This window comes from Xenopus tropicalis, chromosome 1 (assembly GCF_000004195.4).
Source record: "Xenopus tropicalis strain Nigerian chromosome 1, UCB_Xtro_10.0, whole genome shotgun sequence".
NCBI classification, from domain to species: Eukaryota; Metazoa; Chordata; class Amphibia; order Anura; family Pipidae; genus Xenopus; species Xenopus tropicalis.
This window is the reverse complement of record NC_030677.2, coordinates 165,676,603-165,820,781: the sequence shown is the minus strand read 5'-3', so window position 1 is coordinate 165,820,781 and position 144,179 is coordinate 165,676,603. Positions and strand designations below refer to the sequence as shown.

The following is a 144,179-nucleotide window of genomic DNA, read 5'->3' as shown; positions in this document are numbered from 1 at the left end:
ATTCTACAGAGCTCATCTGCTATATATGAATGCATGACTGTTCAATTTTTTAGTGTTACTGATCCTTATAATAGATACTTGTTTCTAAAATGACTAAAAAGTATCCATGCTTTGTAATTGTTCAGTATTATGAATGTAAAACAAGTTTTGTACCTGCCATTAAGTAACAAAGAGTCAACTGATTCCATAATGGAAAAGAAATGACTCAATTTTTAAATTACTAGCCGTGCAACTAATTCAAATTTTTAAAATTTGACTGGATGCCAAATAAGCCAACAAAGATTCTGCATATTCCCGAGCCGAGTCTGACTCCTAATTTGCTAATGTGGATTATCACCATGCAAAAAAATGTAAAAATCCAACACTATTTGTAAAAGTCATGTAATATTTAGGGTCAGGATTTGGTTCAGCCAGTACCACGGATTGAGTCAAATTTGAATGCTCTAAAAAGGATTGGCTTTGGCTGGATCCCAAACAAAATTCAGGACATCAATATAAATAACTGGACTTAAGGCCCCCATACACGGGCCGATTTTTTTACTGTCAAACAACCAATTCCCGAACGATCCGATACTATCGTTAAGTTATCGTATAGTTGATGGTGTGCGAACGATCGTCAGCCCACTAATCGACCCGACATTATCGTCCCCAAAATCGATCGGCCAGGTTTAAAAATTTTAATCGTTTAATGATAAAATCTGCCAGTTGGCGTGAGTGTCAGACATTTGTCTAAGAAACGATTGTTCTCTGCGCATGTCAAGATTGCCAGCAGCGGAAGTCAACAAACATAAATAAATAAATACCGCTTCCGCAACGACATTGGATCGTACGTAGATGTACGATCGTACGTATTTTACGATAATGATACAATGAAATCTTTTGCAAATTATCGTTGCCCGTGGATGGCATATCGTATGGAAACCCGATCGCCATACAACCGTTTGTCGATATAATCGTTCGTCGCACAATGAGTGAAATCGCCTCGTGTATGGGGACCTTTAGGGAGGTCTAAATTGTGTTCTTCAAGATTAGCTCCAAGCTCTGAGGAAATGTTAAAATGTTTGTAATTACAAAGAGCTGGTCTCCACCACTGATTACAAATTGTACCTTCTATCTACATTGGCCTCTGAAGACATAAACAGAGTCTTACTGGTCAGAGCAGTAGGTTACATTTGTTAATCCCAGGCTTAGTTGAGGGGGTGGCACTAGAACTGGAGGTTTTAAGTACAAGCAGAATTGCTGCAGATCCAAATGTTTGGAGCCACTAGTGCACCAAGTACAGTTACCTCTCTGACCCAATCAACAATAAATTCTATAAGGTATAAAATGTAGGCAATGCAAGTTAAGATCTGATTGAGTCAGCATATAAGCAGTTAATATGAAACACTACTGTGGCAGCATTACCAGTTTTTTACTTTGTGGCCTCCCAGATATGCATATTTCACATAAGAGATGAAGTAGGGATACAATTGTTGGCAAGAGTTCTATATGAGGACAGAATTTAGAAAGGGTAAAATATGAAATGAGCAAAATCGGTTTCCTTATCCTTTAGTATCAACTTACAGTATATACATTTTGTTGCATTGTGAGCTAAATGTGGAGATGTCTTTAAATAAACCAGCTTTAAACCCCCATCCCTCACACACAGAGGCTGTATGATTGGTATCTGGCATTGCTCATAACTCACATACTTCAGAAGTCCCTGAAACAGGAGGTCAGCCCCCCCATGCGCGCACACCACACACACAAACACACATAACCAGCTGGGATCAAATACTCACTGAAATTTTTTGGTGAAGTTTTTAGAGACAATTCCTCCTTCCTTCTGTTGCTCTTCATGGTTACCTACAATGACAAACAAACAAATGTTCTTATGCCATTTTTATTGTATGTTCTCATATCCTCATAATCAATAAAACTTGATATCTTAATATTGTTAAAGATTGCAAATTAGTAATGGCTTCATTTTGCATACCACCAACTCCTTATACAGCGATGAGCAAAAAACAATGCCCATTGGCTGCAATGGATGAAAAAAAGTTGAGAATTTAAATAAATTGTTGCTTGAGAAAACACCCATTGTATTTTTCAAATTTTTGCTGTTTCATACATTTTTCAGCAAATCGAAACGGGACAGATTTACTTATCACTAGTCATTAAATCTTGAAAGCAAGTGTAAGTTGATGAGGCATCTTTTTCCTCCTCTATTTTGGATAGCCATACAGAGAGGCAGCAAAGCTAGCAAACTGATCCAATCTTTTAGTATTGATTTGAATAACCAAATTAGAATGGGGTCATTATATATATATATAATACAAATATATATAACAACCAATCCAGTCATGAGCCATTTTGTTTGCATGTCCCATCAGAATAGGCAGAACAGGGTAAGGTTTGAACATACAAGCAGATGATGGTCAGTTATCAATTTCTTTTCATTCAACTATGTTGAAATCAGGTGCAGTATGTTGACATACACTGGCCATTTTTTAGGATATCTGACATCTGACCACATATTTGGCTGGGCAAATTTAAGCAATCGGCCTGTGAAACCATCAGTCACATTGCAAGGAAGTACAGGCTCAGTATGCTTTGAACAGGCTGAGTTTACACCATTCACATGCTCATACAGCTACTGAGCAACCTCTTTTGGCTTAATGCTATTGTTTTAGAGATCAGCAAAACATTTCTTTAGCAAGCTCCTACGCAGTCATATACATAACTGGTGGACAGAAATATATGATGCCAATATGGTATGCTCTCCCAATATGGCATCTGTGATACATTGGTTCTTTTTACATGCCAGCTCCCTGTGGCAGCTTCTTCAGTGCTAAGTGATAGCTGCAGCATCAGCCAATGGATAATTTACTATGCAGAAGACTCTTCATTGTGTGGGTTGTCTGCCAGGGATCTGCTGGGAAATGTAGCTTTCCCTAGCCTATCTTTCATATGTATATTGTATAAAGTGATCTGGAAGTGAGACAAGTCTTTTACTCATTTTGCATCATAACTGATCATTGTGTCAGTGTAAGATTATGTAATACAGAGAGGTGGGGACTCGCTGAAGGATACTCTGCCCAATAAAGAATTTTTACACTGGGTTTTTGTCCGTAACTGAAAAGTGCTTCGGTATAATTATTAAAGCAGATTAAGCATTACAGCAAATTTTGCCGACTTTGCATAATAATAGGGCTCATTAACAAGAGCAAGTGCAATGTGTATAGTGCAATTTGGGGTGCAAGTAGCAATGCCAATGCAGAGGTTTTTCCCATAATTGCAGTACCATTGAATCTGTGTTTGGTGCAGTTGTGTGCGATGTGGTAAAATGCATGCAATTGTAATTTAACGCAAGTACGATACAGTTGTACTGAAATTCTTTGGTGTCAATATGTCATCATTTTCAGTGATTGGCTTCTAAATGATGCATGTGATCTTAAGGTACAAGAATTCAGCGTTTTTTGACTCTATGGAAACCCTGAAGTTCCAGGATATCCAGCGTAGCATAGGCAAACTGTATGCAGTTCAGCCATACATTGACATATGCACAAATTCACGTAAAGACTGTGGGAATCTGTGTATGACCACAAAATAGGTTGCACTATATAAAAGAGTCCTAAAGATAATTTAGCTGGGTAGCTGTGTATATTTTTGTATTTTATTCTGAACTAACATCAGAAACAGTATGACAGATTTCACATCACTAAGGAGGAATATTCAGATAAATTAGGCTCTGTATAATAATTTACAAACTACATTTAGAGGGATATTAAAGTAGCGTCTACTTAAAGTTGGTATATTTCCTTTCTCCAGAGAATGTCTCAACATTATTGCGTAGAAGTGTTTGAGTGCTATTTCTAGTGTATCCGTGACTTACTGTCTATGAAGTGCATTAGGAATTGCAGATATGATGTAAATGCATAAACCTACAGACTGTATTATTTTTCTTAGCTCAATAAATTGAGATCATTGCTTTCCAAGCATATAGTAACATGTCTTTGTAGCCCTTATTTCCACTATATTAAATATGCTTTACAGATAAGATTAAAGCTTGCAAAGAAAGAGCTTTGGTCTTGATTTGTTAATGAGTAAAAAAAACAGCCAATCACTTAATTTGTTCTGCTAATCTTGTTGGGTCACTATTTTTTCAGTTCTTATGGATGGTATTTAATTTAGCAAATTAAGCAGCATGGCAGTTCTCGTATAGTATAATGGTTACTGTATCATTTTAACGTATATATTGAATAGCAGAACATTTTTACTGTTTACTGTCTACTTTTATTTTATTTTGTTAATTACATTTATTAATTAGCACATATAGCCACAGTTTATTCTGCACACTTTTCAATTTCTACTTACAGGGCAAAAGGAGAGATGTACAGGTATGGGATCTGTTATCCAGAAACCCATTATCCAGAAAGTTACAAATTACGGGAAGGCTACCCTAATTTAAAATAATAAAACAATACCTTGTACTTGATCCCAGCTAAGATATAATTAATCCTTATTGAAAGCAAAACACTCCTGCTGAGTTTATTTTGTGTTTAAATAATCTTTTAGGAGACTTAAGGTATGGAGATCCAAATTATGGAAAGATCCCTTATTCGGAAAACCCAGGTCCCGAGCATTCTGGATAATGGGTCCCATATCTGTATAATATTTGATGGTCTTATAGAAGACTATAATGCAAATTGGACGCAACTGCATAGAAGTCCATAAGGCATAATTTCTAATGTTCGATGTTCGAGTGATGTCTGAGCATGATTCTTTATATGCAAGTGCACTGTTCCTATTGATGCAGAATGCAAAAGACAAAAATGGAGCTAATGTCAAAAGATGGTAGTAGCCCCAGGGTTCCCCTGCATCCGAAAGTGCAACAGAGCCTGATTCGGAACAGAGGGCAGGAAGGACTGAGTGGTGTTAAGTGCAACTATGTGGAAGTGCGAAAAGAGCATTTTGACCCAAGTACCTTTAATTTAAGTGGTTTTATCGCAACTTATTGTGGGGAAAAGAGCAAGTTATCCATTCCTCTTTCAGTGTAGGGAGGCATCTTTGCTATTACTAATATAGATTTGCACCTTATGGATGTTTAAGTGTTGGTGTGTATACAGTATATATACTGTATATATAGCCCCATCTATCTGTACTCGCTAGAAATGTTCCCAATTTTTATACTAATCTAGTAACCGTCATATAAATCAGTGGTGTCCAAAGAAAGCTCTCTAGGACCCCAGTAGCATGTGGCTGATAGTACTGTGCAGTAAACAGTGCCTACAAATGCACCAGTGCTTCTGATAGACAACTCTTTCTCTAATTACCTGATTGCAATGTAATATGTTTTATAGGCAGTTCTTATTAAACATAATAAATTGTAGCATGTAGTCATGCATTACCATTTACTTCCTAAGCCTCTATGCTTAAAGGTATATGTTGAAATTCCTGCTGAGGACAGCTGTGGTGTTCAGCACCTGCTTCTATGTCATTTGGTAGATTAGGATTTCAGGAACCAAATTTATTATTTTAAGAGCTGAAATACACATCGCAGCAAGCAGGCAGAACAGTGCAAGGGCTGTTTATAAGAATTACATTTTTTTTACCATTTACCAAGCTTGGGGGCGTGTTTTCTATCACTGGAGATGAATATCACAAATGCCATTAGATGTCACTTTGCATAAGTGCTGTAACTACAGGAACCAATCAAACATTTCTTTCTTACCAAATATCTTTTGAATATTAATATGAGTTACTTCTGATGCAAAACTGCATTTATAATAAAATGTTTCTGATAGAATGTGATAGTGATCTGACAGACAAGTGCTCCTCTGAGTTTTGCAATTTGCTTCATTTTCCGCAGCACAGAGAGTCAATGACCCTAGGATTAACTAAGATGAATGCACCACTGACTCTGAAACCCCCATATGTAATAAAAGGAACCATGTTCGCCCAGGATCATTAACCCAAAGCAACCAATAAGATGTTTGCTTTAAAACAGGTGACCAGTAAATGCTTTCTGCTGAGTGGTTGCTATAGGTTACTGCTCCTGGACAAATTTATTTTATTATTTTATTACATAGGCCCACAAAACTTATAATATCTCAGCAATCAATTAGAAAGAGAATATTAAGCAGGAGTGTGTTATGCCCACAAGAAAGAGCACCTTTTGCTAGACAGCTCTCGGTGTGATATAAGCTTTAGGGGAAATAAGATATTAAAGGGGAAATAAGATAGTAAGCTGCCTTACTTTACTAAAAAGAAAAACAAAAAATTATATGAAAAAAAGGGATTTTCTGACCTCTTAAACCTCAGTCCAGGTCGCAGACAACAGCCAATTCAATATCAAATAAGGTGAGAAAAAATTAAAAAATCACAACAGCAACTGAATAAAATTACAAATAACAAATTTTATTAGGACATATTACCTGACGCGTTTCGTGCCTGAAGGGCACTTACTCATAGGCTAAAGGTCACATCCCCTCTACAAAGTTTTTATTGGGTGTGTGACTAATCACAAGATAAAATACAACAACCAATACAAATTAATCTAAGAAGTGTAACAAGTAAAAAAACGGTCAGAAACAAAGTGAACAAACGTGCCGAACCTTGCAATAAAGAGAAAAAAAAAAATATATAATCTCAGCTTTGTTGAATTAATTCTTGCAGGAGAGAACATTCTATGTAATGTTCTTCTTTTACCTTTCTGCTATTTCACTGCCATTAAACACAGACTTTTCAGTTTTTTTCCAACCACTTTGTGATATAATTGAGTTAATTAAAGTTCTCTGCAATTTTACAGCATGTCCTATTTTCGCCCTAACAGGTGTTCCTTCTCATACACGGAGCCCACTTTCACAGCTGCCACTCTCAAGTCTCAAGTTGTCACTCTGGGCAGCTGGCAAAAAGATATTCTTTAGCACTGTATTAACACAGAAATCAAGCTATGTACAAGGGTAACATTAGCTATGGATTTCAATATGTGAAAAGCAAATTAAGCAGTTAAGATAGTTTGCAAAGTAGGGTCAGAGCTACAGGTATGGGGCCTAAGTAATTCCAGGAATTCTAGGCCCCCAATCCAAGAGAAAAAAACATGACATAATTGAGGCATAGCTAACATAAAACCTTCAGCTGTTTAAAGATGAACTTAACCAAAGAATAAATGGATGTGAACACTTCTGCAATTTACATTCTATTGATAATTTTAGATGTTTTTTAGATATTAACAGCTAAAAACATCTAATACAAGGCTTTTAACTCAACAGCTGTCTTTGAAGGTCAAAGTGCCAGTAAGCCAAACTGTCTGTGTATGCTCTATGAGCACTGGTATGAGCAGTCTAAAACTGATAGAAACCCATTATCCAGAAAGCTCCGAATTATGGGAAGGCTATTTCCAATAGACTCCATTGTAATAAAGTAATTCAAACATTTTAAAATGATTTCCTTTGTTTCTGTAATAATAAAATAGTGCTGTGTATTTGATCCCAGCTAAGATATAATTAATCCTTATTGGAGGCAAAACAATTCTCCTGGGTTTATTTAATGTTTAAATACTTTTTTAGTAGACTTAAAGTATGGAGATCCAGATTATGGAAAGATCTAGAAACCCCAGGTCTTGAGAATTCTAGATAGCAGGTCCCATACCTGTAAAATCAATTATTATTTTGGGTGTAGATCCTATTTAACCCTGGACCCCCAGCTTTGACATCCTTTAGCTATTAGTGGAATGTTTTTCCTCAGCTGTTAAAGTGCTAGTGTTACTGGGACCCAGGGCAAATGTCAGTACACATTTTGCTCTTTTTTCAGTGATTGCATTAATCAGTGTAACATATATCCCCAGGCCAACAAAATTAATTCTAAAGAGTTATAAGCATTTTTTTCACAATGTGCATCTGTGTATCTGTCTGAGCCTGTCTATATCCCAGATAACCAATGAATGCCTCACACATGCACAAAAATTGCATTAATTGCAAGGCAAGGCCAAGCAGTTCATATGTCTGTGTAAATAAAAACAAACAAAAAAAATGCAGTTCAGCAGCCAGGGGTACATCAGGACCCCATAAGCAATGGTTGCCAGCCTATTCATCTAATCTGGCATTTTCTCCTTACAATAGGGATGAATAGTATTTTAACTGCATCAAAGAGGGTAAATGTAGCTTCACAATCCAGTTTCCCATATAAAGTAATCACTGGTCATGGTCACAATTTATGCATATTGATGCAGAGGTAGAACACATTTCATTTTCAGTAAACCAGTATTTTCAGTGGGTTGTGTTTTAATACAGGAGCCAACAGGGTTAATTATATGGACACTTCCTATGCTGTCCTGCTAAGTACAGAAGACAGAGAAGACTCAGTACTCAGTACAATAAATAAAAGCTGATTTTGGACCAAGGCTTTTAGAACAGGCTTTTCCCCCAATAAATTTTCTCTGGTAAAAATTGGCAGACAGATAGCATTAATAATTCTCAAGTGGTTGCTGTGGTTATGGCAAAAATAGGTGATTACTAACCTACGTGTGCCATATGCACACGAATTGTTCCAGAAAATTCCCAGCATTTTCAAAGGTTCCCAGCTAATACCCCATGGGCTTTAAGCCTTGCAGAGTGTTTCTAGGCACATGTGTTACTGATATACAAAGGGGCCTATTTATGATTGCTGAAGTCTTCGAGCCTAAAAGCTCCAAGTTGCGTTAAAGCTACCAAACGTTTTTTTTTTTTTTAACAGAAGCCCGTTCAGGAAAAATAAGGAAAGTTTCCAAGGTATTCAGACCCAGAACCCCAGCGTGAGTTAGCAGATTTACCCAGGGTTTCCTTTCCTGAAGGCCTGAGCAATCATAAATAGGCCCCTTAATAAGAAGCAATTAAGCCAATTAGCAGTACAGTTTGGAGGGTTGCCACCTCTCTTGAAATAAAATAGAGGCCTATCTTTGTTTTCTATGTCCCCTATTATTAGCACTGTCCAAGTGACACCCCTAGCTGTTCCCTTTTAAAAAAAAGCCTATCCTGGCCTTCTATCCCAATATAACCCTGTACCTGCTGCCAACCCTGTTTTAGAGCTGCCATGTTTGAACAATGACATTTGCTTTCCCCTGCAAGCTAAGCATGGGAATGTGACAAGCAGGAGATATATACTGTACCGTTCACAATGGTGGGCTACAATTAGGGACAGGTACATTTATTTTTTTAAACAAAAAAGATTTTAAACCACTGGTAATTTCATTTAGAGGGGTAGGCAAGGAGCAAATAAATAGGCACCATGTGCCATGTGGATTACCCACAATAAATGAATACCCTTTCATTGAACTGTCAGGCACTGAATTTACTCGTCTGTGAATTTTGTGTTATGGGTGCGAGTTGCACTAACCATGGAAGGAGCAAGAAGTGGAAGGAATGTGGCACATTTCCACAGTTCTGTTGCCGATGGAAATTAACAGTTAAGAAGGTTGGACTAAATGCTCAGGCCTGTGTGCCTATTTATGATTGCTGAAGGCTTCGAGCCTAACAGCTCCAAATTGCATTAAAGCTACCAAACGTTTTTTGTTTTTTTTAACAGAAACCCGTTCAGGAAAAATAAGGAAAGTTTCCAAGGTATTCAGACCCAAAACCCCAGCGTGAGTTAGCAGATTTACCCAGAGTTTCCTTTCCTGAAGGCCTGAGCAATCATAAATAGGCCCCTTTATAAGAAGAGTAATTAAACCAATTAGCAGTACAGTTTGGAGGGTTGCCAAACTGTACTGTCTTATGGGTGTGAGTTGCACTAACCATGGAAGGAGCAAGAAGTAGAAGGAATGTGGCACATTTCCACAGTTCTGTTTCCAATGGAAATTAACAGCTAAGAAGGTTGGACTAAATGCTCAAAATGGCCTGTGTTCACTGCTATTTATTTATTTGTTATCATAAACTTGGTGACAACTAATTTTCAGATGACTGTCACTTTTAAAGACAGCATTTCCCAGTGGCAGTTGCCTTACAAGCAGTTGCACCTGTGCTAGTAGCAAGTACACAAGGCAGATTCTCCTCCTGTCAATGTGCACATATGTGAGCATAATTAGTGTATTATTAGCTCTGATGTTCTTAAACTTTTTTCTCTCAGCCGGCCCTTTGATATCTAACATTTATTCAAGTCCTCTAGCCCACAACACACACATATGCACATACATATATGTAAGGATCAGCCATGAGGAATGGGCCAGAATACCTGCCAGGATACCTGATAAATCCTTTCTTTATATATGGGTTTCTCTCTAAAGTTTCCTTTTATGTTCTGTTTGGTTTAATTCAATATAGTATTACCTCTTTGTTTTTCAAAGTACCTCTTACTGTATATCCCAGTCTCGCTTCCTTTCACATTGTCTAGGGTTCAGTTGGAAGGGCTAATTTGATGAACTTTGGTCTTTTTTCAACCCAACTTAACTATGTAACTATTTATTCCCTAGCCTTTTTTGTTATTTCCTTCTCTTCTTTCTTTAAGTCTTCTGCTCTCCTTCTCTGCCCATCTCCCAAAGGGCCTTTCCTTTTTTGCTATAGCAACAGAAAGATGACAGGAAGTTCAACTTTAAACCTCTTGTCAAATTGACCAATCACCATGTGGCCCAGTTGATGCACTGAGCCTGAAGGAATGAAAAGTACAAGTGTAGACACAGGGAACAGGTCATTGTTTCAGGTACTGGTGCCGCCCTATTTCTGCATGCTGTCTTATTTCCATGGCCCGCAAATTGTGAATATCTGCCTTAGCAGAAACAGTCCCCTTACTGTAGGCAGAGAGATATACATCACAGGTACATTTACCCCACATTTTATCCTTATTGACCTTCAAGTGCCCCCCTCATCAACTGCCTCACAGAGACAGCCTGACAGTTTGAGAACTACTGTGCTAGCATGATCTAGTAAATAGTGTTTTGTGCATGCTTTGCTGTAACCACATTGCATTCTGTATAAGGATATGAGTGAGTTTAAGATGTGTGTGATGAAGACTTGACAAGACATATGTCACACACTTGGAACACATAAATCCACTAGCCTGAAGCCATATTGGCTTTAACCCCCAGTGTAACATTCTGCACACTGCTAGGCTGGGGTAAAGATATTGCAAAGTCACCATCGATTGCCACCAGTTTCAGTACTGTCCAGTGCTAATAATCCACCAACGAAGTAGTGCACTTTTAGTGTACTTGATAATGTTAGCCCCCTGACAAAAAACTTTTCTTTATCATTAAAGGAATACTGTCATAGGAAAACATTTTTAAAACACATCAGTTAATAGAGCTTCTCCAGCAGAATCTGCAATCTGCATCTGCATCTGTTTTTCAGACAGATTTTTTATATTTAATTTTAAAATTTGAAATGGGGCTAGCCATATTCTTCATTTCTCAGGGTGCCACAGCCACGTGACCTGTGCTCTGATAAACTTCAGTCACACTTTACTGCTGAGCTGCAAGTTGGAGTGATATCCCTCCCTCCCAGCAGCCGATCAGCAGAACAATGGAAGGCAGCAAGATGGCAGCTCCCAGTGGATATCAGAATAGCACTCAATAGTAAGAAATCCAAGTCAGGCTTGGGACTCCTCCAGTTACATGGGAGTAGGAGAAACAATAGGTTGCCTGAAAGCAGTTCCAATGTGTAGCGCTGGCTCCTTCTGAAAGCTCAGACTCAGGCACATGGCGCCTACACACCAATAGTAGAACTAAAAAACACCTTTGTTGGTTCAAGAATAAAATTTTAAATGGTAGAGTGAATTATTTGCTATGTAAACAGTGTAATTTAGAAATAAAAACTACACTGTAAAAATCATGACAGAATCCCTTTAAATTATGTCCGAGACAGGCCTCTATCTGTAGGTGAACTACAGTTCCCTAAAATCCCTAGCAATCTGGGACTTCTGGAGCATTGCCCATACACAACCCCCAAATTAGTTAGTTGCTTTGCTGTTCTGAGGCAAATATTATCAGTATATGCAGATTATTATCTGCTTGCTATGCCTAGATGTTCTTATTAGTAATTCTATTATTTCCTTTTTTCTATTCTGTAATGCATGGATTAAATGATAGGTCAAAGCTTATGCCAGTAGTAATAAATTAACTCTGAAGTCTTTTTGTCAGACGATTAAGCTTTTAGCACACAAAACCCTATAGTTGCGCATTGGCACGAGTGCATCAGTGCCCACCTTCTGTTCCTAATTGCTTAATAGGTTCAAGTGTGCTACTGCCACCCGGAAAGTGGCATTAATTCCATGGTCCCCACTACAGGCTGTGTTAATAGGTGCAGTAGACTTGCTAAACTCCTAAAGAATCATATACATACATCTTTTTTATGCTAAGTGCCAATACTGACTCTTTCACTGCCACAATTATGCAACATTTGTGGTGGGAAATGCTGCATTGTGGGTAAAAATCTTTGCATCCTATACTTACATTTGTAAATAAACCCCAGATAAGCCTAACTAAATGATCAGTGAAGCAAAGAACATGTGTATATGTATATATTGTTACTAACCTGAAACTTCTACAAAGCCATCCTTCGTTTTAACTGTCAGCTCCTCTGGCTTGAAAGTTTGCACATTTACGCAGACCTTCCATGGCTGGCTGATATTTGCTACAGTGTTACGAGCGTCAGGATAACCCGTGTATCTGGAATTATATACGGGTGGGGGCATCCCTGATCTCACCAAGCCTGATCTTAAAGGGCCCGACCAGGCAGAAGTCAGTCTGGGCCTTGCCCAATCTGGCCAGTCCATGGTTAAATCATCTGAAAAAGGTGGAATGCCAAAATCTTCATCAAGAAGGCGAGATGACAGTCCTTGTTCTCGAAAAGGATCACGGCTTCCCCTGTGTCTGTTAGATGGGTAATGGCAGGTGAAGGGTAACTGACTGTCAGCCATTATTTTTCTTTAGCTGTGACTGGAAAATGTCAACCTGATTATGGTTATTGTAATTTCCGTACAGGCAGAATAATCTTCAGGCAGTGCAGCCTCTTGGCGAATGCTTTAATAGCAAAAAAAAATAAAAAATAACCAGAAAAAAAGAGTAGCTGTGGAATTAAATCAGTTAAAAGCAATCTAAAATCTTTCTGGATCTGAGCAGACTCATTGAAAAGAAGAGAGGTGCCTTGATCCTTTGACTCGTGTGGCTGCCAGTAAGTCTATTAAACACTGGTGCCATCAGTCGAGAAAGTTCTGTAAACTTCTGTGCTGCAGTCACTGGCTCCTATTTATATCTGCCTGTTAATGCTTGCTGCCTGTAGCTTGTCAGCTGGGTATTTGAAGCTTATGAAACACCCTACAAGAATCTGCTTTTGTAACAGCTGATGACTCCCAGAAGAGACTGGACCTATTACTAAGGGTATCCAATTTTAGACTGCCTTCTCCTGCTGACCCCTCCTTGATTCCTCTCGCGTCTTCCATCCCCCCATCGCGTCGACATTTGTATTTAGAGAAAACCACAGGCTGTGTCATTTTATACTTGTTATTAAATTAAACTCTTATAAAACAAGGTCACCCCCTCCATTGGATAAATTCCATTAAGTTGTTTCTAATGCCTTATTCATTCTGCATATTTTGTACTGTACAAATTATATTATATATAGACTTCATTTTACCTTTAACTGGTACCTTTCTGTATGGGTTAAATAACCCATACTTAACTTTTAATTTGCAGTACAAGCCTTATTTTGATGCATGCTTGGCATATATTTAGTTTTCCCCTTTAAAGGGCAAGTAAACCCTTAGGCAATTTTGGAAAATTGACATTCTTTTCCATTCTATTTCTAGAGCACCCTTTGCATGAATAGGATTTTGAGATACAGACCAATGCAGGCTGCAAAGCAGTATTTTGGCACTTTATATACACCATCTTATTGAAATGTATTTAATTAAAATTTTCTTCTCTTTGCTGCTAGAACATCCTTAACCCTCTGCTGTACTGGGAAGTTTTTAATTTGATTCTAGTTGGGGGATCTACTAGTAGCTACTTGGCAATGCTGTATTTAGGTCCAGTGCCACCCTAGACACCAGACCTAAATGAGCCCCCAGTTTGCGGAAGTGATGCCACGTGCAGCCTACACGGGATGTCATTTCCGCATCATGTACCTCTCACCCCCCCTAGCTCCATCACTGGTTTTATGCAGGAACTCTCCGGTGGCAGGTGAGTTTTTTTATTTAAATAAATCTATGATATAGACATCCAAGGGACGCCCCCAAAAGCTGCTGCTGCTCTAGGCAGAGTACCTTGGGTGCCCTGGTTTTGGATAGGATTTACTTCCATTCATATGTACTTTGCACTGATGTTAGGGATAAGGCCTGGCTTACAGTCAACATTCCAATTCTTGCCACATATGTTAAGTTGGATTGATGTCAGGGCTTGCTGCAGACCATTCAAGTTCTTCCTCTCCCATTTTAGCCAATTCATACCAATTCTGTATGGACCTCATATTATGCATAGGGTAATTATAAGGCTGAAACAGGAAAGGTCATCCTCAATCTTTTGCCACAAAATAGGGAGCATTCATATGTCAAGAACGCCATTGTATCATGTAGAGCAGTGATCCCCAACCAGTGGCTCAGGGGCAACCTGTCACTCACCAACCCCTTGGATGTTGCTCTCAGTGCCCCCAAACCAGGTAGTTGACTTGGTGCCAAGTTTTGGTTGAATAAAAACAAGATTTACTACCAAATAAAGCCCCCTGTAAGCTGATAGTGTGCATAGAGGCTGCCTAATAGCCAATCTTAGCCCTTATTTGGCTCCTCCATGAACTTTTATGATTTACATTTGACTGTGGCTCACAAGTAAGAAAGGTTGGGGACCCCTGATGTTGAGGAACCTGTGTGGCGAATGATAGTTGAGACTTAAATAGCCAATTCTAATTATTAGAATTAGGGTGTATGCACACTGCTATCCACGTAGTGTATATCTAGAGGCAGTAGTTAGCTACAACCATAAAAAGTGAGCCAGGGGTTTTTGGGATAAGTTTAACTGAAAGAATAAATCATAATCAATGTTTATTCACAAATTTCACCCCCCAGTGACTATAATCGCTTATCTTTTACCCCAGGCTGGTGCTCCTGTAAGAAGAAAAGAGCACCAGCCCAGGGTACTTGCATCTGAGTGTCTCTTTTTCGTTCTTGTGCGCAGTAGAGTGAAAAGCCAAACTTTAACAAAAAAGTCATCTTTTTCACTCTATGGCTCATGCGCCGGCCCCTGGATTCAGGAAGGAAGAGGAAACACTCGCTGCTACCCCGGGCTGGTGCCGTTTTGTTCTCACAGGAGCACCAGCCCGGGGTAAAAGGTAAGAGATTAAAGTCACTGGGGGTGCCTAACATTTGGTACCCCCCAGTGATTTTTACCTTTTCTTCTCCTTTAAGTGGAACATGCAGTAAAAACTAGCAGCATAAGGCTTCTGCAATTCTAGAAATACATTGACATTGTGTGGAAAAGCTTTCTGTATCATTTAAAGCAATACTCTGATCATTCATATAGATCCCCTGTAGGTTAATTAAAACACATTGGAGTAGACTGCCTCCATAGATTTCTTAAGGTCATAAGGTAGCCATACAGGGGCCAGTCCTCACAGGTATCCAGTCAATCAGTTACCCTTGGGCCCAATGACTGATACCATACAAAGGGCTATACACCACTTGTTCACAATTATATTATTCCAGTTGTTTGGACAGAAGGCCAAGTTGGCAGTTGGAGCAGGAGGAAGTGAAGAGCTGAAGCTCCTCTTCACTTTCCTATACACTGATGCACCATACACTAGCAGATAAGATGCATGGGCATATTAAATTATACAACATGTACAGTTTAATATTCATAGTATATGGGTGAGCCGCCATGCATATAGCGAAAATAAATTACTGTATCAGTACATGAAACACCAGCTTTAATAAGATATATACACAGAGCTAGTTTTAGTGTTTACATACAAGCTACAGCCTAGGCAAACCAATGATCCTTGAGTATGCTTCACTTAGTAAAGGAGAAATGCTTCATTATGTAGAGCCTATTGTAATTAGTGTGATATTTTTTTCTGCACCACATGCCAAGATACAAGCACCCAAATTGTAAATTAAAGTGCTCCACACATGGACCAGTGGCCATATAATGTGTATGGGTAAATGGATGGTTTCAGCCAACATGAGTCTGTACAGCTGTGCCTCTTATAGGACAGGAAAGAAGGGGAATAGGTAGTTTCCTGCAAACATATAAGCTGCTTGCGCTGATATCACACCGATGCACAGATTCCATCTTTTGAGCTGTATGGCTGTATGGTATTGTCCGAAAATATTACAAATGCATATGTGCAACAGTGTATTGCTGGTGCCACTTATTGCCTAAGTTGGAGCCACAGATCTGCAGCATCCGTAACTGGGAAAGGGCTACCCATATAGATTGCATGATAATCAGCTCACCTAAATATTTTTTCTTTTTTTATTTCTGTGCAGCCATGGCTCTGGAATCCATCCTCAGCTAATTTCAAGTGATATTCCTTGTATTCAACTTCTATCCCGCTTCTATGTTTAAACACCCATCTAGGCCACCTTTTTTGCCTACTGCAAAAGTATAGTGTAGTGTAGTATAGTATACATAGTATAAGGCTAAGGGGCTGATTTACTTACCCACGAACGGGTCGAAATGAGTCCGATTGCGTTTTTTTCATAATGATCGGTATTTTGCGATTTTTTCGTATTTGTTGCGATTTTTTCGGATTCTTTACGAATTTTTCGTTACCAATACGATTTTTGCATAAAAACGCGAGTTTTTCGTAGCCATTACGAAAGTTGTGTAAAAAGTTGCGCTTTTTTCGTAGCGTTAAAACTTACGCGAAAAGTTGCGCATTTTTCGTAGCGTTAAAACTTAAAAGGTGCAAAGTTTCGCGTAAGTTTTAACGCTACGAAAAAAAGCGCAACTGTTTGCGCAAGTTTTAACGCTACGAAAAATCGCCAGATTTTACGCAACTTTCGTAATGGCTACGAAAAACTCGCGTTTTTACGCAAAAATCGTATTGGTAACGAAAAATTCGTAAAGAATCCGAAAAAATCGCAAAACATACGAAAAAGTCGCAAAATGTTCGTTTTCAAGTCGGAACTTTTCCAATTCGGGTTGGATTCGTGGGTTAGTAAATCAGCCCCTAAGTATAGTATTAAAATACATAGTAACATAGGTTGACAAAAGAAACTTGTCCATTAACTTCAACCTGCCTAACTGCTAGTTGATACTTTTAGTATGCTTTTTAATTAGCCATTTTGGAGGCAGAAAGGGTGTTTTTCCTTGTTCTGATGCAACTCAAATATGCAGTCAAATAACTGTTACCTAATGCTTTAGTACTGGCAAATGTAGGATCTATCAATATAGATATCAATATGAAGATACCATTATCCATAGATTCTACAGTTCTGGGCTGCCTTTAAATCTTTAAATCTGTTCTGCACTGCAATGTTTACTAGCAACATGTGCTGTAGCAAGGTCAAAGGCACCCAGCACTGAAATGGTTAAAATCTGCCAGAAGAAAGCAAAAGGATGGAGGAAGTGACCATGAAAGGTTTCACTGTCAAAGCAATTCTGAAACTGCTACATCAATCGGTTTCACATTAGGATCTGCTCTTCCAGGCCTAAGTGTCCTAGGAAAGCTGATCAATAATTTCAGGGTCAGACCTTGTTTACTTTTTTGCTAATGTACAATGCCTGTTTCTGTAGCGTGTAAATGCAGAGAGCATAAAATAGATTACCATGCTAACAGATGGTTACCATACCTTAAACTCTGATGCAGCCTTTCAGTGTACAACTATGCACCTTGTAAGTACTGAAAAAGTACTGTAGTAGTACGGGTATGGTATCCCTTACCTGTTATATAGAAAGCTTCAAATAAAGCTCCAGATTATGCTAAGATCCAAATTAAAGCCATATCCCACCATTCTATTTCAAGCAAATATTCTACATTTAAAAAAGTATTTCCTTTTTCATTTCCTCTTTCTCTGTAATAATAAAATAGTACCCTGTGCTTGATGGTGACTAAGTTGCATGAATCCATATTGGTGGCAAAACAAAATCTTGTTGGGTTTATTTCATGTTTAAAAGTTCTTTAAGCAGACTTAAGGTGATCCAAATGACAAACTTGAAAGAAGAACTCTCTTATCTAGAAAACCTCCAGTGTCAGGGATTCCAGATTATAGATCCGATACCTGTACTGAAAATATAAGGAGACAACATAGGTGCTCACATAACAAAATAATTAAACCTTGCCTGGGATGTAATTACTGCTCACTAAATTATATTGTTAATAGTTGAGGCTAAAAAGAGATAGATATATATCAAGTTAACCATTTTCTCTAATAATTCCTACCTAAATTTCTAACTGCAGATGAAGCCAAAACATCCATCTGCAGCTCTCTCCAACTTTCATTATATGAGTGAACAATGATTTCCTGACTCCAAAACAGATAATGGAGATACCATTAACACTTGTATTTTCCCACTAGTTAAATTACATGTAACCCGTTCTTCTCTGTTATATCTGCTAGTACAACCACTTCACAGCTCTCATAGTTAAAATGAAACACAATTACAGACATAGGATTTCCTTGTGTCCACTTGGACTCTAGAATTGATTAGGGTTACTGTTTCATCTGTTTAAATCTGCCTACTGTACCAATACAACGTACCAACCTGAGACAACAAACTCACCTGTACCTAGCATTGTAGCTATATGGCACTGGAGAAGTGCAGACCAAGCATGAAGGTTTGTTTAAAAAAAACAGAAAGCTTCAAAATAAGGAATGGCCAAATCCCATAGTATCAATTTTAAGCAAATAATTCTAATGTATAAAATGATTTCCTTATTCTCTGTAAAAATCAAAAAAGTACATTGTATTTGAACCCAACTAAGATGCATGAATCCATATTGGTGGCAAAATAATCCTAGTCCTTTATTTCATTTTTAAAGTACAAGTCAACCCAGAATATCATTTTTGCCTAGTAAAAGAAAACAAAATTCTAAGCAACTTTGAAATATACATTCATTACAAGTTTGTAATGGTCTTTGAGTAATTTGTACATATAACTGCTAATAAAACAGTGCTTGTCTGTCCTTTTCTATTCTCTGCCCTGGTGGCTCTGACAATATAACACAAGGCAGCAGACTGACAGACCTGTATTGCTGGAGGAGACTTCCTTTAGCAGAGGTTTGGTGATCCAAATTACAGAAAGATCCCTTATCCAGAGGCCCAAGCATTCTGAATAATACCTGTACTTTTATCAACTCTCAGCATTACTTTAAAAGGTAAAAAAATAGATGAAAATAATTTGTATTTAATATTATTGTTATGTAACTAAAATGTCAAGTCAAGTCAGGTATCTGTTGCATATTCTGCCTTGCTTGGGACCTGGGGCCTTCTATATAAGGTCTCTATTGGAAACAGTCTTCCTGTAATTCAAAGCTTTCTGGATAACGGGTCACTGGATAAGAGATCCCATACCTTTGTAATGTTAATGTAATAAAATATTTAGAATTCGCTACTGGTCTAGTAACCTATAGCATCCAATAAGTAGGTAACACTATCTGGTCAGATAAAAAAAGAAAAGAAATGTCTGGTTGCTATGGGTGATTAGACCTTAACAATTTTTGTTGCTTTTATCACATTAACCGGTAAGTGCTATAATTATATTTTGCAGTATTTGAAATCTATCAAGCAATTCAAAGCAAGACAGGACTGTTAAGTGACAGAGAACTGAAACGTGTTTCATGATAATACAAACACTAGGGCCAAACAGTCATTGTAATCTATAGAAAAAATTAAATCTTATCTTTGCCAAGGATATAATGAAGCTTCTCTTATATTCATTAGATAAACTATGCCACCTCAGGACCATTATCTATTGCTCACATTGCTGCAGTATTTGCAGAAGTCCAGATGTTATTATTGTTAAATTATTGTTTTTAATATTCTCGGCAAGGGACTGCAGGTGCACAGCTTCCAACCATTACAAAACATAACATGCCTTTATGTTCAATTAAACTACCAAGTACCCTTTGGACACTTAAGCAGGGATTTTTGTCTCTGAAGCTGACATCAGAAAATGGCCTTTATTTTTAACCCCCTCCCCCCCAAAAAATAAAATCTATTGTAATGAAAAGTAAAGTGTCTTCAATCTGATTCTTAATTGATGTTTGTATTCTGTGATCACACAGTAGTAACTGCAGCTGAGAGCTAATGAGCTTCTAGTAGCTTTGTGTAGCTGCCAAAATGATCATTCCATGCAGACTTCGGAAATAGGCTGAATATTTCTGCTCTATTAGTCCCATTTTTATCCCTAAGCATCTTGCCTATTTGTTTTGATTCAATTCTTCTATTAACTCATTTAATGTCCTGTTACATACATCATAAACTACTTATCAGTTTCAGACCTCTAATTGTGTTTTGTGGGTACTTGAAGTCCCATATTCATTTAGCATCAGAACGACACATAAAAACATGTATAAAAACATGACCCTCAGAGCCATCAAAAACACCCCCTATGTGCCATTACCTTAACTGACACCACTTCTAGTTTGTTTTGAATAAATCCTAAACTGGCTGGTCACAACCTTGCTTATTAGGCCTGTTAGGCTAATGCCAGATGAGGCGTAGGGCGGATATTTTCGGCAAGCGAAAAAGCGCTTGCCGAAAATACTGCCCTACACTACACATCCTACATGTGGCTGCACCGAATGAATGAGATACGCTAAGGGGCAGGCACATGTAGCCGAAATACGCATAAAAACGCAAGACTTTCAAACTCTCGCGTTTTTATGTGTATTTCCGCTACATGTGCCTACACCAGAGTGTATTCCATTGCAGGCACAAGTAGGAGGCGTAGGGTTGATTTTTCGGCAATCGTTTTTCCGCTTGCCGAAAATATCCGCCCTACGCCTCGTCTGGCATTAGCCTTGGTCTTCTTGTAATAAAATAACTTCCCAGGAAAAAGGCCTTGGGGCACATTTAGTAATCCACGAATGTCCGAAAAGCGTTCAAATGCGTTTTTTTCGTAATGATCGGTATTTTGCGACTTTTTTGCGAATTGTCGCAAATTTTTCGAGCGCTCAATATGAAAAAGTCGCAACAATTCGCGAAAGTCGTAATGGCTATGCAAAAGTCGCGACAATTCACGAAAGTCATAATGGCTATGAAAAAGTCGCGACAATTCACGAAATTTGTATTGGCTATGAAAAAGTCGCGACAATTCGCGCAAGTTGTAACAGTTACGAAAAAGTCGAGACAATTTACGAAAAAGTCATAACGGCGAGGAAAAAATCGCAAAAAATACGAAAAAGTCGCAAAATGTTCGTTTTCCAATCCGAATTTTTCTCATTCGGATTCAGATTAGTGGATTAGTAAATCAGCCCCCTAGTGTAAGAGTCTGTAGAGTCAGGTATGTTTGTTGTAAAAATACATTTATATTTATTTTTGGGAGAGTTTTCAGATAGGGGCAGATTTACTAATCAACTAATCCGAATCCCAAAAGGGAAAAAATCGTATTGGAAACGAAAATTTTGCGACTTTTTCGTCGCCGGCGTGATTTTTCGTATTTGTCGTGACTTTATCGTATTTTGCGTGACTATTTCATCGCCATTGTGATTTTTTCTTATTGAGCCATTGTAAACGGCGGAAAAACCAATCCGATTTTTTCGCGACAACAGCGAAAAAGTCGTGGACAATATCCAAAAAAGTTGCGATGGCGACAAAAAAAGTCGCAAAAATACCAATCATTACGAAAAAATGCATTCAGACGCCTTCGGACCGTTCGTGGATTAGTAAATCTCCCCCATAGTGTTGATTAGTGAGCAAATCTGTTCTGTGTCATTCCGCCGAAAAATCAGTGAAACGACAGGATAATCCGTCAAATGGCGAAAAATTTGTGAAACGTGTGTGTTGCGTGACTTATTTGCCGCCCGTGTCTAGTGTTCATGCATGTTTTTTAACATCAGCCCAACTGAATGACCTCATGTCAAAAAGGGGGGTTATTTTCCCTATAATTATATATTGACTCAATCTAGTGATAGATGTTCTAGAAAATAGAAGGGAGCTACTTTAAATGATAATTTCTAATACAGTATTGATGGTTTTACAAATAATAGCCTTCTCTCTATAAAATACTTTATATTAATAATGAAACACAAGTCACAATATTGTCTTGGTGTTTATTTTCAGTGTTTTGGACATATTAACAAATGACTTACAAGAAAATTTAGGAATACACCACGTAATAATTTACACAATGATATAAAAATATTAATTCCCCTCTCACTGTGCAGGAGGAGAGTTAATGGATAGTGAGAACTGGGGTAAGATTTTTTTTTTTACCAGAGAATACACAGGGGAATAAGGGGAAGATTTATCAAAATGTGAGTTTAGATTTTTTTTTTTCCTTTCTCCCTTTTCCTTCCTTGCTACTCTATTTTCTTCTTCTTTCTATGTTCTTTCTTCCTGTGGCTGTCTGTCCTTACGTGTACAGACACATTCAACACTTGAGATACAGGTATATACAATGCAAATTTGACTTAAATTTGTAAATGCAAAAAAAGTCAATTAAAAAAAAAAAAGTGAGTTTAGAGCTTAATACAAATAAACTCACCCAAGTTCTATTCATTCCTATGGGATTTTTAAAAGCATAATTATCAATGGGTGAAAGTTAGAGTTCACCAATTGATAAATAGGCTTCTAAAAATCCCATAGGAATGAATAGAATGTGGGTGAGTTTTTATCTATTAAGCTCTTAACTCACATTTTGATAATTCTGCCCCTAAAGGTGGCCATACACGGGCCGACTATAGCTGCTGATATCGGTCCCTTGGAGCAGAGTGGCCTGGCCGACCGATATCTGGCCTGAAATTGGTTAGAAAATCTGGTCGGATCGGGGACCGCACCGGCTCGTTGATGCGGTCCCCGATCCGACTGCCCCATTGCCGCCCACATAATCCGATCGTTTGGCCCCAGGGCCAAACGATCGGATTATTTTTTTTTTTACCTAAATGCTCCCCGATATTGCCCACCCGTAGGTGGGGATATCGAGGGAAGATCCGCTCGCTTGGCGACCTTAAGTCTCCCTGCATCACACATGTGTAGTAAAGAGAATCAACCCACTGTTTCTATTCAGTGATTTGCACTACAGGCAATAAATAGGGTATAATTTGTAGCAGCAGTGATCTATTGCAGAGAACCTCAGGATGCATGGCCCATCTCTGAGTCTCGTAATAAAATAAAATTTAAAATTCAAACTCAATTCAAGAATTTTCTTTATTAACCCAGGTAACATATTTTCTGGTGCTGTATATTAGGTATAAGTGTCCTGAAGCCTCATTGAAAGGCTCGCCACAACTTTTTCTTGGTTCTGCATCTCTATAATACACACTGCTTTAAACACAACTTCATAAATACATGAAATAAATATCAAATATGCTCCTTTTATCTTATTTACAATGCATAGCAAAAAAAAAATGATATTGGTCCAGAAATTCAACACGAACAAACATTAACTTGTAAATAGTAAAACATTCACCAGAATAGAGAATATTTGAGATGGAATGCAGCCTTCCCTAAGTAACTGAAACAAGAATCTATCAAGTGCTCTGGAGAACAATTGCTTTGATCATCATAAAAAAGATAACTTATTTTTAGTTTGTCTGCATTTAACAATCGCCTGTTGACTTTCTGTTCTGTTGAACAAAGTGGAACCAACTCTCTCAGTTTAAAATGAAACCAAGTAATATAATGCAAATGGATGACATTGTTATGATAAAATTGACATGTAGCATTGGATAGAATATATTATATTAGACTTTTTCCCTTTTTCCATCCTTAAGAAGCTAAGAATGAGGGAAATGTGATAATAATTCACAAGTGATGTATTTTTCGATTTCAAGCACATTTATACAAAAAAAAGTATGGAATTGTGCACCATTTGATTTGTTTATTATCCAGTTATAGATACTGTAGATCATGAGGTTGCCAACATTTAACTGCAAAGTTTCTACAGAAGTTCCACAATCGCACAGATCATTTTGGATCAGCTTATTACTTGAGAAATGACTTGAGCTGGCAAACTTTTCATTTAATAGAATCCGTCATTTTTTTGGCTTTAGTCCAAATACCGATTCCTCCACAAAAAGAATTTTGTAACAAACTGAATGTGAACCCTAACTGGATATCAAAAATTAGGGTTGAAACATTAAAAAATAATGTTGATTGTGAATAAAAAATGTGTTTACTTTTCCAGAGCTTTCACATCACTCGATAATGGTTCAGATTCAGTTCAGCTCCTGGATTAGAAGCTTCCCTTATATGTTCAAAACACAGTAACTCATAGCAACTTTGTTTCTATTACTCTGCTATGGGTTGATGCACTAGCGAAATAAAAAGTAGCAATAAAAACCCTCTTGGCTTCTGTTTCCCTAGTAACTCTGTTACTGGGAATGTTCCTAGACATGTCATAGTGACAAAACTGAATTGCTTTTAAGCAGAGTCTCTCACAAGAATATCATTTGACAAATAGTTCCAAAAACAAACAAATTATAGATAGCCGATAATTTGTGAAGACAACATGGTAGCTACAACAAACCTGACGTGAAATAAGCCTTTGTCAAATGCCCAGATGGGCCATCTTTATAAAATGACAGTGCAAGAATGTTAAAATAATGTACTGGGTGAAAACTATGTAAAATAGGATTATCATACATAGAAATCTTATAAAACAATCATGTTAAAATGGCTTCATTCAATTTAGTCTTTACTACAAAAGGCAAGCCAAATAAGTGGGACCATATTAGTTTTAGTACATATTAGTGTGAATATTGTTTTTTTCATTTGATTTACAGTATGGAGCCTTGCTAATAACCTAGTGCAAAGAGACGGGTGAATGCCAATGTTATTATATAAACCCGGGGCTGTATCCAAAAGTTTTACAATATTAATAATTAGACATTTAATTACCACATTGGATGTCAGTATCCCTAATGGATTTCTAAAACTGCTGGCCTATACAATTCTTTTTTTAACAAACATCCAAGTATAGATTTTCTCATAATGTGCAATTTATTGGCTCCTGTTTCAAACTCACTGACATTCCTAACCTTTCATGAAAAATGTAGCATTCCTTCAAATATACAACAAAAAACACTTTGAATATAAATTATCATAAATAAAAATAATTTAAATAAGACAAACTCATGAATTATAATAAACCACAAAAGAACAGCCTTTGTAGCAGCCAGGAAACAACCTAATATGGTGTTCAGCTTTTCAAACATCAACGACACCCAGTCAGTCCACAGAAAATTAGTATAAGTTTAGCAGGAAATAGACAAATTACATATAGGGGCTAATTTACTAATCCACGAATGGATCGAAAGCGTCCGAATGCGTTTTTTTAATAATGATCGGTATTTTGCGATTTTGTCGTTGCCGTCGCGACTTTTTCGTAAATTGTCGCAACTTTTTCGTAGGTGTTACGACTTGCGCGAATTGTCGTAGCCATCGTGAAAAAATCGGAAAGGTTTGCCTGCCGTTTACTAGCGCTCAATACGAAAAAGTCGCGACAATTCACGCAAGTCGTAAGGGCTACGAAAAAGTCGCGACAATTCGCGCAAGTCGTATCGGCTACGAAAAAGTTGCGACAATTCACGCAAGTCATAACGGCTACGAACAAGTTGCAACGACGACGAAAAAAATCGCAAAAAATACGAAAAAGTCGCAAAATGTTCGTTTCCAATCCGATTTTTTCCCATTCGGGATTCGGATTCGTGGATTAGTAAATCAGCCCCATAGTGTGAATTCATTTCTAGCAAAGGATGAATGGGCTGGAATGTCATCCTAGTGAAGAGTTTGCCTCTATATGAAATTAAAAATTCTTTAAAGTTCTTACATGGCTTTAATCTTATAGCCTAAGGAATTCATTTATCAACCAATATCTCTGGAAAAGTATATATTAAGATTTAAAGTTTGAATAATTGTACCAAGCTTTGATTAAGTTCAGATTTTTGATTCATGGTTCATGAAACTGGCACTAACAGAAACAGTTTTAGGGTGTGTTGAGGATAGAGCATTTGCCCAGGGCCCCCAGCATCACACAGGAGTTCACTGGGGAAAAACATAGATAAAAATACAAAGGACATATTAAACAGCTGGAGAGCTACATTTGGATGTCATTTTTGCCCAGGCAATAAAGCATGACTATGAAACATTACAAACTGAATAGAAAATGCCAACATAGCAAGTAGGGAGGTAAAGGGTTTCACAATCTTCCTTATGGGCATTATAAGAATTTTCCAAGTTTCATAAGGGCAAAATCCCCACTTAAAAGGAAGGGGCATGAGTGGTGTCAGTACAAGGAGACAGGACAGCAACATTTTACTGCAATGGGCAAGAAATTGATAAAGACGAGCACTAGAATCGTATTATTTAGAAATAATAGAAATATATAGGTAATTAGAAATTTATGTTGTGTTAATATGCAGTATATGGCAGAACTATGCAAGTTCCAGTTTTATAACTTTATGGGTTGGAATTATGGGAATGTTATTCTAAGGTAAAATTCATGGCTGGGTTTAGCATAAAGTGAACAATATTATGATAGTTTTGATTATGCTGCATATTTTTGCATAGAGTTAGTAATTTAGAAATTTGTTTTTTTTAGCTATAATCCACCAAACACCATCCAGGCTTGTCACCATATATAAGATATATTATATAATAAATTATTCCCTCTCACATGTATGTGTCTTCTTCATTAAAGTTGAATAACAACAATGTGAAGGCATAATGTAAAGCTACCCAATAATGATGTTGAATTTACAACTTGAGCTTGTTGTGACCAGTAAGTAAGAACAAAACTAATTCACATTTAAGCAGGTTTTGTCTCTCTCCCCCTCTTGTCTGTCAAAGAAGGTGCATATAGGCTGATGGTTTATTCTATTCATTTGTGACCAAACTGCATTATAATTGGCTCCATTATTTAACTAGAGTTAAATATTGTTGCAGATGGCATGGGGAGGATAATCAAAAATTAGAATTTTTCAATTTTAGTTTTTTTTCCAATTCAAATAAAACTCGATTGTGCATCAAACTTGCATTTTACTAATGATTTTCAATGGATCTGCAGACTCTACAAAAAACTGTAAAAACTAACAATGAAAAAAAACTGCTTATATTTTGGCTATGATAACTCCCATGCATAGACTTGCAAGCTTTTACATGCCAAAGGATTGTGTGCAAGTTTTTCCATTTTTTGGGGGGGTTAATAAATATTTAACATTCGAATACGGAAGCTCTGATTCAAATCCATGAGTTTTAGCACCAGTTTTGAATTGTGGCAAAAACTTGAATTCAAATGTTGATAAATCAGCCCCTTAGAGTGAATCTTTAAGATGTTATGGAATCATTGGTTGTTCCCTTGTCATTGTTGTCAAAAGAAAGCAGGTAGCATAAGAGTGATTATCTTACAGATGTCAATCTTAGCATGTCAAGATGTCAATTATAACAGGCAGTACTCACTTTTGTGAAATATAACCCAAATGATTTTCACTAACAATAAGGCAGTGGCCAAAGCACAAAAGTATTAGAAGTTTGTATGCCATTTACTAGTTTTCTGTGAAGTGACATATGGGCATTTGTTTGCTTTTATAAAATCACATGATTAAATTATAGCTGAAGCACACATATTGCTATTTCCTTGTTTTTCGTCATCTTGGAAATCAGTAGTATATCATTATTGTTTGCTATAAAGACATAGTACTAGAATATCACACAATATGCCATTGCCACATTATAAATTAAGTATTAAAATAATAAATAACAAAATAAATAAGTAAATAAATAATAGCACAGCCATCTGTTTGTCTATTGCAACTCATTTCAGTTACCCTTGTAATTGTCTTCCATTTACTTGCTAATGGCTCTTGGGCATGGAATGAAGCGAATAAAAAGGGTGTCATAACACTGCACGTCTGCATTATATGGTTCAGATACCATCTCAATGATTTAGCACAGTCAGAAGAGTAATTACTAGTTTTGAAACAGTGGGCTTAGCTCAGATGTTGAACCAACCAGCTGTTGGACTGTCAATACACCCAGTTATTAAGAAGTTCATTCCACAGAAATAGGAGAACATTCTTCTAGCTGCATCCAGCTGAGATTTGCTTTGAGATGAAGTCATTCTTAACCACTTCTATGCTATTGATTCTTCTGGCTCAGGAGATTTTTCATAATATTCCAAATAGGAGGAGACATGTTCAGTGTAATATACTGCTTCATCAAAAGTACCACAACAAGAATCTGCAAAGTACTGAAGATATTAAAGCGCTTTTCTGGCATCTAAAAATGTAAGGGGGTGGCACAGTTCATATGCCATTCCATATAGAGTTCATCGGTTCATTTGAATATTTATATAATACATATGAACAGGCAGGTGCATTAAAACTCCAGTACAGGGATACTCATGCATGCTGAGCTTTCCTGCAAGCCTTGTCTTCAGTGCAATGTGAAGGCCAAGTTTAAGTCTTTATCTCTATTTTTTCTGCTTCTGTGCATAGGGAAAATCCAATTAATTGCTTGAATCCAATGAAACTTTCTTGTTGGGGCTTGGATATCTGTTAGAAATCATTGAGTAGACCTGCTTAGAGCTTTTTTCATGAGGCAGCCTTAGGATCTAGCGTCTAGTGCTGTTGCAAGAGTCTGAGCTCTGGCTCCAACTTCGACTTCGGCTGTTCTCCCGAGAACTTCTGCTCCAGTCCCTGCTTCTGCTCCTCCTACTGCTAGGACTTCTGCTTCTACTGCTCCTATGGCTGGAAAAGCTGCGGCTTCTGGATCTGCTGCAGGTGCTATACCAAGAAGGGGTACTGCTGGCACTGCTAGAGGATGGGCTAGGCCGGTAGTATGGGATGGGTCGCTTGCGAGCACTGTATGGAGAGAAATGACATATGTGCATTAGCCCAACTTATAAGGAAACAGAGAAAGTAGACAAGTTTTAAAGATGAAAGTAGAGAGATGTTCAGTTTCAGCATGGGGAACAGATATTCTGCCCCAAGCTTTGGGAAATTGTGGCTTTTTGTGAGTAGCTTCCTGGTATGCCAATGAATCAGCGTGTGATGGATTTCCATAGCTGAGATGCCAATCTGTAGCTTGCTTAGGCTATTTTAGGACTCTTTATTTTTAGTGTGTGAGTGTGTAGTGCTGCTTTCCTGAACTAGGAGTTCTTATTTCTGAGCTCTACACTCTAGAGACAAGATACTTAAGAAATGTTCAAAGCTTACACAGAACTGATGTTATTGATACAAAAAAAATGAAATGTAATGTAAATAAAAAGCTGCTTATGTATATGCAATGGAAAGAGTGTAATTTATAGCCAATTTATTTCTAATCTTAGTTGCTTATCTGAAAGTTTGGGCATATATCTGAAGAAATTAACTTAACGAAATAAGATATTTCATATGAATGTGTATGTCCTTGTTCTTTAAATATTCCCATATTACAAAAGGAATTCCAGGGTTCCAGTTACTACTGGAAATTACCCTTATGACAAAAATTGCCCTGTGTAAGCAGAAAATAACCGTATGTCTATAGAGAAAATCTTCTGCACTCTGTGTACATATGTGTGTATTATATATATTTGGTAACTATATATATAAATTCCATAGTAGAAAGCACATATCTATGCATTTTGGACCATGGCCAGGATGTATATATAATATATATATACTGTATATTATTTTTGATATGTTAAGTGGAAGACAAAACAATACTTTATTAAAAATATATATATATATGTATATTCATTCACTAATTGAGAATAACTAATAGAAAATAAAAATAAATTTAATAGTGTCAATAAAACTAAAATAGAATTCCTGTTTGTCTCTGTGGCACTCTAGACCAATAGAACCAATGTAGTCAGTGTGCTTCATACCTGGTGATCCTTCGAGCCTCCAGGTGGCTCGGGGAATCTCGTCTACGCTTCCTCATAGGAGAGTAGGAGCTGCGTCTTCTCCTGCGGACTCCTTTTTTTGTCTCCTCAGTGGAACCATACTTGCTGTTTCTGTCACGCTCCCTGGGAAAAAAAAATAGTGTTCTACATTACAACTGAGCATTGTGTTAGGACTTGAGGGCTCATTTACGTCCCTAAGTGAGCTTGCAGTCAACACAATTTACCTGCAGTGAGTTTTGTGTAAAACCTCTGTAATTAAAGTTACTGCATCAAAATGTGCTCCTTGCACCTCTGTATAATTGCGCTTGGGGCCACTCAGTATTTCCTGCCTTCTGTTACAAATTGACCGCTGCTGTGCCTATTGATATTGGGGAACCCTGGAGCTATTGCCACCTTTGGGCCAGGCAATAGTTCCAGGGTTCCCTCAGCTTCCTGCTTTAATTGCTGCAGTTCAGTTGCTCCGAAATAAATAGGGCGCACTTGTCACTCACAAACTGAACACAGGAAATTACACCCATCAAACCAGTCAACTGAAGATATTTAGCACAATTGCACCTGATTAGCATGCACCATTGCATCATGTCTATGAAGATTCTTATTTATCCAGGTCATAATATACAGTATTAGAATTAGATATAGTAGAATTAAATACTTCACCGCTTATGTAAGTGGTTTCTTCAATTCAAATGAATGGTAGGGAAATGTAAGAGAATGGCCCAACATAGGAGATAGATAACTTTGCAGGACCAGACTCAGCAGTCTATCTACATCTCAAGGAAAAGGGACACTCCTTTGAGGACAGTAACGTGCTGATTTTGGACAGAGAAGACAGATGGTTTGAAAGAGGCCATTTATGCCAGACTCAGAAAACAGAGGAGGGGGCCTGTGACACTGCTTGCCAGCAACTTACAATGCCACTTTGACATCCCCAGCGGTTTCATAACAATTCACACTTCCAGTCATGTACTTTGAAAGATTAACACCTGCCTCAATGAGAACATGGTACCATTGTGACTGGATCATACTTTTTCACACCTGTGAGTTTCAGCCAACACTTAACTAAATAATTTAATGGAACCATTGTGATTGGATATGCTGCTATCAATGGTTTAAATGCTGAGAAATTCCCTACCATTCATTTGAACTGAAGAAGACACTCTGATAAGTGGTGAAAAGTGTTTGTGAAAACTTAATTAGATACTAGATACTGTACACTGTTGCATCCATTTTGGTATTTCAGATACAGTTGTGGTAGTTGTATAGGTGCATGCATTTGCAACAAAAAACTGCACTTTTTTGGCCGAAGTGATGCACTAGAAATTGCACTTGTACGCGTACGTGAGCCTAATCGGATTTTCCAAATAGGGGGTCTTGCCGCAATTTAGATCTCCACACCATAAATCTTCTAAAATTATTTAAACATGAAATGAACCCAACAGGATTGTTTTGCCACCAATATGGATTCATGCAGCTTAGTTACCATTGAGTACAGGTACTGTTTTATTATACAGAGGAAAAAGAAAATAATTTAAAACAATAATATTAGTATTTATTTAATTCATAGATTTTTTCATTCTTTTGTTTACATTATGGACATCACTATATTACTTTTTCAGGGTAATTATGATTCCAAATGGTTGACGCAAAAAATGCCTGGTGAAGTCTGTTAGACATATGTTTTATACAAACAAGATACAGACACTTTCTATTTCCCTGGTCGTACTCCATATCAGCACTATCTGGGATATCCCCGCCCCCATGCCCCATCAGAAGGATCCTCCCCAAAGCTTTAAAAGCCACCCCCACCCCCTCTATGGCGTCTTTGTTACGAGCTTTAAGACTACCATACATAAGGGATGGGAACATGCTGATATGGAGTACTCCCAGGAAAGGAAAATCACGGTAAGTATGATACAATTTTCCCTTTTCATATAGTTTAAGATTTTACTACCTGCTTGGGCTGTAGTGAGAGTAGCTTGGACTCCTCCGACTCCGCGAGCTTCTGCTGCGATTGCTTTTTTTGCCTGAAGCTGAGGAATAGCTGCGAGATCTTGAGTAGGACCTGGAAGGAGAAATAATGACTTTGTACAGGAGTTCGACAAAGGTCTAATGGTGTCACAAGGCAGATGTTACAGAGAATGAGATTTATAGTTTATTTTCCTTCGTACTGCAGTACAGCAAGGTACAATACATTGGCAATTATCTAACTGAAATGGCTTACTATTAAAGTTTGATGACTGACTAGCAGAATTGCATACACAGCAGGTGGCTAAGTACTGAGCAGCACAGCACATATTTCGTCTATTGCTTCTTTTTTACAATTGGACCCTGCGGCAATGGTTTATGAAATGCCTAGTGTTAGCATATAGGGGCTAGATGTCATATATTCATTTATTTTTGGCAGTTGTGTGGAGGATTAAATATGCAGAATGAGCATGGTAAGCATAAAAAACTATGATTTTTTTGCTGAAATTTTGGCACATTACTTTGTTTTTTTGTTTGTTTTTAAATCAGTCTTATCTTCAAGCTACCTTGCCTCCGATGAGCTAGATCTGCTTCGTGACTTTCTCCCTGATGAAGACCGATGGTGTGAGTAGTAGGAACTTGCTGAATGGCTTGGGCTACGAGAGTGAGACCTTCTGGTGCTGTATGATGAGCTCCGAGATCGATAACTATATGGGGAGCTTCTATCTGGTAGCAGATCTGATATTTTTTGTTCCTCCAGGCAACCCTGACAAGAGGAGGGGACTCTGTGGAAGAAGAAGAATTCTTTTAGAATAATAATATGATAACCAAATACTAAAGGTATAGTTCTGGAGACTTTTACAATTTCTGAAAAAATGGCAATGGCCCATATACCTTTTCCACGAGAACTACAATATATCAACACCTAATTTGGCAAATATAGTTTATTGTACTGTAGTATAATATACTTTAGTATAATGTAATATATTTCTTATATTAAACTATATAAAGTTATGCATATATATATATATATATGTATGTACATATATTATTACATCTCCAAGCTAAATGTTTTCATTGTACTCTTTAAAATGGCTGTGTCTAACTTCAGCAATAGCTGATATGGCATTAAATTTTTCATGTAGTATGCATGGAAAATGCCATAATTCATTAAAGATGACAAAATGATGGCATCATTATTATTTACTGGCAGAGCCAACTGCTTATATTTGGCAGGTGGGAAATGTATTGCCTACTAAATATAATTTTCTGCCAATTGTGGTTTTGTTTATGGTGATTGTGTCCCCAGTCCTACCACTATTTAAAATGCTAGAACATCCAGCTCTAGATGGTTGTCATGGCTGAACAGATGACAATTAACTTCAGTCTACAAGTCAACTTCAGGTCTTAGGTCTGTGGCAGACGGGGAGACTATCCCACCGGCGAGTATGTAAATCACCGGTGGGATGGCATATGCGGCACCATGATTTCCCCAAAATCGCGGAAGTTTCCTCTCAAGGCAACTTCCATGATTTTGGGAAAATCGCAGCACCACATATGCCATCCCACTGACAATTCACATTCTCGCCGGTGAGATGGCATTTCGGGGAGATTAGTCGCCCGCAACAAGGGAGATTTGTCGCGGGCGACTAGTCTCCCCGTGTGCCAGAGCCCTTACCAATTGTCTCACCCCCTTTACCCACCCACATACAAATAAATAAAAATGTACATGATATCAGATGGTCATAAGACCATCTGATATCATGTACATTTTTATTTATTTGTTTTGTTATTTCATTTGTTTTATCTGTTAGATATGGTTTCCTAACCAGTTATTTTTGTTAATGCATTATCTTCACCTCTTCTGTTTCTGACTATCTCCCAAGAGAAGTGCTGTGTCCTTTATGAAAGAGAAGCAACTGGCCGATGAATTGCCTGAATCAGAGATATTGTCGCTCGGGCCATTTGGGGTTTTCCCAGAGGCGGAGGCATGCTGAAACCCGTGGTGGGGTAGGCTTTCTTTTTCTTGGCTGACCATCAGCCTTGAAGTGCTTATCTGCATTGAAGGAGGAGAGCATGTATCGTTCCCTGAGTCATACTCGTTTCCACCTTCCTTCCGACAAACCCCTCTCTCTGATGAGACCAAAAGGCCAGTAACTGATTGGGAAATCTGAAAAAACAAGAGAACGATGACACGTGCTGAACCCAAATCGCAAATGAAGATTGTAACTTAATAACCACTTTGCTTTCAGAAATTGGATAATGTAATATTCAAGAAATACTGTATATTTTTATTAACTTAAAATAAAACAAATAAAGGAAGAAAATGAAAGGAGCGGGCAGTGAAAAGAAAAACAAAAGAGAACAGAACAAAAAGTCTGCAGTGGCTTCTGCAGACATGAGATATCTGCAATGAAATTGTCACCATGCACAATATTTGCATGCACCCATAGAAAAAGAATGGAACAGCGAATAATGGAAAAAGAAAAGGTGCACAGTATCTTGAAATGTATGGGCCTTTCACTCTGATTGCACTGGCATTGCTACTGAGACACACACTGTATAAAAGTGCTGTTTCTTACTGTTTGTGGCAATCTACTATCATTAAGCACTGTGGGCACTTGAGGCTTAATAAACCTATATACAGAGAGAAAGCAACACTTTTTTTGTGACAGTGGAGACCTGACTTTCAGGTTTTTCTTTGACTTCAGAACAGGTGTTTACATAGACCTAGGCTTGACATTAAATAAAACAACACACCTATCAAAGCCATACGTGAATGTTAACGTACATAATAAACAGTATCAGATATGTCTGCTCTTGGTTCTCTATGAGGTAATCCTGCATTCCACACGTTTCACTTCATGTTGCCTATAGTAGTAAGCAGTCTCAGCAGTCGCACACATTTGGTTGTATTTATATTTACATTTGTTTGTATTACATAGATGTATGAGGAGCTATTCCCAACATTTAATAAAATTGGAATCCTACATGGATTAACACTCTAAAGAGAGTGTTTATCTTACTACTGTCTCTCCATTGAACAGCATTTACAGGGCAAGCATGAGCACAGCCCTGCATTTACGGCTTGGGCCACATATACACTATGTGAAGATACATGGTTCTGTTCCTCTATAGATGCTTTTCTCTAGTGTTGAACAATATCCATTTAAATCTTTTGAAGTCACATAAATCACAATTTAGGTCCTACTTCTCTATCCTTGAATATAAGTAAGTTGTATACAAAAGCACAGTTCAGGAATTCAGCTGGACTATTGCTACTGCACCTACTACTAACTAATTACCTTTCATTTGTAAATAATGGCTAGTCATTTCTTGCAAAGGGCAACTGAACAAAACTTTTTATGAAATATTGAGATTGTTCCCTGGCAGGAGTAATGATAAGCACCCTTCTGTGTGATGACTCCACTTTTCTGTTATTTTGCAAATAGATGTAACCAAAGTGTTGTGGGCCTCACAAGCTATGTCTACCTAGCATACTGCTACTGCTGCTATGTCTACCAACCACATCCTAAACTTCTAACATATATATGCCACTCATTTCCCAACAGACTTCACTTATTTATTAACATTCGGTTTTCTATATATTTTTTAAAACTACTAGTAAACTTATTTTCATGATTGCCAGTCATTTATCAAAAATTTTTCAAATTCTTTCACAAAAACCACAACTTTTTCGACTTGTTTCGCAAAAAACAAAACTTTTTCATATTGTTGCACTGATGCCAGTGTCAACAAACCCTGAAAACCTCTAAAACCATGAAGCAAAGAAGGATCTTCCAACTGTAAAAGGGGCAACTGCCATTGACTTCTACAACAATTGACTGAATTGTCACAGTTTTGTTGTATAATAAATTGCAACAAATGTGCTGTTTGTTCCATGACAAAAAACACAAACCAAAAAAAAAACAATAGTAAATGCCCCACATTAGATGGGAATACATAACAAGGCGTTAGGGCATCACATCATTTTGGCAGATTCCATTAATAAACCAATGGCCACTCACTACCAATATTCAATTGAAATACTGAATTTTACTTAGGTCACATCCATCCTAGTGATTAGTCTGAGTTACACCAAAGAAATTATGAAATGAAAGTGTGAATTCTTTTCCTAGAGGGTCCCCTCTCACATTAATCATTTCAAAGCAGAGTGAAAATGATGTCTGTAAATTTTTAAATTCAAAGATATACATAAGAATTTCACAATGACTAGCATACTGTAAGGCTTTACTAGTCCTAATGTAGGACTGTATATAGAAAAAAAGACATTTTCAAGGAATAAGGCTGTCATTGTTTTGATTTGCAAACAAATGGACTGCAAAAGAGACAGAATAGTAGGAAATGTGGATTCTCAGTGTGCAATTGACACATACAAACATTATTTCAATCCCCTGCTTTCCCCATTTCTGGCTGGGAGCTCTGATTGCATGCTGGGTAACAGGCTGTGGACACCTCCTTCCTATTGGCAGTGAAAGCATTTTTAATAAATATGATAATGAAGAAATCAAGGAAAACATCCGGCCAAAAGCCAACTGCTGGCATTGTAGTGGGAAAAACATCAGCAGACACATTGCAAGTCTATCTATACCCCATATTCATGCGTACTGAAATAGTTCAAATAATGGAACATTTTTAGGGTAAAAGTATTATTGTCAAATTGCCACCTGGACAGCAAACCTTTAAGTACAAATCCATCATGCTCACTAAATATAAACACAAAGACTAATGCATGGCCTCAAAGATAGCTACTTATATAAATTAGCAGAATGCATTGAAAACATGGAGAACAGGAATGTTGAGCTGCCACCCTATATACAAGCTCCTTCTGTTATTGTGCTTGCTGCTGCTGGAGTCTAATAGACAATGGGTACCAAGATATCAGCTTGCCACAATGATAACACTATGGGGCTTTATAAAGCAAAACCTTACGAAGCCTCTAGGTCAGATTTTTATGGCCTGATTTCCTGAACCCATGGACAATTTTAAATTAAATGAAGCCAAAACCATTGCAAAGAACAAAAGAGATAAGCAGAGTGTAAATCAGAGGAAAGAAAATTAAAGAGATAAAGCAAATCCCCATTAACTGGGGGTCAGGGAAGGACGGAAAGAAAAAAAAAAAAAGAGAGTAATATAAAGTATACAGATATTTTCCAGCTTTTTCTGACTTAGTAAATTCTCTATTAGGTTTTTAATTCCCCTGTAAGTCCAGATTTATTAGGTGCCTCGATCTAAGAAAACCCCTAACATCTGTCAGGAATCAGCGACTTACCAAGCGGGAACTCCTCCTTTAGTAGGTAAGGTGTAAGAAAAAGGTAACATAATTCCATCATTACATATAACAGGTCAGATAAAACAAACATACACTCTCCCTGATATCTGTAGTGGGATATGTACAAATAGTCATCTTTGAAGACTCATGTGACCCTAAGCCATCAACCAGCTGCTTGCTCTTGTGCAAAATACTCAGCGAGTCAAGCAGAACTGGATCTTTTCTCTAAAGGTTATGATCCAGGATTGCTCCATGGTATTACATTTGGGCTCTTATCATGCTCCATCACTGATTTGGATTCCGGGCCACTGGGCCAAGCTATGAACTTATAAGTGATGTTAATTTGCCTAGTGACATTTATTGCTTATTTCCAGTCATACCTTTTGTTTAAAATGGGATTGGCTACATTCTTCTGCTCTTTATAGGTGTTGCCAATCCTGAGCCCTTGACTGTACCATTACACAGCCAGCTATACTATCTGGGCTGTCAATTTCAGGCAAACATCTCACATTGCAAAAAAATTAATTAATTGTATGGTATATATATGAATGGCCAGTCAAAAATAGGGCCACAGTTAAAGGGATATAGCCCCTAGAACCAAAGGGCATATTAGGCATTCAATAAAAAAGAAAATATCCTGTAACTCAACAGTAAATATACATCTATACACATATATACAATATATATACAATATATATATATAGGCAGATACACCATGGGATCTGTATTTGTATTTACTTTTTAACATTAAGTTTTGAATACATTTATATTTTTATGGACTGGTTGAGTTATGGGATATTTTCTTTTTGAAAACAACGGTTTGGCAAAAGTGCTTAGGCCAATACTGCATTTCTGGAAAATACGATACTTTGCTTATTTAATTACTATTCAAAATCAGATTCCATTGATACTATGAAGGTGACAGTTGTTATTTCCTAGTATAGTGTGCAGCATACAGGTAGGGGGACTGTGAGAGGTTAGTGTGAATTAGAAAAGAAGACAGATAATTAGTCCTCCGACCATAGGTAATTGGAAATGAATCAGACTTTAAAGAGCCATCTGTTCAGATAAATTTCCTCTGAACAAACCAGCCCCTGGTAATATCCTGTGGGTTCCCAGCTTTAAAAGAACAAAAAAAAAGAAGAAATTGTCAAAACTTATACCAAATTAACTAGAAATCTATACAATGCAGTGAGTTCATCTATTTAAACAGCTGCACTTTTAATTGATGGGGACTTTAATTAAATAACCAAAGCCTTTAACGCATGGAAGGAAGCTGGAGAGCTATGTCCAGAAAGGGCAACATACCTAGTGAGGCATCCTTATAGCATTAATTACAACACTTAAGTAGAAATTGATATGAGTATTCCAGAAAATATTGGGATATCCCAAGAACTGAACAGGACATCTTTTAACTCTATACTGCCAGAAGGATCTGTAAAACATTTCTTAAATAACTGATGATGATCTGAAAGGATTGGCAGTGTTGTGTGGGCACAATGGCTTAGGTGTTCCATGACCATATAAAGGTCATTTAATTCTGAGGTGACTTGTAATACCCCTTCTGAATTTGCTACACGTGCAGTGCATTTTACACCTATAGGCAGAAAACATACAGTGTTTTCTACTGAATTTTGTGGGCTAAAATCCACCCCATGTTCAGCAAAATATTAGCATGTTTTCTACTGGTGTTTCTAAGCACCGGAATAAATGCTGTGTCAAATAGTTCTTAAAGGGGACCTGTCACCCTAAGAAATAACTCCAAATTATTTTGTATATTTTCTGTGCCAGAATGGGGGGACCAGATGCCCAGGCCCATGCACTGGCTATACAATTAGATGAGGAGGAGGGAGGGGGAAAGTGAGATGTGCAGTGATATCTAGGTAGTGCTGAATGGAAAGCTAAAGTTATTGTCTGCCCCGCCTCTATGCCTAAGGCACAGAGGCGGGGCAGGTAATATATGATTGACAGCTGGGATTTTTAAATGCCTTTATAATGGGTTTTGATGTGTTAATATAAAAATGAATTTGGGTTTTGTGTTTAATTTTGAAAAGGACTTTTATTATACAGCTTTTTATGTCTGGGTGACAGGTCCACTTTAAGGTAAGGTGGATACAGTATATTATGTATCCATTCTAAATGTGCGGGTAGGCATGTCTTTATAATGTATTTAGGTTATTTCTTACAGTTATATAATATGTACAAATTTAATAAATAAGCAAAATAATGTTTTTGAGTCACACTAAAGTCAAAATCAGTTTGGCCGAAACCACCAAATGAACTTTTATTAATCAAGACAACGCCTGTGGCTGATGTAAAGCACCAATCTATCATTTTTTAAAGGCTTACTAATTACAGGCTTTTTGTACTCATATAGTTAACGATGCAAGATATTTAAAGAGAACAAGCAGGCTACATTTGAAGGAGGTAATGGGGAGGGCTGAGGTTTCTTGTTTTTTTTTATGAGTTAGATCAAGTGTTTCCTAAAGTTACAGACCATATCTACTTACTTTTCTGTGAAACTGTGACAGTGCATAAGAGAGATAAGGAAACAGTAGATGTTGGACAGAAATCAATGTTTGAAGCTAGTCCTTCAAGTTCTAAAGCCCAGTGGGGAGGTTGCATACTCCAGAAAGTTCATAAAAGCTGCCTCCCTCTAAACATTCTGCATTAAACTGCTTTAATGGGCACAGTGTTAGACATTGATGGTTACATAGTGTTTAATGAAATAGACCTAATGAAAGCCACTTGGTATTTCATCCAGCTAAATTTACCCTCTGGGGGATTCTTTTATAGACGCAGACTGCAATTCATTTCATCAGGGAAAAGGAAACTGATAACTCACGCTGGCATTTAAAGTGTCATTTATTTTTATCTCTGAAATCACCCCTAACAGCTTTCGAATCCTGCTTAGCGTTGTAGGGGGGTAGGCAGGAAGAATGACTCTGCCTTCTGTTGAGCATATAACTATCATCCGGCTGATTACTATCAGTGTTAGAGGTTACAGCCTGTTATTCAGTATATCCGGGGAAAGGTAGATAATATGGCTGAAAAAGTCCATTCTATGAATGATAATGAGAAGATCTGAATTCATGGGGATGATTCAGCATAGAAATAGCAAACTGACTGCAGACCTAATCAACTGGGGAAAGGCAAACTATAATTTTCTATCTATTTTATATCAATTTAACAGTATATATAGTCTAAACAGCTTTATGTATGTATCTCTTAGCTATGCAGTTTACAATAAATAATGGGGACAATATAGAATGACAATTTAAAAAGCGCTCATTGCGTCACATGCTGTGAAGCCATGTACTAAAGCAACACTGGCTCAAATGTTCATGCTGTGCCTCTGAAGGAACATCAGAAAGAATTAGCTGTCATATGCTGGAACCGTCTTTTCTGCCAGATTTTTATTTCAAAGCTGAGCTTTTATGCTCTCATTGCTACAGTTTTCCTTTATAATAATTTGCTTTAGTCATTTTGTTAGACGTTTGTAAACAGACTTTTGCTTCTCCAAGTTAAAATAGCCACCTACAGAAAATATGGGTGTTTTTGGCCAAATATGTTGAACTTTAACTATGACTGGATATACTAAAAATATATCCTTACAATCTGATTTTAAATAATTGGGTAATTATTGTGGCGGACTAATGATCCCATCTGTCTTTGTGTTATTATCTTTTGGCTGCATGGGGTGGGTCCCCAGTGATCAGACCTGGCCACAGATGCATGCTCATGAGTCAAGTTCAATAGTTATTCAAATTGAAAGTAAACTTTAGGCAGTCTATGGCCAAATTGTATGTCCTGTTTTAACAAGGTCACCAAATTAGCTGATTCTTACCTGATTCTTGAAAAGTGGGATAACATGGGGGGGCTTGCAGACCTGCCTGGGATTGGCAGCATTTTGGGGCTATTTCAATATCTGCCCAAATTCCTGTCAGAAGTAAAAGTGGCTGAGATGATAGTCAATATCAGCCAATAGATAGGAAACCCTTTTGGCCCAGGGATGATCATTTGGAATACTGTATACATCACCCTGTGTGTGGCCACCTTAAAAGGTATTGTTTACCTTTACATTTACTTTTAGTATGATGTAGACATTGATATTCTAAGACAGTTTTGGTCTTATGTTATTTTTTGTGGTTTTTTAATTGTTAAGTTTTCTGTTCAGCAGATTTCCAGTTTGGTATTTTAGCAGATATCTGGTTGCTGCGGTCTTATTTATCCCAGTCACCAGGCAGTGATTTAAAAGAGAGTGAAATATGAATAGGTGAAGAACTGAATAGGAAGTAAAGTAAAAAAATGGACAACCCAGCCTGGGAGAGACTATTTTTTATATCCTTGCTATACTACTAAGAAAACCATGCAAACTTTTAGGACATTGACATCCCCTCTTCAGGAAACTGAACATGATTTACCATCAATATGCATTGAGAAATGTCATTTACAAGCCACAAGTGCAGTAGTGGCTGCCCACCTTGTGCCTAAAGCTGCTCTACACTTTTGCAAAGTTAAGAGGGACACATCGGTGCTGCTGCCATGAGCAAGCTGAGAAACTCACCTCAGGCAGCAGCACCCTGCAAGTTACCAGGTAATTTAAATAGCAGAAATTATGTTTTAAAATTGGGATTTTGGCTCTTCTGGTGCAGAAAGCGCTATTGTGGACAGAGAGGCGCTGCTTCCCTGAACCATGAAATTCCACTGGAGGGACATTAATTCTTCGGTCACACCGAATCACACCTATTGACTTGGGAGGACCCTGCAATTGGCTGTTTGCCAATTGCACTTATGCTCACTATACATTTTTTATTAGTTGTTATTGGTTACTGGACTGGCCCACCTTTTCAGTGTTACTACATAAACCCATGTTGCAGTCTCACCATTGTGCCAATTCAACAGCCTCTGGTAAAGAATATTAATAAATCTGTTTGTTTTAGGAATCAATAAATGGAGGATTTGATAAATATTTTCCAGGCCCTTCTGGCACTACAGTTACAACATTATATAATCACCCACTTTCCTTGTGAAAAGGGCAACTTTAGACTGAAAAGATCTACTTACTTCAGTATTGGTGGAGTGCATACACCTGTTTTTTGTTGACAGGGGGCTGTATTGATTTTTGCCTTTCCTCTCTTTCTTGTTTACGGACCTAGAATTTCTACATCTTTGTCGCTTTCTTTTTGATCGATGTTTTTCCTCTTTTGACTGATCATATAGTCTGTAATTAAAGAAAAGAAAGTTTTTTGAACATCATCATTCATTTATATAGTGCCAGTAAGTTACTCGGGATTGTACAATTGTATAACAACTTGCAAAGCTCAATTGACAATATAAAAGACGGAAGAGAATATTTTAAAGGAGAAGGAAAGGCTAAGTCACTTGGGGGTGCCAAAATGTTAGGCACCCCCAAGTGACTTAGATCACTTACCTTGTACCCCGGGCTGGTGCCCCTGTTAGGAGAAAACAGCACCAGCCCGGGGTACCTGCAGCGAGCTGCCGGCGAAATCCGTGGGCCGGCGCATGCGCAGTAGAGTGAAAAGCCAACTTCTATGTTTAAGTTCGGCTTTTTCACTCAACTTCGCATGCGCGCGCAGCGAATACGGAAGAGGAAGCGCTCGCAGCTACCCCGGGCTGGTGCTGTTCTCTCCGAACAGGGGCACCAGCCCGGGGTAAAAATTATGCGATTTAAGTCACTTGGGGGTGCCTAACATTTTGGCACCCCCAAGTGACTTAACCTTTCCTTCTCCTTTAAACTTTTATGTTCATGTTATTTTAAGAAACTAAAGGGGAGATGCAGTAAAAGGTGCAAAGTTTGCTACTTTTCTAATTACCTATAGCAACCAAGCAAAAAGCATTTAGTGGCAAACATTTTATTGGGTTACTGTGCCAATTACAAATGAGTGTTAAGGTACTGCTGCAGTTTTTATCATCTACAGCGGCCAATCAGCAGGTAGCATTTCCTGGTCACCTGTTTAAAAGCAAACACCTTATTGGTTTCTATGGGCTGTTGCAACTGTGCAAGTTTTGTGCCTTTTATTACATATGTGCAAGTTTTTATACTTAATATAACATCATAACATTACAAGATGGGGGGACAAGACATGAAGAAAAGTTTAGGGTTGATTGTAGTACCATTGAAGAGCCCAAGAGATAATTAGCTTATTACCTGTTTTCACAGCTTGAAGATCTGTGTTCTGAGCTTGATGAGCGTGAATGTCGATGATGATGACGATGGGATTTCCGAGACCTACCACGTGACCTTTGTAGAAGGCACAGAGAAAACATATCAACTTGCAAGCACCGTAGATTGAAATTTTATTTTTCAGAAACATAAAATATAGTAAATGCACTAATGACATATTAAGGTTGGTATCTTAAAATTAATCAACAAAGTGCAGATATGGGATTTATTATCGGGAAACTCGTTATCCAGAAAGCTCCAAATTAATAGGAAGGGCATTTTAACAAAATAAATGTAATTTTTAAAAGTGATTTCCTTTTCCTGTGCAATAATAAAATATTCCTGTGTTTGATGGTAACTAAGCTGTAGGATTCCAAAACAATTCTATTGGGTTTATTTTATGTATTAAATATTTTTAGCACACCTAAGGTATGGTGATCCAAATTACAAAAAGATCCCTTATCTGGAAAAGCCCAGGTCCCAAGCATTCTGGATAATAGATCCTATTGCTAAACACTAAGGTGCACATTATTAATATTCAAGAAAGTGTTTTTAAAACTGCAAAAATCATGATCTTGCAATTTTTCCAATTCTACATTTTCAAACAAAGTTTATAAATGAAACAAGTCTTGAATATTCTAGTGAAAATGGCAGCAACTAAAACCGGGTAAGTTTCTATAGAAGTTAATGAGAGGCGTGTTTCATCATTCTAGCAATTTTTGCAATTTTTGTGTCAAGGTTTTATCAGCAACTTAACACAATTGAGTTTTTTTGATTCAAGATATTTTATAAATATGCTAGCAATTGAGGGGGCAAAATCATAATTAAGTTCAAAGTTGTAAACTTCTTTTAATTTTTATGTTTTGAAATCAGCTTTAGAAAAAATTGTAATTAAAAAATTAAATCACTTGACATGATTGCTCATAATTAGCAAATGAAAAGACACTCCTGAAAACAGGAAATTAATTAAAAAAAAAACTTCACCTAGGGACTGATTTATCAAGATTCAAATTTATATTTTTGCCACAATCTCATTTTTTTGTGCTATGATGCCCAAATTCGAATTAGGGTTTCCAAAACTTGATGTGTTCAATATTTATTAATCGCAAAATCATTCTAAAACTCGAATGTAAAACCTTGACATCCAAAAGATTTTTGAGAGTTTGTAGACCCATTAAAAATAATTAGTAGAATATGAATTTGTCTTTTTTTCCCTACAGTTTTATTCAAGCAAACTTTTTAGATTCATTTTTAATAAATAAGCAAACTTTCCAGCTTAGTAAAAAGTTTATTCAAACTAAAAAAAAACCCTTTAAATAATGAAAATTATCACCATATGGACAGTTTAAGACTACTAAAATCCATCTAAAATTAGTACTGGGGCAAAGATATGGTAGATAGATGATAGATAGATAGATAGATAGATAGATAGATAGATAGATAGATAGATAGATAGATAGATAGATGATAGATAGATAGATGATAGATAGATAGATAGATAGATAGATAGATAGATACAAGATAGATAGATAGATAGATAGATAGATAGATAGATAGATAGATAGATAGATACAAGATAGATAGATAGATAGATAGATAGATAGATAATAGAGATAGATAGATGATAGATAGATAGATGATATATAGATATATAGAAAGATAGATAGATAGATAGATAGATAGATGATATATAGAAAGATAGATAGATAGATAGATAGATAGATGATAGACAGATAGATAGATAGATAGATGATAGATAGATAGATAGATAATAGATAGATAGATGATATATAGATAGATAGATAGATAGATAGATAGATAGATAGATAATAGATCGATAGATAGATAGATAGATAGATAGACAATAGATAAATAGATACAGTAGATAGATAGATAGAACCAGCAGTACCTTTACAAGGGACTACATATAAAAAGTGGTGTAATTTATAAACATTCGCCCAGTTTGGATATAGATGTAAGTACCCTCAGGATAAAGCTAGCACTCTGCACTTCGAGCCCGCTTTCATTATATAATTTCAACTTCAATATTTTAGGTAAAACTTTAAAATAACAATAACTTTATCCAAATATGTACAAATATTTATATACCTCTCTCTCCTTATTACTTATGAAGGGATTTAGCCTTTCCTTGACTGGAAAAACTTATATATAGAAATTGTATGACGCTATAGTGTGGCTGGAATATGCTCAACATAGCGACACATGGGCATGGATCCGTTTGACCTTTCCTTATTTCCCAATGCCATTACACCTATATTTTATTTCATCATTATGAACCAAGGATACAGAATTTTACCACCTACCATTTAGCTGTTTGCTGATAATGCTGAACTGTTTGCTGATAATAGTGATACTTTAATGCAGCACTTCAAAATGGGATGGAAAAAATCATATAAAACCACGGTTTAATAGTTTAATGTGTATGTTGCGCTGCTAACAATTTATATTCCCTGCCCCATATTCCTCCAAACAATATGGGATATTACTTTGTGGTTCAATACTTCTCTAGCTTGGCATGACATAGCTCGACTACTAGAGTTTTCCAAGACCAGAGCTCCCACTGCTAAGTCAGTGATTCTTATTGTTGTCCCTGACAGTAATAATAATCATGCTTGCTCTTCACAAGGTAGAGAGGAAGTCTCCTGTAGTTCTTGTCTTGCCAATATGCTTGGTAATCAGAGCAATACAGAGAAACAGCATGTATTCCCTTCCACATATCTGATCTACATGACAAATATATGCTCAGATATTAAGAGGAAATTATTTTATTAGCTCTCACTGGTGATATTGTGCTGAAAGTAGCATTTTCTTTATTTAAACCTTCCTTTATGTAAAAGGCCTATTTAGTTGTGCATAGAAGCAATCCGTCACATACTGTTGGGGGCTGTAATAAATAGCATTAACAGAAAAATGTTTCTAATGCCAAAAAATGCTTCTTTTTCTCATATTTAATATTTGCTTTATGAACACATAGCAATTCAAATGCCAACAGAGAAACTGGTGAGTATTTTGATATTTGTGCCAATGTGCACTGTTTATGTATTATTTCTTACTGAAAAAAGCATTTATTTTGCACCTAAAAAAATCTCCAAACTTATTCTTAAACAAATGTAGTCAAAATCTGCCATGTAATAAACATTCTAATGAAAATGATCACATTGTAAAATGCTATACAGGTATGGGGCCTGTTATTCAGAATGCTTGGTACCTGGGGTCTCCCAGATAAGTAATTTGCATCCCGTATTATAAAATAATTGAATCATTTAATAAACCCAATAGAATTGTTTTGCCTTCAACAACTTATATAGGATCAAGTACAAGGTACTGTTTTTAAGGGGATCATATAATAACTTCTCTAATGCCTTATTTACCAGTAGGTCCTTCCAACGGACACGAGGGCACCCACTCCGTTTAGAAGAAGGGAGGTTCCGTTCAAATATTCGGAAAGGATTTTTTTACAGTGAGAGCTGTGAAGTTCTGGAATTCCCTCCCCGAATCAGTCGTGCTGGCTGATACATTATATAGCTTTAAGAAGGGGCTGGATGGATTCTTAGCAAGTGAGGGAATACAGGGTTATGGGAGATAGCTCTTAGTACAAGTGAGGGAATACAGGGTTATGGGAGATAGCTCTCAGTACAAGTGAGGGAATACAGGGTTATGGGAGATAGCTCTCAGTACAAGTGAGGGAATACAGGGTTATGGGAGATAGCTCTTAGTACAAGTGAGGGAATACAGGGGTAGGGGAGATAGCTCTCAGTACAAGTGAGGGAATACAGGGGTAGGGGAGATAGCTCTCAGTACAAGTGAGGGAATACAGGGGTAGGGGAGATAGCTCTCAGTACAAGTGAGGGAATACAGGGGTATGGGAGATAGCTCTCCGTACAAGTGAGGGAATACAGGGTTATGGGAGATAGCTCTCAGTACAAGTGAGGGAATACAGGGTTATGGGAGATAGCTCTCAGTACAAGTGAGGGAATACAGGGGTATGGGAGATAGCTCTCAGTACAAGTGAGGGAATACAGGGTTATGGGAGATAGCTCTCAGTACAAGTGAGGGAATACAGGGTTATGGGAGATAGCTCTCAGTACAAGTGAGGGAATACAGGGGTATGGGAGATAGCTCTCCGTACAAGTGAGGGAATACAGGGTTATGGGAGATAGCTCTCAGTACAAGTGAGGGAATACAGGGTTATGGGAGATAGCTCTCAGTACAAGTGAGGGAATACAGGGGTATGGGAGATAGCTCTCCGTACAAGTGAGGGAATACAGGGTTATGGGAGATAGCTCTCAGTACAAGTGAGGGAATACAGGGGTATGGGAGATAGCTCTCAGTACAAGTGAGGGAATACAGGGGTATGGGAGATAGCTCTCAGTACAAGTGAGGGAATACAGGGGTAGGGGGGATAGTTCTCAGTACAAGTGAGGGAATACAGGGTTATGGGAGATAGCTCTCAGTACAAGTAAGGGAATACAGGGGTAGGGGAGATAGCTCTCAGTACAAGTGAGGGAATACAGGGTTATGGGAGATAGCTCTCAGTACAAGTGAGGGAATACAGGGTTATGGGAGATAGCTCTCAGTACAAGTGAGGGAATACAGGGTTATGGGAGATAGCTCTCAGTACAAGTAAGGGAATACAGGGGTAGGGGAGATAGCTCTCAGTACAAGTGAGGGAATACAGGGTTATGGGAGATAGCTCTCAGTACAAGTGAGGGAATACAGGGTTATGGGAGATAGCTCTCAGTACAAGTGAGGGAATACAGGGGTATGGGAGATAGCTCTCCGTACAAGTGAGGGAATACAGGGTTATGGGAGATAGCTCTTAGTACAAGTGAGGGAATACAGGGGTAGGGGAGATAGCTCTCAGTACAAGTGAGGGAATACAGGGGTAGGGGAGATAGCTCTCAGTACAAGTGAGGGAATACAGGGGTATGGGAGATAGCTCTCAGTACAAGTGAGGGAATACAGGGGTAGGGGAGATAGCTCTCAGTACAAGTGAGGGAATACAGGGGTAGGGGAGATAGCTCTCAGTACAAGTGAGGGAATACAGGGTTATGGGAGATAGCTCTTAGTACAAGTTGATCCAGGGACTGGTCCGACATCTTGGAGTCAGGAAGGAATTTTTTCCCCTCTGCGGCAAATTAGAGAGGCTTCAGATGGGGTTTTTTGCCTTCCTCTGGATCAACTAGAAGTTAGGCAGGTTATATATAGGAAATCATTTGTAAAAATTAGAAATAGAGTCTATGGATGTGATCTCCCTTCCTTAATTCAGAACTTTCTGTATAACGGTTCCTATACCTGCTTGATTTTTGAGAATTTTTATTCCATTTACTTCTTTTTTGCTCCAAATTTATATTTCAGACTTAAAGTACCAGTAAAACAGAGAAAGAAACACACATACAGTTAAACTGAATGACTTGCATTAACAGGTCGATTATGCTTAAAAAAATATTTTCTTTAGAGTCAAAACAATTTTTTTACTGCATGGTAATGGCAGAAAAATTTGTATCAGTTGTATAAAGCGAAGCCTGCTCACGGTCACAGTCTGAGTGCTTCTGTATTCTTACTGACCTATTCCTAATGCCTACGCATGTCTATGTCAAAGTCAAAGTGCTTTTAGGCAAAATATTATTTCATTTCAAGCAATAATAAGTTTTCATAACTGCCAAAGAAATGTATTAGACATATTAATGCATATAGGCATGAGAGGATTTTTTAGGGGGCACATTTACTAAAATGCTAACATCTCAAATGTTTTTAGTTTTAAAAATTTGAATAAACTAATTTCCACAAATGTCTGAAATTTACTTTTACGTGCAAGAAAAAGTCGCAGAAAAGTTGAGAAACTTTTTGTCAAATTGTTACACCGAAACCTCTACTTTTTCGAATTATCGCCCCCAAAAAACAGCGTAGAAAATCCAAAAACTATAACATTTCGAAGCAAAAGAAGGATCCTCCAGGGAAGGGAAGGGACATCTGCCATTGACCTCTACATGATCTCTGCAGGTTTTAACTGGGGTATTGTCGGTTTCAGATTTTTAGCAATTTTTGACACAAAGTAGATTTCGCAAAATATTTGAATCGGAAAAAAAAATAATCTGTCCATTTGTAAATGGCCCCCTTGGTATTAGGCTTCCTTTAATAATATTGGGAAACTCAAACTCAGCTGTTTTATGTACCCTTTTTCAGGGGATGCAATATTCAGCAAACCATCAACGCATTACCATGACATATAAAATGCATGGACTCAAGGGACAAAATAAAAAACATGACCCAATAAATCACTGGTAAGACCACAACATAATTAAGCTTCATCTCCTAAGATGGATGTTACTGAGATGAAAAAGGTGCAGCAATGAGCACTTCCCATAATTAATAAGTAAGAAATGCAGCTCAAAATTGTTTTTGGTTTCTCTGGAGAAGATGTGCTTATGGGTTCAAATGGTTACACATTACATACAGGTTAGTGATCAACACAGCAACGTCTCAGGGGGCCTATTTGCTTAGAAATGTACAAAGAACAAAATATTATAGAAAAATATGTGGGAGCAGTACAAGTATATCTAAGGCAACTAGGTTGAGGTGACGATATCTCTTCATTTCACTAGAACAAATGTCATAAATTGCCATTGTTGTTGAGATTTTTTTCTCCATGAAAATAAAAAGTATAATGCATTACTACTTACTGCTTTTTGTTCTTTTTTTCTTGTCTTCTTTTTCTTTTTGGACTGGATGAGCTAAAGAAATGAATGCCGTATAATTATTTGTTATGGAGCAGCTACAAGATACAGGGTAAAGATCTGGAATGCAGGTAAATTAAATAGATTTCAGGAATTTAAAAAAATGTGTTTTTTGTTCTTGGGTTGATATGTTTAAATATATCTGTGGAGTTAAATTATGGGCCAGATTCAATATGTAGGTTCAATATTCAATATATATACATTCAATATGCAGATTCAGTATTCAGATGTATATGGGGAATTTCAAATTTGTATTAGGAGATTGTGTTTTCTTTTCTTTTTGTTAAAAATTAAATCAAGCCAAATATGACCCTTGTAATTGGAATAAACCTATATACACAGGTATGGGAACTGTTATCCAGAATGCTTGGGACCTGGGGTTTTCCCAAAAAGGGGTCTTTCTGTAGTTTGGATCATCATTATATTACATTAATTATATCTTTAGATCAAATACAAGGTACTGTTTTATGGTTACAGAAAAAAAGGGAATCATTTTTAATAATGCAGATTATTTAATTTAAAGTGCAGTCTATGGGAGATGGCCTTCCCTTTATTCTGAGCTTTCTGGATAATGGATCCCATATCCACATTCAGTATACTATATCTAAACTGCAAATCATACTTCATGTTAGATTCCATTTAAACAGACTACTATGTCATAGCTGATTCTGTACATATAGGGGCACATTTATTAATCCACAAACGTCCGAAAAGCGTCCGAATGTGTTTTTTCCGTAATGATCGGTATTTTGCGATTTTTACGTCGCCGTCACAACTTTTTCGCAAATTGTCGCAACTTTTTCGCCGCTGCCGAGAAAAAATCTGATTGGTTTTTCCGCCGTTTACAATTGCTCAATACGGAAACATCGCGACGGCGCTGAAAAAAGTCGTGCAAAATACGATAAAGTCGTGATGGCAAAGAAAAAATCGAGCAAAATACGGAAAAAACGCGACGGCAACGAAAAAGTCGCACAATTTTCGTTTCCAATCCGATTTTTTTCCCATTCGGGATTTGGATTCGTGGATTAGTAAATAATATTGCTGCTTATCTTGGCTGAGATTTAACTCCACAGGTAAAGAGATAGTATCATCAGTTTTTATGAGGCGATATTGAATGCAAATATGGACAGTATTTCCTCCAGGGCAAATGTTATGGAATCTTCCTCATAATGATCTGAGCACGTACTAAGTGATGGAACTATTTACATAACAGCAAATCAAGGAATCATAACTCCTAATTAAAATATGTAATATTTCCATTCTAAAACACAATAGAATGTGATTGCAGTGACGTGACTGGCTAGCTGAACATAAGGAACACTCCAATGCAGAGGCAATTTTCTAACTATTATTCACGGTGCTACCATACAACAATACCAGCGTTGGGTGTTGATAGCCTCTGTACTATGCACAGTTCCGCATACCCCCTTATGTAATAAAAGGCACTAAGTTTGCCAAGGAGCAGTAAACGATAGCAAACAATAAGATGTTTGCTTTTAAATAGGTGACCAGTAAATTGTACCTGGTGATTGGTTGCTATGGGTTACTGCTCCTGGGCAAACTTAGTGCATTTTATTACATAACCTACGAGGTCCTTCTTGGATTGTGAGCTGGACACTTTTTAACACCAATGGAAGCTGACTTCACAGCTAGATCATTTTATTAGCTGGATCATGCTGTATTTGGTCTTTTATTCTACAGTATGAGTATTCTACAGTATAAGATATGTTTTTCTAGAGGAACTGTGGACTGTAATAACAGAATTGAAATACCAAATATGTGTTTTTTAGAATCTTTTCTTACCCATGTCTTCTTTTTTTGGAGGAAGACCTAAAGAAATGATAAAACATCCAATTATTTTTTTTTAAGAAACTGCCAAATGCATTCATTTACTGTACACAACTAAAGACTTGAGGGCAAAATTGAATATGCGCACCAATGTTCTATACAAATATGGGACCTGTAATCCAGAATGTTTAGGACTTTTCCAGATAAGGGGTCTTTCCACAGTTTGGATCACCAAGCCTACTAAAAAATAATTTAAACATTAAATAAACCCAATAGGATTGTTTTGCCTCTGATAAGGATTAATTCTATCTTAGTTGGGATCAAGTACAATGGGCTGTTTTATTATTACAGAGAAAAAGAAAATCATTTTTAAATTAAAATGAAGTCTATAGGAGATGACCTTCCCATAAGGAGCTTTCTGGAAAACAGGTTTCTGGATAAATCCATACCTGTACCTAAATCTGAACAACACAGTTTTAAATACTGCACTTCTGTCTGAAATAGTTGGTAACTTTACTTCAAAGGGTTTTTCCAATAGAAATATTCATGAAAAATATAATTAATATGTGTTGCGATAGTCCCTTTTGTTTAGTTTGATGTTATATCACAATTACTGTAATGCTACAATTTCTTTCTGTTTGGTTGACTGTTATTTATTGAGTCTGTTACCAGAAGTAGATTTCTAGATACACAGAGGATTTTGGGCGCATTATTACCAAATAGGGTTTCTATTTCACTGCCTCATTTGAAGTTCATACCTGTTTCTCTTCCGTTTCTTAGAGCTCTTCTTCTTCTTCTTTTTTACAGGAGAAGGGCTGTACGAGCGAGACCTAGGAAAGACAGTAATACATGGGATTTCTAAGATTTTAATGATTCTGTTTGGTAACCTAAGCCTTTCACAAAGCCAATAAGTACAGTGATTCTATCCTTAACTAAATCTGTACATTCGGAACAAGTGTAACAGCAGTATGTGTGGAAGTTAAGTCTGCATCAAAAGTGAAACAAGAACTTTTTTCATGATTCATACAGCAAAACGGAATGAATGCTGAATGAATAAGGTTTTAATGGTAAACATGGTTATTTGCTTGCAAGCAGTAATTACAACAGACAATTACACAAACATTTTTTATTTTTTTAAAAAGGCATTATTGTTGGGATTTGAATATAGAGACAGCACTGGAAATAGTACATGTTTGCGTAAACAGACATTTGTAGAACAGGTCACTACAGTATAGTATGTTTGGTGTTCACCAGCGAAGTGGACACCATGAACAATGTATGGACATTCTGTTTCACTTATAATGGAAATGCATTCCATTATGTAAATTAAAAAAGAAAAGAAAGGCAAATATATATATATATTGCTCTAGGAACAGTCAAGGCCTGTAGTCTCTTTTTTTCTTTTAATTTTATGGCACCAACAATGCATTTGCTGAGCTCCTTCTACAATTTTAATGGTACTTATTATCTATAAATCACTGAATTTCAAAATTAAGAAGCCCAGCACTCATTTGTACACACCTTTTCCTCTTCTTGCGCTCAGATTTCTTCTTCTTTTTCTTTGCTTTAGGCGGAGGGGAAACGCTAAGATCTTCTGAGTGGCTGGTAATAAAATGCCAAGGTTAGTCAGGTTAATTCGGTTATTTTTTTCAACTATAAGAATGCACTTTTTTGGTCCCTGTTGTATAGAAGCCTATTAACCTGCCAGTATGTTATTAAGAGCATGGGAGGAAACCAGAGTACACAGAGGAAACCCAAGCAAACGTGGCCAGAACAAAATCTTTATGCTTGGCTGGAATTGAACCTAGGATCCCAGCACTGGAAGGCAACACTGCCAACACAACCACTGTCCATCTTTGCTGTATTAATAAGATTAGAAAGAAGGGAGCCACACTAGTGAATATGTCAGAGATCAAGCAGTCCCTATTGCATCTCTTTTCGTTCTGCAGAGCTAGGGCCTAACAACCAAAATATACATCTCTATGTAAATATGCTAAAATAGTAACTTTCTTGGAACATACAGGATTCCTAGCTCAAAACGAATAAATCTGAACCTAATTTTTTGCTCTTTTGGGAACTCCTGTCAACAAAATAAAAATGATGAACCTTAAATCTTAAATTCTATTATAATATAGATTTTTATTAATTGTCATAGGCATCTAATTCTGGTAAATTAAAGATTATTATGAAACCAGTCAGACTATTGCTTCCTTACCTACATCATTAATATCTTTAGTGCAGTGCATCTTTTTGTGCCCTGTGAACTATTTTAGTTGAACTGCAAATATTTCCTTGGCTAAACGCTTGTAAGTAGGTCCTAAAATCTTGTTACCTCTAGAAGGAACCCCAAAATCCTTCTTCGCTCAGCATATTCTTTGTCTGTCATAGTCTGATGGCTGCTGCTGCCACATACCTAATTATTATACAGATATCCTGCCAGCATGAATACAGGTCCCCCTTGTTTATGAATTTATCAACACTGGGCAAATTTGCCCATCGGCAGTAACTCATGCCAACCAATCAAATTGTTTCATTCATTGTTCCTCCTGCAGCTGGCTGGGAAAAGCCTATCACTGATTGTTTTTTTATGGGTTACTGCCCATGGGCAAATTGTTGATGAATGAGCCCCAGCTGGCATCTGAGTCTGAAATATTAACAATTGCCATTAGACATCAGTGTAAACTGAACAGATTATAACATACAGAAAAGTCAGAAATAGGTCTGCCTGCTGCCTTGGTTCCTCACACACAGGCCCCTGTCCTGACTAGAACATCTCTGTAATTGTATCTGGTGAGCCCAGATATTGCTCAGCTCTACTATGAGATGATTTCTGGCAGTATGCTATGTGCCTGGCTTCAGGACAACCTTATTTTTGCACTGTTTGCTTTATAAAAAAAATTGTCTTAAATGTGACCTCAGAATTGTACTCTTCAGAAAAGCTGCCTTTGATTTTGTTTTCAAAAGGCTGCTATAGTGAGAGGATGACAGATTACTCACATAGCAGTGCTAGGACATTCTCCAGTGAATCATGCTCAGAAGTCAGTTCTGCAAAGACTTCAGAGGCTTTTTACAGAAAATGCCTGCATGCTGCGTTGTGGCAACAGTAAAAAAATCTACAGTGATAAGTGTGTGTATGTGTGTGTGTATAAAGAGCCATGAATATCCTGTAAATCATATCCATGCTTAGTGATGTTATCAGTTATAATAGGTGCTTAGATGTAATTCTTGTCACATGACTCACAGAGTCATTATATTAAACTATATTAAGTGTATTAATAAATAATGTACCCCCTGTTGTAAAATATGAGGTTATTAGAAATCGTCCCGGAGTTCCATGACCTGCGTAAAAGAAGTCATAGAACTTCTCGGTGACTTAAGATATCCTTATATTTTACAACGGGGGTACATTATTCAATATGTAAATGCAAGTTAGGACCAGAACATGCCAATTATAACTTAAAGAGACATATACACTATTTGACTCTCCTTGCATATACTTCTGCTTCTTGTGTGTCACTACCTGCCATGCATCATCCCTACTCCCCCTGCTCTCTCTTTCCTACCCCCCCCCCCCCCCAGTGCTGCTCTGGTGTCCTCATGCCCACCTCGTGTCTTACCTGCACTCTTCCCCCAACCTGCCTCTTTCTTACAACCTACATCTCGCCTGTCATCCAAATTTTTCTCACTGCTTGCCTCTGCCCCACCTCCCACCGTCTGCACATACACATCACTCAAATGCCTACCTCTACCCACTTGATTTTTCCTTACTGTCTGACTCTGCCCCGCCTCTTATCCATCTGCACGCACCACTCTCACCCCCCATCAAACGGCACTCATCTACCCCCCCTTAGTTTCCCAGCAGCTAGTGTGCAAAGCCAGGGTACGACAGCTTCTCTGCTTCATGTTCTGTTCCTGCTTACTAGGCTAACTGTTCCATTTTGAGTTCTCTGTGTCTGTCCCCCTGGTGCTGGAAATTGTGCCTCTTAGTCAATAAACTGGCTGATCAGAGGTAGATATTCAAAATAACGTGACCTAAAACAATTCTGCCATATTGGGCTTATTTCATATGTTCTGGAAACAGAAGAAAAGGGTTGTAGAACACAATTAGGGAAGGAAGAAAATGCCCTAAAGAGATACACTTAAGTACAAGGCTGTAGATTATAATGAATAAAGTACCCCCTACTAAACTGTATATAGTTGTTAGAAGTTACCTAAGTTATGTGGCCTGTATAAAAGTACTTGGCAGCCACGTAACTCTTTAGTGACCTCTAATATCTATATTTATCAGCAGGGGGTTCTTTATCCACTATATATTTGTGTGCATCACTGCCTTGCAGTGCTGGGGTCCCCATCCCAAGTCTAACTCCATTGCTTTGCAGTCAGTAGTTGTACAACAATAGTTGTAAAGATTATAATTACAATTAGGAAAAGCTAATGAGTTACAAAAAAATCATTATTTCTTTCTGAGTAGAAGCAATTGCTACCCCTGGTAACCCCTTAGATTCACGAATCACCTCAAGCAGCAATCAGTTTCAAATCCCTGTAGGATTTCATTGCATTAAAATGAATGCAGTGCTTGTTCCTTATGAATCATGTTACTGACAGAATTCTGTGCAGTCTTGCAAGATTTCTATCAACCAGAAACATTGCAGTTTAACTGCTTTCACCCGCTGAACATGTAAAAAAAAATGCACAGCGGGATATAGGGACAAATGAGCAAAATTGTTAAAATTTAATGTTCTCATGGAACGACTCTGGAAAAAGTCACAGAAACTTTCTAAAATGTCAGGAAAGGTTAGTAAATGTGATAACATTTGATCTGTAACATTTGCCAGGATAATATTTATTTCCCTGAAATAGAAAAGTAAAGTCATGTACCTTCCTGCGTTACCAAGACATTTTACTTGCAATGGCAAAGGTCAGCATAAAAATTCTCCATGAACAACTGTATGGCACTTGTGGTGCCTCAAGTAGATGCTGTCACAATGGAAAATTCCAGTCCCTGAGTCCCTCTCATGTCTGGTTTGTAGTGCATTGCAAAGCACTTTGGGTAATTCATCTTCTAAGATAATATTTTCTTTGAGTAAAACAAAATAGTGCACTTACACTAAAAGACCCCAAAAGATTGGCCCAGACATGTTTTGGATTTTAATAATTCTAGCATTCTATTTTATAAGGACCATCTTTGTACTCAATAATGAAAAGAAAAATCCACACTATTTCACTTTCAGTATATTAGCTTAGAATAGATTATTAAAGCTGCAGTTCTATAGCTAACAAATACAACTAGGGTTACAAGGTGACTGAAGCTGTACTTTCAGTCTGTTCTCTCGCTGTACGCTGCTCTCTCTGATATGCCGCATCTACTGGGAGCACTGCTGTCTTTTAACCGATCAATGTGCCGAAAGCTTTCATGTACAGTACAAAAGCTATCATTTGTTTCAAGTGAATGGAGGACCCAAACAGCATGTTTCCTGCAGCAACCGTGGCTTCCAGTTAAGAGCACTAAGAGCAACATATTGTTCAGAAGACAGAATGTACAGCTACAGGCATTACTGTGTGAGCATGATAATAGTAGTCTAGGGGTTACTGCAGGCTGCAATGGCAGCTAGTCAGCTCTTCTGGTTCCAGGTCAGTATTCACAGTATCTGTACTGCTCCGTACCTGTGTGCACGCTGTGGTGTGTGCTGTCTTCCAAACCTCTCTTTTCCACCATAGCTGGCCAAACTTCCATTCTGCTCTTCAAACTTGTTCTCTTTCTCTGGACAGGGTATGTAGCTGGAGGTATCATTGCTGTAACAAACAGACACAGAGAATTAGAGGCACGGATTTCTGATATGCTGTAAAGCATTCTGAAAATGAAAGGATGCAACAAAATACTGCTTAATGCTTAATGGATCAGTATATGGTCTGCACTAAGCATTACCTTGTGCCCCACTCTAAAAACATCTTAACTGTGATAAGTATGTTAATGGCCTCTCCTGTATTATGCTCTTTGTAATATACGGCATCTTAATAATGAAAAGAACAAGTAGAACATACTTTTAATAGAAACTTTAGGCAGTCATAGCTGTGCTGCCAGTGTCTTTGGTCCATTAGGGAGGAGTGTGTAATACAGGAAGGTACTGTACAACTATGAGAAAGAACTGACTCTAAAGGTTATAAGTGTAATTTAAGACCATCTTCTTTCTATATTTCAAATTTTAAAATAACAAATAGTGAAAAGAAATATGTGAGAAGGTCTATGAAAGCATGCCAATGAAAAAGTAGCAGTCAGTTTGAAAGCAAAAATCCGATTGGTTCATGTGAGTAAGTAGCTCTTGAGCACCCCTTGCATCACCTCAACCCAGTGTTATTTACTGGGCTTGTTTTGCCCATAAGTAGGTATATATTGCTCACTTGTCATCATTGAATGCTTTCCATATGTAAAGTTAAAATACTGAAAGCTACTTATTAAACCTATAAATAATAAATATTATAAGCGAATGAAAGATTCTGTCTCTCTGTGTGTAAATACAGCTTTATGGAGTAGTCAGTAATCCCATACAATTAGTGACTATAAGCAGTGAAATACAGCTAAGACACAGTACAAAGGCTAATGAGAAGCCTTCTCGACAGGACAGTGCATCTAAGGCAATTAAGAGAGTTTAGAAGAATGGGTATATGAGACAGAATATAATGAGAGGTTTGGAAAGTGCATCAGCAATCCTCAGTTTTAAAGAAAACATGGTATTTGCTTGGTACCAAAGAGTGTATGGTCTGGCCCGAGTGCCCCCGGAATGCAACAGGTCTCTCTAGCAGCATATTGATAATTGTCTCACATGTGAGTGCAAGAGACATAATGAGCTCTGTATAATGAGCTCCACGCTGGCAGGAAGCTTGGGCATAACAGGGGGTACACATTATGTAGGAGCATTAACTGAGAGTAGGAGTAGTAGGGCCTATTTATCGTGCTGTGTAAAATGATTTCCTCAGGAAAAAATGGTGTAAAAAGGCATGTAAAATAAATGACATATTTATATAGCTGTGTATTTTTCTTTATAGGTGATTTCATGCCGTCCCTGAAAGTCCCTTCAATCATCCATTAAAAAGAACTAGTCACGGACCATATTTATAAATGTGTGTATTTTCTCTTACACCAACCAAATGCCATAATAGAATCTCAGACCTCACTTACTCTTTCAGGGGGAAGATAATTTTGCCTTAAAATGTGGCATTGGCGAACGCTGCTTTATAAACATGATTTTTGCAATTGCACTGCTTTTTACACCAGGATTTTACAGACTTTGAAGACTTTGCATACGACTGAAATGAATACAGGTATGGAATCTGTTATACAGAATACTCAGGACATCGAGTTTTCTGGATACGGGATCTTTCTGTAATTTGGATCACCATACTTTAATTCCATCAAAATAATTTAAACATTAAAAAAACCCAATAGGACTGTTTTGCCTCTGAAAAGGATTAATTATAACTTAGTTGGGATTAAGTGCAAGGTACTGTTTTATTATTACAGAGATTATTTTATTAAAATGGAGTCTATGGGAGACAGCCTATCTGTAATTTAAGCTTTCTGGAAAACGGGTTTCTGGATATGGGACCCATACCTGTACACAGCATTGACATTCTGGATTTACGAAGCTATGCTTGGTGTTCAGATCTGTGGGTACCACCAATCATCACCATTATATTATGCAGCTTAATAAATAGGCCCCTAGGTAAACCCATATACTCTTACAGATTCCTTATAGAGTCTGGGAGACATTAGTAGCTTGGTACATATGTACAGACCTGTATGACAGAAAGTTGACTGGCAAATTTGGCAACATAAATTGGTAACCAAACTGGCTACTAAAGATTCTAATGTAAATATTTTACAGTCCATTAATGCATTCAGCCAATGAACATATTGCAGTCAGCAGCTGAAAGGAGTAGCACTCTTCTCCCATCAGAATCTGCAGGAACGCACAGGCTGAACACTAGTCCAGACCTTGTTTAACCTGAATAGACTTGCTTTAATACAAAAAAGTAAAATAAAGTATCTTTTCCTAAAAAAAAAAAAACTCTAGACAAAACATTTTCAATATTTAATCCACAGATTCTTTCAGGCGTACAATATCACAGATTCTTCTTGCATGCAAAGACATCCTCCTATTGCCGGCATCACTAGTAAGGGTTGCACAGAGAGGCCATTTGAAAATGACTTTAGTAAATGTATATTTGAGCCGTTAGTAAGTCAGTGAACATATAATTACTTTGCAGGGATCCTTCACTGGGTAATTGACATTGAAGTGGTCACAATACAGTTGGCTAATTTCAGATCTGCAATATACTGAAGTGGCAATTACAAACCATGCTATTGAGCCAGTGACTTCAAAAAAAGAAAAGTCCAGCAATGTAATACTTTTCTAAGAATACGGTATGGTTACAAAAGTAGAGATTGAGTTTAAAGGCTCGGTGCAAGGAGCACTCTGTTATGCAGAAATCAGGATTTATCAGGAAGCCTGGAGAAATGTCATTATGTGCCTGGAATTTTAGCAGCTGCCACGGAGGAGATCTGTTTCCCTCTGTCTTTATTAACGGGCAGCTTTCTGTCTGGCACCCTTTGATGTTGCTTTCCTACACACCAACACAATGATAAACAGCGTCTGCTTCTCTTTTATGCACCAGCCAAAAGACCAGAAGAAAGCACAATTTATTTTCTTTTTTAGTCATTTTGTCTTACACTTGTTACACATGCAAATCTGACTTAGACATTGTACCAAGGCTTCTCTGCTTCATTCTTTAACTGCTTGTTCTTCCAGTGTTTTTATTACAAACATCTTAGAACTTGTACATATGGTAATTCCCTTCCTTCTACTATATGTTGGTAAAGGTAATGGCTACTAAAATAGGAAGATACTAAAGCAACTAAATACTGCATTGCCGGTGAACACAGGAGCATTTGAGGCTGCTACATTTTCCCCTGTGGCCCTTCACATTTTGCAGAGGTAGCATACATCCTGTAAATTCAGTATATTTTTTTTCCAATTGTGCAACACTGAAGCTGAAAAACTGGAAAAACACAGAAGACCTATTTCAAAAATGTATTTTTAAATAGGTTTTTAAAAAAAATAGTATTTCCTTAAATGCTTTCATGTAGTAAATGCAGTGGTGGGGTTTCAACCCCTAATGATTTACTGGCAGCTTTGCACTTATATAGGACTTCTAATTTAAGCAGAACGTGTCAGTGCAAGAGGTTAAAGGAAATTGTATTGTCCAAGGTCAGAAGGAGGTGATATATAAATCAGTACAACCTTCTCTCAGTCACAGCACAGGACCTGACTCAGTGAGTCAGTTTATATCCCCTGTGAGAAAGAGATACAGTAGGGTAAATGGGGAAGCATTGCCCCAAAATGCTGTATAAACATACATGCAACTCCACCTCCCAGAACCTGTTCAGCTGCAGACCCTTAAGCTGACAATCTGTGATTTATAACTGTACATCAGCTTTTCTCTCTATCCTTATGCAACAGTACCCATTTATATAGTAGGCCAGCAGCATGTAAATAAATAATACTTCCCTAGGTTCTACATCAGGTCCCTTGATTGATTGATTGATTGATTGAGTTATGCCTGTTTTACAGTGGTGACATCCAAAGCTGGGGGTAATTACACAACAGGGAGGCACATTGCGTTAATTATGTCTGTTACCCACGGCACATGAATAAATAATAATCAATAATCAACATTTCTTTTCTAGCAGACAAGCTACTTCTTCTCCTATACATGTACAAGTATCCCTAAAATTATTATTCTGTAACCTCCATTGTGTTTATTGTGTTTTATAGTGTTTTGTCACACTGTAAATCACTGTTCAATTGCATAAATTATGTCCTGGAAATTGTATTGTTTCATTCTTACAGATATTATATCACTCATGTTATCAGTAATAAAAACCAACTGAGAAAGGGATATTGAGAACAATGACCTGTAGGAAAGTACAGTGTGAAGAGCCTTAGGAAGATTTGTGCACATATGGCCACCTTAATACCAAATGTAAAGACTGTGTGTATACAATGATAATTAGGAACAATTTCTCATCTTACTGCCCAACCATCTGGACACATATAGCATGTTGGGAGGTTGGCAATATTGATGGGCCAAGTCTGCTGATTCCCTTCTCAGTGGGTAGATGTGGCATTCACGCATGCAGCTGCCAGTGGCCCAAATAATCATAGCAATTCTATGTAAGCGGCAGTGGGAACATACTGAAAAGTCAGCCTTTGTATGGCCAATATAATACATCATCACAACTGATCTTTTTGTCATTATTTATAATGGAAAAATAAAGGCAAACAAAGTGACTTGATTGGTGCTTTCTATTTAAAATGATACATTTAATGTAAGGTGAATTTACTCATTAATATAAATATGTGTTGAGAAATGATTGTATGAGGTCTGACTGAATTACCATTCCAAAGGGGGGGGGGGCGACCTTTCATTTCCTCAGCCTTTAACCCAGTAAACAAATATAGCGCACTTCATGAATCAGTTCTGACAAAGCTTTGTTCCTTTTCCTGAATTTGCCCACAAACAGAGTGCCGCTTTCAACTGTGGTTGACTTTTGAATTATTTAATATAATGATTTTCTGCATGATTTGCCAGGAAAGACTTCATTATATCTACAGATTGGCTCGAGCATGAAAGATCTGACCATTAAATAAACATAACACTTAGCATTTTCATTTGCACAGTTGCTTCCTTTTTTTTTTAACTTTAAACTTTTTTCAACAAACTCTTTGGGAATTTAACAGTTTTAAATACCTATGCCTCCTTTTGTAAAAAATGCTCCGTACAGATGGCATGATCAGCCATGAATATAAATGAAACTGCCATTTGCTTTCTGTAGGTTCCACCGACATTTTAACTGTATAGCCTAGAAAGAATTGTCAGTCCCTAAACCCACAACAATAAAGGACCCCTTTTTTAAATGTACCCAAGTATTGAAAGTAAATTTGCAGTGGGTCTATTTTACTTTATGCTTTCATTTGAACTATTTTAAACAAAATATTTTAGTTCTGCTAGCTAGAATGGAGGCAATTAACCAGAATAATACTTAAATGCAGGGGTGTCACTCTCATAACCCTCTATATAGCTGAGAATAGGGATTGGCGAAATGATTTGCGTGGTGGAAAAATTTGTAAAATTCGCCACACATTGCTTCCTTTGGTGCTTGTGGCTTTTGATCCACACATAGTTTTTTTTAACATGTGTGTCATTATTTTGCCCATCTGTAGCTGTGAACAGTAACTACCAGCATTCCTATACACCAGGACCTATATACTGTACTGTAATTTCTGAGACTTGAGATCCCATACAACTAGAAATGCACAATGTGGCCATACACTTAAATGATTTGGTCAGACAGCTGGGCCAGCTTTGAGTTCACCATTTATCCATCTGTGCCCAAACTGCCGGCTTGGTTTCATCCTTACATCACCTAGTATCCCAGCTAGTTTGTCCAGACTGAACATTTCCATCAACAGTGCTTTATCTACAATGTAGGTACACAATGGGGAGAAGTAAGATGGTGTGCACTTCCCTCTAGCTTCTGTTCAGATCCACAAATCTGGCCCAGCGGCTAAACAAACAGATCAGTGTTCTTTGGCCATCTGCATGGATAGCAATATTGTACAGCTGGGCTGTTTGTACCCACCTTAAGGGACAAAATATGCAAACAAAAGCACAAAATTATCTGTCATTCGACCCATAAAGTAGCTTTAAATGTCAGGTTAGAAGGAGGTTTAATAGAAAGGTAAATAACTAAAAGCATACAAATTAAAATAAGCAGCAAAGGTAAGTAGAATATCATGATTAGGTGTGTATTTCCAGTAAATGAACTGATATGTCATTTAAAACAAATACAAATATAAATCTTGCATGGGTATCCACTATCCTTATGCTGAAATCCCCACACTCTGGATGCTGGACCCTTCCTTAAGCTGCCTCATCCTGAACACCTTCCTACTGATTAGCTGAAACAGGAACGTTCTTACAGCTCCATTTCCCTCTGGAGATTTGTTATCACTGTTTAACGTACACCCCCAAGGAGTTAATAACTTGGTCCCTGCTTTCCCAAGGCCTGATAACTCTAAATTTAGCCAGAGGAACAAGGGGGAGGAAAGCAAGATGTTTTGATTGCATTTGCTTAGAATAATTCCCCGAGACATGGCAATTTGAAATTGCAGATTATAAGAAAAAAGGGCTGAAGAAGCCCCCGCCATGTAGCAGTGATTATATTAATCATGTGGATTCCTGTAGTTTGTTACGGGAAATTATAATAGCAAATCAGGGAGAGGTTTTCTCTGTGATTACTCCGATTCACAAGTGGCAATGATTATGTGAGGCGTTTTGTGTGCCATTATTAGGATACGGAATTCCAGCTGCAAGCCTTTGGCAACCACAGTTAAAGGTGCAGCTTTACTGGCCCTGTCGATTATTTTCATGATTATTATTATTAGAAATGGCAGCTCTGCAACCAGTGCAAATAGCATCAGAATTTAATAATCAGCCCTGTCAGCTTATACGAAATGCAAACCTGCTTGATAATTTGCAACAGCCCCTAAGTTCAGTTTCCCAACAGCTACTCAGAGCGCACTGAGTATGTGAGTGTCACTGACACTCCTAACAAAATCCAAGATGGGGATCTCCTGTGACAAGTTTGAAGTCCGTAGTCATTACTGCTATAGAGATGCTGAACCTTTAGGCTGATGCACTAAGTTCAGTATAAAATATAGCATTTCTACCCATATGTATTGGTAGGTTTTAAGGCAGTTTTGTAATTAACACCTGCCATAGGGTTGTGCTCCATGTAAAAAGCGTAGGTTGATGTGTTCCATTGTACAGGGCCCAGGGTGCTAAGGGCATGGCATTGGTCAAACATTGCAATATGCACCTGTTATTTGCACTGTGTCCTTAAATGAACCTTAATTCATTTTAAATGTGGAAATACCCTTGTTGTAATTGGCATGAAAAGCTACGTGAGATCTTTATAGTTTCTACATCCAATAACCAACCAGAATAATGTGCCTTGTAGCATGATAGAGGTAGTGAATCTGTATAATGTGAATGTGAGAGAAGCAAGCTAATATGCCCATTGAGTGATTTTGCACTGTACTGTAGGTACTGTTTAGCTATTGGAAATACAGGCGCTGCTTTGTTCTATATTCTAACCTGGGTATTGCACCCTATGGAGAGTTAGCTGTTACAGACGAACTAAGCTGCAATGAGAATGTATGCCAATTTTCCTTACAATCATATAACCTATTTCAGAATGAGATTGCATGGCTTGCTGACAATTGATGTTGTTTGTTTCTAATAGCCCAGGCTCATTCTGCATCACAAATGTGAAGTCCTTTGCTGTAATGAGAAGCAATTGGATCAAAGGTAAAAACTCTGCTGCTAAAGCAAATTGAAATTGTATTTTCCACTCAACACCTTATTAAACTATAAAAGCCCAAGATTGGATATAGCCAATGTCATCAGATGTAAAACAGGGGACAAAGCACACAAGCTGCATAGGCCCATTCTGCATCCCTAGCCAGTTCTATAGGAAATAGTCAGGCTGTCCTAGATGAAGGAAAAAAGCCAAACACAATAAACATGATACAATGGTATACTCACTTTAGCAAAGGAATGGAGATTGGCATCAACCTTTCAGTTTAATTTGGAAACTATTTTGTCAGATAAATCACGGTTTACATTTGGATTTCTTATGTTTCTTTCCATTTGCTTGACTGAGATTGAAAATAAATCCCATTTATACCTTATGTTTATTCTCCCTTACATAGAAAGTATAAAGGAATCTTATTGTTTGCACAGAACATCCCTTGTCACCGTATTTATACATAAGATTGGGAGCTGCAGCATGATTGGGCTTGACTGAGGTAATCTCCAAAGGCAGCAATAAATCAATCAATACAAATTCAGCCATTTGTTTATAGACTGTTGCTCTTGCTGTCCATAGAGATTAAGCAAGATCACCTTTGCCAGCGCAAGCAAAATGGCAGCTCCTAGTCATATGTATAAATGCAAATGTGAATAAAGAAGGGACGATATTACTTACAGGAAATAAAGGTAAGATAAACCCTAAGGCACATTTGTATTCATCATTGTGGATGCACCCCTAATATTTATACACCCTGACATCAGCTTCTGACATTACTCTCTTGATAAAACAACTATAACTACATTTTAGCTGGGGGTTATTATCTAACTTATCACTTAGACAGTATACCTGTAGTGATACTACTGACACATGCAGGCACCAATAGACATTGTCACTTATCTATCATGTATGTATGTATGTATATCTTTATTTATAAAGCGCTACTTATGTACGCAGCGCTGTACAGTAGAATACATTAATACAACAGGGTGTTAATAAGATAATAGATAAATACAAAGTATAATAATAAATACAGATAAATACAGCAGCAATAAGTTAAGAGTCGAGGACACAAGAGGAAGGAGGTCCCTGCCCCGTAGAGCTTACAATCTATCATTATGCATTCTTGGTGCACAAGAAAAGACTGTGCTTACTTCTTCTCACTACTCTTTCTCTTCCCTCTCTGTCACACCAGTTGCCTTGTTTATGCTTTATGATGCCAATTCATATGCCTTATAAGAACCAGGTAAGTGATACCGCCTGCCCATGCACAGTAGTCACAAATCCACTTAAAAACCCACATAAGAGTCAAGTAAGGGTTTAGTTCTGCAAGCAACCTTTGGTTCAATCATCTAACTGACATAGCTTCTAGTGGGTGGATTGCCTCTTATATATATTTTTTTTTATTTCTACTGTATTCAGTTGCCTAACCTGTACATTATTCTCAAGCCTTTACTTTGGATTGAAGGACTAAAATGATTCTTTTTTACAGTACATTAAGTGATAGCTAAATAATGTTCTGAGCTCTGAGCCATTCAGTTATAAATATCATTGGGGATCATGATAAGAGGTTTGCTAATGCATCAGATGAACTTATTATACAGCACCATGGAGTTTCTACCTTCCTAAGGCAAAACAGCAATTATCAATATGCCCAGAAAGCATTATTCTATTCAAAATCTGTAAATAATATAAAAATAGGCTAATCCGTTAAATATAATTCAGGCATTGTATCCTTAGCTACTACAACAGTAATGTTGTAGAACTGCCAATTCCGCATCAAAGCAAGTGATGGATTCTAAATAATGGAAAAGATTTCCTGACCTCTAGTGGAGCATGGGGTGCTATTACAATAACTACAGCAGGCTGTTAGTGGAAATGCTTTCCTTTTAATAGTAGACTAAGGTTACCAGATCAGTTTAAAAGTCAGGAACACAGCTAAAAAAAATGTTGCAGGGCTGCACTGATTCATTTTAGTTCAATTACACCTACATACTAACCTCCATGTGTAATAAAAAGCACTACGCTTTGTTCAGGAGCAGTAAACCATAGCAACAAAGGTAGCATTCTGGTCACCTGTTTAAAAGCAAACATCTTATTGGTAGCTAGAGGTTACTGCCCCTGGGCAAACGTAGCGCCTTTTATAACATAACCCCATATGTGTGAACCATTAATAATTGGCACATCTTGCCAAGTTCCATGCATTGCCGAATTCCAGTGTAATTGCCCTTGGTGAAAATTGTCTCAGATTTTTGTGGCTGATAATTCAGGTGTATAGTTCCACTGAATAGTAAATGGTACATAACTGATCAAGATGGATGGTTCCCTAAATTGGCAAACATATTTTAGAGTAATGACACACTGGATGATTAGTCACCACTACTTTTTAAAAAGTCGCAGCGACTAATTAGCGCATTACAAATTGTCACGCAATTAGTCGCAGTGGCTTATATATTAGCCTATGGTGGTTAAGTCTCTGCAATTAGTTGGCACAATCGTAGTTGTGGCGACTAATTGCCCCATGTGTCTTTGCCCTTAAAGTGATCAGCCATGGCTCCACTGGGCCCCTTACAGATCTGGGTCATGCAGCAGCCACCAGTTCTGTTTCCCCTTATGTTAGACTCTACATTTTGATGTCAAGACATGGTACTGCAAGTGACATACTACAAAAGCTGCAGTACCCAATGTCCGTCTACATTTAGGTGCAAGGATTTTAGGTGGACAATGTAGAGAAAGTTGTGTACACCCACATTGCACGCGCTATACTTGTGCCCCCTTACTGATATTTCAGAACAGACTTCCTGCAGTTTCTAATTACACATTTTTTGCCAACGTCAAGTCTAGCAGAATATAACCACTAGCTCCAATTTACTGCCTGACATTACAGGGTCTTTGAAACAGAGCTCAAGACATGTATAATGGATATAGCTAAGAAAGCTCTGTCCCTCTGCTAAACAGCCTAAGTCAGCCTTACAGCTCTCTGACATTCTGGCACGTAATGAAGTATTATGATGGAGGGACCAGCTGTGAGCTACAGAGAGCCAGGCTTGGCATTATTGCACCTAGTAACCATATCTTATTTCCTATACTAGATATATATACACATATACAGTATATGAACATATAAATTGAATCTAAAGCATACACGCATACTGTTTTATTTACATTCATTTACTTGTAATTCATTATCATGCTGCCTTTAGCCAATGTGACTCTACTCACCCTGCAGAATTTAGATACGAGAGTTAGATCCTAAGTGATCCCCAACCAGTGGCTTGTGAGCAACATATTGCTTATCAGGCCCTATTATTTTGCTGCCAGTGGCCTCAAAGTAAGTACAAATTTTGAAATTCTTGGCTTGAATGCAAGTTTACTTCAACAGAACTTCCTGTAGACTAGCATTCCAATTAGCCTATCACAGCCTTTATTTGGTGTCCCCCAATGATTTTTTCCATGCTTGTCTAGCTCCCTGTCAGTTTTTACATTATATAGTGTGGCTCACAGGTAAAAACAATTTTAAAAAAAGTTGGGGACCCCTGCCCTAAGGTAATGCTTGCTAAGCAGAGTTTGCTAGGTGGCATTTGTACAAAAATGCAGTTATTTATCTAATGCAAACACCATACTATAATTTATAAGAATGTGCCTGTTGCATACGTCTATATATATATATATATAAAATGGGAATACCCTCTGTTTATAGAGCATTTTGGAAGAAATATACCTTCCCTTTTAAATCTTTCAAGCTTCTTTGCCACAGTATGTATATGTGTATAAAACTGTAAATGCAAGATAACTTCTAACAGCAGGGGATACAACATATTATATGACATATTCTGTAATAGGGATATGTTGTATGAAGGTTCATACATAGGTATATATAGGTTCACTAGTGTGCATGCCATATATGTATATATATTCATAATGATGTCAATCCTTTTATATAGAGATCTGATGTGTAGTAAAATTAATACCTGTACCTATATGCACTTTTGCTGACAGTAGCAAAAAACATGATTCTTTGGGCATGATTTAGCTTAGAAAGTAGAGAAAAGACACCAGTTTCTGTGTTCAAGATAAGAAAATGGCAAGCCAGATTTATAAAGCCACACATTTTCCAAAGGTTCCTGTTTCATAGTATTAACTTAATAGATATATATGTTACTTGTGCTCAATAGCATTCTTCCTCTAGGAACTAGGTGTATTTTTTACCTGAATCTTTATAGGCAATTCCTTATAACAGACTTTGCAATAAACACCAAGAAAACCTTCAGGGTAGACAATCCTTTCTTGGCATAGAAATACTGGAAATCAGGCTGCTAGACAGGTGGTTTAATTTGCTTACGTACAGTAAGTGTTGATTAATTCAATAAATTGCTTTCATTGTTTACAGTAGACTGTCCAGAAATAATTGCTGTTGCAACTGCAAGTTGCACAAGTTAGTTCCTATTGTGTTTGTGTTATGTTCATAAGTCAGTTAGTAAGGGAACATAGAGTTCCTAAAAATCACCCTCATCACACAGCCCATGATTGCTATAATTATTATACTTTATTTATAGAGCACCAATGTATTCCACAGTACTTTATGGAGATTGTACTTTCTGCCTCAGTGGAACTGACAGCCTAATGTCCTTATCACATTCACAAACAGTAAGGTCAGTTTTATCAGGAGTCAGTTATCCAGCCTGTATGTTTGTGGCATTTGGGAGGAAACCTACTTAAGGATGAGTGAAAATACAAATTCCTTGCAGATAGTGACCTATGTCTATAATTACATCCCATTCCCTGCCTGCATCCAAACATACAGAGTTGTTCCTTAAGTTGGGCCCAAGAGGGTGAGAGCATGGGAGGCACTAGTAAAGAAAATGGGCTGGTCAGTCAATGATCCCCCCATGCTGTGCAATATGTAAGGATGTGTGCACAAAAAAAAATGTTTTATGTATTTACATAATAGATGGAAGCACCCACACAGTTTATAAAAAATATTTTTATGCACAAAATTTTCAGAGGATTAGAGAGTTCCTTGCCTGAAGGAGGGTTTTGCACTGCAACTGGGGTTCATGCCACCCTTGCATCCAAACGTAGAAATGCAGACTAGATTTTGCAAGCTGTACCCACTGCAAGTAAGTGTACTCCTTTCCCTCACTATGCAGCATTGCAGAACTTTGTTATTAAGTAATGTGTAGCTCTTGTGAGCTCTCTGGCCTGGGACACACTTTGTGTGCTTTTGAATGCTCTGAAGTCTGCTCTGCATTCTCATAGATTCCCAGCATAAACCCTGGCCTTTAGCAGATAAAAGAACCATGTTCCATAGCTCGTTTCATATTTTATATTTTATTAAATGTAAATCATATTCATGCTCATAAAATGTCTTTAGCCCAGTGCAGAATTCTGATAATCCCTTAACCACCAAATTGCATTATTCTGCACAGTAAAACTGATTTGATTGATACTTCCTTTGCCTCTCAAGTGAATTGCTACAATTTAGTGGGCAAAATGAGCATATTTGTAGTTTTCCAACACTCACGAATATGGATATTATTTTCCGTTATATATAGAGCTACAGTATATCATAGAAACTATGTAGTCACTCACACATATAGTGTGGGACCCATTATCCAGAATGCTATGGACCTGGGGTTATCTGGATAATGGGTCTTTCCGTAATTCGGATCTCCTACCTTAAGTCTACTAAAAAAAATTATTTAAACAGTAATTAAACCCAATTTGATAGCTTGGCTCCAATAAGGATTACTTATATCTTAATTAGGATCAAGTACAAGGTACTATTTTATTATTACAGAGAAAAAGGATATCATGTTGTAAAATTAAAATGATTTGCTTATTATGGAGTCTAGGGGAGATGGACTTTCCGTAATTTGTAACTTTCTGGATAATGGGTTTCCGGATAAGGGGAAACATTTGCTTACAGCAACACAACTTGCAAAGTGCAATTTTCTGCCACTTTACCCACAATGCTTCATTCCCCCCCCCCCCCCACCCACAATTCTAGCATAGTTGTACTTGCACAGAAGCTGTGCAACTTTGCTGCAGCTATTGATGCAGGATGCTGTGGGAACACTAGAGCTATTGCCCGGTTTTGAGGTGGTGGTAATTCCAGGGTTTTCCGCAGGAATTTTACATAGGGGTGACCAATTCAACATACAAAACACAAATCATAAAAATAAATCCTCCCCTCTGGGTGCTACCTTCACACATTTGATGAGTTCCCTCACCAAACTGGGCCCCTTGTGGACTGCCAGTAAGAAAACACCAATCACTGGGTCTCCCTGTACTCAGGATACTTCTTTGGGGGAATTTCTCAGCCTCCTGGCTTTCCTCTCAGTCGCTTTGTCAAGGCTCCCTCTGCTCTTTACAATGGCAGGCAGCACCCCCATCCCCTCTGGGAGCTCTATACACAGACAGGTTGCCTTCCTGCTCTGGTCCCTGCTCTGAGAGACCATGCATATATTCTCCATACAATTAAATACCTTTCCACAGGGCAGCCTTCCTGTGGATAGTGGGCTGGACTTGTGGAATGGATCTGCTGGTCTGGTTCCTTCCAGACCAGTGTTTAGTAACATCTCCCTTCAAGATGCTTCCATCTCCCACTATGGAGAACTTAAAGGGAAAACTAACTGTACTTATTTCTGTACTTATTTCTTTGGTCACTCTTCCACAATATGTATGTAATGGATTGATCCAAACCCATGAGAGCTGACACTGAAACCTGTAGAGTGAATGAGCCCTAAGATGAAAAGAAGTAAATACAATAAGAAAGGAAAAGCTGTTACCTAAGCTAGGTTATAAAAGATTTGTTTTCCTTATACAAAAGCAGTTCCATTGTCACTGCCCTGTGCCAAAGTGCACAAATCAATCTTGTGTCCCAAAGCATCCTGTTTAAACACAGCTATCTCTTACCGTTCCATCATCTGCACCCCTACTGATGGCTAATGCCGCCTGTGCTATCCTTCAGCCCAGTTATTGAACTCTCCGTTTCCTTGGGCTCTTGCAGTTCAAGTGAAAGGATTTCTCATTCTAGAAAATGATTAGTTTTCATTTATTTTCACTTACAAAGACAGCAGCCTATCAGGTTACAGTATCCAGGCTTGCAAAATAAAATGTTTCCTTACTGATAACATTTTTCACTTTGTTTCAATCTACTGTAAGGTGTGCACATTGATTTGTAGGCACAGCCCAGAGTCCATGACTGGGAACCACTTCCTGACCCTTTAAAAAACCTGTGTCAGCTACCCAGGTACAACTCTGTTCCCTCCAGGCTTCAAACAAAGGAATAATTCTACATCTTCCCAGAATATGTTGTGGCACTGACCAGTAAATGTATGCTTGGCACAGCTTGTATAAAAAATATACATATACACAGGCACTAGATTGCTCTATTTCCCATGGCTATATGTACCTGTTTCTGAATTTTGCTTGTAGGCGTTAATGCCTTCTATGCACTTAGTAGATAGTGAAAAGCATAACAGTGCAACTCATACCAGGGGGCGACTATTTGCATATGCCCTAAGGGACATAAAAACAAAGCAATCCAAATCTGCATTTCAGCACCATGAATGCTAGCATTTTGCACCTAAATAGACTTTTAAACAAAGACCTTTGAGAGAGGATTCACAAAAAAGGATCTGAAACAAGGTGTAGGAGGCCTGTGACATTCTGTCAGAACACAGTGATGGCCACAATGACCCATATGCCATACGTGTAAAATAAAAAGGCTCTCATATGTGCCAAGTGTGGCTAATTTTGCGGGACAGTTTCCCTTTTAAATGTTGCTGGTTTTTAAAACTAAAGAAATTCAGTGATTTTATGGCATTGCTGGTCCATATAAAAAAGAAAAAACTATTAATAAAACAATTGCGTAGTTAAAACCCCATCCATTTAGCATGTCATATATAGTAAGCATGGCATATTATACCCATTTAGAGAACAGTCCTGCAGTAATATATCCCATTTTTATTCATTGGAAACTATGGGTTCTCTTGGTACTACAGAAAGAAAAATGCCATAAATCTGAATTGCATAACTAAAGTCTTTACTGCTGTTATAGAACTGCAACCCCCAGCATCTCCCTACAGCTTACAGTGGGTTCTGGGAGTCCAGTAACAATTACTTTCCTTTACTGGTTCAGTAACTCCTCTGGTTGAGCAAGAGAGTGATATGCTTTAGAAACGGCCTTGGTATGTGTCAGTATAAACATCTCCAAACTCCTAGGGGGATAAAATACATCTTTTTGTCTGACTATTCTCTTTCTACTCCACTGACTGCAAAAACAGTGGATGGGTCTGAAATGAATTGCACAAAAAAGCTTAATTAATTCTTTCCGTGTCACCTCTTTAAGCACAGGATCCATATGGTCAAGGACTTTAGAGAAGCCATCATTTATTCGTCCTCTCATATATATAATATACTGCTCTAGCATGACATCCGGCAAACCTTAGGGGTTATTAAGTTATGCAACCGTTACATTACTCTATTAAAGGGTATCCACTGAGCCTGCTTTCTAGGGAACAATACAGAGTGAAGTGAACTTTTATACCTAATACATTTATCTGGGGCCCAAAACCCAGAAACATAAAATGGAACAGAAATCCTTGTAATTCAATGGATGTGGAAATGACACAGGCCAAGTGTCTCTACATGTCCCTGGTTTTGTTTGTCTGTGATAGGAGGTGGACGTGCCTCAGCCTGAGTAGAGAGATGGAAATCAAGTTTGCATTACAAATACAAGTAAGAGAAGTTACATTCCCAGAGGAACTATTGATCTCAATAGCAGTAAAAAAAGAATCCTTCTTTGATTTACATCTTTTTTGTTTGACATAGGACAGGTATGTGATTCTGATGCACATCCTCACCACCCTCCAACTGCTGCTCAGTTCCAGAGTACTAGGTTGCAGGCCTCTGGTTTAACATAATCACATGGGCAACAGGGATGATTGCCAAAATATTAAAGGAAATATGACATTTATTTGTGCACAGCACATATTCACTTTAGTTTTCCATAAATGCGAACAAGTTTTACTTCATGGACAGCCTTATTTATATCAATTTTTAAATTAAAATATATGAAAGGGAACACCTTAATACATATGTGTCAAACTGGCGGCCCGCGGGCCAAATCCGGGCCGACATGTAATTGTATCCGGCCCACGGGGTTGGCGCATGCATTCGCCGTCACAGACAGAGAGAGCTGGCGGGAGAAACCGGAGTGGCGCGGAGTTCTGGCGCTTACTTGATATTTTGGCTGACACAGGTACATGGGGGAAATATGGTGGCTGCTGGCACAGGTACATAAGGGAAATATGGTGGCTGCTGGCACAGGTACATGGGGGCAAAAATATGGCTGCTGGCACAGGTACATGGGGCAATAATATGGCTGCTGACACAGGTACATGGGGCAATAATATGGCTGCTGACACAGGTACATGGGGCAATAATATGGCTGCTGGCACAGGTACATGGGGCAATAATATGGCTGCTGGCACAGGTACATGGGGCAATAATATGGCTGCTGGCACAGGTACATGGGGCAATAATATGGCTGCTGGCACAGGTACATGTTCGGCCCGCGACCTAAAGTGTGTTTTGAATTTTGGCCCCCTGTGCAATTGAGTTTGACACCCCTGCCTTAATACATACTCAAAACATACTTAATGCACAAAGCATTGTACAGTTTATATAACCAAACAGAGTAAATTCCTTGGCTGATATCACCCTCCCGCATATGGCATGACAGCTTATTTATGGATTTTCAAACAAGTTTTCGTATGGTTATAGAGTCTCTTGTTTGATGCACTCAATGGTTTATTTATTTATTACATTCCAATAGTTCTAGAATTTTCTACTCTATAAGCCTAATGAATATCCTGCCTGCTGGGTTATAAATCCTTGCTTTGTAATCCTTGCTGTACAGAAAGACAAATATGAGATGAGTGATTTATGACCTTCATTACATCAGACATACTGTGGCTGCAATCACTCGATGGAAGTTATTTATCGGAAAACCCACCCTGCCTACTGCTAAGGCTGCAAACTGATTCCAGGGTAGAGCAAAGGGTTAGTGGTCATAGAATCTGATGACCCATAAGCCCAAAAATTTCATTTTGTCAGCCTGTTGTTTTATTTTTTTATTTTAATGCTCTTGTTCTATCACATCTGCTTCTGGTGTTAAATCATTTTAAAAGGAAATGTTTTTGAAAGTGTACTTTTACTTTTATTATATGTTCATTATTAACACCTGAAAGCCACAGTTGAGTAAGTTTTTACTTACATATTATTTCAATTTACTTATCTTCCAGCCACAGGCAGTGCACTTCCCATAGACAAGAAATTAAAGTTATTAGGTCAGGGAGTTTTAATCACAAATACGGCTTTTACTAACACAGGGCAGAATTACCCCAGCTAACTAATGAAAGGTAGACGGCACGCCAGGGAACACTCAAGTGCCACCCTCTGCATGCAGAGCAGTTGAATTCAGGCCATGCTACAGTCAGAATGCAGCACAGCTCTCTGAGTTTTGCATCAATTTTTGCATGTTGCACATTCTTACAAAATGAGTCTGTTTGTGTGTTCATTGTTGTTTAGTTTGGCCTATCTTCCCATAGGTCCTTAATTATATCATTGCGTCCAGCGTTCTCCTTAAACTTCCTTATTGTTATGCTGACCCTCCATGCATCTGTCATGAGGATCATGCAGAGGTGCGCTAACTGACAAAGGAGAACCCTGGAGCTACTGCCACCTAGAACATGGCAGTAATCTCAGGATTCTCACAATAGGCTTTATCAATAGGCACAGCACACTTGCACCCAAAGAATTATACACTAATGCTAATTTAACGGCCACGACTGCTGGAACTGTAGGAAAAACACTGATGATTTGCATTTAGAATTAGACTTTGCACAATGGATGAGGACCCACACCAGCATCACCTCCAGGATAATGATTTAAACCCCATATAAAGGGATATGAAGGATGATCTCCATATAGTACCGCTGCCAAAGGGGAACATGGCATTTATTTGTCATAAAAAGAATGTGGGATTCACAAACTACTTGTTACAGTTCAGAAATAAGGTGTATTTGTACTTTTGGCTTTATATTGCTGTTCCTGACACCACTCTTATGAATTCTTAGCTGTAACAATTTAAATGCTGTGTACTTTTTGTTATTATTGTGGTGTTGTAAAATTGAAATTATTTTTGAATTGGATGATATATGATTTTTCTGGCATAAATGAACATTTTACTACACTGTAACAGCAATTTCAGGATAATTCCACTTCGCTTTTCCCCCCACACTTAGCAGAAGGGAGGACAGTTAGAGGGTACCAAGGGGAGACTTTAGACTAAAAGTAACCAATCAGCTCAAGTTATTTTTAACTAAATCATTTGATTAGGGAGTTTGTTGGGTAATTAACTAAATGACAATGAGTGGTTTGTCCAGCTGCACTATAAACTCTTAACAAGAATAATCTTGAGTTCTTGGAGCTGAGTGGAACAGGGTAGAAATGCAGAGTTGCTCACAGTTTGCGGTATCTGTCAGGTTTCCAGTTTCCTATTTAACTGGGTAATACAGAGACTTATTAGTTGCCTATCCGTGTTCAAATGACAGTGGGCCATTGAATAGATCGCCTGAGGCATGCAGATACTATACTTCACTTTTCTCTTAGGCAGAATATGCAGCTAATGACATCTGCCTTGAAACCCTACCCCTGTCCATCTGCCTGTGTATAATTCAACTTGTATAGCACCATGCCGGCACTGATTTACACTGACACTTACTGAGAAACTGCAAGGTGCTTCTTCTTTTTCATTTTATAAATGGAAATGTATTGGATTTAGAGCAAAAATTGTATTTTGTACAGACTGTACCTATAATGTATACCTGAAATATTATTGTGATTGCTGCAATAATATGGGTAATACATATACAGGAAACTTAAGTTATCCCTTTATGGCATAGATTCCATTTACTATAAGAATAGTCCAGTTGCCAGCCTCTCTTCATGTACACGAGTCTTCATCCATGTACTTAAAGGGAAATTGTTGATTTGGCAAGCAGGTTTTTGGGGCAGCTTGTAGTTATTTCATAGGTAAAATTATACTCTAAGATTGTACAGTGCTGCATATCCTTGTAGCTCTTTATAAATAAAGTTATACATATTTGTAGGTAGGCTGTTTCTTCAATGTAGTTCTCATTAAACAGACAGCTTTTTGTATGCATAGAGAGTTTCTGTTATATATAATATATATATTCATGGTGTCTAGTTTACAGAGGACAAAATCCTTGTGCCAGGTAAAATTGTCATAAGGTGTCAAAGCTAATTCCACCTAAATATTGATTTATTTACACTGCAGCATCACCAATAGCCCATCAATAAATGCAGTTATTTTACATTTAAATGAGAAATAATTCATCTTGAGATAATTGTAAACTTATTAATTGGAAAATTAACCCAAACTGGCTGTCAGGTGGAGTAGCCTTTATCATAGCTGTCAGAGGCCTGTACTAGGAACTATGCTGTTTCCGTTTTAAAATCCCAAAGCTGTCATTGAACAAGGAAATTTCATTGTCAAGTCTTGGGTGACATCTGAAACCTCTACTCTCACCACCAATTTATTTTTTATTCTTCCAGTGTGTTTTTCAGACATGGAAATCAATATTAATAATATGTTGAGATGCAGACAGATGTAGTCCTTCTCTGTAAAGCTCCGAAGTGCTGCATTGTGATAAACAAAGGTGTGCCAAGAGAACCACCTGGAGAATTTAATTAGGGGGGCTTGCCAGCCAAATTACCTGGCATGTTGTATTCCCTCCCTCTGCCAGGCCACCTGGATGCTGATACTGGGCTGTTCTTTGGCTTATCTCATCAGCCAGCTTGAGTGAACTGGTGCAGGATAGATGTATTTTAAAGGTGATAAGTATTGTAAAATGACTGAAGGAAAGCTGGGATCATAAAATACATTGTATGTCCTGCATTTCCAGCTATTCTTTTAGTACAATACCCAACATTTCACAGCCAAAGCCTGGTAATCCCTTTTTTGCCTGAATTTACCCTGTTGACTTCATTGGGTTGAACCAAGTTTAGTTAACCAGTTTAGTGAGTTGGGGCCCCACACCAGGAACCCCCACTTATAGGGAAGAATGCTCACATGGAGTTTTTGTTGCAAAAAAACCCCAAATGAGGTGCAGCCTCTGTCAGCCCACACCTGTGGTGGGAGAAACCATTTTTAGGTGATAGGTGCCTTTTAAGAAATACACTGATTTTTGGTTTGGAATAAATTATTTGTATTATTATTTGGCATGTATTATACACCTTTATTAATATGCCCCTTCGTTTGCCTTGTATTAGAATTTATAATTAATCTGTGGGTAATAAAGCACCACTGACCTTCAGAGACAATGTGTTTTGTGTCTTGCAAATTAAGGAATCCTATTGTCTGAGTCAAGCAATAGCCTTTATAGATTTAATTAGCAGAGTAGAACAGGAAGAAAAAGTTGCCAGAATCAAGTGAAGTCAGAATACAACAGTCAAATATATGATTTTTATAAAAAATGAGGAGCAAATGTAACGTAACTATATAACATATACTATTTTAGTGGATATTGTAGATAATGTACAAAACTGGTGTCCCATTTGTGCAAGAGAACAACGCCCCCTTTCCTTTTCCAATTCAGGAAACCACCAAAGAAAAACATTAGTTCTTCTTAATAATAATAATAATAATATACAGCCCCCAAAAACTCCTTATTGCAATGTACCCATTTCTCATGGCAGAACTCCTCATACTAAAACATTTTTTGTACAATATAAATAAGCCATTTGTACTTGTGGAACAACACAAAAACTATTGAACGACTGCATTTGATAGAGAAAGGGTGTCTATTTGTTTCTTTTGACTGGATACTTGGGCAACAGTCACTTAAAGTAGCATTGTGCCCTCTCTACATTTTGTAACTATCACAATTATATACAAATATCTGTCATCCTAAGTAGGAGTTCTGTGGTATTTTATAATCTTCTTATTATTGCCACCAAGGAGCAGCACATCTCCCTATATCTTGTGCAAAAACAACAAGTGCCCCATGTATACACTGTATTGTAAGTATTTTCAATTGATTAGCAGCAAGGGGTTAACTACAAGCCAGCAAAGCTTTATCCTAGCCATCTGTTACTTAGTGCCTCAATGAAAGGTTATGAAAGGGACAGCAATAATATATAATGAGTGGTAATAGTGATGAGGGTGCCTGCGAGGGCGGAGGAGGGGTGTAGCGTGATGCAGCAGAACTGAATAGACTAGAAATCCTCAGCTGGGTTTCTAGAATCAGTAGGATTAAATAGGTTTATTGGGCTCATGTGTATAAAACATGGCTAGATGTGGCCATAAACTGTGTCTGCCCTTTTCCTAGTTATAAGTTATGTGCATTGTTTCTCCTCTCCTGCTTAATTTTTCCTTTACTGTAGAAATCCCTGGATAAAATACAATATAGTGAATGCATATTTATGGTAAGGTCAGATATGACCATGTATTCAAAACATTCTTTAGAGACTAAAGGCAGAATTTAGAAAATTGTTATAGATAAATAGTGACTGTCTATGGCATCTTACAGCAGCCTCTCTGGCATTTGCCAGAACCTCCAGATTGCCAGTCCGGGCCTGCCACCATCTCCCTATACCTCTATAACAAATCATTTACCTTTCCCCACCCCTAGTTTATTAGAAAATTGGTGTGTTCCTGCAATGCAGATTTGTATTAATGAACCACTGCAGTTGCATACACAGTGCCATTACAGAGCTACCAGCCAGCAATAGGCTATATTTCACTGTAAAATTCATTTATTTTTATCCTTGTCAAATGTTTCTATTAAGTGTAGGTCGCATACTTTAATAAAAAGTTGTTCAGAAAAGAAGTTTCTTCAAGGTTTTTGCTAAGGCAAAGGCACAATTTTCTTTTAGGACTTTTGGAACGCATTCTTGGTCATGTCAGTAGAAAATGGCTGGATTCCAGCCTATTGTGTAGCCTCTTATCCAAGCACCAGATGTACAGTAAGAAGCTCATAAAGCAAGCTTGATACACACAGACATAGCTGTTAGGAGAGAGGTCATGCTTTGAAATCACCCCACATTAATAGCAGCTGCTGTGGCTTCTGGCCTGTTACTTAACTTCTGCTTGGAACTACTGCTAGAAATTAGTTTTAGAGAACCATGCCTATTATTTCTAAAGCAATGCGCCTGAGGGAGAGACCTACTTATCTTGATCGCTTGCAAAATGATCTTGCTCGGTCAATAAGTGTATCGCAAAAACTTGAAGCTTTTTCCTATTATTAGTTCTATAAAGAAGGGCAAATGAATGCTCAATTCTGAACATTCTCACAAGCGTCGATCATTGCAAGAGATGATAAGAGCCTACAAATTCTTTGGGAACTATGAGAATTACTGAGAGATATCATCTTTAATAATAGAATTTCTAATCTTGGCCCATTTTGAAGGGCAGTATAAATCTGCATATATTGTAAAATATACAAATCTTGCTGGAGGGTTTTTTTCATTGTTTAAATTTTATATCTGATTAATTGATAAGGAATTCTCCTGGGATTGGGCTAATTACTGAACAATATGATACTGTTGATGACATGCAGAAAGTGGCAAATATATTGTGAAATATGTACCCACTATTGTAAAATATAAAGATATTATAAATCACAGGGAGTTCTATGACTATATACATCCAGGTCATAGTGACTTTTAAAGGAAAACTATACCCCTGAACAATGTAGAACTCCATAAATATATATTGCATAAAGCAGTCCTTATGTAAAACACTTCTTCATCTAAATAAACCATTTTCATAAAAATATACTTTTTTAGTAGTATGTGCCAAAATTGCCATTTTCAGTACTAAGGGCCACCCTCTGGGGTTCGTACGATTTATGGGGCACACAAACAAACCAAGGGCACACATACATGTTAGCTCACATCAGCCAATTAATGGAAAAAGTTCTGTCTTTTACTTCCACACTTCTTCCTATTACAGTTAGAGCTGCTTTATTTCTGGTCATGAGATCTCTGACGGAGCAAACACTCCATCACAAAATGGTGGCTCAAGGGAAAGATGTCAATGTGAAATATTCACTGATATATATATTCCAGTGAAAACAGGACATATATTATTAATTATAATACACAAGTTTCAGTGAGTTGTGACGGAAATACGGGTATAACTTACAGGATATTTATGACTCTACTGCTTTTTATATGGCCATGTAACCCCTCGGGGACTTCTAATATCTTCATAGATTACAGTAGGAGGCATGTTATCCACTATATATTTCACTTTGTATTATAACTTTTTATGTGTAACTTGTCTAAGGGAAGTGGAAACCAAATGTGAAGATAAAGTGATGGTTCTACACATAGAGGTTTAGCCAACATTACCAGTTGTTCTGCAGCAAAAGATGATGCTGGTATACACCGAACAATGATAACATGACGGCCACTGGTATTTCTTTATTATTTAAGATTGAAAATTAATATTTTTTTCAAAGTTCTCAAGACTTCTGATCCAAACACAGTGACATCAATCACCCACTCTATTTTTATTTAAATAAAAAATGTAATATAAAAAGTGAACGGGTATTATGAATTCTTTTAAAGCAGATCATTAAATGCCAGAAGATCCACCACAAAATGATCTTGTATTTACATGCAAGTCATGGCCACATTATGTTATCTGTGATGGGCTGATTTTTTTCCTGCCCATAAATCATTGCTAAAGTACTCTTTACATTGATAATTCTAACGCTCACTACTGCCAAGGACTCTTCTGGATATATTATTGATTGCCTAACCGCACAACAAATTGCTGTCTTACCATATCCCATATATTTAGGCTTATGCATCACATCGGCTATTGATTGAAGGTATAGGAATACACTGTTATAAGGAATAACTTCACTGAAAACAAGACACGCTTGACACATTTATGATGCCTTTCACACTTCAGAGTAGCGAATAAGATGCTTGTATCCATTAAAGTGATGCTTACACTAAAATGGTAAAGGGTGTTTTTCAATATGTATGATGCTACTCTCTATTTTATGTAAACACAATTACAAATACATTGAGAATTGGAATAATCAAAAAAAGCTTTCTGTTAGCACAATATTCTTTCTGATTTGTGTCAGCATGGATATAGCATAGTGTGACATAGATTTGTATTTCTAAGGACAAACAAACATTTTTTGGCTTTTATGTATTTCCTGCTTGAATTCTATGTTTACCCATTTGGTGAATATCAGTATCTTTGTCCTGGTGGCATTTGCTTTGCCACCAGGGGGTGATTGTTTATGTGCTTAGATGTAGCATTTAACCGTCCATGGTCTGTAAGTAACAATATTACTTTTAAAATGCAATGTAAACTATAGATTTGGTCATATAGTTTTGATAAGTAAGCATTATTACTCCAAATCTGCTACGCTTGTGCCCTGAGGTGGATACGCGCCTGTCAGTGCAAACAGAACACGGGGCATTAGATAGCAGATTAACTTCTCTGTTGGCAAAGGCTGGCTCTGTTGGATTAAAATGCTGACAATCTTAGTGCCCCCAGTGCTAAAAAGTCTATCTATTTCTGTGCAAACACATATTTCACCATGTAATCCTTTTCTATCATAGCTATAATGACTGTGCTGAGGTTACTTTTAGCAAATGGATGCAGGATCATTTTAACTTGTATTTGGGTATATGACTATGTGAGGCCCAGATATCACTCATTATTGCTATTTACACATCCTGTCTTGAGCCTTGGTCCCATGCCCAGTCTCTTTGTTTGCATTTGTATTCTTGTACTACAGATATGTATTCTGTGTATTTTTTAGCATGAATGGTGTTATCCTTAAACTAACACAGTTTGTTACATTTGATTCATTGGCTGGGGAAAGAAAAAAGCAAGAATTTTGTAGAAGACAATTAAAATATATTGCAGGATAATGTTATCCACCTAATGTGATTAGGGAAGCTATATAACGAGAGACCAGAATTCACTTTAAACAAGTCATATTTTAACTGAATCACTGGTTGCTACAGATTGGGATGTTATTCCAAAGTTCTTCTGAATGATCTCTTAGTAATATATACGTTACATCAAAACACATTTTAATTATACCAACATGTGGAAAGTGCCCCAAAAGACATAACTGGGGCTGTTTATATCATGAACGTCAACAGCAAGCTGGAAACTGACTCAGGAAGCTTTTATTTAACATTGGATCATGAGCGCTAGCCTTGTGGCTCTGCTATACAAATCTGCTGTAGCCATTTCAGTCTCTAACCTGGAACTCTGGGTTAAGCCCTCCGCCTTATGTATTCACCATACTTCAGGTTATTGGCATTTGTCAACTGGAATATTGGCTCAAACAGTGTGTGACTGGTATTTACCTCAGTTTTAAGCTTGCCTATAGGCTAAACTGCTAGATATTGTATTATCAGCAGTTTGATTTTACTATCAAGTTTAGACTTATATCTGATTCTTGGTCATTCCCCTTAGACCAATTACACAGGTTCTTTTGTCTACGTTAGTACATTTTTGTCTACATTAAGACAGATGGAGTCATCTGTATTTCTTAGTTTACTAACAGTTCTTAAGAACAGAAGAACAAAATGTGAAACCACTGGGAGGTGCCAGTTTGATGGGTACCATGCATTGAACCAAATCTGTAACCTCCTGTTCTGGGCTGCTGTTCTTCTTCTATAAAATTGGCCCCCGGGTACTTTATTGCTAAGTGCTTGCACAGTTCAGTAAACCTATACTTCTCATGTGCCCTACAAGGTATGCCTAGGAGGGAGAGACAATGTGGTGGTGCGGTGCTCAGCTATATATTTCCCCTAGCTTCATGAAGATAATAACAAATTTTCCATGAGACTCCAACCAATTGTTTCTTTTTCTACTGTCTAGGAGTAGCAATCAGCAAAATCAAAATGCATTGAAGCTATATTCCCTCTGTTAGTTAAGTAGTAAATCATTTCTCTATTTCAGTTTCAATACCTTTCTTTATATTGTTGTATTCCTTTCATTGCCTCCCACTTGTTGATCTTTTCATTCCCTCTACCTATCTCTTGAGCAGGAAGCAGTGTACAGCTGGACAGTGCTAGGGATAGGGGGATGGAACTGCTAAACTCTGTCTTTGTTTCTGGGATTGTTGTAGCCCCACAGAAGATGGTCCCACTTACATTTAGTAAGAGGCAAGAGACAGAGCAGATGGTGAGCATAGGACCTGCAGAGAGTAGGGAGGGTTGCGCCAAAGGGATTAGCAAATCTAGCTCTGACAGATGCTCAAGTCATTTAACAAGAACTCTGTGTGTGTGGTTTTAAGATAGAACTAGTCCAAAGAAAGAGAGAATTAATGGGAGGAGAGTTGGAAACAAAAGAAGTAGAAGGAACAATAGATAAATGAGTCTCACAACAAAAGAAAGAGGCAAGAAACTTTAAGAAACAATTTTAGAGTGAATGGGTGGGAAAAGTGAGCCATTACATGCAAGAAGTTTATGAGAGAAAAGATTAAAGACGCCACAAAAAGGAATTGGATAAGGCAAGCCCTCCCTTCTTGTAAAACTTCTTTCAGTACTGTGTAGGGGGTGCAAAGTTAATGATATCTTCAAAAATATCACCGCAAAGGAAATAGGGTAAGGAGATGAGTGCTTATTTTGTAACAGCCCATAGCTAGATTGTATTATAGTTTGTAGTAGATGAGATGTTTTTTCATCAGTTAATAGTTATCATGGTGACACTGCTAAAACTCTTGGATCAAAAATGAATGCTTCACATCCAAAATGTTTTCAGACCCTGTGCGTTATTAGGTTTAAAAGATCAGCTTTATGTAGGGCAAAAGAAATAGATGAAGTTTTCGAGCACATAATACAGGTGAAGCCATCTTGCAACTGGACTTACCAGCTGCGATCAATTGTATGATAAATGACACTGCAGGAAAGACCTGTTAGTATCATTAAGGCTTCAGACCTATTAGAATCGAATGAACCCCAGAGGGAAAGAGAGAGGAAAGTAAATTCCTGTTTTCAGAAAATACTTTGTATTCCAATGTCCCAAAGTGATCAACATTTATTTCAATAGACTGAAATTAATTCTGCAATAGGCTTACTGCTCTGCAATCCAGTGTAAAGCAGCATCAGTTCCAGCATGGGGGATAACAGGTTTATATTAAGCCAGCTTAAATCTTTATGTGTTGACCCACATAGACCTCCATCTGCTGCAGTGCTATGTCTTTGGAAACCCGAGAAACATGGATGATACTTTTACCAAACACACGTACTGTATGCCAGGAAAAGCTAGTATACATATAGGGCTCAAATCACACTACCAAGTCACTTCTTGTGATCCAGTGGAAGGATGTTCCCCCCAGAGATAAGATAACTACACAGCTGCTGGCGGGCAGGCTATCTGATAAATTACTGCACTATTTATACCTAACAACTGCACAGGCATGTAGAATTACGGGAAGGCCATTTCCCATAGACTCAACATTATTCAAATAATTAAATTTTTTAAAAATGATCTGCTTTTTCTATGTAATAATAAAACATTATTGGTTAGCGGATTTTTTTGCCAGGCATGGATTCACTGCGAAATGCTGCATTTCCCCATCTGTGGTTTTTTTTTACAAAATGGCCGCAAAAATTTGAAAAAAAAGTGTGCGTCAAAAAAGTCACGCCATATTTTGCAAATTTTTCGCCATTTCACAAATTTTTCAGCAATTTCACTCATTTTTAATCGAAGCAAAATGGGACAGATTCACTCATCACTATAAAACGCTACTTATGTTTGATCCTAACTAAAATATCACTAACTCTTTTTTGAAGGCTTATTCAGTTTAATTAATGTTTAAATGAGGTTCTGAGAATTCTGGATAACAGGTCCCACCCCCTTTTGTTTAATTTGTTCATAAATGACTTAGGGGAGGGTATTATACGTAATGTATCAGTGTTTGCAGATGACACAAAACTCTGCAGACCAGTCAATTCTATCCAGGATGTGACATCCCTGCAGCAGGATCTTGACCAACTGGCAATCTGGGCAGCTAAGTGGCAGATGAGATTTAATGTGGATAAATGTAAGGTCATGCACCTGGGATGTAAAAATATGCAAGCCCCGTATAACCTTAATGGGACTGCACTAGGCAAATCCATAATGGAGAAGGATCTTGGAGTCCTTGTAGATAATAAACTTGGCTGTAGCAAGCAATGCCAGGCAGCAGCTGCAAGGGCAAACAAGGTTCTGAGCTGTATTAAAAGGGGTATAGATTCACGGGAGGAGGGGGTTATTCTTCCCCTTTACAGAGCACTGGTAAGGCCCCATCTAGAATATGCTGTTCAGTTTTGGTCTCCAGTGCTCAAACGGGACATTATTGAGCTAGAGAGGGTCCAGAGAAGGGCAACTAAGCTGGTAAAGGGTATGGAAAGTCTCGGTTATGAAGAAAGACTGGCCAAGTTGGGTCTGTTTACACTGGAGAAGAGGCGCTTAAGAGGTGACATGATAACTATGTATAAATATATAAGGGGATCATATAATAACCTCTCTAATGTTTTATTTACCAGTAGGTCCTTCCAACGGACACGAGGGCACCCACTCCGTTTAGAAGAAGGGAGGTTCCATTTAAATATTCGGAAAGGATTTTTTACAGTGAGAGCTGTGAAGTTGTGGAATTCCCTCCCCGAATCAGTCGTACTGGCTGATACATTATATAGCTTTAAGAAGGGGCTGGATGGATTCTTAGCAAGTGAGGGAATACACGGTTATGGGAGATAGCTCTTAGTACAAGTTGATACAGGGACTGGTCCGATTGCCATCTTGGAGTCAGGAAGGAATTTTTTCCCCTCTGAGGCAAATTAGAGAGGCTTCAGATGGGGTTTTTTGCCTTCCTCTGGATCAACTTGTAGTTAGGCAGGTTAGGTATAGGCATTATGGTTGAACTTGATGGACGTATGTCTTTTTTCAACCCAACTTACTATGTTACTATGTTACTATTACATATATATATATATATATATTATTATTACATTATGCTTACTGCTTTGATTTACTTTTATCTGGCCAGAGCACCATAATTAGTACTTGGACACTATAGACACCCACTAACAGACACACAGAAGACAAGCCGGTGAAAAGCTTATTATTCCAAAATCTATGTGATTATATTTACACAGAATTGATCTTTAGGCTTATTTAAGCAATTATATATATGCATTTCAGAGGCCCTGTTACTAGTAACAGACTCAATCAGCTGTGCAACGATGGACAGTTTCTGTGTTTCCCCATCACTTCCCAATGCCGTTCTGTCTACCAGGTGCCTGCAAGTCTAATAGCTGATCATTAATGCACTGCTATTTCTCTCTGCAGTGAAACCTCTTTATCTGGTGAATTGAAAAGAAGAGGAAAAAAAACTGTTACTAGACAGCAGTGTATATATTTATATAACACTAATGGAAAAGCAGTTCTTCGTTTGTTCAATTACATTTCAATTGAGCCGGTGAGAGCCGCGATGCATGCTGACTGTGCAGATTGTGCAATCGGATAATTCAAAGCACCTTTGTAGCAAAGACATTGTACTGCCATTTCTGTCGAAAGAGACCTGGATAGTTGCACAACCAGTGACAGAATGGACACAACTACACAATGGACTGTCCATATTCCCTTTCATTCTACAGTATAGCATGCCTGCGCTGTGTTTCTTCATCTACTCCTTAACTTCTGTGTACCTCTACCTTCCAGCCAGACATTTTTTAATGGAAAAGGGGTTTTGTAGGTAGTTCAACACAGTGACAGTGACATTTTTGTCTTTTTTTGTTGTCAAGAAAAGGAAAACAAAGGCACATATAGATGAAATGATACAGCTTTGTTTGGGATCATTCTACCTCGCACAGTTACAGTACAAATGTTTAAACAGTGCTCCAGTGTTAACTTTGACATATGAGAAATGATGTGAATGGCTGAGAAGAACTTGAGAACACAGTCTCTCAGGTGGTTACAGTGTTTATTTATGTACACGGGGCTGAATGAAGAGGTGCTGACATGTATTTATTATTCATTTTGTTTTAAAACTGATAAAAAAGTTCAGTCTACAATAGGTGATACCTCCATTTCTGGCAGATGGTGTGTGCTCATTGTTTTTGAATTGTACAAGCCCCATATGGAGTAAGGTGAGCAGGTTGAAAAGGCCATATGTCACTTGTGTCATTCCGTTATTGAGTTACTTAGTGGGTTATGCTGCAAGGCTACATAGCCCACAGGCTCCATAATGTTGCTGCATCCAAAATACAATGGCTGCAGGGCTTCACAAAAGTACCTACGTTGCTGATTTCCAGGCTACAGCGCTGATACTGTACTGAGAGAACTAGAAGATACCTAAAGGTTACATCATTTGTGATATTGCAATGAATTAATGAGCTAATCAAGCATATGTTATCATTCTCCATTAAACATCTGTCTGCAGCTGAAAAAGGTCCTAGATGGACTGAACTAAGATATGAAAAATGAGTAAATACAAATGTTTACATTTGGAAATTACCATTCCTTCAACTTAGTAACATTTATGCATATGTACTACAGGATATATATTTACATATAGATGAAGAAGATAACTACACTAACTTTATTCACAAGTCATGTGCGTTCGTTTGACTTTGAACTATGTATAGTTATATATAGTTATTAAAATAGTTGCCTGGCATCGGGACACTTCTCTGCCAGCTGGAAAGTCTCCCCTGTGCCATGAGCCTAAAGTTACTTTTCTCCCTATAATGGAAAGGGGCCAATCATGCTTGGGGTGCTTTAAATAGTACTGGTGACTAGCCATGTTCCCTCTTCTGTCTAACTTAATAGAAAGATGGGCAGCTCCGGCAAATAATGTCATGCTAGAGACCCAAAATTATCACTAAACTGGGGTTAAAAAATGACTGCTCTGCTTTGTTTTTATTGACACTGACAGTATCAATGTCACAACCTCACTGTCTGATTCAACTCAGTACTGCAATATGAGTAATCTCATAGCTATTTGTCCAGACAGTCTGGTGGCGCTACAGAAGTTACTAGTCTATCTGGCAATGGGAAGGCAAATGAAAGTTATAAATATTACATACTCGGTAATGTCTGTTGTTTTGACTTTTGCAGGCAAGCAATGCAAAACTATTAAATTATGCAACAGCAGCTAAAATGGTAGAGAGGAGCATGCAAGAGTGATCATATTCCTGCTGCCCTTGCTTATGCTGCATAGGGAATGTGGGGCTATAGTAGGGCAGATACACAGGGAGAGGCTTTTAGTAGTGAAGCAAACAGCAATTGTCCTTACGCTTTTTCTGAAATGGAATAGCAGGAACAATAAGAGCCCACAGCTTGTAGCAAAAGACTGCAGTCCAGATGGTCTTGCCTCGGGGAATACACAAACGGGAATCTGCTTGTCTCTGTCTGTCTTTGAGACTGTTTGTCTGTGTGAGCCGTGCTATTAGTCAGCGCATGTTTCTCCAACTGGGGGCTGGCAACATCTTTTTGGTTAAAAGGGAAATGATCTCTTAATTTGCAGAAACATTAGTATTCAGAGGGAAACGTCTTCAGCATATCTAAGTCCAACCTGTTTCACAGCACAGTACAGAGAGTGAAGTAAAAGGCACGGCAAACAGAAAGGAGAGATGAAAGCTCGGAAGGGTTACTGCAGGGATCTACACACAGGCACACAGGTCCCAAGGGTTTGATGGGAATCATACATAGTAAGCCTGTGGAGGGGGCTTGGCTACAGGTTGACCACCAAGTATGTAGTAAAACTTGATATTACAGCAGTGGTTAGCTAAATACGCACCTTTTTTGGAGGACCCAGGACCCTACCTATGCAAATGATAGCAGCCATATCTTTCCTACTCAAAGTAACAATTTAAATACAGGTATGGGATTCATTATCCAAAAAGTTCAGAATGATGAGAAGGCCATTTCCAATAGGCTCCATTATAAGCAAATGATTCAAATTTTGCACTTGTTCACAACTAAGATATAATTAATCCTCACTGGAGGCAAACAGAAAGGGTTATTTAATGTTTAAATTATGTTTTAGTAGATTTAAGTATGGAGATCTAAATTACATAAAGATCCCTTATCTGGAAAACCCCAGGGCCTGAGCATTCTGTATAACAGGTCCCATACCTGTACTGTCCATAGAACATAGTGAAATAGTGGCCTTTATTGTCTAAATAGATATCAAATGAATATATAATGTAGATACAGGGGTGCCCTCGTCTTATAATATATTAATAATAATAATATAATAATTCGTAGACCTTTAAAATTAACCAGTATAATGTCTCATTATTCTCCCCTCCTTTCTCTCTAAAACCGCAGTGTTGTTTTACTCTAAGCCTAGGTATTAGTTTTATATGAATTGTCATGCAATATATCCAACTGTAAGAGGGGAGGGAACTCTGCTATTGTAGTTTCTTGGTCCAATTACCTAAACATCTGTTTTCAGGTCATAACTGGAAGCAAATGTATAAAAAGCATTGTGTATGTGTTATACCAAGATTGGATTTTAGGGCTCTGCCATCATATACCAAAATTGTATACATCATTTGTTTATTTGTTTGTTTGGATAAACCTAATCTATTTAAATATTTCTTAGCTGTTATTCTTGCACCTTGGTGAACAACAGGATTGAGCTGAAGATATTTCTTCGCAACTTGTCATTTCAGCTGGTAGTTATGTGTGAACATGCAATTTTATATTTTTGTGTTATTTCATTTATTTGGTTGTTACATCAACAAAATAAGTGGTTTATTTGCAGACTCAGGTCCACTTTGGCTTAGGAAAATATTACAGATGTATGAAAATATGATCCTAGCAGCCACCCTACCTTGTTTTGGAAATACTCAAAACCACATTTACCCTGACTAACCTAGAGACTGTCCCTCAGCTATTACATTAGTTTCTGCTAAGGACAGACCATAAATAAACCTAATATCCAGAAAGCTCTAAATTACAACAAGGCCCTCTCCCATAGAGTCCATTTAAAGGAAAGCAGTCCTATTAAGTTCACTTAGCTTATATAAGTTTATATAATTTTAATAGCCTTTATTTAGAAAATTCCAGGTCCTAAGCATTCTGGATAGTGGATTCCAAACAAACTATCTACAAATACAGAAATATTACCAGACTTACAGACTGTCTGTGGCAACTGAGCCAAGTGCACTGAAAAGGTCACAGCATTGTCACTTAATTCACTGGTTATGTTGGTAGGTATTTGGCACCGGTGTGCTTTATCTACAGGCTAATACCTACACAAACCCAGAATCTAAAAGTCACACTATATTCACAGCATGCAGATTTTCTTTCTGCCTCTCTAACATAACAACTGCACCAGCTAAGACTCATACAACTGAAAATAACAACACCAGATGAAAATCATAAATCAGAAAATAACAGCATCAGCTGATGTAATGTGAAAGTATGAATTTATAAAGGGTATTGTTTGTAGTGTTGGCAATAGTGCCTACAGTCATTTATATTATTGTTATTATTAACCATCATCATTCGGCCTGCTGTACATCGAGTGCATTCCATTTAGCATCTAAATCTGGTGAATAAATTGAAAACTAAAACCTAAGCCATAAACTAGATATCTACTCATAATCTCCTACTTTCTTATGCCTGTATTATTAGTATGAATTACAGTCGCAATGTTTGCTGTGTAATCTTTATAGCCTGCATCTGAAATAGCTTGGGGGTTTTATATGTATATGGCAGCAGATACTTCTGGCCAGTCATGAATTGTTTTCCACAAGTGGAATGTTTGTGAATAATACTGCATATAGTGACATTTGTCTTAGAATTAAATGTGCTTTGATTTTGCAAAATGATGTGTTTGCATTACTTCCCCTTCAAATCTCTAAGAAGTAGAAGTTCCCCCCCAAGAAAGCATTCTATTCAAGGGTCAAAGCTATGTGCTTAGGTATGTGCTTAGGTATGTGCTTAGTGGTCATTGTGTCACATTTTGAATATGTTTGTTCCATAAGCCTTATAGACCCAGAAGACAATGGAAGACATTGGTGACAGAGTAGCATTGCAGCACATAAGCAAATTACAATACTTATACACATGTTACTTGCCGTCATTATACCCAGCCTTTGTTATATACCCCTCTGCCATGTCTCAGCTTTGTACTTTATCTGTTTATTTATAGCATCCGCCTGTGTATTTCATTTTTCTCAATCTCACTCCTAATTTCAGTCTTTCAGCAGCAAGCTGATCCTGCAGTATCTTCCTTCTACATCTTTATCTGTACATTACCTCACCCACACATTTATTCTACCTGTCAGTCTGTTTCTTTTTGTTTTTATATATTTTGACTCTATTCTGTGATGGAAAGATGGCGTATATGGTTTGTTCCATGGATTAACTCCTACCTAGAATGGATAATGTTTATTTGATTTTCTTAGGATCATATCAGGTATTTCCAGACCTTTGCTGTTCCCTATCCCTCCTCAGTAGAGGCTGAGCTTTATTATAAGGTGCAACAAAACAACTTTTGGCAGAAAACTTTTTCTGCAAAATGATTCAACATATCAAGACAAAGTGAAAGGGGTTAAACATCGTGTGCAGCTAAACTATGCCAAGATGAAGCATTGTACATTACCCTCCATTGCTTCCTTGATGTAACCATAGCAACACAATGTACACATCTACATCATACTAGCATTAAATAACTGTAATATCAAGTCACAGCATTCTTAGCCAGATACACTTTGGCCTGGGAAACTTGTATAACTGACTTATGCCATTAATACCCCTGCATGGTATATCTGTCTTATTTTAATTACTGGCTGAATTGTACAATTGTACAAATTGAATCTATGTGTTTATTTATGTAGAGCTACTTATGTAAATGTAAAAATAAATACAAATAAAAACAATGTACAGTTGCATTAAAGATTCCCCAAAGATAAGTGTCAAAGAGACAAGAGGATAAAGGCCCTGCCCTGTAGAGCTTAAAAGCAAAATGAATTTAAAAGAGAGCAGGTGTTTGTAGGGAGATTTAGCAGGTCTCTTAAGACCTTAGTGCTGGTTTTTGCTACCCGGTGAAGATTTAGGTTACAGTCATAGTGACAATATTTGTAAAAGACTTATTCAGAACCTTCTGTAGCTTGCTGGACCTTCTCAGTGACCTATGCAATAACTCTCTGGCTAGAGGGTCACATGAACAATTGTCCTCTTACATCTAAATGGCTTTAGAGCCACTGTGTACTGTTGTAAAGAGTAATGCAATCCACTTATGGTCAGGTCCAACCATTTTACCAGATTGACCAGACTGTCAAATCACTTGATTTAAAGCCAATTTATCCATATAAGTGGACAGCCACATTGGCCATATATGACCTTTCTACTGAGTTGAAGTAAAGCAGAATTGGACAGCTAATATCAACTGATTGCCTATTCCCACTTTCAGAAGAAAATCAATTGTGTGTGCATAAGGAAAAATGTGTTCACTGCAAACCTTTAAATATGACCTAATTACACTTGATTTTAATGGTACTGTTACAATGCCATGGTTTTGTGAGAAAGGCCATTCTTTTGCTTGATAGAAAACATTCTGATCACTGATATTAACCACTGCCAGTTTACACCTACAAACAGGTCAGGTGAGATATAGTTAGAATTACTTTGGTTCTATCTTCTATATCACACACCAGCATCTTTCATTGAGTCATAAAACAAAAAAGGCAAATACACAATACATTAGGGACAGCCCTTGCATGTGAGCCATTAAATCATATTTAACTACAGTAATTAGCTTTCAATCATTAATAGCAGAAAACTGTTACAATGGTTTCTGTGGGCAATATAGTTTGATGAGGCTGGTGCTGTTCCAGGTCTGCCTTTTGGTACAGTTTTAAAAAAGTTTGGAGGAGTTAATCATTGACTTCTGTTTCTCTGCATGAAGCTCCCATCGCTTGTTGCTTTTTATGGAAACGCTGACATTTCTGTCTCTATTGCAATTGATGTTAAGAACTTCCAATCTCTTTAGCACCTGTTAATGAGAGCCCTTCTCTTTCCATTAGCAGCTGAGGTAAAGTTCCACTGATATCTGTCAATATGGCACTTTATGGCTGAGAGCTGCCTATCTCTCTCATTACTGTTAGTATTTGTGATCTTTTGGTTCCTCTGGCAGTTGATTGTAACTGAGAGCTTTCTTGCATGCTGTCACTTTATTTGAATGTATAGGTATCATCCATTCTTTCATTATTGTCCAGTACTATCTTTAAAATTCTTAATACGGCTATAATTATATTTGCATTGTCTCCTGTGCATATTACTATTTTCTAGAGTAGGCGAGTCACAACATAGCTAATCTGGCAACCATTCAGTCAGCTGTCTTGGGGAACTATTGATTTGTTGATTGAGACACTGTGAAAATTCTCTTTGCCTACGGTTGGTACATCAAGCACTGAAACTTAAAGACTATGAAATGAATTATTCCATTGCAACTGAGCACTCGCGTTGTCAGAATACCTTAATAGTGGGCATGACAATGGAACAAGCACATTTTATGACAATATACAAGTAAAGAAATATTATTTCTTGTTTATTTACTTTGAACAGGCAATTTAGAGATCTATTTGTTCAGCCCTCCAGCCACACAATTGGATTATGGGTATGCAGACACACAAAGTCTGACTTAAGACCCCACATGTGCCCATAGGGATATTACCCAAGAGGAATGTTAGCAGATTGCCTTGTTCTCATGAAAAACTCTGAATGATATCAGATGATAGTTTAATAATTATTCACACGTGTGTGGGAGAATCCAGTGAGAATAAAATGTGCCCAGAGTACAGCAGCCAGACTGGATGCATACACTGATTAAATGCCTTACATTTAATCTATTCTATCTTGAGTATTCGTCATGGATTTCCAGGCACAATCTGGAGCAGGATTATATAGAGGGGTCATTTATTATTATTTTTTTTTATTTGCAGTGAAGACTTTCTGTAGAGGGTGCATTGCTCTCACAGAGCCCACAGAGTGCACATTCAACAGAATTAAATTACAGTATTTTCTGTAATAACACTCAACTGTTATTTCTTGTGTTAACAACATTTGTGCGTCATACAATGCAACCAGGAGATAGGGGGATTTAACTTACAGCTTATAGACCCCATGCACATGCCTATATCTCTGTATTTCTACCTGCCTGCCATAACACCATTAGATTAAGCATGGTGAAATTAGTCAAACAGAAATACACTGAGACTCAAAGAGATTTAGTTCCTGCTAAGACTAATGTATCTGTAGAACCTTCTGATAAACAGCAGGAACTTTTTAAATACATTTTACGTCGTATTTGTTATTTGTATAGCAAGGTAGGCTCACTGGCTCTACTGAATAAGAGAGATGTCTTGGCTTGGCTGAGAGAAGGCATCTAGAAAGTCCTCTAGACACTGTGGACACCCCTTCATTTACGTTGCATTCAGCTTATCATTTGGGTGTCAGCCAGCTACAAGGTCTTCAGCGCTATCTGATCAGCAGTGTGATCACATAAAAGAATGTGCAGGACTTACTGGAAGTGAAGTATATAATTACATTTTCCAATGTTAAGGGGAGAAAAAAGGTCACGAAAAAAATCAATGCACAGTCACAGCTCTTGGGTACCAAATGTGCGGCACAGAGCAGTGATCTGTAATTGCCCATCTATGTTTGTAAGAGTGTCCTTTCCACTTCACTCAGCAGGTACAATGTATACTGACTGTTTGCTGCCACACTTTTCACTCCACTCAGATTACACATACAATTAAATGTGCCCACTGCCAAAATCTGCTTTTCATTCCTTTATGCTAAAGATGGAAAGGGGTTATTCCATTTGCACTGGGGAGGCACAAAGAATAAAATATATATTTTGCTTAGCCTTTGGGATAGTGCTGGTATTAAGTGACAAGTAAGGAATTTGCAGTATTTCAAGGTTAATGCTAAGGCAAGCTTATATGAAAACATCAAAACTGCAATATATAAATGTTCTATAGCTACCTTTGTGTAAACGACAGAACTCATTGATTTATGTTGTAATAAAATTGTTATAGTGGTAGAGCAAAACATAAGCATAAATCCAGCAGAAAAAAAAATCTATTACAATTTGGGAAAGGCAGGGATGGAGGAGTTGGCAAGCACATCAGTGGCAGAGTTCCCTATTCACGGTCACAGGGCTAATTTCAAGGGCACTGGGAATTGTTCTGGGATACTTATTGCTTGTTTGGGTTGTGCCGTTTTGCTCTGGGATCTGGTCTTTATTGATTTCATCATAATAGTTTACTGCTACCTATGCAAATGATTCCAAACCAACTCCGCTTTGTGTTTGCTGCCTTTTGGGGGTCTTTATACTTCATTTGTAGAACTAAGCCTGATAGATACTTAGTAAGTAACAAGCTTAGATGCAGAAACTGTGAATGGCAATGCTTTCCACAATGCAAGTTGAAATCAGCCATACCAGTAGCTAACTCTTATAGTACTTAGGTCCCCTCATCTTAGAATAAGTGGCTTCCTTAGCATTTACTAGCCCCTTAACATTTTAGGTCCCTTGACACTTTCCACCTCCAACATTACATAGGTCACTTGAAATTTTTGTGCCTTCTTTCATCTTTATTTTCCTTTGCACTTAGTACTTCCTGTAATACTTTGGTCCTGGGTACTTACTACATCCTATAAATCAGAAGTCTTCTAGATTATAGTGTATAATGTGCTTAAGTATGTAATGTATATAAAACCCCTGATGGCTAACCAAAAGTGGCATTCCCTTGGCACTTACATGCTTTGGTAATATGTAGATTTGTCAGTGCTCCGGATGACCTATCATGATTGACTTGACTCTTTTATATGCAGGTCTTCTGGCACTGATTTGCTTTTCTCACATGTAAGTCCCCTGGCACTCACTGGCCTCTCTCATATGCAAACACTCTGCCCAAATATGCAGGATCTTCCAACACTGACCAATACCCTATAATCCACTATCTACTTTGTTCAAAAGCTTTGATACTTAACTCCTACTCCACTGACTGGCCAACCGAATATGCAGATCCTGAAGTACTAACCACCCTAGCATTCACTTTCAGTGGGACCACAAGCCTTTAATATCCCAGCCCCCTGGCACTGATGGGCTAAACTTATATAAAGATCTCTTAGTGCTAATTACCCTCTTGGAACTAACTGGTTGTTCTCTAACGCTGACTAAAGAAATCCCTAGACAAGGGACTTCCCTAAAGTCACAAACTGCTTCTGTAATTTCCCAGCACCCACTTAAATCTATGGCTTAATGTTAAAGTCTTCTACGCATACTTTATTATGTAAAAATTCAGACAGTCTGTATACATCTGATAACACATTTCACTAATTCCAATGGCTTAAACATGCACCAAGATAGGAGTTTAAGACGGAAAGCATATGGCATGTGAAATCACTTAATTCATTTCAGATGCAAAAGAACAGTAAAGACTACTGGGCAAAGAAATAGGCTTTCCTTCTCTTTAAATAATTCATTTCTTTCCAACGTATTAACTCACTGGAAGACACTGTGTACAAGAGCATGGGAAGCAAGGTCTTCATAAGGAGACAAAAAGGACTGTCAGGCAGGACAAAGGGAGCCGGGAGTGTGAATGCAAAAGGTGTGGTTTAACAATGTAAAGAACCAGGGTCTATAAAAGAGCTGATTTTATTCCCTGTTCAGTAACTCCACTGTGATTTTATACATTTTTTATTTTCTTTTTTAATTAACATATCTGTTATTCAGAAACCTAGCAAAGTGTTGAAAAGATAAAGGTATTTTTTTCAATCATAACCAGGCCAACTCTGGATCTGCTGCTTTCGGCCTTTCTCTCTAGTATATATGTGTTTATATATATACTGTATATATCTATACATATATATACATATAATGGGTATAGGGAAGGGGCAGATCATGCATCATGTCCGGGCTGGACTCGTGATCGTGGGTTTATGAAAACCACATTAGATGGGATTTGCACAGGGTCTTCTCAGTGTTACTTCATTTTCCATTTGTGATTCCAGTTATTTGAAATGAAATACACTGGATTTTGTAAGCATTATTAGATGCTTCCAGGTTGGTTGTAGTAAAACCCTCTGGGGAGATGTGTGTGATGGACTGAAGTCACTTACTAATCCTAAGATACACTGGGATAAGGTTAGCTGCGTAAAAGACATGAGTATCTTTGTACCTGTAAAATTATCTGATGCACAGAATCCAGAAAGCAATGTACAGGAGGGAATGTACAAGTTTGTAGTATGTTTTCAGACACCCTTGCATTATACACACTCATATACTCTTATATTTACATCGGTGCCCAGAACAGCAGTTTACACACAGGATGGATTTGCTTTGTGATAAGCAATCAGCAGGACAAAGAGGCTGGAACGCACCGGGATCAGGAACAGATGCAGCTGTACATATCAGCTGAATGATGTTTTATCACAGTCGGTTGCTTTTTATTACTATTCAGTACTGAAAATTACATAAGACAAAACTTGATGTACACAAATGAAATATATAAAAATAGCAGACTGGCAATCTATGACAGTAGCAGTAAATAATATGTAGACCATAGCCTTCATTTATATCAAGAATATGCAATTATAGCATTTCTGAGCTACAGGTCTGAGCATATACCCACATCCTATGGCTTTTAAGGGGTTCTGGGAGTTGTAGTTCAGCTAGACTGCTTATTTACAATAAAGAAGTTTACCCAGTTTCTAAGACACCTGCATATTCATAAACATATTATATTGATGTTTTCCTACCTTGTAAGTGGCTTCCGAGCTGTAATACTGGCAACAATAACACTCTCTCTTCTTGGAGTGGCGACAGCTTTAAAAGTCCCTTTCCAAAACTTCTCAAAGAGCTGCTTTTCCCCTTGTTGGACGCTGGCCATAGTCAAGGGGGGAGAGAGGGAGAGATAGGCAGCTGCTCCTTTCTCAAGCCACAGCTTGGTGCAAATACTTCAGCCGCTGTCCAAATGCTGAAGCTGGCAATGCGCTTAGCTGGGCAGCCTTAGGATTGTGCAGGGGAGGAGGAGAGCTATTATGTTGTACCTCCTCCCCTCGCCTAGACAGCAGGACCGGCTTGTGTCTCTGAGCTGTGCTAAATGAGTTTGTACCGAAGGACCCAGAGCCTCAGTTCATCAGAGCTTCCAATTCCAAAAGCTGCTGTAAGGATGAGGGGAAAAATATAAAAGCAGGATGGATCAGGCTCACCATCCACCCCCACCCTTGGATTGGGTGGAAAACATTTAGACACAAAGTGATGGGAGGGCACTCAGTGTGCATGCATGTGTGGAAAGTCTAGGCTCTTGTTTTGTCTCCTTTGCACCGTGACGTTGAAACAGAGGCTGGTGTCCTTTAGGCACTTCTCCCTTCCTTAAATGCCGTCCCCTCCTCCATCCCCTTCTTTTGTGTGACTTAAAAAAGGAAAAGAGCTTGCTTCCCAGGCATGGGCCATCTGCATAACAAAGGCCCGCAGGCCAAGCGTGTGCCTGACATAATAGTGAAAGGTTCAGTACCCGCTGACCCAGAATGAATGTCAGGCACACCAGTGCTGCAAGGAACTCCTCTATTCAACTGCTCTTCTTCCTTCCCCCACAAGCAGGCTGCTCAGTCTGTCAGCAGCATCCTCCATTCAACATTCTCACATTATATTAAACATTTAACCCAGGCTGATATATAATACAAAAGTGTGGCTTTGGTCTCATGGTCCTTTGCAGAGCTGTTTGAATTAGTTCATCAGTCTGTCAGGAATATTTTCATATGTGACACTGCCTTGCCCCTGGCAAATACACTGCCTAACCCCAACAGTTTGTTTAATTTATGTGCAAACTTCTGCATACCTGGAGCTAAGAACATTCTTATCAAACCCATGTGTCATCTCAGCGCTGCAAATGATTTCTGCATAATGACCAATATTGTATTAACTTTATCTGCTTAACTGTGCCATGCAGAAGTCTTTTTATATGAATAAATAAAATATTAAATACAGTTAATCCCTTTAAGTACAATAACTGAAAGATGATCATCTATAGGGACCAATACGAGTGTTGCAAACAGCGCACTGGTGCGTTGACTCATTAATATATGCCATTAAATGACTGATAAATGCAGAGAAATTACTGAGTGTTAACAGTGATTTATCTGTTCACTAACTGAGTGAGGCAAGGGTTCCTTTCTTGTTTATGAAAGCTCCTTCTACCCCCTTGTGGCATCACCAAGCTCATTACGGAATACATATTTGTATTGTACTGATATTGTCATTTGCTTAAAAATTACTATGGCAGTTGTATTTATTATGCTGTGATTGCAAATGTAATCATATATTAAGATTTTTGATACAGCTCTAAATATAGCTAAATGTTGCATGCTAGACTTTTTTACATGATCATTAACACTGTGAAGTGCCTGCACTGCCGGTCATTTCACTTATTCCAAAATCAACTCCAGAGTCAGAGCGGGACCCCAGAACCACCCAAGGTTTATGCATCACTTGTTATATTTCTGCCTTCTGTCCAATTATTCATTAATGCTATTTCTTTAAATACTTGGTTTATTATTCCTGCATTCTCTTTTTTACATAGGTGTTCCTTTTTTAACCCTCCTTATCTACTGCTAAAGGAGGAAATACACATTACTAAGGCTAATACTATGGCTACTGTAAGTTGTGCCACAAGCTCTACTCTGAGGTAATATTACTTATTCCCATCTGGCTCTCTCATACCCACTCAATAGAAGACAATATGCACTTTAGTAGTGCATTGTTACTATTTTAAAACACCAATGCTAAAATCAATTCCAAGTAATTTCAGTTCCACGTATGCCAGTTGCATTACCCTGCCCATGAGAAGTAGCAGTCATGCAGGTTGGCAGGGGGGGGAAGGCTAGAAGGCTTTCCATTTGGCGAAAATACCAATGCTAACAATCAATTCCAAGTAATTTCAGTTTTTTTGCGCAAGTGTATGAAAAAGTCCCACAAGCGTTGAAAAAGTTGGCGATCAGGCAGTTTTGAAACATTCTGTCGATATGTTGGCCAGTGTATGGGGCACCAGCAGATAAGGAAGTGAAGAGGAGCTGCAGTTATTCTGTAAATCCTGCTGTTCTGATCGTTTGGGCAGGCAGCCACACCATAGAGATCCCCAACCAGTGTTTTGCCCACAACATGTTGCTCACCGACCCCTTGGATGTTGCTCCCAGTGGCCATAAACAGGTGCTTATGTTGAATTGCTGACTTAGAGGCACATTTTCATTGCATAAAAAACAAGTGTACTGTATGTATGTATATCTTTATTTATAAAGCGTTATGTATGTACAGTAGAATACATTAATACAAACAGGGGGTTATTAAGATAATAGATAAATACAAAGTATTACAATAAACACAAATAAATAAAAGATACAGTTGCAATAAGATAAGAGTCAAAGACACAAGAGGTTGGAGGTCCCTGCCCCGTAGAGCTTACAATCTATATGCCAAACAGAGCCTCCTGTAGGCTGCCAGTCCACATAGGGGCTACCAAATATCCAATCAAAGCCTATATTTGGCACCGCTGGGAACTTTTCTTATGCTTGTGTTTCTCCCCAACTCTTTTTACATTTAAATGTGGCTCATGGGCAAAAAAAAGTTGGAGACCTCTGCCATAGATGTGATCTGACACTTGTGACCTGATTAAGAACGAGACCTTTGGGAGAAGACCAGGCAGTCTATATGTCAAAACCAGAATATATTTATTTAGTATTGAGTTATAAACCTCCCTAAAATATATATATATAAAATAAAGTATATAATTTAAAGGAAGTGGGAGGTGGAAACTGGTACCTAACTAGCCTTGAACTTGCAGGGACTAATGGACATGGACAAAAAAATGTACTCAATGTATTCAACTCAAAATGAAAAAAAAGTGATGTATAAGGACCAAGTTTCTAATTCAAGTTAAGAGTGTTTGGTGGGATTAAGAAAATGATAGCAATTTGGAAATGGTTGTTTGCGTAGCCTCTAGCTACACCACTGAATGTCATGATACATTCTTCTCTTAATATTTACTATAGAGAAATGCAAAGGGTTTTTTTCTTAAATAGCATGCTGTTACATTGCTAATTTAATGGTACCCTTTGGGCTATGTTTAATTAGGAACTAATAAATTCACATATGCTATTTTGTGGTTTTAATATGCATATCACAAAGACTATGCATGAATTGACATTTCCTACATATTTAGATCTGGAAAACCAACTAGGGATCCATAATGCAGGAGATTTGGCAGAGAAAAATACCTGCTGGATATATATTTCCCCAGAAATGTCTGCTACCCGGGGTGCCATACAGTCAGCAAATTCTGATCTTATAATCCACCACCAATTAAAATTCTCCCTCCTTTTAATTAATATGCAAAGTCACTCACAGTATGTCTCTGGCAGCACAGGAATTTCTACATAAATAAATGAAAAACCACATACACATATGGAAAGTGCTACTCCAGGAGCTCTAATTCTGGGCATGTGAAGGATGTGCAGCATCTTGACTCTTTAAATCAACCTCTGATTGGCTCCTGATTTGCATTCTGGTCCCTCTGCATTTGCAAGTAATCACTGACTATACGAGAGTGATTTTCATGATGGCTGTACAACCCAGGAAAATGTAAGAGAAAATATCACTTTTTGTTTCATAAAGCATAAGCTGCACCCAACCTGCCCAAAGATGGAGACTGGGTACCCTAGGGACCAGTGTATTGTTTGTCTTATCTTGTCTTATCTTCCCAAGGCATGGGAAAGGGATTTGTGCAGTGTCAAAATTATTAGGTCTGCACTCTCACAAAGATAGGGAGTAAGCTTCTTATAGGGACATTTGTTTAATCTTACAAACAGGTTCCACTTCAGATCTCATAGGATGGTACAAGGTATGGGGTTCAGTGGACTCCAGTTCTTCATTCATTTAAATATTAGGGTTATTCCACTATGGGGAACACATAGCATCAACATTTGCGTCTCATCAGTAGGGATGTAGCGAACCTAAAAAAAAAAGTTCGCGAACATACGCCAAAACCCGCGAATATTCGCAAACTTTGCGAACCCCATAGACTTCAATGGGAAGGCGAACATTAAAAATTAGAAAAGCCATTTCTGGCCAGAAAACTGATTTTAAAGTTGTTTAAAGGGTGCCACGACCTGGACAGTGGCATGCAGGAGGGGGATCAAGGCAAAAATTTCTCTGAAAAATACTTTGTTGGCACAGAGTTGCGCAAAAAACGCAAGCTATTCTAGCGAAAATACGCAGCTTTTTTGCTATGTCGCGCTTAAACACCATGAAAACGGGATTCGCGGAAAAACGCCATGTGTGACTTGTGCGGCGTATTGTACAATACTTTTGCGACAATAAAAAACGTGGCGGAAAAAGCGAACCCAAACTGCGAACATACGCTGAAAGTTCGCGAACATACGCGTTCACGAACACCCGATGTTCGCGCGAATTTGTTCGCCAGCGAACAGTTCGCTACATCTCTACTCATCAGTTCAGCCTAGACCTCTAATTTCGGCAGCATTGAAATACATACATTGGTGCCTCTTGGAGAAACTTTAAAGGAGAGTGTGCCAAGTTGTTAAGCACCCCCAGGGATTCAATGCTCTTACCTCCTGCATTTTTTAAAGAAAGGGGACTTTTGCTAAAGGGCGTGTCACCGTATTTTTCTATTTTCTCATATATCCCCTGGGCAACCAGAGCAAGCACATGCACGGCAAAGAACATTTTTTCCAGTTTCGGCATTTCCCATGCATCTAAGCATAAAGAAAGCAGTGAATACCTGGGAGATAAGAAGCATTTGGCCACACTGAGCAGAAATGAGAATAGAAGCGTAGCCTGGAAGAGTTGGAAGTAACTGTGATTAACTGTAAATCACAGTGGGATACCTAACAACTTGAGAACCCCCTGTGATTTTTCATTCTTGTTTTAAAAACATTATGCTTTCTTCTTACACATAGGGACTGATTGCATCTACCTGTAGGTTTAACTCAAGAAATTGCTATTGGCCCCAGCAGGGGGCAGAAGATGCAAGTGCCTAGGGTGCTTGTTCGCAGGAGCACATATGTGCATGCAGGGAGGGGTGGGGTGGCTGGCAGGGTTGCCTTGGGCACCCAGCCAGCCATGCCCGTCACTGGGCCCCAGGCACTTATTGACATGCCTTCTTTTAGGACAAGATTGCTGCCTTTTTGCAAACTCATTTTGCCTTTCCTAACATTAAGTCACTGGAAATGTACTGGATGTTGGGACATACTGACCAGATAACCTTACATCAACATATACACCTTCTCTTCCACTATGGAAGGAAAGCTGTCACCCTCTCTATCACTCCCACCCACATAATTTGAACTTGACCCTTATATTTCCCCCACCACCACCCCAGATTGTTTTTGTTTTGTTATTGTAAAATAAAGCCTTTAAAGAAAACTGGAGAATTACTTGCGTGATATTAAAAGGTGGTGTAATATCATGACAATAGCATATCATCTATTAGTATATGTACAGTTGTACCGGTTGGAATCGTGTTTTAGTGCTAAGACTACACAATAAAAGGAATAACAAAGCATTCACATATGATATTAATTTACAATTGACACAAGCGTGTAACACAAGACTAGTTTAAATACCACACTATCCCATATTTTTATGTTTTCTCTTATTTCTTTTCCCAGGTGAGACCTAAATCTGACTATTGATAGGAAAGGGTGCTCTATATTTCAAACTATCATTTAAAGCCCAAGGACAACTTGGAGTGAGATTCTATAGTAGAACACACAATTTATTACTTTTTGACTCAGCAATCAGTCCTTTTCTTTTTAACTCTTTGCCTAGACCTAGATTTTATTTATGGCATAGGCTGAAAAAGAGCATTTATGTACCCTCAGTCTCCTATTGCTACCTCACTAAAATGAACAAAGAATGCTTTTACGCTTAGGGTTTCAAACAAAAGAAGGACAGAAAAGTAAAATATGTTGTGTATAGATTGCTAAAAATCATTGCATTACTCGCTACTTATGCCATATTTAGTGCTCAACTGATAACTTTATTACCCATTTATGGTGCTATCTGTTAAATGAAATTCAAGTCAATTTGACTCAGGATGCTTTGCTATTACAATTTTGTGAATTTGGGAACCTTTTTAATTGGTATTATACAACTGCTCAGTGTCCCCACCTAGAGATGCACTTTAAGGGGTTGTACTAGGAAATAAAATGCCAGTCCATAGGGGTAATGTATAACTATAACAATAATGGTTATTCTGAAGCATTATTAAAAAGCTCTTAATGCAATACACACCCTTATCATGGCGAACCAAAAGGCGTTCTTAATAACCTCTTAAATTTGAAAAACATCAGTTCTTAGTGGAATATTAGGGTTTTTTCTGCAACTCCAAATGGCACTAATAAACATGCAGTCAGTCCAACATCCTTGAGCACTTAGTGCTGGTCTTTACAGTGATGGCAGTTGTATGGTGGCTTTAAAGCTGTGTAGACACAGTGGAGGTCTTTGGCATCTTCTCTAGAACATCACTCTCGGCAGGGACATTGATATCCTCCTGGATTTCAGGCAGCTTTTCAGAGAGCACATCAGTCCCTTAAGTCAGCGGTAGAACATTAAGCCTACCTCTTGGGTCAGGACACCTTCCTACCTGCTTACCTGGATGGTTTCTGCCAAAAATGGCTGCTAGAAGGTGGGAACCAAGCCTGTGCCCTTCGCCTGGGGATAATAGCTTTTGGTGTTCTCTGCTTATTCCCACACCCCAATCTCATTTCCACAGCTGGCAGCATTGCTCAGTGATAACACCATTGATTGGCTGAGCTTCATACTGTAAAGAAGACTAAACTCAGGGGGTAATAGAATCAAGCTCTTCCCACCCACAGATGCTCAATTACATTTTTTTTTAGCTTTGGGATTTTCAAACTCCATCGTTATAATACTTTTAATCTTTTAAAGATAAATATGTTTTGTCTACAAATGAAATAATAACACAGTGGTGGCTCTGTCATTACACACCCCCGTGTCTTATTATGGGTTACAAGTTAAGAAAGTTTCACTAATTTCCATTTAAAGAAAGTGATATGCTGTACTGCAACTGAAACATTTCTGACACTTCCTTAATTATTTTAGAAAAGGATAATTTTCTCAAGTGATTCAAGGCTGGCAGTTTTTTCTTCTCCTCATAGTTACTTGCAGCTCTGATCCTTCTCTCTAATCAGGCAAATGTCATAGGCAATGCTTATTTCAGAGTGCAAGTATGAATAGCCTTAATACACAAAAAGCAATTTTTCTGAGGCTCTGAGCTGCAGAGAACACTGGCTTAAAAGGAGCAGGAATATTTTTTAAATTAACTCTTGGTTCCTGCACGGAATATTTAAGTTTGCTTTTCTGTATCACTGGCCACATGCTGTGTTACTATGGACTAGTTTACATTTTCCTGCTTGATAAGTATTCAAAGATTCAGACACCTTGTTACTTGTTAAAACGTGTTATTATTTAATACAAGGTGCTGTAAAATTAAGAGAATAATTGTTAACTTTTGTGTTGCATCCAATACGCTATGCTGTAACTACTGCATATTTATACACTAGAGAGCAGAAAAGAGGATACGTAAGTGTAATAATTGTCGGTATCTTTTATTTATGGAGATTTAGCCTATTTTCAGAAATAAAACAGATGCTGATAGTGGATAGTGATACATTTTCAGAGACATTGGACTATTGTTTGCACTCTAAGGAAGCCATGGAAGTTGATACAAAGGAGGACATAGCAGCAGAGTAGTGCTGTTGTTTGATACAGGGTTATGTGAAGTCATGGAGACGGTAGGTTTCCCTTAGTATCCCATAGTAAGCAATTAAATGGGTACTTTCATTATTCTACCTGAGCTACATTAGTAAAATCTAACAGCTGATTGGTTGTTACTGTTTGCTGGACCAAGGTGTAATTTGGCTGTGTTTCTACATACTCCTTAAATACTTACAATAATGTTACTGAAAAGCAGGGGAGAATAGCACTGCAATAGATGTCCCAGTGATATTAAATGTGAAAGCACTTTATAGCTAGATCCCCACACAAACAACTAAAGTTGTCCAATATGACCCTGCCTGGTGGAACCTACTTCTGTAAATAGCAAGCTGCTTTTGGCAGTGTCCCAGCAGCCACAGGAGGCCCCAAGCTATTGTTGCTATTATTATACTAAGTCTCATCAGAATAGACTTCTGCCAGTCCAGCCTGTTTAAGCCATACGTGTGCAGGCCCCAATACAGATGGGGGTTACAGAATTTACCTAGCGGCAATCTACTGAGACTAAAGCTAGTGTGTGAAATACTTCTTGCAGCTATCTGTTACTTGTGAGTCTGTCTCCCCCACGGAAAGAACTGGACACATTTCCTGTGATTGTTTTTCAGAGTTACTCTGTACTGTATATAGCATGTGCGAGGAGCACATTTAGATTACTGATATTGAGTATACAAGTAGAAATATTAACATCTAAGCATTCATTACAAACTATATTTGTTTATATAAAATAAAACATTATTTATATATCAGTTTATATAAATATATACAATAAAATAACACCTTTCTATATAATTTTTTACAGCAATATAAACATAATAATATATCATAATTATTCTATAATAGAGCCATTGGAGGACAAGCTGCCGCGCTCTGTACTTCCTTCAAGGGCTGCCGACTGACTTCATGTTAAGGCTAATTAAATCATGTCTCTTAATAGTTATAGATCATTTACATCTGAAATATTTTTAAAGTTGCTATCAGTTTTAACTGACTCTAGTAATCCCTTTACTCCTGTGTAAGTAAAATGGGTAATTTCAGAATGCAATTGCAGTGTTCAAAATACAATTTCTGCCACTAATCGCCATTTTTTACCCATGATCCAGTGTTTCATAGTACCAGTGTATTTTTAGACATTTTCCAAGTTGCATCCCCTGCAATTGTGTTTGGGGGTTGTGTCACTTCCAGGGCGGAGCGTGAGATCAAACTAGAATTTGCATGTGATTTACTTGGTACAAATCTAGTGTTCCTAGTAATGGAACCCGCTGTGGGAACCCTGAAGCTACTGACAGGTCCAGGGGGGTGGAACCCCTAGGGTTCCCCATTGTCAATAGGCACAGCTGTGGACCAAGACAGAATCAGAATCTTTGCAACCATATGGAAGTGCAGTTGCGTGTTTGGATGCAAGTACCTTAATGAATTGCAGTTATTTGCATCCCTGGTGCATTTGTAAATGTCCCATAAAAACAAGAGGCCTGTACATATTTTATTTGCTTTCTGTTGTCTTATACATGGTAAGACCTAGGGGCACATTTACTAATCCACGAACGTCCGAAAAGCATCCGAATGCGTTTTTTTCGTAATGATCGGTATTTTGTGATATTTTCGTAAATTGTCGCGACTTTTTCGTAGCCGTTATGACTTTTTCGTAAATTGTCGCAACTTTTTCGTAGCCATTACGACTTGCGAGAATTGTCGCGACTTTTTCGTAGCCGTTGCGCCGAGTACGAAAGTTTCGGATTCATTCAAGCTTCAGTAACGTGACTTTCCTTGGGCCAGGTTGGAGCTGCAGAGTGCCATTGAGTCCTATGGGAGACTTTCCTTGGGCCAGGTTGGAGCTGCAGAGTGCCATTGAGCCCTATGGGAGACTTTCCTTGGGCCAGGTTGGAGCTGCAGAGTGCCATTGAGCCCTATGGGAGGCTTACCTTGGGCCAGGTTGGAGCTGCAGAGTGCCATTGAGCCCTATGGGAGACTTTCCTTGGGCCGGGTTGGAGCTGCAGAGTGCCATTGAGCCCTATGGGAGACTTTCCTTGGGCCAGGTTGGAGCTGCAGAGTGCCATTGAGCCCTATGGGAGGCTTACCTTGGGCCAGGTTGGAGCTGCAGAGTGCCATTGAGCCCTATGGGAGACTTTCCTTGGGCCAGGTTGGAGCTGCAGAGTGCCATTGAGCCCTATGGGAGACTTTCCTTGGGCCAGGTTGGAGCTGCAGAGTGCCATTGAGTCCTATGGGAGGCTTCCAAAATCATGCAAAGTCTGAAAGGTTTGCCCACCGTTTACGAGCGCTCAATACGAAAAAGTCGCGACAATATATGAGCAAATCGTAAAGGCTACGAAAAAGTCACGACAATTCGCGCAAGTCATAACGGCTACGAAAAAGTCACGACAATTTACGAAAAAGTCGTGACGGCGACGAAAAAAATACGAAAAAGTCGCAAAATGTTAATTTCCAATCCGATTTTTTGCCATTCGGGATTAGGATTCGTGGATTAGTAAATCAGCCCCCTAGTTTGTGGTGTTTATCACTTACTTTTCTAAATCTTGATAGAATAAGCAGAATAATATGTTGAGGGGAAACCGTGTCCATTTTCTGTATTTTCTGTTTTTCTTTGCGTGGATACTCTGCTTGTTGGCTATTGAGAGGCAGTACTTTGAGAGACAGAAGTTTTGCTATCTGAACACAGCAGTGCCTACTACTGGTCAGGTTAGGGTACTGTTATCAATCAATAATGAGAGGAGGATGCAGGGTGTTGGTTGTTTGTACAGATATCAAATTACTAGCACTCAGGCCCTGATATTAGAAAACAGACTTGCAAAGTTGAATTATAAGTAAACTATGAATGCATTTTATATTCTCATTTCTAGATAATACTGATATGGGAAACCTGTTTTCCAGTAAGCTTCTAATCATTTCCCATAAGCTCTTATGTAAACAAACAACACTTTGATTAATAACTAATATAATTGTTCCTTGTTGTTATGAGACAGTCCTTTTTATTAATTACCTATGTAGCTATGCTGGCATTAACCCACACTGATAGCAAAATGCTTTACAAACACATTACAAAATGATTCCTTATCTGGAAGATCCCAGGTCTAACGCATTCTGTACCTGTATCATTGTTTTGTTTTCTGTTGCGTAACTGTTCTTTAACCACATTTATATGGAAATGAAAAGAACATTTGTGGTACAAAATATTTAAAATGCACTTGATAAAGACTTGTTAAATGATATATCACACTTAAAATACTCAAAGGAATTTGTCAGTTCTTAGCATCATGTTTATTATATCGCAGATTGGCTGTACAATCTGGCTAATAACACAGATGGACAAATAACACTGACTACGTGGATCTGAGCAGAACCAAGGGAAACTGCAGCTCCTATCAATTCTGCATCTGCCAATAGCACATCCTCCTGTAGACAAAATGCATCAGTTCAATCTTTTGTATGGGTGGTGGCTCAGTGCTATAGTATGTATGCAAGCTGAGTAATAGCTGGAGGGCTGCAGGTTGAATATGTTTAATCTATATATACTGATTATATTTAATAATAAATAAAATAATATGCCCTTTTATGTATAGTACATTTTCCTCCCATTGGGACCCCTTGGGAAAATACCCTCTCTTCCCCATCATTAAGGATATCCCTGTATTGCCACCTTATGGTTAGTGTTACATATAGAATACTGCTGAGTATGCCTGTCCCTGTGGGGCTGTAGCGAATGGGCAAAATATGCAGTAGGTCAATGCTTTACTTTCCCACAGATTAAGAAATTAAAAGAATGTTTGTGACTCCCCAAAATGTTCCTTATAAAGCGCTTTTAGAATTTTATTCTGCTTTAGGTGAGAATAATGGGTATCAGAATCCTCTCTTTAAATTGAACTTTTATTGTGTACTTCCACAAAAAAAGTAGTTTTTGGAAAGGATATTAAAGTAGAAGTATTGTATGCTTGCCTTTATAAGGTGTATAAAAGCCAGTCTATTATGTAGATATGTGGTGACATTAATTCTAAATTAAAGCTACTGATGGATTTATAATGCATTAGCCTTGTAATGTGCGGCTGATGCCTCCTGAAATGACGTTGCTATTGTGCTCCACTTTGTACGGGCAAAACATGTAGTCTGAAGCTATAATAATGTTGATTTCCAAAAAAAAAAAAACTACATATGAATTATCAAGGTTTTAACTAGATTTGTACTTGGAATAATTCCATCTATACTGGCATACATTTTTAATGAGAGTTTGTTCTTGAGTCTCACCAGTGCATTGCTAGAATTTAGGCTCAAGGCTGTATGTTTGGGATCTGAACAAGCAAAGTGCACCGAGCAGATTATTCTGCTGGATCACACACCCATGTACTCATAAGTAATACTGTAGCTTACTTCCCCGTACCTAATTGCATATGCATCACAGCGGCCTATCAGACCTACCTATAAAATATTAGTTCTGTTCTACAGATTTGTCTTTCCTGTCTTCTCTCTTTTACCCTTTTTGTCCCTGAATCTGCTTTTGCTTTTATTTTTTGCCTTCTTTTTACCTCATTTATTACTTTACATCTACTGAATACTGACCATGTTTTGCCCCTTCCAAATTTTCTGTTTAGATATTTCCCATTTGTTCTTTAACCTTCTCACATCCTGCAGTACATTGTCACTTAACTTTGCACTCACAATTTTGTTTGTCCGGTTGTTTGCGATGGAATAACAGTTCTGTGGGTTCAGTGGGTTACCCCAAGAATTGTATAAAATATTGATATATTAGTCTTAGTCTGGTCTTTTTAGATGACTCCCATGCAGGTCTGGACTGGGATTCAAAATAATCCCTGACATTTACACAGAGGACCAAACAGCTCCCCAAAAAATAGTGAATGTCTATGGCATTTTACAGGAGCCCCTTTTGCATTTGCCAGAACCTACAGGTTGCCAGTCCAGGCCTTGTCCCATGATCATGAGAAATTGTGTTAATTTGCAAATTTGTACTACAGGAGAGCTTTATGAATATGCCATATTTTATACCAAATTTTACATCTGTTTTGGGCATGCAACAATTCACATAACTTTATTAATAGGGCTCCTAATGGGCATTGATTCCATTTTAGAATGCATGATTTTCTGAATCCATTGCAAATCATCTGCAATTGACATACTGTAAGACTGCAGCAACTAGCAGCATACAAACTGCACATAATGACTTCCCAATCCACCTCCACATCTTTCTACTGATTTCTACTTAATCACCTTTTATTCTCCAAGCACTGTCTGCTTATTTATCAGCTTCTTATAACTAATATAATAGCCCTTCTCTTTTATCACCTCCTCTTGTATCACACACAGCTACTTGCTCCTTATTTCATGGTGCAAAGCAATTGAATATCACTACCTAGTAATACTGTATTTATCCAATATGTTGGTACTCCTTAATCATCTCATCATAGACATGAGTGCAGAGTCTGAGTTACTTTTACAACTGCAAAATCACCCGGTAATGTACCATGTCATATCTGGATTCAAGTTTGTATCTGATTACATTGACATTGAGCCAAAATTACAGCTCATATTTTAGGCAATAGTTGAACTATTTAGTTCGTCATTTCATATTTCTTTGGAAACCCTTTCCCCTCCCAGTGCGCATGACTTGTGGTCTCCCTTTCTAAAGGTCCCCATACACCTTCAGATCCATTTGATTGGTGATGTCGCCAAGCGAGTGGATCTTCTCCCGATATCCCCCACCTACGGGTGGGCGATATCGGGAGAATTCAGGCTCTGGGCCAAACGATCAAATTATAACGACGACACGTATAGTCAGTCCGACGAGCCGATGCGGTCCCCGATCCGACTAGATTTTTTAACCTGCCCGATCGATATCTGGACGATTTCAGGCCAGATATCGGTCGGGCAGGCCCATCGGTAGTGCCCATACACGGGCTGATTAGCTGCCGAATCCGTCTAAGGGACCGATATCGGCAGCTAGAATCGGCCTGTGTAGGCCCCTTAAGGCACAGAAATAGTACAGACTTCAGAGCTCATATTTATTAAACAATGGAAAGTACAATCCCATTTCTGTTATTGCAAATAATATTATTATTAATTATATTAAATATTGAAACTGAGAATTTTTAGTCTGACTCCTTTTTCTAAAAAGAAATCCTTCTATAAACTGGATCATAAGGCAAGATATATAGTATGATAGCATTGCATGCCTCAGATTTATTTGTAATACAGCTCTCTACAGACAGTGTTGCTGGTTTTACTAAGAATATATAAGATTAAAATTTCCTGCGGCATCTTCAACAGGATGCCTAAATCAAATACACTTTATTGGAAACATCCTGTACAACATATATATACGTTAATATGATATTTGTCCGCTACAGCAATATGGCACTATGATGATACTGTGCCTCTGTGATCCCATGATGTGGGGATATTTCCAAAATGTTTTTAGTTGAGATTGTTTGTTTTTTTTGCTATTATTAATCTGGAGGAAATATTTTCATATTGGTTATTTATAAATGATAATGTATGACTCCCCTGTTCACCAAATATTAGATAGGATCTTTAAATCAGTAGTTCCCAGACTTTGGGGTAGTGAATGGGGGTCCAGACTGAAGAGCAGTTAGGGTGAGAGTAGAGGTGAATGTTTATTTGCTCCTAACTTAAATGTTAATTATGGTAGGATACCTACATCACTTATTTTGTGTTTTAGATATTCATGGGACTATTGCTGAAAAAAGTGTTCAAAAATGTTGATATACAGTATGTGATGGTACAGAACTGTATATATTCACCTTATTACAGTGGATGCAAGGTGTCTTCAATTTAATTCTTATGTAAAAATTTGGTCAGGTAACCCCCTTAGCTCATAATAATGTCATAAATATATTTCAAAAACCACTTCATCATTAGCCATTAATCTGTAGTTACAAGAATATTTGGAGCAGGTAATTTGTATTTTCTGTAAATATTACTACAATTATCCTTCATGAAGGTTTTCTAAGAGCATATAAAGGAACAAATAATCATTCTCCCCATAGCAGTCACTGGGACTATAGGGGCAAGTCTCACAGTTTGGGAACCACTGCCTTATTTTAAGCCAAGGAAGGCCCTAACCATACACTGAACCTCAATGGAGGCCTGAACTGAAAAAGTCCAATAACCACTGCTTTAAATGGAAGCCCATTTCTGTTTCTGTGTGAGTTATTAAGGAAACATTAATCAAAAGCTGAATTCCACACTGAATATGTTGACTAAAACATTATCTGTTCTTTCTAGATAACTATGTACATCTCATGTTGGATAATTGCAGTAAATGTGTTTTTTAATGCTGTTTCTAGTGAACCTATTTATTTGTTGTACTATATAATTTAGTAAGTCCTATTTTATTCCAATTATATGTATGTGTATGGGCATCAAGAGCTCTTAATAAAACTGACAACAAAGAAAACTTGAGGTTGGGCAAACAGCTTGCTATTAGGCACATTTATGAGAAAATAATTACTTCTATGGCTAAATATTTGCATGTTTGATGTGTGACAGTGAAGATACAGGGCCCCTGGATATTTACAGCAGGAGGCTCTCTGATAACCTGCAATTTCCATAGTTTAATCAGAGTTTAGGAATATAAAACAGAGATGAGTTAGAAAAGGACAATAAAAGCTTTTTCTAGGATAATTATTAAGTACCAAAGATTTCCCCTTGTACTTATCTATAAAAGGAAAAATCAAGTAGCATATCAATACAAATGGAAGATATATCTCTTACAGTCTAGATTGGTTATGGGATAAAGGAGACATACATAAGCAATTAAGTAAGTAAAGGTGATGGATAATGGGCTTTGCTGGGAGTAAAATATGTTGCTCTGGAATCATAGTTAATCATACAGTGCCCTAAGAATTCACCCCTATTGGACTCTTCCTCATTTTGTTACAATTTTTCTCAATGTTGTTCATGTTATTTAAACACCACACTTCACAAAATGGTGACCAAGATTTTCAATTGGACTGAGATCTGGGCTTTGACTGAGCCATTGTAGAACATTTACCTTTTTGTTGAATGCATTCTTTCTTCTGTATTAACAAGATACCAGCTGATGCAAAGCAACCCCACAGCATGAAGATACCGCCGGCATATTTCACTACAGGTAAAGCCATTTTTGTTCCAGGTTGTAATACAACAACATAAGGAAAAGGGGGTGAACGCTAATGCAGCTAATGCATGGCACTGTAGAAGGTGTTGGAAAGAATGTTGGAAAGTTGAGAGGGAGTCTGCACAAGCAGGGTATGAAACAAGAGCAGTCAGAGAGAAGCCTTGAAGACACATTTAAGATTTTATGAGAAATGATTGTAATATGTCACCAGAGCTAGAGCAGATTAATTAAGCAATTAAATGTGTCATGTTTCCATGTTTCCTCTCAGAGTAGTACTTTCCTCTGAGTAAGAATTCTCTCGGCTGCATCCACTCCCTGTCCTTAGGCCTCCTTTGTCCTTGACACCAGAATCTTCCAAATTCCATGAGGTTCTGCATGAGGGTAAAAGGGACGACTGCACAAAGGGCCAATCAGGTTAAAAACAAGGCTGACAGTGTATTCTTTATTGACCCACTACACTAAACTTGGTGGGTAGGAAGTCACAGAAGACTCCCTTCTACTCTGTGTTAAAGGCAAGGTATACAGGGGCCACAAATGGTGGCAGCCCAGACCTTTCCTCCTCTCCCTCTGTACTGAGATGCAAAAAATTATGTTGCCCCCCCAACAAAAATAGATGTGGTCTGCCTGACATAGAAAGCTGAAAATTTTGTAGGAATATGTTAAAAGAACCATTAGAGTTTAATCTCTGATTCATTTCCCTCCACTGAATAAAGGGGATGAGAAACCCTACACTTTTCACTTGAGTGTTTTCTGAGGAAAAGATAGTGGTTGACTTACTCCCAATATTTATGTTTTTTATAGTTTAACCCTAAAATCCCTACAGGTTCAGTTCCCTTAGTTCCTGGGCAGAAGGGAATGTATCTAAGTAAGTTAATTTACATATGGATGCTATTGGCAAGCCGGTAGGGTGATTACTTCCTGGCTCATTTTATATAGTGCTGGGAAAGGAGTGGCACCTTCCTCTTTGCTTCCACCTGAGGAACAGGGTGGGTGCCTGCTGTGATCCCGGGGCAAAGGCCCAGTTAAAGTCAGGGAACAGGGCTCTGTGAATGAGGAATTAGATAGGGGCGGGTGTAGCTCCCCGTATAGTACACTCCAGGAGTGTAAGGCAGTTAGGGTTGAGCTAGAACGAGCAGTTCTGAGCCCCTACACAGGAGTGGTAGTTTTGGAGGTATCTCTCCCAGGCCATATTGTCTGCAGTGTAGGGATCCCAGTGTATAGGGAATCAGGATAGAGAATTCCCTGAGGTGATCAACTACGGGGTGTGGCAGAAGTGAAATTCCTGCCAAATCTGTGCTTAGGGGAGTGTCAGTCTGTATTACACTCTGCATGTTATGTTACCTGTACCAATTGCCTCTGAGAAGCTGTATTGCGAGTAACCCTGTGGGTGTTGAACACTTGTTATGTTCTGTTGTTTGCAAAAACTTCTGGTCTATATTTTTCTGTATAGCAGCAAGAGAGGTGTAATTGCACAACACCCTCACCTTTCTCTTACACTTATCGAAGGCCCATTCCGGGTGAAGGAGTACAGTCCAGGAAGGCAGTTATTGAGCCAAAATAGAGGCGGTATATCTTTTAAAGTATTGTAAGTACTGGGTCAGTTTTGGATGTTACAGTGCATAGAGACTGAAAGACAATCACAGATCTATACAGGATGAATTGCCTTACTATACTCAAAGTTTTAATTTTTTTTATGGAGTTGTGGGTGGAGATAATTATGCTACATTTTGTAAGAGAGTTTGGAAAGGGCATACTAACCTCAGTCTTCTATCCATAACAAGGCATTTCAGCATATTGTACAGCTTTTAACATCATTTTAAAGCTGACATTTTTAATATTATAAACAATGCCTGAGTCTTAGGGAGCTTGGCTCATTTATTATTGACAAGTAGCTGCACGGATGCTGCAATATATAATATTCACACAGATACTACTGGTACTATATAAACTGTTCCAATGCCTGCTGCATATTTTAAAGGGGAACCATCACTATTTAGAAAATCTAATTAACTGTAATGCACAAAAAACGGTCAATATGTTTGTTCCCATTACTTTTGAGAGCTCTTATAAGGAAAATAAAACATGAATCAACTAAGCACAGAAGCAGCTGATTGGCTCAGTAGCCTCCTACTCCTTTTTATCTCCCTGATAACTGCTCTTACACACAATTGCCATAGAAATGATTATAACACATAGACAGTATAGTGTAGCTCTGACTGACTGATTTCAGTACAGTTTCCCAGTTTGCAATGCAGTACTGACCAACAGCATGTTTGACTTCATTGCAGTAGGGACAGTGCCGGATTTCTACTGGGGGTGCCCCCCTATATCCCCCTCCCCCCGCCGCCGTGCGAACACGCACAACGCCAACATTAAAACTCCCATACGGAGCAGTGGGGAGAGGTCCCTATTGCTCTGTATAGGAGCAAAATGTTCAAATTTGCCTGCGGCGGGGCGGCTGGGCGGCATGCCGCCCCTATGTTTGTACCACCCTAGGCCCAGGCCTTTGTGGCCTTGCCACAAATCCGGGCCTGAGTAGGGACAAAGTTAGGTTGAGGAGACACACATAGAGAATTTATATCTCACAAACTATGTCAAAAAGAAGTACAATTTAGTGGAACTTTTTATTATAGCAATGATTCGACTTTAAGTAGTTAAGATAGGGTTTGTGCACCAGGTATGTGTTGGTTTGCAAGTAAAAGTAAAGTGCAGCACAAAAAATAACATAAGGAATATATTTTTAGATAAAAGTTAACTGCCACCAAAATGGACTCCTGGGCATATTTATAGACATTAGGGTTATATCTACAAGTACACTGAGTAGTGAAATTTCAAGTGCATTTACCATGTTTTTTTTCCTAGACATCAGTGTTTTACCCAGAATTCTAGCATTTTTGTGGTCACAAGGGAGGGTTTCGCCTGACGTACATGCACATAGGTATGTGCATGGATGGAAATTCCTTTGTGAACTGGCAATATGCAGTAAACTTTGTGTCAGTTTTAGTTTTGTACTTGTGCTTGTGTTCATGTAAAAGCCTTCTTGTATGTTACAGCAGCTTAGAGTTGTCAGTAGGCGTTGGCCCATAAACCACTGTTCTGGCAAATACCAACTTTTCTGCCCATTTTATTAAAAGGCATTCTTCTGGAAACTTCTTAGCTGTTTGGTGCCTTTATGAGAATATTATTGCTCTGCCACGTTAGTAATGAAGCCTCAGTGTTACTGAAATGAACTCCAAGCTGCCTACAACAATCTGCACAACTAAACAGCAATTTTAGTAGTTCAGTAAATCTGCCGCCATCAAAAATCCGGTACAGCCCACTTAATCAAGAATAAGATTAAGGCATAATGTTCAATGCTTCTGAATCCACTCTAGTGATTAAAGTGTTCGTTTTCAGCCAATATAAGCACACAGCAGCTCTGTTAGGGTTTTATCTCTTGTCGTATTAAGACTTTAATCTAAGCCTTTGCCATCTGTTATGTTTCATGACTATGAATTTTCTAAGAAGGATCCCATTTACACCCACAATAAGGCTAAGTAGTTTAAGGGAAGGCACTCCCTCCTGCATGGGGACATGGATTTCTTCCGGTGAGCACCTAAGCAAATTCCCAAATGTAATGGTTCCGGAGTCTCAGTTATTGCATTACCTAGCAGACTGCATTTTATGGCTGAACCCTGCTGGGCATTCATCCATCTGTGCTGAGGAAACTTTACCACCATAAAACTGGCAGAAAGTGTAGCTTCTATAGGGATCTGACTAAATCTTGCAATATGCCAGGTTTGAATGCTGGACATCTGGCTGGCCGCTCAGCTGCTGAAATTTCATTTCCTTCTCCTTGTGATGGGCTAAACCCCTTTGTGTTTCAAAGGCTTTGGTCAGAATAAAATATATAAGTAGCCATGGCAATTAGCATACTGTTTTGGTACAATTTTAACTTCTATAAAATCTTTGGTAAGTTTTCAAGTTACCCCCAGCAATTGCCTGTAATTGGCACAAAACAGTCATTTGCAGCCAGTTTTCATCATCTATATTGAAGTCAATTTATGTACAATTCAAGGCACAACTGATTTTCACATTAAAACAATGTAGGTTCAGAAGGTGAAACCCTTCAGTGGCATGAGGGTTGATTAAAATACTTATATATTTATGATAGGTACTTATAATATTTAATACTTTTTAATAATATTTAATAGTGATTAATTATTTATTATTGGTAATACATTTTGTTTTAGCAAAGGGATTTATAACCTCATCAATACCCCCCTATTATGCATGAAATCAATAATAACAGGTTTCTGGGTTTTAGTGTACCTTCAGCTATTGATAAAAAATAAAGGTTTGGGTCAGGACAACTGTCTGTGTGAAACAAGGATTCTAAAGAGCCGAGCTGCTGATATATGATATAATACGTATTTTCCTTCTAGCAGGATCAAAGATGAGTTGCTGTGAAAGAAGTTTTTCAGGTTCTCATACAAACAGTTCAAAAGAATTGAAATAAAAAAGAAATATACAAAGTGTTTCGTTCTGTTCTCGCTGTGCTGTGTTCTGATCTTTCTTTTATTTGTGCGCTGAATTTAGCCCAAAAATAGCTTAGTGCATGCTGGAGGTAGTTATGCAGTAAATAACTACATTTGAGCAAAGTTTCAGTCCATTACAGTCCATTAGCAGTCTGCACATTCAGCTAAGCCACGGGTGTACTGTTAAGTTGCCACAAACAACCACACATCAGTTCTTTCTTCATTTTTCTTTGGTCACCCTGAGGGACAACTCTATATAGAATTACATTTATCTGGGAGGCCAAACTGCAAACTAAATAAATGGATCTCATGGAGAGGGGGCAGGTTTACCCCTTTTATTTTTCTGGCAGCCTTTGACTTCTTCTGTGAAAACATTTGGAAACGCCTGAGAAAACATTTGCCAAAGCATAATTTCAGATGAATGGACTAGGATATGAAGGGGGTCAAATGATGGTGCCACCAAATGGTCATTCAAGGTACCCAACACCACCACACACACAGTGATGGTTGACCAATTAAACATTACTGTATTAGAAGAGTATCTCCATGTGCTCTCAACTTTAGAATATGTTTATATAGGTTAGTTGGAATCAAATACAAGGTACTGTATTTCAGAGAAAATGGAAATCATTTTTAGAAATTGTAATTATTTGATTAAAATGAAGCCTATGGGAGATGGACTTCCTGAAATTCAGAGCTTTCTGGATAACTGGTTTCCAGATAATGGATACTATGCTTCTATATTCTGACTCTGTCTCCCCTGAGACCCCTTTCCCTGGGCCTGTATGGAGCTGGGCACAACCACTGTGGGCAATCTTTGCCAGATAGCAGAACTCACCAGACACTTGGAATCCACAAAAGTTCTTTATTTGGAGCAGATGTATACATACTTGAGTGGATATACAAATGTTGTAGTGGATGAACAAATGCCAGAGATCAAAAAGAATATTGAGTAGCTCCTCACACGTGGAAAGCAGGAACAGGAATGGACTGATGGGAGGAATTGACATCATATCTAGCCGATTATCTTGCACCCATCCTAGTTGTGGTTGTCCTGTTTTTCCCAGGAGTCTGGAGAGGCTACGGACTTTGGTTTGTCTATAGCCCCTCATAAAACATCCATCGTTAAATGGCAATTTCTTTACATTCCATTCTAATGGTGGAATAGAATAGATGCACATTTGTTATCTGTTCTTGTTTTGACATTTTTTTATGTTTTTAGATTGTTCGTTTTAATCATGCATATGTAAGAGCTGCTTGAATGTTTTTTTATGTAATGGCTTATTAGTAAGCAGTTTTATTGCAAATACTGCACTCTGGTGCAAAATATAAAATGTACTATCTTTACTGGTAATAATATAAGCCTATATATAAAATTTAAAACACATTATATATGTTTATTATATATTTGTTTGAACAAATAAGATATAGTTCATGTTGTGCATATTTTTCCATTAATAACTTTTATTGCATTCCCCTATAAGTGTCCCCTATACAAGCACCTTTATGAACAGTAAATAAATTTCCATTGAGTAACCACCTTGCATTCTAAAACTGTGCTGCTCATTATTCAGACTTTTCCAAATCTCTGTTCACAGGTAGTTGTTGTTATTCCATGCTTAGGTTACTAATTATACCAAGGAGAGAAGGAGGCACTCACAAACCCAAACAGAAAAGTGAAATGTTTGTAGTTGGAAATACTTGGTTTGGTTGCCGGCAGTGTTCCAGTGGTGAAAAGAAGAAAAGAAGAGCTCAGAAGGATTGGATGCCAGTGCAAGTATCCAGCAGGTTCCACATCACTTTAATGAACCTGCATCAGATCTGAGACCGCATAAGCACGTTTTCCACAGAAATAAAGAGTACTTTGATTTTAGCTGCACAATGAGTCTGGGCCAAGATGCCTCTTCACTAAAACTAATCCTGCTAATCAGTCTATTTCCCAACAATTCATCTGCATGCAGCAAACATTTTGTATATGAGAGCTGTGGGTGAGACATAAAGCTGCCTCTGAAAATGCTAATGAAAAATACATTATACCAATGTTCTTTTTAAAGATGAAGACATTTCACCATTCTGAAAATCCACTGATGAATTCTCAATCAGGGGCAGTTTTAGTGAAGTTCAGAGAAGTATTTGCTCTAGGTCCCAGCAGCAGAGAGGCACTTTGGGAGAAATGGAGGTATTTTAAATCTTGCTGCTAATTAGATATAGCACTGCTACATGTGGAGAGACTCTCTATCCCTGAGCTGAGACCTTGCAGGAATATGGCAGGTTATCCAAGCTGAACTAAAGCTCCTACATACTTTTAGAAGAACAATATAAAGGGAAAAAAGTACTACATTTATTAGCATAAAAGGAACTAGGCTTTCACTAATTAAATCCCTCATAGGATAAATGATGATCAATATATATATATATATATATATATATATATATATATACCTGTATAAGAAGAACCATAGAGGAGCACTCCCTAAACTATTGTAGCAACTTGCCTGGGTGCTGGTGCTAAGTGGTAGCACCGCACTATGTATTTATTTATACATATATTATATATACTGTATATATATGTATTCATACACAAAGGATGGCACACAGCTACATATCATACCTCGCGTGCTCGGTAAAGGGTTACAATAGTACCAAAAAAGACCAGCAACACCAGTATTTCTTGTGAAAAAAGTGAAAATCCCCGGTGTTGCTGGTCTTTTTTTGTACTATATATATATATATATATGTATATATATGTAGCAAGACATACATGTATATATATATGTATTTATATATATAAAACACAGTAGCTATGTTGAACCTGCAGTAGGGTGACCAGATTACTTGAAAATTCAGGGACACATCTAGAAAATCCAGCCAGCAGGGTTAAACCGATTGCAGTTTAATTAAAATGTTTGTATTTATTTGACGTGTCCCTGAATTTTCAAGTGATCTGGTCACCCTAACCTGCAACCCTCCTGATATGTCTGGCTATGTTAATGCTCTAGCGAGTAGAACAACTACAGCTGAATACCTACAAGCTGAACATGCTTGATTTTTTTATTTATGTTCCTCCTGGGACTGGGGCCCAAAGTGCCTTATATTGGGGTCCTTTCTCTATCCCCATCCTGTACCCCACTTACTTACTTGCTTATGAGAGCATACCCATATTTATATTTGAAATAATCTTTTTCCCTTCCTATCTAATTTAGCCAAGCACACCTGTTTTTCTTATCATCACTAACATGATTAAATATGTCACAATAAATGGTGCTGGCAGAAAACTTACTTAGTATTTTAAATGATCCTAAAATTGGGTGCCTTTTAATTGAAGGGATAAATATTAATTAACTGATTACTTGGGTGAATATTATATTTGGTTTGATAGCTCCCTGGCTGACTTTCACATATACAAGAAGAAATGATTAAGAAAAATGACACCCATTAGAAATGTAAATTGTTGCCTAATTGTGTCAGTTTTGGCCCTTTTAAGATGCCTGTCACCTTCAATATAGAGCCCAGCCATCATGACACACATAGGACTACTTTGTCTTGTGACAGATTTTGGCCGCATTAGGCACTGCCGTACCATGGTGCTAAAAGAGTTAAGATCTTTGTCTCGCAGCCATGAAATTGTCTATTTTCCCTGTGAAATTTCTCATCTTTCCTCTTTGATTTGAAGCGAGATGTGTATCACAGTGTTTCTCAGAGCAGATTTTACACGCTGTGGCTTGGGACATGATAACATTTCTACAGGAACATGTTTAACATTTTCTTTTCCATGTGAACAACAAGAAATGTAAATTGCTCTGTTACATAAAGGTGTCTGCAAATCCAACATGTGTCAGACAGGCACATTAGGCTCATTTTATTTCCTTTCACACTATGCAGCGTGCTCACACATTACTGTTACTGGTTATGGTTCCGGTACATAATAAAACTTTGGAAAATGAGAAAAAAAAGTACACATAAATATGTTTAGAAAGTAGGGATACTCAGCAAAATAAAAAAGTTACTTCTCTATAGCAAGGAAAATTGTTACATTGCAAACTGTACATTGTTTTTATTTTTGAAAAAGTTTTATTCTGTTTTGTTTTTAATTTCATGTTGGCAATAGATCTTTATCTACCAAAATGCCAAAAACAAGGAGCAAGAATGTTGGGGCTTTGCATTAAAACAAATTTGTATTTAGTCTGTTATCATTATGTTGTTATTAGTCCCCACCAAAATGTTATTGCTTTGGATAGACTGTAAAGGCCTTTATTATTTTCCCAGCTATATTTACAAGTACTGGAACTTGATGATTTGTCTTAACATTTTGGTAGTTTCTCCTGTTCCCACTTTTTTTGGACAAGTGAGTACTATCATATCATTTGTTCTTTACAGATAATACGTTGCATGATGTTTGAGCAAGGTCACACATCATGCAGGAACTAGATCCTCTAGAGACAGAGCTATGTCTAAGTAGTGCCTGTTTTTAGGTGTTTGAGAGAGATGATTGATGGTGTAGAGTTGTTTCAAGATACGTTGACTCAAGGCACAATGGATCAGTGGATTTCGTCCTACCTAAATACTGTGAGCCAGCCTTGCTGTTAATACAACTACACAATCCCAATTAGCCAAAGCAAACACACACACAAACTATTACGATTACCTTTATAGAGTGGCTCCAATATTTGTAACATGGGTGTTGTGTGGAAGATGGACAGTCCGTTCCAGCTCGCTTGCACTGCATTTCTTTCATATGTTTCTGCTTTTCACCCTGGAGGTACAATTTCTGAACCTTGCTCTAAATGTCACAAGGTTGCATTTAAGTATAGAAAATTGGTTTGAGGAGGGAATTGCTTAGCAACTACTACAATTCCCTCAATTTGTTGTACAATTTCCACTGCTGCCAGCATTTTTTATTAACCAGAGCTCCAGCTCTTTTTCTTACCTTTTTGTTTCAGGAGAAAACTTGTCTGTTTTTCAAAGAGAATTGGCTGCATGTGTCTGGTTGGGCACATGATTTGCTAAAACCTATCTGTCTGTTGTTTGGTGTTCTGAGACATGTAACATGCACATTTTCTATCATCTTTACTGAGACAGACTCTGTGTCAACATGTATAATGCTTACATCAAATAGTGTTTGTTACCAAAGAGAATATATGTGTTTATAGACTATAATTATTAAAGTGATACTTATATGAAAAAAACTACTTTTTAAATTATGAATCTACATAAAACGTTGCCTATATGTCATGTTGATAATTTTTCACTGATAGGGCTGTTTCTGTAAGTAATTGTTAGTTAAAGTTCCTAAACCTGACTGTTTTGCCAACCTAACTTTCCCTTCTCAGCCTGTCTGTTATAGCTTCCAATGCTAAGGGACTCCTACAATATAAATATGGCTGCCCCCTCATAGAGGAACATGGGATGTCTGATAGGTAATGTAAAAGCATCGGGCAAATAATTTCATGGCAAAATTATAAAGCTTGTGCAAACACAGTGTTATGATAGATTTAAAAAGAGTTTCATTTGTGGTGTCAGTATCTCTTTAAATAACAGGAAGCTTTGTAGCTACATAATCACTTGTGCTGTAGGTAATTTAATACCCTACAATACCCAGTTGAGTTGCAATGGCCTCTAAAGGAAAACAATGAAGCGGCAGTCAGCAGCAGGGCACTGGCCCAGAGGTGCAGACTTTAATTTAATGAATTTAGGACTCAGGCAATGGTCTAGGGAGCCACCAGTTAAATATAACTGGTAAAGAATGCAGTGTTGGGATCCTGAATATTAAGAACCGGAATCAAGTGTCTAAAGGAACTCACTAACAAACAGGAAACCTTCACAGGAACTTCTTGATTAAATCGGTTTTTGGTGCCAGAATCCCCTATGAGATTTTCATCATAAATTTCTACAATGTGTTGATTTCACTGTAACCTTGTTGTGGTGTGATGATGCCATTGCTATACCATGATGAGACATGGCTTAACAATAGACAAAGGCTTGGCTGAGGAGGTTAATTATTTGTATGCTTAGGCTACCAGTCTAAGGATTTCCTTTGGAGAACTTAGAATTATATATTAATACATAGGAGTTGGTTTTTTTTGTGGGTGGCAAAGCCTCTCTAAATCTTCATCATTCTGCACCTATGCATGGCTCTATTTTAGTGGTGTCATTAAAGATTGTTAATTGTTAATCAGGCAATATGGCAGGGCTTGGGCATTTAATGCACTGATGTATGCATCAAGGGGAACTTCAGCTTCTGAAACAAAATCCGCTGATTTCTTTTCTTCAAAATAAATACAATTCTAAATATTAAAAAAAAGAAAAAAAGAAATGGACAGAAAATAATTTTATATTAATAGTGAATGTCCCTACTTTTTTTGCCCATTTAGCAGACTCAAAAGATACACTGGATGCGGCTCAGTAAGATAACACATAATGCTAGGATATTTCTTTGCTGTATCCATGTGGTGGTTTTGAAATTGAAGGACACTAAAATGTCCCTAATCACTAAGTCAATTTTTTTGTCAGTAAAAAGAAGTAATTTATAGTCCTGAAAAAATTGTAGCTCAAGGTATTTCTAGTATCATCCAGGAGTTTTAGGCACTATTGGTGACATCGCCTTTTGTGAACATTCTCTGCGCTTCAGCTATCTGTATGTGCTTAAGAAAAGCTATCGGTGTTGAAAAAATGTTTTCACCCATAATGCAGAGCTTTCCAATAATCCTAGATTAATTACAGCTGTGATCCAAGGTGCACGTTACGTCTTGAATTTTCAAAGTTTGGGTTGCATACTTATTGCCAGGTCCTGGGCAGCAGTAGTTCCCCAGCATCAGTAGGTGCACTTAGCAGCCACAGGGTTGATTAAGTGGGATGGATGGCTCATTTATCCAACACATAAAATAAAAACATGTTTTCTCAAGCATCTCTTCTACTAAGAGCTTGTTTTTTTCTGCAAGCATCCTATAGTTATTTTATTGCTTGTTATTATGGTGCTGGTGAAGGGAAGTGGACCTGATAGAGGACAGCATTCCTATGCTATTGATACTGCATATTTGAGTCCATGTTCAATTTAAATAATAGAAATAGGCATAAGCACTACTGTTCTCCAAGGTAATGGCACAATTGCTGACTATTTGGACAACTGGAACATCTACATGAGCTGTAGCTGTGTTTAACAGCTTCTTATTGGCCAGAGGTGTCAGTTGGGTTTCCTAGGGTTTCCTTGGGTATCCCAGGTGGCAAACTCTTTTCAACTTCACTTGCTGGAGAGGGTGTGTGGTGTGGGTGAGTCTAAGGAAGGAGGCCTCATTAAGAGGAAAAGCCATGTAAGGTAGCTACCTAATGAAAGGACTAGCTAAATACTGTAACAGGTCAGTGGCTCCACCAAGGAGAGCAGAAGGGTTGATGCCACAGTCGTCACCCACAAGTGTAGGCATTTAGAGACAGAGAAATCCCAGGAGAGAGAAGGAGAAGCACCACTGTGAGGGTCTTGTACTCTGGTGCTGGAACCTGTAGGAACTTTGAAAATCTCTTCCACTATGTCCTGAACATATTTGTATATGTTTACACACTCAGAATGCACTTTGGATGCACGCACATACATATTTATGTGAAATTGCGCTTGACAGTTATTTTGAATGGAAAAGTCATTTGAGTCAATGCTAACCTAGCTCCCAAGGCAACTCCAATCATGTCATACCCTTTAAATACATTGACTCGCATCTCAAACGAAACATGGTAGTTTTCATAAGTGAAGCTGCAATCATTTAAACACCAAGTAAAACACAACAATGCATATTAGAGCACCCAGGCGTATTACACTGCTATGCAATTTTTGTTTTTCCAGTTCCAATCAGATTGGGGCACAGAGGTCTATTAAATGAAAATTAAAATGTGTGTTGTTAATTAATTTACAAATAATTTGGCTGTGATCTCAGAGAGTGCTAGGGAATCTGTAAGGTGTCTGATATATGTGGCCTCTATTATGAAATACAATTTGTAAATATAATTTTTAAGCAGGAGGAGTGTGACAGTATCAACCTTTGAACATCTTTCTGCATAAACACGATATTAGTAAAGTCCCTGTAGGTGCTCTGCTATAAGTACAGGATAGAGGGCCTTAACAAACAGCACATTTCAGATTAATTAGATTTACAAAGATGGGATGACTAATGGAAGAGAAAGTGCCTTGGGCTGTTCATTGGAAAATTATAATGGCAGTTGAAGTGGCAGCCAGTGACAAATATGGTTATAACTAAAATGTATTCCACTTATCGCCGCTGCTGAAAAGCTAAAATTGGCTTCTGGTAATTTAACCTCCTTGTACGAGTCTCCTGTGTTGGTCCACTATGGACAACACCCTTTTATCAAGTGTCTTTTGGCCCTTTCATTGGTGTTGGGTAAACAGGGGATGTGGCCCTATGAGGCACATGTATATTAACTGACATGGATCCCGCCACTGATGCTTTAGAGTTTAATGATAGTATAAAAAGAATTTTAATTATCTAGCTAGGTGAATGTTTCCAGTGGAAGAGTAGGAAAAGTAGGCTAAGTGAAAACCAGTCTAGTATTTGTGGAGTGAATGAACACTCCTAAACCCAGCGCTTCTTGATGAAAAATCCGTATGTGTAAATCTTCGATGTGGTAGAAATCAATGTGAATAAAATGCTGCTTCCTCCTGATGTCAGCTCCCCTTTTGATGAGCCTCAAAGTATATGTGCAGTAGTGTTGGTGGAAGCGCATAAAAATGAAAATGAAATAAAAATATAGTGCAAATCAATATAATAAAAGAATCCAAAAAAGTTTACAAAGTGAGAGCTTAGTCAAAACACCAATGCTAGGTAAAGTGACCCCAACTCTATATATATGCTAATGAAGATTCTGTATCTGCTCACCAGAACAACTTATAAAGTAGCATGTAGAATCATCCCAACCGGGCATTGATAGAAGAGGGATCCAGTCGCACAATATATATAGGATAGAGGACAAGGCAAAATATAGTGTAAAAACGTTTAATATATTAAAATCCTGTGCAATGCAGGCTACTTACAATGTAGTAGAAGTATAAAAACAAGGAACAGAAGAGGAGTCAATGGTAGCTCAACGCGTTTCGCGTGCTAACTGCACGCTTCCTCAGGAGCAAAAAGGGAGTGTCAAGTGAAAACCAGAATGTTTAGAATTGTACAACATCATGGTGGGTATTGCATAATCAGAGAATTACGCTTTGGTGTTAATACAAAAGGACCGATTCACTAAGGTACGAATCCGAATCACAAAATCTGATAACTTCTGATGATCGTAAATGTCACGAAAATATTTTTCGTTCAATACAAAAATTTCGTACTTACCATCTGAAAGTTTGCAAATTTTCGTATTGAAACGATCGTTTGCGATAGTCACAAAATTTTCGTATCCAAACGATCGTAAACAGCGGGAAAACCTTTCTGACTTTGACCCTTTAGTGCATGATTTTGGAAGCCTCCCAAAGGACTCAATGGCACTCTGCAGCTCCAACCTGGCCCAAGGAAAGTCTCCCATAGGGCTCAATGGCACTCTGCAGCTCCAACCCGGCCCAAGGAAAGTCTCCCATAGGGCTCAATGGCACTCTGCAGCTCCAACCTGGCCCAAGGATAGTCTCCCATAGGGCTCAATGGCACTCTGCAGCTCCAACCCGGCCCAAGGAAAGTCTCCCATAGGGCTCAATGGCACTCTGCAGCTCCAACCTGGCCCAAGGTAAGTCTCCCATAGGGCTCAATGGCACTCTGCAGCTCCAACCTGGCCCAAGGAAAGTCACGATACCAAAGCTTGAATGAATGCGAAACTTTCGTACTTGTGACAAATACGATTTTGTCACGCAAATTGTTGCAAAAATCGCAGAAAATACGCACAGTTCTCAAACTTAGAATACAAATTTTTTGTATTCGGACTCAATCGTACATTGTTGAATGTGCCCCTAAGAGTGGTTAGTGCCTAAAATAATTCAGTAACTTCTTAATATTTTTACAAGTGTGGCACCACACAAATATTTTATTCTCATACCAGGAAGCAGAGCTGGAAGTGAAGTCACAACAACTGGCCGGTAAAAATGAAAAATTATTCATTCCAGTGCTATTAGTGGGGAAGAAAGATAAAAATATAGGAAGGACGGTATTTTTTTCTAGAAAAGGTGACAACTCGACAACAACCAGACATAACATAGTGCTTTCTGGGAAGTGAAACATCTGTTTAGGAAAAAAAACAGCAGGTCTATTGTTATGGGTTACTATTTCAGCAAAACTAGCAGTCGTCAGTTACTGAAAATGCCCAATCCCAAACTGTTAACTGATAGAAAATCAACAGAAACAGCTGCCAGCTTTAGGCTGATGGCACATGGAGAGATTTGCCACCTGCAGCGAACCTGTGCTACCGCAGGTGACAAATTTCTCCTTTTTATATTCGGATCATCCCAAGTAATACATATTAACCATGGGCGATCTGGCTTAATTTGGAAAATGCCTTCTTTCGCATTTTCCCCCAATTAAGCCAGATCGCCACATGTAATGTGTTTTATTTGCTGCATTCGGAAGGTAAGTGAAGGAGAAGGTATTTTTGGGAAAGTTATCACTTGTGGCTGCAGATTAACTGCAGGAAACAAGTCTCATCGTGGCCCTAAGGGAGCAGCTTCCATTTTCTTCTGTCAGGTGATCCCTGTGGTGTGCAACCATTTGGGAATTTTACCTTGGGAAAGTAGGTTCAGAGTAGATCTTGCTCCCTATGACCAGGCCAGGGATGACATTAACTTAGTAGACTAAGTTAGCAGACTATTTTAAATATAGTACAATGTATAGACAAAAATTCTTCTTTTATTTAAAGAGGAGAGCATTTCCTTAGTAGGTTTATGCACCAAATGTTTTAATGTCCTTTAATATATTGATAATGGGTGAGTTCTGTCTGTATGAAGTTTTTGGTCACACCCCCATTGCACCCATTGCTTTATGATTTAGAAATTATTTAGAAATGTTTAGGGTAATCACAACATTCTCTCTTTCCCCCTTAGATTTATATCTATAGAGGGGATGACTTTGATGTAGTTGGCCACAACTTTCCATTTTTTGCTATAGTTTATACAGGTGCAGTGGCCAGCTCTATGTTGTAGCTCCCACCCCTCCCAGCTACAGTCAGGTGATCCCAGTGGAGCTAATTAAAGGGCAACCATTTGGGGGTTTTAATCTTGAAAGCAAGAAAGTTGCAGGTAAAATTCAGTCCCTTTGTTAAATGTATATTGAAGCAGTAGAATTCTTAATGAACCAGATAAGTAAGTGCAGGATTGGCCAGAGGGAATGACTTTGACGTAGTTGGCCAGCTTGAAGTATATTGCAATATATGGATAAACAATCCCTTTTTTGCTTAAAGGGAGGGCATTTCTTAGTAGCTTAATGCGCAGAATGTGCAGAGGAACTCTATATCTTGTATATAGATATATATACAGTGGTGTGAAAAACTATTCCTGATTTCTTATTCTTTTGCATGTTTGTCACACAAAATGTTTCTGATCATCAAACACATTTAACTATTAGTCAAAGATAACACAAGTAAACACAAAATGCAGTTTTTAAATGAGGGTTTTTATTATTTAGGGAGAAAAAAAATCCAAACCTACATGGCCCTGTGTGAAAAAGTAATTGCCCCCTGAACCTAATAACTGGTTGGGCCACCCTTAGCAGCAATAACTGCAATCAAGCGTTTGTGATAACTTGCAACGAGTCTTTTACAGCGCTCTGGAGGAATTTTGGCCCACTCATCTTTGCAGAATTGTTGTAATTCAGCTTTATTTGAGGGTTTTCCAGCATGAACCGCCTTTTTAAGGTCATGCCACAACATCTCAATAGGATTCAGGTCAGGACTTTGACTAGGCCACTCCAAAGTCTTCATTTTGTTTTTCTTCAGCCATTCAGAGGTGGATTTGCTGGTGTGTTTTGGGTCATTGTCCTGCTGCAGCACCCAAGATCGCTTCAGCTTGAGTTGACGAACAGATGGCCGGACATTCTCCTTCAGGATTTTTTGGTAGACAGTAGAATTCATGGTTCCATCTATCACAGCAAGCCTTCCAGGTCCTGAAGCAGCAAAACAACCCCAGATCATCACACTACCACCACCATATTTTACTGTTGGTATGATGTTCTTTTTCTGAAATGCTGTGTTACTTTTACGCCAGATGTAACGGGACATGCACCTTCCAAAAAGTTCAACTTTTGTCTCGTCGGTCCACAAGGTATTTTCCCAAAAGTCTTGGCAATCATTGAGATGTTTTTTAGCAAAATTGAGACAAGCCATAATGTTCTTTTTGCTTAAAAGTGGTTTGCGCCTTGGAAATCTGCCATGCAGGCCATTTTTGCCCAGTCTCTTTCTTATGGTGGAGTCGTGAACACTGACCTTAATTGAGGCAAGTGAGGCCTGCAGTTCTTTAGATGTTGTCCTGGGGTCTTTTGTGGCCTCTCGGATGAGTTGTCTCTGCGCTCTTGGGGTAATTTTGGCCGGCCGGCCACTCCTGGGAAGGTTCACCACTGTTCCATGTTTTTGCCATTTGTGGATAATGGCTCTCACTGTGGTTCGCTGGAGTCCCAAAGCTTTAGAAATGGCTTTATAACCTTTACCAGACTGATAGATCTCAATTACTTTTGTTCTCATTTGTTCCTCAATTTCTTTGGATCTTGGCATGATGTCTAGCTTTTGAGGTGCTTTTGGTCTACTTCTCTGTGTCAGGTAGCTCCTATTTAAGTGATTTCTTGATTGAAACAGGTGTGGCAGTAATCAGGCCTGGGGGTGACTACAGAAATTGATATTGAAATTGAAAATTGAAATTGATAAACCACAGTTAAGTTATTTTTAACAAGGGGGGCAATCACTTTTTCACACAGGGCCATGTAGATTTGGAGTTTTTTTTCTCCCTTAATAACGTAAACCTTCATTTAAAAACTGCATTTTGTGTTCAATTATGTTATCTTTGACTAATAGTTAACGGTTTTTGATGAGCAGAAACATTTAAGTGTGACAAACATGCAAATAGTTTTTCACACCACTGTATATATGAATTTATGTATAAATAAATACATATAAATATATAGGACATTGCATAATGTCAGCATGCAAAGGGCCATGGGCAAGCTTTCATCACAGGGCAGTATTTACCCTCTTCCTTGTTCCTATGAGGCATTTTTTGTCAGGAGTCATTAAAAACATTATGCGCAACTGTGTCTGGTTAGTAAAGAAACCCCCAGCATTTAGGCACTACAGGAAATGCTGGCATCTAATGGATAATAATACAAACACTGGTTGCCTAATCTGGGCTGGTTCAGGCCCAGACTGAGCTTCAAAATAGACCCTGGTATTTCAAGTATACAGAAGCCCAAACAGCCCCCCAGCCCTATAAATAGTGACTGTCTATGGCATCTTACAGCAGCCCCTCTGGCATTTGCCAGAACCCACAGATTGCCAGTCTGGGCCTGGGCTAGTTAACAACAGTCATGCTTGAAAAAAATTATTTTAAATGTAGATCTAACTATAATTTCAAAATGGTTTAAGGTGTTGCAATGGGAAGAATAACTGGAAGTAATATGCCAGGATTATATGCACAGGCCTTCCTCTACTGCAAAATGGCTGCCACACTGATAGGAAAAGCAGGCCTCTTATTTTGGATTGCCATTATGCTAATGACCCAAACACAGCATTTTACACCTGCCGCACAGCAATAGCATCTACAGTAACTGTGAATTAACAGAACTAATCAAATCAAGAAAAGTTCGGTATTTCCATTCATTTGTAAGCAAATGATCCCGCCAGCATTTTGCTGGTAAATGTGACACTGGGGAGAACTAAATCTGTGTGGGGGGGGGGTGGGGGAAGAGACTCCATTTTTCTCTCATGCTTCCACAGTCAGGAAATCTTCCCCTGAGCCCTGAATGTTAATGTTATTTAATGTTTACCTGTCAACATTATGCCTTTGCCATTTTTAATTTTTTTTTTCCTTATCGTTCTGTTATGTTGTTGTCTGCCACAGTTTTGGCACACATATCATGAATCAGGGAGCATAATGTGTGTTTCTGCAGAGCTGCGCTAATGGGTTGGGGGTATTTATACACACACCTCTTTCTGGTTCTTCTCCTAATATGTGGGCAAGGATATGTGTGTGGGCAGATGGTTAAACACCTGAGCCCATGTGCTCGCTGCAAAGTACAGAAATGTCACTTTCCTTTGCTCTGACCGGTGAAAAATCTAAAAATTAGAGTAAGAGGTGATTTCTTTGTAAATGGACAATCTCTGTCGGAGTGTTTCTCCCATGCCGAATGAAGCAGTAACAACTCGGAGAGGCTATTTCCCCCAGAGCCAGTCATTCTGTCTGCTTCCCTCTTTCCAAATATTTCAGTCTGTGCCACATCAGTTTACATTTTACACAATATTGATTGCTCCCAGCTCTGGGGTGTATGTGTATGTGTGTGTCATTTTCTTTCCCCTCTGCTTCTCCTTCTTTGCTGTGTTTGTTTTCCATTTGCAAAAGGGAAAAGAGACTGAAAGCCATAGCCACAACACTGGCACGCTCTGCTGCTTTTTTCGTTTTCTTTAAAGAAGCTGCTGTCATCCAGACAGAATATCTTAACTCCTTTAGTGATAGAAGGTCCCTGCAACCTTTAGGCGCTGGAAGGGTTACACTGGCTTAGAAAACAATTTACATGATTTTGTTTTTATAGCTTTTGATCTTGCTGACGCTGAAGGGAAACGCAGAACCTGGAAGCAAGAAATTTAATTAATCCTATCTCTAGTGAGCCAGCCTGTCTTATCGTGTTTCATTTCTTTGCTAGACCCTCTAGGAAAAGCATCCGGACAGGGGGACTAGGTGCAAAGCTCTCTTATGCCTTAAACGAGAAGCATCACGGAATTAATCTGTTCTATCTCCCTGTAGCTGGGTGATAGAGAGCAACGGTGCAAGAGAAGGTGCTGGAACGATGCACAATGCATAATAACACTATGGGATTTACTTGCAAGGCAACAACTTCCATGATAGTTGAATGAAAAGCTAAATGTATTGTAGGAAATATTATACCCAACTCATTATAAATACCAGCACTTGGAATATAAATGTGTAAAAGCTTTCTCCTTCATTCTGACAATGTATTGGTTTACTAGCAGTGCTGACAATAGTAGCCAATCATAAATTCAGGGTTTTCTATCAAGTTTCTACTTTGTGATGAAATACATGTTATATATGGAACCTAACGCTTTCCTTTTTACATATCACATCTCCTTCTTTGCCCTTCTGTCACTTTTCATTCTTTTTCATTTTCCTGTTTTGGTCTTGCTAGTTCACCTACATCTCCTTATCATTTGGACCCATAGATTGCAAGGTCTAGTGTGCTCCAATTTATCAGACTTTTAAAAAAGTTACCTCTTCTGTTGATCCTGTTGGTTTCAGGCTTCTGCTTATTCCACTGATACATCCTATCCTCCCCTTAAAGGAGAAGTAAAGTCATTTTGGCATTTTACTGCCAATAGATTTGCCACATTAATGCCACCTAGAACACTATATTTATTCTGCAGAAAGCATTAACATATCTGAGTAAACCGCTTTAGAAGCTTTCTCTGTTTGCTTAAGATAGCAGCTGCCATATTAAGTGGCTTCCTTCCTGCAGTCTCTAGCCATTATAGCTGAGATCACACATTTCTAAGGGAAGGGGGAGGGAGTTCTTAGCATTCTAGTGGGAGGGGGAGCAGGAAAGAGGAGAGAACTGTGCAGACTCTGGGCATGGGAATTAAGAATGTTTCCGAGAGTGGAAGTCAGACACTGGAACATCATGTTTACAAAAAAAGAGACAAGAAATCCTGTCTCCTTTCTTTTGATAGAGGACTCAGTGCAGCATTACTGTAAGTGCTTATGGCTGTATTTACATAGACTTTTCTGATAAAGCTTACTTAGTTTTTACCTTTCCTTCTCCTTTAAGTTACAGTAACTATGAGCAATATGCAGAGAAAGATAAAGGCAAATCCTCTGTTCCCAGCTACTACAACCTTTCCAACTGCAGTTTTAGCAACCCACTTTCTGTCAGTGCACGTGTCAGTGTATCCAGAGATCGATTAATTGGCAGTTAGGCCCTGGGTTGTGCTCCGCCCTTCCCTATACATTCCCTAATTCCACACACTGGCTCACCTTAGTTCCACCAAATTAACACCCCCCACCCGAAACCGCATCCTTGTTAGCCCATGCTGAATCCCTTTCCCCACAGACCCAGATAGGCCTAATGGGAATCCAACACTGAGTGTGTCTCTGCAACGTGGTGTACTGCAGGGCTGAAATACATTTTTGTTTTAATGGCAGAAAAACCCTTTGGTCTCCAACCTTAAGGACAAAAAGGGAGACTTGTAGTTGAATATTTGGAATGGAATAAACTGAATGTCCACACAGTGTTGCAAATGAACTCAGTGACAGGTTTATCCACAGCACAGTTTATCCAACTCACTTAGTAGCTTACATATTTCTCAGGTACAAGAATTCCCAGGTGGTATAGACCTTCCCTCCTAATTTTCTTCTTTTAGATCAGGTAAAACTAATGGTTTCCAGGATCTTGGCACAGGACAAGCATTTTTTAAGCTCCTATCCACCGATTGGTGAGGTACACCCATTAAGGGATTCACCACCTACATTGAGCTGCACAGACATGGCCTACAGCTAGCTAATTTAGCTATATGACCCACCTTGGCACCTCTTTGAGGTGAGAGACCACAAGCTCCCTATAATTGTCTACCCTTATCTTCTTCCGCCAGCCAAAGGGCAAGTGGCCAACTGCCTTACCTAGAGCAATCCTTTTCCCACTGGGAGGTAACCTGCTCTAAAACCTTCACAAGTTAGTCCTTGTTTCACACTGTTGCCTAGTGGTGGTATACTAACTGCCAAGTAACAATAACATCTAATATGCATTCACCAGATTATATTTTCCCCGCATCAGAAAGATCTGCATTCTGTCCTTAGGTGGTACCAGTAAAACAAACAGTACGTTATGCAAACTTAATGTCATATTCTCAGTTCAGTTCAATCAATTATTGATAAAATATAGCCTTATCCCTTTTTGCTATGCTGCAAACCCTTAAAGGGGACCTATTATCCTAGGAAATAATTCCAAATAGTTTTTTTTATCATGTTAGTGGAGCAAAATAAACTTTACCTACACTATATAAATAATTAAAATTTTGTTTCCTTCCTCTTGGAATTCACAGAAAGTTGACAGGCACCATATTGTGGACACTGTTATTTAGGCAAGTTTTGTATCAACCAAAAATCTTGTGTATGTGCCAGAATGGGAACCAATGCCTATGCATAGGCATAGAGGCGGGGCAAGAAATATTTGATTGACAGCCCAGACTTAAATACATTTATAACAGGTATAGATTGCAAAAGATTATTATCACACAGCTTTTTATGTCTGGTCCCCTTTAAATCATACCTTCAGCAACTTTCTGCAGACTGCAGCTGCTCACAAGCTGGCCTTTTTAAGACACAGAATTAAAGTACTGTAAGTCACTGCACAAACTGTACACCAATGGTTTTTAATGATCATGGATTTAAGAATTGTGTGAGAAAACCAGAGGTGCACTAAATGCATTACTTTTGAGTTCAACTGAATCCTTCACAAAAGATTTAACTGAATCTCAATCCAAGCATAATTTCAATATTCAGATTTGAGGATATTTTTTCAAAAAATTGCATAACTTGAAAATAAATTTGTAATATTAGCATATGGAAGGTTTAAATCTCGCGCGTGAACACGGAAGTGGAAATTATAGCAAATTCCATATGCTAACAAGGATTTGGATTCGGTTTGGTATTCGGCCGAATCCCTTAAGATGGATTCAGGGGTTCAGCTGAACTCAAAAAACTGGGTTTGGTGCATCCCTAATCAAAATCCTGCATAAAGGATCCTGAAATGAATCTAAAATCTGGTGCATTCTCTTTAAAAAAAAAAAAAACCTTCTTTCCCATGTGTTCAGTATGAGAGAATTGAAACTAGTAGCTTTGGTGAAAATTAAAAACAAAGACAAGTAACAGCTGCTTTGCACCTAATTTCTACCTCTTGTAACACTTTTCACAGTACATGATAAAACAGAGAGACAAAGAAAATGCAGATGATTTGCTTTCATGATTTTGAAGAGGCTGAAGTGTTACACAGGCCCTGGGTGTATAGTACTGTCTTTGGCTTTTTTCCTCAGTCAGAGTGTTTCTACAGAAATGACCTTTTTTTAGGTAGAATGAAGCATGGCTGCTCGCATTTCTTCTTATAAGCTTAGTCTTGTTATCGAAGATGCACTTCAAAGCCAACGTCTTTGCTACAGCAGCAAAGCGACACAAAGGAGAAGTAAGGCACTTTTCAGAAGTGAAGAGGGGAAGAATAATAGTAGCCTTAGATACATTGTCCTTCCTCAGGCCCATGAATGTATGTGATCCTAAATAAACTTTTATACTGCTCTATTGTATATGTTATTATACTATACAATGCACTATTATGGTTTTCTTTTGTATTTATATGATACAACTACAAAGTTAAATGGAATTAGGAAGTGATGAAAAAGTACTATATTCTTATATATAGGCCAGATTTTAATCATTCCTCTCTGTAAGCAAAAGGTAATTTATTTTATAAATAACCCTTTAAAGTTTCTGTGTCACAGGCAGGATGTGTCATTGCTATTCTTAATAGACTTGGTAGAAGGTAGAAATGAGACATTGACTGAACACTCAAAATTAGGCCTCTCCTATAATGTATAGACACTTGTCTGCTTAGCAGCACCATGTCAAATGAGGAAATCTTTTTTATATACTAGACACTACTGCAACTACAGATAAAATCAAAGAATAGCAGGCACATTATCTGTTTGCATATGTTACCTTTGCAGTAATCTCTGTGCTCTCATTCCAGTTTCACTCTTTTGTATAAATAAATAAATAATGGGACTAGAAGGCATATTGAATGAATATTAAGGCTATATGACAAACTGCTGAATTTCTATTGGTATTTCACATGTTTTCGGGTGTTTGTAGAATATTATAGTTGCATATTTGTAACCTTGAAACTTACAGAAACAGGACATCATGTGGAAGCTAATATCTGTTTTTTAATCCACAAACGCAAAAAGCCATAAATAAATGTTTGTGTTCTATCCTGACTACTGGTGACCTGAATCATATTTAAGGCAAGAATTAATCATGTCTTTAAAAAAAAAATCTTCTGCTTTGAGAATAGAAAGAAAGAAAAGAGAGCCCCTATATATAGTGTCAAGAAACATGGGATTTCATGACTAATAAATGTAATGAAATATAAGGAGTTATTTAAGACCACAAAGGGCACAAGAGCAAGAGTACTAAGGGCCACAAAAGTAGGGTAAGGCAGGGCCCTGATGGGAACTGCAAATCCTGCCTCCTACTTTGTGCCTCAGAATGATGGGCAATTTGTGCACACCTGAATAGAAAGTGCAAAGTGCATTAAAATGGACGATTTCTGCCTTTTTTTGCACTTTGCATGCTGTTTTCAGGCCTTGTAATAAAGAGCCCTGTAATGTAAGGAAGCCTCCATGTAGATTGGTCTGTGTTTGCAAATGCAGAGTGCCTAGCACAGGTTTTCATCTGGTAGAAACAAGTGAATGTTATATATTTGGATCCTTCCCCCTACTGAAATGTCATTGTAAGTCTGCTCACACACATGAAACTTCTGATTCCGAAGATCCCACAAAATTCATCAGAGATTATATTTAAGGAAAACGATTAAACAACAGGCTTTAGAGAATCAATAAGAACTTCCTCCCGCAGCCACTCGCATTGCCATGTAGTTTCCTATTGTTGGAGCATAATGAGAATTGTACTGCACAGCAGCTGCCTTATACCATGACTGTGTGCAGAAAGGGAGACTGTAGCTAAATGCAAGAAAAAGTGTCATTGTGATGCTCACAGAAAAACATGTTCCCTTACATGTTGGCAAAAAGTATCTAAAGATAAGAAAAGTAGTTAAATATAGTGGCACTGCAATAATCATAATTTGTTCATTTTAACACTTTGAAGATTCAGCTAAATCCAAAAACTTGCAAAAAACTGTCAAACCAAATCCCTAGGGACAGATTTATCAATGTTCAAATGTAAGTTTTTACTGTGATTGTCTTATGCAGCAGAGCCTGTAAAGGAGACTAATCCTGTATTCTCCTAGATGGAGCCAGAAACTGCTCTTGCTAAATAAGCTGTCTATCTCACATGGCTACAAGTGCTATGACAAGAGATATCCTGTCCTTGCTATTCCCTCATTCATTTAGAGTTCCATTTAAGTTTTTCCAGGTAAAATGTAAGCAATTTTTTTTCGAGTTTTTCAAGTCTTTTTGAAAGTTGGTAGAATGAGTAGTAATAGTAATGAGTAGAATGTGAATTCTCTGTATTTTTTCACATTTTTAATCAATCAAGTTTTTTTTAGTAAATAAGCTCACAGTTTGATGAGTTTACACATTTTTTTAAGAATTAAAAATCCTCAAAAATTGACAAACTCAATTTTTGATAAATTTGCTTCTAAGGGGCAGATTTATCCAAGTGTGAGAGGAGACCCTACTGTAAGATGCCGCCACTCATTTTTACTGCATACTGCATTTTTAGCAGCTTATTTATTTGGGTTAAAGTTCATAATTTGATAAATATGCCTCTAAAATCCCATAGGAATGAACAGAGCACAGTGGAATTTTAAAGTGGTGAGCTCTATTTAAACACTTGAATAAATCTGGCCCTATGTTCAGCCAAAGTGAATTTAAATGCTTGAGGTTGTGACTTGAAGGGAAAAGGGATAAAATATATCCAATTTTTAACATTTTTTCTCAAAATTGCACATACAAATTAGGGTTCGGTTCAATATTTTGCAAACTTTTGCAAACTTCTTTTAGCAAGTGGCTGCCAGCCCCGGTGCTTCACAAATTGATTCAGAACATATAATGATTGCATTCAATTACAGATTTTATATATTGGAAACTGCAACTGGGTGCATAAATCAGCCCCAAACTGTTCCAATAAGCTGGTTGCAGGAGACCAACAGCCTTTTATTGTACAGCACTGTAGAATATTTTGGCTGCTAATTGTAATAATGATGTGTGTATATTGAATTCATTTTAATCAGAATCATTTTAGCTTCCTTTATCAAACAGACTAGAGGAAAAGCTAATGTGCTCCCTATTTGTGGGAACTTAAGACATTCCTCACAATACATTTTTGCCTGCACCAACCATGACTCAAGCTGATAATAGTTCCCTTGATGTGTGTGGGTATATCCAGCCTACTTACAAAAACTAACAAAAGGTATTTTTGTTTGTAGCAAGAGGTGTATGACAAATGCTTGCTGTATGTTTTCAGCCCAGTAAGCCAGTGTGAAGCTGAGATGGCAAACTGGGAACGTTGTTAAGGCTTTGACAGAGTTGTGTCATGTTAGAAGGAAGTGGGGAGAGAGGCACCTGTGTGACTGCTTAGCTCATGGGAATTTTATGAGAGATAGAGCGGCTGTCATATCTACTGATGGATGGACATGAGACATGAAGGAATCCAGTTTCTCCCCATATTCAGTTGGCAGGCTGTGGAATTATGAAACAGATAAAAGTGTTTCTAATAGATTCTTAATAACTGCTGCAGCAAGTGGAATGATTTGTTATAAATACAGAGAAGAAAAAAGATAGAAAACCGTCAATCTGATTTATGGAATAGTAAAGAAAATAATATATGGCAAGACAGAAATGAGATCACCTGTAGTTATAGCAAAATATCTTCCCATTGCGCACATACCACTATATGTAATAAAAGGCGCTAAATTTGCCCAGTAGCAGTAACCCATAGCAACCAATATGGTGTTTGATTTTAAACAGGTGACCAGTAAATGCTACCTACTGATTGGTTGCTATGAGTTTAGTGCCTTTTATTACATAACACCCATAGAGCCATATAATATAATGATTTGGGAACATTATGGCAAGCACCTACAATGTAGAATTTTAAACTTAGTGCAACTTGGATGGTTCCTCATAATTTAGATAGTATGGGACTCTACTGGAAGGTCCAATGTGCTAGAACCGTAGCAAAAAAAAAGGGGGGGGGGGAAGTGCTTCTTAAATCCCAAAAAGGAAAATATCCTGTGTGCAAGGTCTGGATCTTGCCACATAGGACAAATAGGACAGAATTCTTTCCCGCATGAAGCCATTCAAACTTACTTTCTTTCTTTTACTTTCTTTTCTTACTTACTTCCTGCACTCCATCAAGTATCACCAAAGCCTATTCCATGTCTTACTTCCTACTCCTAATCCTATTTTACTAATAACAGCACCCATTAATGTAGATTAACTGCATAATAATCCAACACTGTTGTGTGAGTGCTACTGTGCCCCTTCAGCCTGCTCTACTGAATTATGTGCCTGGACCTGCTAGTAATTCCAAGGTTCCCTTGTGGGGCTGTGTCAATGGCTGTAACAGACTTATTCCAATGCAGGGGAAATAGCATGCACTAAAGGCTGTGCACAATTTATTAAAATAAATACTACTTTGCACCACTTACCCATAAATTGAGCTGGACATCTGGAAAAAAACATTATGGTTGCTAAAAAAAAATTAGCAATTTTGATCTGAAAATGTTACACTGCAATGTATTGGTGAGACTTAAGGGCTTATTTACAAATGCCAGGAAAGATTGCAAAGTAACAAAAATATAAGCAAACTAGCATGTTTTTTGCTTTGTCTACAGGCAAGGCCTGCATTTTTGTGTTCAGCAGCACTGTATTAATGAGAAGAAGGTTAGGGGAGGCATATAGGCATACCCCATCCTGGCCCCTATCCACCTTGCATGTCAATCAATGCTGCACTCTGCACCTCACTCCCTGTTTTCTAAACCAGCCCAACATGTAGAGCACATTCTCACTGAATGAACAATTATGGGTCATGACTCTCTACCCCTTAGTTGTAATGCACTTGCATCAGGGCTTAAAGTGATACTGACACAAAAAAACTACTTTTCAAAATATGAATATACATAAAATGCTACCTATAGGTGGTGTTGACGATTTTTCGCTGACAGGTTTGGTTTTGTAAGTCCCTAAAGTCCCTAAACCTGACTGTTTTGCCAACCTGACTGTCCCTTCTCAGCCTGTCAGTTACAGCTTCTAATGCTAATAAGGATTAATAATATATTAGTTAGGATGAAGTACAAGGTACTGTTTTATTATTAGAGAAAATTAAAATACATTTTAAAAATCTGAATTATTTGGTTAAAATAGTGTCTATGGGGGACAGCCATAATTCAGAGCTTTCTGGATAACTGGTTTCCGGATAACAGATCCAATACTTGTATAATATTATCGTGGTGTTTTTTACTGTCGTGTAATATCTTCATTTTTTTCCTATAGGTAATCAATATTACTTTTACCCTCAAAACACAATGACATTAGACTACTGATTCAGTTATACCAATCAAGAAAAGGATTGTTTTTGTTAGCAGACACAAAACTCTAATTTATACAAAGCATTAATGCACAACCCTGTTTCCAAGTCTTCTATAGTGTAACTTGCCTGCATATGAAACATTAATAAAGTATGTGTGTAAATCAATTTGTCTTTAAGCCCAAAGTGCGTGCCTTACATTGCATTTGTACTACAGTCTGACTCACTAACAATGAGCGAGTGGATCTTCTTTATTGATGTCAGGTGACCTCTTTAATATTGATGCCATATCTATCACTGCAGAAGATTCCCTTTCCATTTCTTCTGAACTTATAGACGTGTACTTAAGTGTTTCCTGAATGAAATAATCCCTTTTTTGCTAGGATGTCTATTTTATTTATAGCAACTTGAAAACTTCCAATACAAATAGGTAATGAGGCACAAATTAGAGTTGCTTTTCATTGTTTGCATGACCTCAGTCTTCTTAACACCGAGAATGAATTTGGCTCAATAAGTATTATTCATTTCAACTGTAATTGAGTTTCCAGTACAGTAAATCAATCCAACTTGAGTCAGCAAATAATATGTGCTGTATATTTATTGTTTGGCCCTCATGCTAATTTTTGCTTGACTTTGCAGAAGCAGTCTCAGTTGTCAGTTAAAGTACTTTGGGGAGATGAGACAAAAAATGGCTTAATCAAATGCAGCATGTTGTGGCATATTTGCAGAAGTTACAAACTGAAATGTATTTTTTGTTTCCAAGTTTTCAGTTTCTGGGGTCTTGCTAAAGAATTCATTGCATAGTATTTTTATTTTTC

The 144,179-nt window shown here is 38.0% G+C and overlaps 2 protein-coding genes across 2 annotated transcripts in view; both read right to left on the bottom strand.

Moving 5' to 3' along the window:
- Positions 1 to 13,110, bottom strand: part of hspb8 (heat shock protein family B (small) member 8) — a 24,511-nt gene extending 11,401 nt beyond the window's left edge. Inside the window, exons 1-2 of the mRNA NM_001005658.1 lie at positions 12,483 to 13,110; positions 1,782 to 1,845 (exon numbers count right to left, since the gene is read on the bottom strand). Coding sequence (NP_001005658.1) covers positions 1,782 to 1,845; positions 12,483 to 12,867 — 449 coding nt within the window. The 5' untranslated portion in view covers positions 12,868 to 13,110. The remainder of the gene's footprint in view (positions 1 to 1,781; positions 1,846 to 12,482) is intronic.
- A 13,683-nt stretch (positions 13,111 to 26,793) lies between these two features.
- Positions 26,794 to 99,811, bottom strand: srrm4 (serine/arginine repetitive matrix 4). Its single transcript, XM_018090614.2, has 13 exons — positions 99,212 to 99,811; positions 57,588 to 57,716; positions 53,445 to 53,525; positions 52,682 to 52,753; positions 51,939 to 51,965; positions 50,082 to 50,132; positions 43,363 to 43,455; positions 42,258 to 42,414; positions 33,757 to 34,067; positions 32,464 to 32,682; positions 31,884 to 31,994; positions 29,915 to 30,055; positions 26,794 to 28,907 (listed from the first exon to the last, which is right to left on the bottom strand). Exons 1-13 carry the CDS (start codon positions 99,340 to 99,342, stop codon positions 28,658 to 28,660), a joined length of 1,773 nt encoding a protein of 590 aa, XP_017946103.2. The 5' UTR covers positions 99,343 to 99,811; the 3' UTR covers positions 26,794 to 28,657.
- Positions 99,812 to 144,179: the final 44,368 nt, after the last annotated feature.

Excerpts from the sequence above, each read along its gene's own strand:
- srrm4 (XM_018090614.2), bottom strand. The coding sequence starts at position 99,342 with ATGGCCAGCGTCCAACAAGGGGAAAAGCAGCTCTTTGAGAAGTTTTGG. Across the intron at positions 34,068-42,257 it reads TGCACTCCACCAATACTGAA|ATTTCCCAATCAGTTACTGG; the intron begins GTAAGTAGATCT and ends TTGTTTTTTCAG. Across the intron at positions 30,056-31,883 it reads TCTCACTACAGCCCAAGCAG|GGAGCGTGACAGAAACAGCA; the intron begins GTAGTAAAATCT and ends TTTTTTTCCCAG.